The 144179-nt window shown below is 45.1% G+C and overlaps 4 protein-coding genes across 4 annotated transcripts in view; 3 read left to right on the forward strand and 1 right to left on the reverse strand.

The window, feature by feature from the left end:
* Positions 1 to 17988, reverse strand: part of cep126 (centrosomal protein 126) — a 37357-nt gene extending 19369 nt beyond the window's left edge. The window contains exons 1-6 of the mRNA XM_071357942.1: positions 17611 to 17988; positions 16857 to 16976; positions 13665 to 13810; positions 11857 to 11956; positions 10949 to 11393; positions 4527 to 6804 (exon numbers count right to left, since the gene is read on the reverse strand). Coding sequence (XP_071214043.1) covers positions 4527 to 6804; positions 10949 to 11393; positions 11857 to 11956; positions 13665 to 13810; positions 16857 to 16976; positions 17611 to 17642 — 3121 coding nt within the window. The 5' untranslated portion in view covers positions 17643 to 17988. The remainder of the gene's footprint in view (positions 1 to 4526; positions 6805 to 10948; positions 11394 to 11856; positions 11957 to 13664; positions 13811 to 16856; positions 16977 to 17610) is intronic.
* Positions 17989 to 23452: 5464 nt separating this feature from the next.
* trpc6b (transient receptor potential cation channel, subfamily C, member 6b) lies at positions 23453 to 105416 on the forward strand. The gene is made up of 12 exons (XM_071357946.1): positions 23453 to 23715; positions 53206 to 53971; positions 60994 to 61179; positions 61419 to 61583; positions 62134 to 62350; positions 76661 to 76888; positions 81756 to 82020; positions 87385 to 87580; positions 91924 to 92127; positions 94257 to 94313; positions 94459 to 94534; positions 99025 to 105416. The coding sequence occupies exons 1-12, from the start codon at positions 23573 to 23575 to the stop codon at positions 99174 to 99176; spliced, it is 2655 nt and encodes an 884-aa protein (XP_071214047.1). The 5' UTR covers positions 23453 to 23572; the 3' UTR covers positions 99177 to 105416.
* On the forward strand, positions 38495 to 39983 carry LOC139548329 (uncharacterized). Its single transcript, XM_071357944.1, has 3 exons — positions 38495 to 38662; positions 38868 to 38989; positions 39185 to 39983. The coding sequence occupies exon 3, from the start codon at positions 39230 to 39232 to the stop codon at positions 39977 to 39979; it is 750 nt and encodes a 249-aa protein (XP_071214045.1). The 5' UTR covers positions 38495 to 38662; positions 38868 to 38989; positions 39185 to 39229; the 3' UTR covers positions 39980 to 39983.
* Positions 105417 to 126990: 21574 nt separating the features above from the next.
* pgr (progesterone receptor) overlaps positions 126991 to 144179 on the forward strand; it is a 75879-nt gene continuing 58690 nt past the window's right edge. Inside the window, exons 1-2 of the mRNA XM_071357943.1 lie at positions 126991 to 128162; positions 128432 to 128541. Coding sequence (XP_071214044.1) covers positions 127159 to 128162; positions 128432 to 128541 — 1114 coding nt within the window. The 5' untranslated portion in view covers positions 126991 to 127158. The remainder of the gene's footprint in view (positions 128163 to 128431; positions 128542 to 144179) is intronic.

A 144179-nucleotide genomic window follows, 5' to 3' on the forward strand; every position in this document is an offset into this window, starting at 1 on the left:
GAATCAATGGTTCACTGGTGTTTTTAACTCATTTTGTTTTATTCTGAAAATACCTCATCTGAATTGATCACATCTTTACTAACGCTGCAGAAATGTGTTTGAAAGCAGTATCCAGATCCATAGGATGTAGTGATCACAATATAGTAGCCATATCTAGGAAAACCAAAGTTCCAAAGGCTGGGCCTAATATAGTGTATAAGAGGTCATACAATACGTTTTGTAGTGATTCCTATGTTGTTGATGTAAAGAATATCTGTTGGTCCGTGGTGTGTAATGAGGACCAATCAGACGCTGCACTGGACACAGTTATGAATTTGCGTATTCCAGTTACTGGCTGCAGAGCCAATTGGTAAACGTACTGCAAATTAAGAAATCATGTGACTAAACTGAATAAAAAGAAGAAACTACACTATGAAACAAAGATAAATGATATAAAGAATGATAGTAAAAATCTTTGGAGCACCTTAAAATTACATTTTGGGAAAAAAGGCAATCTCAGCTCCATCATTCATTGAACCAAAAGGCTCATTCATCCCAAAACCAACTGATATTACCAACTACTTGCTGATTTTTTCATTGGCAGGATCAGCAAACTTAGGCGTGACATGCCAGAAACAAACACTGACACTACACATCCAAGTATAACTGATCAAATTATGAAAGACAAGCATTGTCATTTTTAATTCCGTAAAGTGAGTGTGGAACAGGTGGACAAGGATTGTTGTCTATCAAGAACCAGGGTCTGACAACTTGGATGGAAAATAACTGAGGAGAATAGCGGACGATATTGCCACATCTTCAATTTAAGCCTACTAGAGAGCGTGTGCCCTCAGGCCTGGAGGGAAGCTAAAGTCATTCTGCTACCTAAGAATAGTAAAGCCCCCTTTACTGGCTCAAATAGCCAACCAATCAGTCTGTTATCAACCCTTAGTAAAAAATCATGTTTGACCAGATACAATGCTATTTCACAGTAAACAAATTGACAACAGACTTTCAGCTTATAGGGATGGACACTCAACAAGCACAGCACTTACACATATGACTGATGATTGGCTGAGACAAATTGATGATAAAAAATATTGTGGGGGCAGTTTTGTCACACTTCAGTGCGGCTTTTGACATTATTGATCCTAGTCTGCTGCTGGAAAAACTTATGTTATGGCTTTACACCCCCTGCTATAATGTGGATAAAGAGTTACCTGTCTAACAGAACACAGAGGGTGTTATGGCTTCACACCCCCTGCTATAATGTGGATAAAGAGTTACCTGTCTAACAGAACACAGAGGGTGTTATGGCTTTACACCCCCTGCTATAATGTGGATAAAGAGTTACCTGTCTAACAGAACACAGAGGGTGTTATGGCTTTACACCCACTGCTATAATGTGGATAAAGAGTTACCTGTCTAACAGAACACAGAGGGTGTTATGGCTTTACACCCCCTGCTATAATGTGGATACAGAGTTACCTGTCTAACAGAACACAGAGGGTGTTATGGCTTTACACCCCCTGCTATAATGTGGATAAAGAGTTACCTGTCTAACAGAACACAGAGGGTGTTATGGCTTTACACCCCCTGCTATATTGTGGATAAAGAGTTACCTGTCTAACAGAACACAGAGGGTGTTATGGCTTTACACCCACTGCTATATTGTGGATAAAGAGTTACCTGTCTAACAGAACACAGAGGGTGTTATGGCTTTACACCCACTGCTATAATGTGGATAAAGAGTTACCTGTCTAACAGAACACAGAGGGTGTTATGGCTTTACACCCCCTGCTATAATGTGGATAAAGAGTTACCTGTCTAACAGAACACAGAGGGTGTTATGGCTTTACACCCCCTGCTATATTGTGGATAAAGAGTTACCTGTCTAACAGAACACAGAGGGTGTTATGGCTTTACACCCCCTGCTATAATGTGGATAAAGAGTTACCTGTCTAACAGAACACAGAGGGTGTTATGGCTTTACACCCCCTGCTATATTGTGGATAAAGAGTTACCTGTCTAACAGAACACAGAGGGTGTTATGGCTTTACACCCCCTGCTATAATGTGGATAAAGAGTTACCTGTCTAACAGGACAGAGGGTGTTATGGCTTTACACCCCCTGCTATATTGTGGATAAAGAGTTACCTGTCTAACAGAACACAGAGGGTGTTATGGCTTTACACCCCCTGCTATAATGTGGATAAAGAGTTACCTGTCTAACAGGACAGAGGGTGTTATGGCTTTACACCCCCTGCTATAATGTGGATAAAGAGTTACCTGTCTAACAGAACACAGAGGGTGTTCTTTAATGGAAGCCTCTCCAACATAATCCAGGTAGAATCAGGAATTCCCCAGGGCAGCTGTCTAGGCTCCCTACTTTTTTCAATCTTTACTAACTACATGCCAATGGCTTTGAGTATGCGGATGACTCAACACTACACGTCAGCGACTGAAATGACTGCGACACTTAACAAAGAGCTGCAGTTAGTTTCAGAACGGGAGGCAAGGAAAAAGTTTGCCCTAAATATTTAAAAAACTAAAAGCATGGTATTTGGGATAAATAATTCACTAAACCCTAAACCTCAACTAAACCTTGTAATGAATACTGTGGAAATTGAGCAAGTTGAGGAGACTAAACTGCTTTGAGTAACCCTGGATTGTAAACTGTCATGGTCAAAACATATTGATACAACAGTAGCTAAGATGGTGAGGAGTCTGTCTATAATAAAGCACTGCTCTACCTTCTTAACAGCACTATCAACAAGGCAGGTCCTACAGGCCCTAGTTTCTACCTTCTTAACAACACTATCAACAAGGCAGGTCCTACAGGCCCTAGTTTTGTCACACCTGGACTACTGTTCAGTTGTGTGGTCAGGTGCCACAAAGAGGAAAATTGCAATTGGCTCAGAACAGGGCAGCACGGCTGGTCCTTGGATGTACACAGAGAGCTAATATTAATAATATGTCAATCTCTCCTGGCTCAAATTGGAGGAGAGATTGACTTCCTCACTACTTGTAGTTGTGAGAGGTATTGACATGTTGAATGCACCGAGCTGTCTGTTTAAACTACTGGCACACAGCTCGGACACCCATGCATACCCCACAAGACAGGCCACCAGAGGTCTCTTCACAGTCCCCAAGTCCAGAACAGACTATGGGAGGCGCAGAGTACTACATAGAGCCATGACTACATGGAACTCTATTCCACATCAAGTAATTTATGCAGCAGTAAAATTAGATTTAAAAAACAGATACAAAAATACACTTTATGCTACTGCGGGGAATGTGAAGCAACACAAACACAGGCACTGACATGCATACCCATGATAACATACGCACCATACTCACACGTACACATGGACTCTGTTGTAGATATGTGGTAGTAGAATAGGGGCCTGAATTTGCTGTAATGTTTTTAAATTGTATAACTGCCTTACTTTAGCTGGAACTAATGGGGATACAAAATAAACCCCAGGAAGAGTAGCTGCTGCCTTGGCAGGAACTAATGGGGATACATAATAAACCCCAGGAAGAGTAGCTGCTGCCTTGACAGGAACTAATGGGTTCCATAATAAACCCCAGGAGAGTAGCTGCAGCCTTGGCAGGAACTAATGGGGATCCGTAATAAACCTCAGGAAGAGTAGCTGCTGCCTTGGCAGGAACTAATGGGGATACATAATAAACCCCAGTAAGAGTAGCTGCTGCCTTGGCAGGAACTAATGGGGATCCATAATAAACCCCAGGAAGAGTAGCTGCAGCCTTGGCAGGAACTAATGGGGATCCTTAATAAACCACCAGGAAACCGAATCGTTTCAAAGTAAAATGTATGGTTCCTGTATCGTCTCACAGCCCATGTATCTAGATGCGTATCGAATCGTTCATGAAAGGAAAGATGCACATCCCTACTAACTATGCCGTAAAACTTGAAAGCTCAAACTAAACAACAAGCTAAATGTGATAAAGTTGATCTAATTTGACTGACATGCACATTAATATCTGTGAAGGAACATTTCATGTTTGTGCTTTTCTAATAACCAATTCCATTGGGTTCATGCAAGTGACTGATTGATCGTGCCTGGGAGGAATCCTCACTATCAGTAGAAGCAATTCGGCAGTACGCCCAGAACATTGTTTTGAGAACCGAAAGGGGTGTCTCAGTAACAAGGTCTCAGCCTGGAGAGCAGAAGCCTTGTGAGGTATTGGTCTGTCACATGCATGAACCAAATGTTAATGATGAATTAATTATAAATAATGAGTAAGCTAAATCATGCAAATATAACTTGTCTGTGTAAGCAGTATATAAGAGTACTAACGGGACTGTCCCGGCAGAGCTCCTGACCAACGTGTACTATGGAGCGTTAAGTTTGTTGGAACCTCTCCAGCTTGCTGATAATAAAGAATGATTCATTTAATATTGACTTCAGGTGACCCTGGTGGTAATTTCCACAACACGTCCTTCTCAACTGGTGACAACAACACATGTATTAGAGATGTGAGGACCGGACAGTCTGATCAATCTACAGTACAGTACATTACCGTCCTTGGTGGCTAAGGCACTACGGACTCCATGCCAGAGCTGGGAGATCTCCTCGTCTGTGGGAGTACGGTCCAGACAGAGGCCTTTCTCATGGTACAGCAGCCCCCATCTGGCGGCCTCTCCCTGGGCGTCCTGCTGGCCTGACATGGGGGTGGCCTTGGATGGGTTGGAAATAACGCCGCTCTCTGCCCTAATGACATGTGTACGGGTCTGGGACGGGGCCAAGCTGTCCAGGGTGTTATTATTACACAACGTCTCATCTACAGGAATCCCTGCTTTAGTAGCAGCAGAGTTAGACTGATCCATGTTGTAAGGAGTCTTGGTGGTGTCATTAAAGGGATCCATGTTGTAAGGAGTCTTGGTGGTGTCATTAGTGTGATCCATGTTGTAAGGAGTGGTGGTGGTGTATGATACTACAGCATCCGTCTGTCTTGTGTGTGTTTTTGGCTCCATGGTTTCAGTGCGGGGCGGGGGACGAGGCACCATGACCTTCCCGTGGGTCACCCAGGCCACGTGGCTGCTGGCCTCCGTAGCAGATTGGGGTCTGATGACCGTGCCTTTTCTGGAGCGGGACGAAACAGGATCCATCCCTGCCCTGGCAGATCTCACTCTCCTGGGGACTCTGGGGCACCCGGTTCTCCCGCTGCTCCCCCGCTGGACCCTGACCTCCCTGGCTTCCACTCTTGTCTCCCTGGCCTCCTGGCCTCTCTCCTGGACCCCCTGGTGCCCCTGCAGCCTGCTCTCCTGGATCCTGACATCTGCCCAGGCCTGCTTGGTAAAATGATAGCCGGTGGAGGCCAGATGGGTGTTGGTGGCCACCGTCTGGCCCTGACCCTGTTGGTGGTCTGATGATGCTGAGTGTTTATGTAGAGGTAGTGGATACTCAGAAACACACTTGTTGTTTGTTATAGGACTCTGTTTCATCTCCTCCTCTTCCTCCAGATTTACCTCGTCAAACCAGCGTACCTTCTTTTTGACCATCTTGTTGCCCTCTGCATCCTTGCCTTTCCTTCTGGTCAGTTCCACACTATCTCTGATGGACATGTTGAATTGTTTGGGGAATATTAAATGCCTGGCGTTATACATACTAGAATAAGTGTTTCCTCCCGACACGCCGTATTTTGATTGTTTTTTAAGAATTCCCTTTATGCATCGGACTTCAGTGCCTTTATGATGATCTGTGGCTGTGCTGACAGCAGCTGCAGGTGGAGGAGATGGAGGCCTATCTGGGAGGTGTGTTGGTGTTATATCCACCTGCAGGCTCTTCAGGCCTTTAGGGAAGTCAGACCTGATATTACAATGACCCAACGTCTGACTGAGAGGGTCTGTGTTCTTAGACCTTCCGGCTTTGGGCTCAGATTTGGACCCTGCTTTGGGCTCAGAGTTGGACCCTGCTTTGGGCTCAGAGTTGGACCCTGCTTTGGGTTCAGAGTTGGTCCCTTTGTTGAGGTTGTTCATGGCATCTTCTACACTGGGTTTGCTCCAGTGTGACTGGTGTTGTGTGCTTTTTGTTGGCTGAATGATGGCGGTGTCCTCTCGGGCCCCTGAGCTACTTTTAGTGCTATAACTGAGGATATGATCAGGGTTTGAGGAGGGGGCTTCACACAGAAGGTCTTTGTGGCTGCAAGTTTTCCCAGGCAGAAGGACCTGTGTCGCAGACGGTTGTTTGGAATACTTGTCCTCCTGGGGTCTCACCTGCTGCCTAAATTCTAACTTTCCCTCTGGGGTCAGACAAGAGGTGAACTCTAGCAGCGTTCTGTCTGGGGTAGAAACCTTAGAGCACGCTACGACCCCTGAGACTCTGTGGTCCCTCCTCAGATGACTTTCCCTTTGCTGAGAGTGTTGGTCACCGGTATCTGAACGTATTGAGGATGTATCTATAATCCCACTCAGAGTTAGCAGGCTGTGGTGACTGACACTGAGGAGTGGGGACTGGGTTATAGTGTTACTCTGTGATGATGATTGGTCTGTACAACTCTGCCACCCAGTGGCCTGCGAGAGCTGGTACAGTCTGCTGTTACAATCTTCGACAGACTCTGTCTGCTTTGGTCTGGGGGGCTGAGGGCTAGCATCAACTTTGCCCTGTTGGAGTAGGAGGTTACCACTTCTCTTTGTTGGTGGACAAAAGGACAAGTCAGAGGATGGACCATTGGGATGTTTCTGGTGATCTAACCAAGAGCTGTGGACCCTCTGTATTGTGTTGTTGTGGTTTAAGACGTCCTCCATCTCCAAGCTATCCAGACTGGACAGGCTCTCTGACTGAGTCACATTGCGATGCTGTAATACAGAAGAGATAGTTTTGTTGGTTGATTCATTGATATTTGGGTAAAACAATTCATACATATGAAAACTATTTAAAAAGTACAAGGAACCTCAGAGGATTACCCATGAAAGCATAAAAACACGTATTTTCAATGAGTTCCTCTGAGATGCATTAATTCAACAACAGAAGAGATGTATTATTCAACAAGTGAATGTCATGATGGTATGATTTCCTTAATAATGTACATAGATACACTATATATATATATACAAAAGTATGTGGACACCCCTTCAAACTAGTGGATTTGGCTATTTCAGCCACACCCGTTGCTGACAGGTGTATAAAATCGAGCACACCGCCATGCAATCTCCATAGACAAACACTGGCAGCAGAATGGCCTTAATGAAGAGCTCAGTGACTTTCAACGTGACACCGTTATAGGATGCTATCTTTCCAACAAGTCAGTTCCTCAAATGTTTGCCCTGCTAGAGCTGCTCCGGTCAACTGTAAGTGCTGTTATTGTGAAGTGGAAACATCTAGGAGCAACAACGGCTCAGCCGGAAAGTGGTAGGCCACACAAGTTCAAAGTGCGGGCCTGCCGAGTGCTGAAGCGCATAAAAATTGTCTGTCCTCAGTTGCAACACTCACTACCGAGTTCCAAACTGCCTCTGGAAGCAACATCAGCACAAGAACTGTTCGTCGGGAGCTTCATGAAATGGGTTTCCATGGCCGAGCAGCCGCACACAAGCCTATGATCACCATGCGCAAAGCCAAGTGTCAGCTGGAGTGGTGTAAAGCTCGACGCCATTGGACTCTGGAGCAGTGGAAACGCTTTCTCTGGAGTGAAGAATCACGCTTCACCATCCGGTCCGACGGACGAATCTGGGTTTGGCAGAAGCCAGGAAAACGCTATCTGCCCGAATGCATAGTGGCAACTGTAAAGTTTGGTGGAGGAGGAATAATGGTCTGGGGCTGTTTTTCATGGTTGGGGCCCTTAGTTCCAGTGAAGGGAAATCGTAGAGCTACAGCTTACAAATTTGTAGCAACAGTTTGGGGAAGGCCCTTTCCTGTTTCAGCATGACAATGCCCCCGTGCACAAAGCCAGGTCCATACAGAAATGGTTTGCGGAGATTGGTGTGGAAGAACTGGACTGGCCTGCACAGAGCCCTGACCTCAACCCCACCGAACACCTTTGAACATTGATAAATTGGAATGCCGACTGCGAGCCAGGCCTAATCGCCCAACATCAGTGCCCGACCTCACTAATGCTCTTGTGGCTGAATGGAAGCAAGTCCCGTCAGCAATGTTCCAACATCTAGTGGAAAGCCTTCCCAGAAGAGTGGATATTAACGCCCGTGATTTTGGAAGGAGATGTTCGATGAGCAGGTGTCCACATACTTTTGGTCATGTAGTGTATGTCAAGTATCTAGTGCCCTAGATACTTGTGTGTACTTGTGTGTGCATTCCTGTGTGTGCGCAGAGGGGCCTCTGTCTGTTGATGCAGGTCCAGGCAGTAGCAGCTACAGGCTAACATTACACTACAGGGACGTGTTGACTTTCCCCTCCACAGCAACAGAGAAGTAGCAGCTACAGGCTAACATTACACTACAGGGACGTGGTTACTTTCCCCTCCACAGCAACAGAGAAGTAGCAGCTACAGGCTAACATTACACTACAGGGACGTGGTTACTTTCCCCTCCACAGCAACAGAGAAGTAGCAGCTACAGGCTAACATTACACTACAGGGACGTGGTTACTTTCCCCTCCACAGCAACAGAGAAGTAGCAGCTACAGGCTAACATTACACTACAGGGACGTGGTTACTTTCCCCTCCACAGCAACAGAGAAGTAGCAGCTACAGGCTAACATTACACTACAGGGACGTGGTTACTTTCCCCTCCACAGCAACAGAGAAGTAGCAGCTACAGGCTAACATTACACTACAGGGACGTGTTGACTTTCCCCTCCACAGCAACAGAGAAGTAGCAGCTACAGGCTAACATTACACTACAGGGACGTGGTTACTTTCCCCTCCACAGCAACAGAGAAGTAGCAGCTACAGGCTAACATTACACTACAGGGACGTGGTTACTTTCCCCTCCACAGCAACAGAGAAGTAGCAGCTACAGGCTAACATTACACTACAGGGACGTGGTTACTTTCCCCTCCACAGCAACAGAGAAGTAGCAGCTACAGGCTAACATTACACTACAGGGACGTGTTGACTTTGCCCTCCACAGCAACAGAGAAGTAGCAGCTACAGGCTAACATTACACTACAGGGACGTGGTTACTTTCCCCTCCACAGCAACAGAGAAGTAGCAGCTACAGGCTAACATTACACTACAGGGACGTGTTGACTTTCCCCTCCACAGCAACAGAGAAGTAGCAGCTACAGGCTAACATTACACTACAGGGACGTGGTTACTTTCCCCTCCACAGCAACAGAGAAGTAGCAGCTACAGGCTAACATTACACTACAGGGACGTGGTTACTTTCCCCTCCACAGCAACAGAGAAGTAGCAGCTACAGGCTAACATTACACTACAGGGACGTGGTTACTTTCCCCTCCACAGCAACAGAGAAGTAGCAGCTACAGGCTAACATTACACTACAGGGACGTGGTTACTTTCCCCTCCACAGCAACAGAGAAGTAGCAGCTACAGGCTAACATTACACTACAGGGACGTGTTGACTTTCCCCTCCACAGCAACAGAGAAGTAGCAGCTACAGGCTAACATTACACTACAGGGACGTGGTTACTTTCCCCTCCACAGCAACAGAGAAGTAGCAGCTACAGGCTAACATTACACTACAGGGACGTGGTTACTTTCCCCTCCACAGCAACAGAGAAGTAGCAGCTACAGGCTAACATTACACTACAGGGACGTGGTTACTTTCCCCTCCACAGCAACAGAGAAGTAGCAGCTACAGGCTAACATTACACTACAGGGGCGTGGTTACTTTCCCCTCCACAGCAACAGAGAAGTAGCAGCTACAGGCTAACATTACACTACAGGGACGTGGTTACTTTCCCCTCCACAGCAACAGAGAAGTAGCAGCTACAGGCTAACATTACACTACAGGGACGTGGTTACTTTCCCCTCCACAGCAACAGAGAAGTAGCAGCTACAGGCTAACATTACACTACAGGGACGTGGTTACTTTCCCCTCCACAGCAACAGAGAAGTAGCAGCTACAGGCTAACATTACACTACAGGGACGTGGTTACTTTCCCCTCCACAGCAACAGAGAAGTAGCAGCTACAGGCTAACATTACACTACAGGGACGTGGTTACTTTCCCCTCCACAGCAACAGAGAAGTAGCAGCTACAGGCTAACATTACACTACAGGGACGTGTTGACTTTCCCCTCCACAGCAACAGAGAAGTAGCAGCTACAGGCTAACATTACACTACAGGGACGTGGTTACTTTCCCCTCCACAGCAACAGAGAAGTAGCAGCTACAGGCTAACATTACACTACAGGGACGTGGTTACTTTCCCCTCCACAGCAACAGAGAAGTAGCAGCTACAGGCTAACATTACACTACAGGGACGTGGTTACTTTCCCCTCCACAGCAACAGAGAAGTAGCAGCTACAGGCTAACATTACACTACAGGGGCGTGGTTACTTTCCCCTCCACAGCAACAGAGAAGTAGCAGCTACAGGCTACCATTACACTACAGGGACGTGGTTACTTTCCCCTCCACAGCAACAGAGAAGTAGCAGCTACAGGCTAACATTACACTACAGGGACGTGGTTACTTTCCCCTCCACAGCAACAGAGAAGTAGCAGCTACAGGCTAACATTACACTACAGGGACGTGGTTACTTTCCCCTCCACAGCAACAGAGAAGTAGCAGCTACAGGCTAACATTACACTACAGGGACGTGGTTACTTTCCCCTCCACAGCAACAGAGAAGTAGCAGCTACAGGCTAACATTACACTACAGGGACGTGTTTACTTTCCCCTCCACAGCAACAGAGAAGAGACGTAACGGTTAGCTTCTCCAGAGTTGAATTCAACAAGGATTTTTAAATTGAAACAACTCATTGATAAAGGCTATACATGTAATAGAGATATGAACTGTGAGCTTCAGAAAACATACGGGTAGTTTGTTGATTTAAGAGAGATAGTTGACCCACAATGCCTACCTGTGGACTGCTACAGGTCTCCTTGTCCCTCAGCTGTGCGTCCTGCAGCTCATTGAGGAACACCATGTCCCTCAGCTGTGTGTCCTGCAGCTCGTCCCTCTCCTTGTCCCTCTCCCTCGGCTGTGTGTCCTGCAGTTCGTCCCTCTCCCTCGGCTGTGTGTCCTGCAGTTCGTCCCTGTCCCTCGGCTGTGTGTCCTGCAGTTCGTCCCTGTCCCTCGGCTGTGTGTCCTGCAGTTCGTCCCTGTCCCTCAGCTGTGTGTCCTGCAGATCGTCCCTGTCCCTCAGCTGTGTGTCCTGGAGCAGGCTGAGGAATAGTAGCCTGTTCTTGAAGCTGCTGTAGGTTCTGTCCTGCATCAGTTTGCTGTAGGCCTCGAGGGCAGACAGGGTCCCCTGGTGGAGCGACGGGCTGGGAGTCGGGGGAGGCTTAGGGGATGAAGTGCAGCTCCTGTGTTTAAACCAAAAGGATTGACCAGAGAAACATGCTGATGGTGATATGTAGTTGGTATAATAACGTTAATTATAAATGCCGGTAAACTATAGGGTCGGCTAAACTGATCCCAGATCAGTTTGTACTCTTGCCAGCTCCATTGCTGCCATTGTCAAGCCAAAACATGACAATGAGTGACACAGAGTCTGTGGTATGATAGCACAAACAGACTGGGACTCAGGCTAGAAAATTACATTCATGAAAAGCCTGGAGAAATATGCAGATGGTGACATGCAGTTGGTGTAATAACGTTAATAAGCCATTATAAATGTTTATAAAGTCATTATAATAGTTAATATGTGTTCATAGGGTAATGGTTATACGTACATGTGTATATATATATATATGTTGGGATATTAATTTCTTTACTAGTACACGTAGTACTTGTAAACAGTTGAGCTATTCTAGCAGACATTCTGACCTGTTGGGGGTGGACGATTGTCTGGTGTAAGAACTCAAGGTCAAGGTGCCTTGTATGTGATGAAGTGCCTCCTCGATATTAAGGGTGCTCTTCCCGAAAGCTGCAATACAACCGAGATAAATGTCTGGTAACTTGTTGGTATAATTACGGGGCCGTCGGAATGTATTCAGACACCTTGACTTTTTTCCAAATTTTGTAACGTTACAAACTTATTATAAAATGGATTAAATAATTTAAAAAATCCTCAGCAATCTACACACAATACCCCATAATGACAAAGCAAAAACAGGTTTTTCGAAATGTTTGCAAATATCACATTTACATAAGTATTCAGACCCTTTACTCAGTACTTTGTTGAAGCACCTTTGGCAGTGATTACAGCCTCGAGTCTTCTTGGGTATGACGCTACAGGCTTGACACACCTGTATTTGGGGAATTTCTCTTACTCTTCTCTGCAGATCCTCTCAAGCTATTTTTAGGTCTATCCAGAGATGTTTGATCGGGTTCAAGTCCGGCCTCTGGCTGGGCCACTCAAGGACATCAGAGACTTGTCCCGAAGCCACTCCTGCGTTGTCTTGTCTATGTACTTAGGGTCGTTGTCCTGTTGGAAGGTGAACCTTGGCCCCAGTGAGGTCCTGAGCAGGTTTTCATCAAGAATATTTCTATACTTTGCTCCGTTCATCTTTCCCTCGATCCTGACTAGTCTCCCAGTCCCTGCCGCTGAAAAACATCCCCACAGCATGATGCTGCCACCACCATGCTTCACCGTAGGGATGGTGCCAGGTTTCCTCCAGATGTGACACTTGGCATTCAGGTCAAGGAGTTCAATCTTGGGTTCATCAGACCAGAGAATCTTGTTTCTCATGGTCTAAGAGTCTTTAGGTGCCTCTTTAGGTGCCTCCGCTGTCATGTGCCTTTTACTGAGGAGTGTCTTCCGTCTGGCCACTCTACCATAAAGGCCTGATTAGTGGAGTGCTGCAGAGATAGTTGTCCTTCTGGAAGGTTCTCCCTTCTCCACAGAGGAACTCTGGAGGTCTGTCAGTGACCATCACGTTCTTAGTCAACTCCCTGAACAAGGCCCTTCTCCCCCGATTGCTCAATGTGGCTGGGCGGCCAGCTCTAGGAAGAGTCTTGGTGGTTCCAATCTTCTTCCATTTAAGAATCATGGAGGCCACTGTGTTCTTGGGGACCTTCAATACTGCAGAAATGTTTTGGTGACCTTCCCCAGATCTGTGCCTCGACACAATCCTGCCTCGGAGCTCTACGGACAATTCCTTCCACCTCATGACTTGGTTGTTGCTCTGACATGCACTGTCAACTGTGAGACCTCATATAGACAGGTGTGTGCCTTTCCAAATCATGTCCAATCAACTGAATTTACCACAGATGGACTCCAATCAAGAAGTAGAAACATGAATGATGGTCCATGGAAACAGGATGCACCTGAGCTCAATGTCGAGTCTCATAGAAAAGGGTCTGAATACTTACGTAAATAAGGTATTTTTTATTTGTATTTTTTTTTATAAATTAGCAAACATTTCTAAAAACATGTTTTCGCTTTGTCATTATGTGGTATTGATGAGGTACATTTTTTTTTATTTAATCCATTTTAGAATAAGTCTGTAACATAACAAAATGTGGAAAAAGTCAAGGGGTCTGAATAGTTTCCGAATGCACTGTAGTGTGTGACTCATTCTATTCAGATGTTTTCTCAGGAATGCATTACAGTTACAAACCACAAAGAGTAAAGTGGAGACCAGTAATTGTGTTTTTCTGTGTGACACACAGCTTTGGGTTGTGCGACTGACATTGTCTGCGTCTCTGTGAGGGGGGCAGGTGTGCCCTCTGGAAGCGTTCGGTAGCATCCTGGACTCTCTGTTTACGTTGCTGTAGGATGTTCTCCCTCAGCCTCTGTTCCTGGACATCCCACAGCTTCTTCCTCTCCTCCAGAACCCTGCATGGAAAACACAGACAACACATTACAGACTGGTCCCAGATCTGTTTAACCATCTCCTCTCCTCCAGAACCCTGCATGGAAAACACAGAGAACACATTACAGACTGGTCCCAGATCTGTTTAACCAACTCCTCTCCTCCAGAACCCTGCATGGAAAACACAGAGAACACATTACAGACTGGTCCCAGATCTGTTTAACCATCTCCTCTCCTCCAGAACCCTGCATGGAAAACACAGAGAATACATTACAGACTGGTCCCAGATCTGTTCATCAACTCTTCTCTTATTATCATAGTCACAACGAGAATATATAAACTGGTCCCAGATCTGTTTAACAATCTCCTCTCCTCCAGAACCCTGCATGGAAAACACAGAGAACACATTACAGACTGGTCCCAGATCTGTTTAACCAACTCCTCCAGAACCCTGCATGGAAAACACAGAGAATACATTACAGACTGGTCCCAGATCTGTTCATCAACTCTTCTCTTATTATCATAGTCACAACGAGAATATATAGACTGGTCCCAGATTGTACTTTTGCCAACTCCTCTGACTAGCATTTTCAAATAGGATTTAGCCTGGTCCCAGTTCCATCAAGGTTGATTGTAGTGATCTTTAGAGTCCATTCCTTGAGGTGCTTTCTCAGCAGTCATTAAATAGTTGAAGGAACCACTCCTGTGACAACTGGTTGGTTTAGAGAGGGAAAATTACATAAAGGCTTTTAATGAACAAGAACTCACAATATTATAGAATATCTGCCATTTAACAGACACTTTTATCTAAAGCGACTGACAGTCATGTGTGGATACATATGTGTGGGTGGCCGGAGCGAGAATCGAACCCACAACCTTTGTGCGATACAAGCGCCATGCTCTACCGACTGAGCCACACAGGACACCTTGGTTTACGGCTTACAAAACAATATGGTGATTTCTCAGAGGAAGACTTATCTTGGCTAGCCCGTTAATGCTCCTTCCACAGAAGTCAGAAATTAAAGAGAATCTCTCACACACACACACACACACACACACACACACACACACACACACACACACACACACACACACACACACACACACACACACACACACACACACACACACACACACACACACACACACACACACACACACACACACACACACACACACACACACACACACACACACACACCAGCCCTGCAGTTGGCTAATTACCAGGAGGTCTATTTCAAGATAAAATGTCCTCCTCTTGTTAACTTTACAGTCACAGCGGATGTGTCCTCCTCTGGTTAACTTTACAGTCACAGCGGATGTGTCCTCCTCTAGTTAACTTTACAGTCACAGTGGATGTGTCCTCCTCTAGTTAACTTTACAGTCACAGCGGATGTGTCCTCCTCTAGTTAACTTTACAGTCACAGCGGATGTGTCCTCCTCTAGTTAACTTTACAGTCACAGCGGATGTGTCCTTCTCTAGTTAACTTTACAGTCACAGTGGATGTGTCCTCCTCTAGTTAACTTTACAGTCACAGTGGATGTGTCCTCCTCTAGTTAACTTTACAGTCACAGCGGATGTGTCCTCCTCTAGTTAACTTTACAGTCACAGCGGATGTGTCCTCCTCTAGTTAACTTTACAGTCACAGTGGATGTGTCCTCCTCTAGTTAACTTTACAGTCACAGTGGATGTGTCCTCCTCTAGTTAACTTTACAGTCACAGCGGATGTGTCCTCCTCTAGTTAACTTTACAGTCACAGCGGATGTGTCCTCCTCTAGTTAACTTTACAGTCACAGTGGATGTGTCCTCCTCTAGTTAACTTTACAGTCACAGTGGATGTGTCCTCCTCTAGTTAACTTTACAGTCACAGTGGATGTGTCCTCCTCTAGTTAACTTTACAGTCACAGCGGATGTGTCCTCCTCTAGTTAACTTTACAGTCACAGCGGATGTGTCCTCCTCTAGTTAACTTTACAGTCACAGAGGATGTGTCCTCCTCTAGTTAACTTTACAGTCACAGCGGATGTGTCCTCCTCTAGTTAACTTTACAGTCACAGTGGATGTGTCCTCCTCTAGTTAACTTTACAGTCACAGCGGATGTGTCCTCCTCTAGTTAACTTTACAGTCACAGTGGATGTGTCCTCCTCTAGTTAACTTTACAGTCACAGCGGATGTGTCCTCCTCTAGTTAACTTTACAGTCACAGCGGATGTGTCCTACTCTAGTTAACTTTACAGTCACAGCGGATGTGTCCTCCTCTAGTTAACTTTACAGTCACAGTGGATGTGTCCTCCTCTGGTTAACTTTACAGTCACAGCGGATGTGTCCTCCTCTAGTTAACTTTACAGTCACAGTGGATGTGTCCTCCTCTAGTTAACTTTACAGTCACAGCGGATGTGTCCTCCTCTAGTTAACTTTACAGTCACAGCGGATGTGTCCTACTCTAGTTAACTTTACAGTCACAGTGGATGTGTCCTCCTCTGGTTAACTTTACAGTCACAGTGGATGTGTCCTCCTCTAGTTCTTTACAGTCACAGTGTCCCAAATGGAACCTTGACCCCCAAAAAACAACATTTATACCATTATATTGATCCATTAGGAAAATTACGGAGCGGCGGGTAGCGGTTAGAGCATTGGGCCAGTAACTGAAAGGTTGCTAGATCGAATCTCAGAGCTGACAAGGTAAAAAAAAATAATCTGTCGTTCTGCCCCTGAACAAGGCAGTTAACCCACTGTTCCTCGGTAGGCCATCATTGTAAATAAGAATTTGCCTAGCTAAATAAAAGGATAAATAAAACAAAAATAAATGACAAAAGTAGTGCAGAAATCTGAGTTGTACTTGGACGGAGGGATTCGCTAGTAGCAGCAGGGTGTTAATGACATGGTCCAGACCAAGGGACACTTTAGAACATGTACACATAACTCATTTTAGGTCGGCTTTGAGACACGGCCTACGGTCGTTAGGTAGTAACCTGCCACGTGACAATGACCATAGTGGTTGGCAAGACAGCACAAACAGATCTGAGACCAGGCTATGATTTAAGCAGAAGAACGAAGGTAAAGAAACGTACTTCCTTCGTCGGTTGGTTTCCAGGGAGAAGCAGCGAGCTCGGGCCCTGCATGACTTCTGTTCCTCCACCAGAACATGCCGGTCATCTTCAAACACCCCGTCAGCTCCTATCCTGCTGGTTCTGACATCAGGCCCGGTTAAGGTGTTTATGCTGATTGTGTCATTATAGGTACAATTCATACAATAGAACAAAGATTACGCATGCCTACTTTCATATGCAAAAATAAACGACCCTACTTTTTGGCATGCAACAACAACACCTTAACTCTTCTGTTAATGCCTAGCTTCAGCCTAAACTCAATGTTTTATGTTTTGGAAAGGCCTAGTTGCAGAATACAAATGTCAAAGTAGTCATTTTGTATTGTTTATAGTCAGAGCCATGTGAATTAATTCCAACACAATTAGGCCTATTTCGATAGAGTACAAAGAAAAACAGCAACACAGTATCAATCTACCGAATGAAAGAATTACATTTTATTTTCGTGTCAAACCGCTAGTTGGCAAACCATCCCTTATGGGATTAATTGACACATAAACAAACATTACAATAATTCACTGTGATAATTCTTCTTCCGGTGTTCTGCCTGCCTGCCAGTCTGTCTGTCCAAAAATATAAACATTAGGACCTAAACAGGCCATCTAGCTAGATTCTTTTCTATAGGTAATAGACACAAAACACACAGGGTAAGGTATGTTTCCCACTGAGCTAACGTTAGCTAGGCTATATTAGCAATGCCAATGTTGTGCAAGGATACGAGTAGAAGAAGTTGTCCTTCGGAGCTTGCATTCTAGGAGACTGCTGACAGGCTTGACAACTTTACCAATACCACCCACAGTCTTCATTCGACCAAGTTCAGGATTTGACCCGGACAAAAACAGACAGAAATGCTAGATAAGACGGGCAGTGACCCAGCTAACGTAACGCTAAGGTTACAGTCACTGCCTTCCCGTTCATTTCGTCGCATGCAATATCACATCGGAATGGCAAACTCTTGTAGTATTACCCCACCAGGAAAAAGGATCCACAGCCAAGCTTTATTAAGCAAGACAATAAACAAGTTAGCGTTTTCTAGCTAAATTAATTTCTACTGCTGTCTGTGTACAACAGTCCACGCCATGTTGGCAACCGAGGACGCGCTTCCTTGACAACGGAAAAAAATATAAAAGTTTGTAATTTCTGCACAGTACAGGAGCAGGCCAGCAGGTGGCCCCTCTTCAACACCGGTCAAATGTAGTCCGGCTACCTGTTGAAGATGGGGTGACACACAGCGGTGAATTTATTTCTACTGTGCAGCCTGATATTCCAATGGACATGATACATTCTATGTTGAACCCATATAATGGTTGATCCAACCTAGCCTGTGGACCTAATCAACTAAACGGCACGTAAAGATTTTTATGTACATAATAGTCAAATGCATATTGCTATTGAAAGCAGTTTGCTAATACTAAGGGTGGTTTTATTGCCGTCATCCCATCAGCTAGAATGGAGCTGGCGTGTTTAGCAGCCATTTTATGGGCTCCTGACCAATCATGCTACTCTGTGTGTTTTTTTGCTCTGATCTTAAAGCTGCAATATATCACTTTTTGGGGCGACCCGACCTAATTCACATAGAAATGTTAGACGTAGATATGTCATTGTCATTGAAAGCGGTAGATCTGTTCTATGTGTGCTATTTCTATGCTTCTCGTTCTTAAATTTAGTTTTTGTGTCTTTTACTTTCGGTTTTGTAAACCAGCTTCAAACAACTCTAAGTGGTTATCCCCATAGAGTCTAATGGGCCGGGGTTTCTACTAAGATAACAGCTTAAAATAATTACATTTGGTCATACCAAGGATCATTTAGCCAATAAATATAGAATTTTAGGACCCCTGCAGTATAACAAATATTTTAAAACATGTATTTGATGAAACTTACTGCTATTAATCCCATAGAAACGAGTCCATGATAACTTGGCTATATACACGGAGTACCAGTACCGAGTCCATGATAACTTGGCTATATACACGGGGTACCAGTACCGAGTCCATGATAACTTGGCTATATACACGGGGTACCAGTACCGAGTCCATGATAACTTGGCTATATACACGGGGTACCAGTACCGAGTCCATGATAACTTGGCTATATACACGGGGTACCAGTACCGAGTCCATGATAACTTGGCTATATACACGGAGTACCAGTACCGAGTCCATGATAACTTGGCTATATACACGGGGTACCAGTACCGAGTCCATGATAACTTGGCTATATACACGGGGTACCAGTACCGAGTCCATGATAACTTGGCTATATACACGGGGTACCAGTACCGAGTCCATGATAACTTGGCTATATACACGGGGTACCAGTACCGAGTCCATGATAACTTTGCTATATACACAGAGTACCAGTACCGAGTCCATGATAACTTGGCTATATACACAGGGTACCAGTACCGAGTCAATGATAACTTGGCTATATACACGGGGTACCAGTACCGAGTCAATGATAACTTGGCTATATACACAGAGTACCAGTACCGAGTCAATGATAACTTGGCTATATACACAGAGTACCAGTACAGGGTCCATGATATCTTGGCTATATACACAGAGTACCAGTACCGAGTCCATGATAACTTGGCTATATACACAGAGTACCAGTACCGAGTCCATGATAACTTGGCTATATACACAGAGTACCAGTACCGAGTCCATGATAACTTGGCTATATACACTGTCATGACGTGCCCTGGGGGGGAGGATCATAGCCTCTCTCTCTCTCTCTCTCTCTCTCTCTCTCTCTCTCTCTCTCTCTCTCTCTCTCTCTCTCTCTCTCTCTCTCTCTCTCTCTCTCTCTCTCTCTCTCTCTCTCTCTCTCTCTCTCTCTCTCTCTCTCTCTCTCTCTCTCTCTCTCTCTCTCTCTCTCTCTCTCTCTCTCTCTCTCTCTCTCTCTCTCTCTCTCTCTCTCTCTCTCTCTCTCTCTCTCTCTCTCTCTCTCTCTCTCTCTCTCTCTCTCTCTCTCTCTCTCTCTCTCTCTCTCTCTCTCTCTCTCTCTCTCTCTCTCTCTCTCTCTCTCTCTCTCTCTCTCTCTCTCTCTCTCTCTCTCTCTCTCTCTCTCTCTCTCTCTCTCTCTCTCTCTCTCTCTCTCTCTCTCTCTCTCTCTCTCTCTCTCTCCCCCCAGTTTATGACAGTCGTAAATACTCTGCCTCTGGGTCTGTAGTATTGAGATTGGAATGTGTGACTGTGGGACACAGAGAGAGACTTGGCCAATCTCCTAATCCCCAAAATGGGAGAACTAAACAATATTTCTACGTTTGAAAATGTGGGAATGGTCCGTGGACACTTAAGGGACAGTCATGACAAGTGTGTTTCATTTGGTGATCTCACAAAGGACAGGACACACAGCATAACTGTATCTCTTAAAGTGTACATTTCCCAGCTGTCAGGTTTACTGTACATCTAAATATTGTGAAACTTATGTGATTAAACATGAAACTATTTGTGAAAAGATGTAATGTGATGTTAACCTTCTAAATGAGAGTATGGGTTTTTCATATAAAGATTAACTAGTCAGTGGCCACACCCCCCGTGAGACCAGACATCACATTTGGCATCATAGAACCGCCGCTTTTTCCACAGAGTATAAAAAAAAATCAATTAAGTCAGAGAACGCCAGGACAGAGTCCCCGTGTTGGAATGACTACAATTCTATAGACCATTTGACCATACAGCTGTAGTTTTGGCCTCACGGCTGGAAATGGTTAAACTCTGAGACTATCGATCACTACAGAATAAGAGCAAATCTTAGACGTATAATTACTAGTCTGCAGCTAGAAATGATGTAAGTCTAATACGAGAATACCGACAACTACCGAAGCACCTATTCTATTAGAACATTTCCGAATGGTACTCTGAAGTATCCAGTGTGTGTGTGTGGGTAGTCCAGTGTGTGAGTGTGTGGGTAGAGTCCAGTGTGTGAGTGTGTGGGTAGAGTCCAGTGTGTGAGTGTGTTGGTAGAGTCCAGTGTGTGTGTGTGGGTAGAGTCCAGTGTGTGTGTGTGGGTAGAGTCCAGTGTGTGTGTGTGGGTAGAGTCCAGTGTGTGTGGGTAGAGTCCAGTGTGTGTGTGTGGGTAGAGTCCAGTGTGAGTGTGTGTGTGTATGGGTAGAGTCCAGTGTGGGTAGAGTCCAGTGTGTGAGTGTGTGGGTAGAGTCCAGTGTGTGTGTGTGGGTAGAGTCCAGTGTGTGTGTGTGTGTATGGGTAGAGTCCAGTGTGTGTGTGTGTGTATGGGTAGAGTCCAGTGTGAGTGTGTGGGTAGAGTCCAGTGTGTGTGTGTGTGTATGGGTAGAGTCCAGTGTGAGTGTGTGGGTAGAGTCCAGTGTGTGAGTGTGTGTGGGTAGAGTCCAGTGTGTGAGTGTGTGTGGGTAGAGTCCAGTCTGTGAGTTTGTGGGTAGAGTCCAGTGTGTGTGTGTATGGGTAGAGTCCAGTGTGAGTGTGTGGGTAGAGTCCAGTGTGTGTGTGGGTAGAGTCCAGTGTGTGTGTGTGTGTATGGGTAGAGTCCAGTGTGAGTGTGTGGGTAGAGTCCAGTGTGTGAGTGTGGGTAGAGTCCAGTGTGTGAGTGTGTGTGGGTAGAGTCCAGTGTGTGAGTTTGTGGGTAGAGTCCAGTGTGTGTGTGGGTAGAGTCCAGTGTGTGTGTGGGTAGAGTCCAGTGTGTGTGTATGGGTAGAGTCCAGTGTGAGTGTTTGTGGGTAGAGTCCAGTGTGAGTGTATTGGTAGAGTCCAGTGTGTGAGTTTGTGGGTAGAGTCCAGTGTGGGAGTTTGTGGGTAGAGTCCAGTGTTTGTGTGTTTGTGGGTAGAGTCCAGTGTGTGTGATTGTGGGTAGAGTCCAGTGTGTGTGTGTGTGGGTAGAGTCCAGTGTGTGTGTTTGTGGGTAGAGTCCAGTGTTTGTGTTTGTGGGTAGAGTCCAGTGTGTGTGTTTGTGGGTAGAGTCCAGTGTGTGTGTTTTTGGGTAGAGTCCAGTGTGTGTGTTTGTGGGTAGAGTCCAGTGTGTGAGTTTGTGGGTAGAGTCCAGTGTGTGTGTTTGTGGGTAGAGTCCAGTGTGTGTGTTTGTGGGTAGAGTCCAGTGTGTGTGTTTTTGGGTAGAGTCCAGTGTGTGAGTGTGTGGGTAGAGTCCAGTGTGTGAGTTTGTGGGTAGAGTCCAGTGTGTGTGTTTGTGGGTAGAGTCCAGTGTGTGTGTGTGGGTAGAGTCCAGTGTGTGTGTGGGTAGAGTCCAGTGTGTGTGTGTGGCAACGATCTAAGGCACTGCATCTCAGTGCTAGAGGGGTCACTCCAGACCCTGGTTTGATCACGGACTGTATCACAACTGGCCATAATGTCCCATAGGGCGGCGCACAATTGACCCAGCATCGTCCGGGTTTGGTTTGACCGGGGTAGGTCGTCATTGCCTAGTTAAATCCTATACATACAGTATATTTAGGCACAGAGTTTCTAAACCCAGAGGCTCAACATCGCAAGACTTCCGGGAACGCTTTGGGAAGCAGACCAAACAAAACAGGCCGGGGTTTGGGGTTTGAGAAGTCAATGAGAGAAGTAAAAACATTCTTCCTGAGTTGTTAATGACAGATTCCCCCGCCCCCTCCTCATCTCGTACCTCTGAGTGGGAGACCTGCCTAGCTCATAAACTAGAATCCGCCCACCCCGACAAGGTTAACTGACTCACAGTCCCACACAGGTGACATGATATCATAGATGTGATGTGAAAATGAGGGATAGAAAACATGTCGCGCAAAATGTCCATTTTGATTTGTTTTGTGCGGCCGCCCCGTGCCGCCCCATGCAAGATGCCGCCTTGCGCGGCTGCGAATGTCGCCTATACCTAAATCCGCCGCTGGACCCCATTGTGGAAAGGGGAGATTCTCACAAAAATGATGGTGTTCTCCCACAAGTGTCACAAGACTCATCTGAAGGTAAAAAAAAAGTAAGGTTAGTATTGAGGTAGTTTAGTTCCTACCAAAAAAATGGGGTTAAATATGTGTAAAGAAAAGTATATATTTCCTGAGCTTTCATATATCTCCTAGATATAGGACAGACACTGATTCATTTTTATTACAGTTTTTTGTTGCCATTTATGAATGTTATTCAATGCATTTCTATAGTAGTAAAGGCCAAATTCAATGTTTTATCATATCATTTTTTTTATAAATCATTTTTAATACCTAAAGGGGTCCTATATTTCAAAATCAAATATCTAAATGATCCATGGTATGACCTTAAAACAATTCTATATGCTCCCCTCTCCCCCATTAGTAAATTATATAAAAAAGCAATATTGTCTGTACATGTTCGATTTGGGAAATCCATACTGATTGAGATTTTAGGCACGGGAGGGGGGCTATGCCTTTTACCCATGGGACTGAAAGCTAAACTTGTGCCCTGAGCACTATGATTTGTAGGCCTATGTGAAAAAAATTACTTTTTGACAAGTTGGCAATAAACAGGGTCATTTCAAACTGGACCCCATTCACAACGGTAATGAGCAGATGATCCTACTACAGCACACACCATTATTATCGTCAAAGAACGTCACCATCAACCGTATAAGGTAGTGGTCAGGGTATGGACGCGCGTATTCTGGGCTCAGCGTCCGTCCATTCCAGGAGTGGACTTCGGTGGTTAGCAGCGTCTTTGTCTGTGCGCTTCTGTTGACGATCAGAGGGTTGAGATTGACAAGAAATGACTCACAGAAGTCTGTATTTCAATGAAAGCGATTCAACAAAACGTTGTTCTACCGAAGGAGATTCTGATAGAAATCATCCACTGTTGAAGACAGTCTCATGTGCTAACAGTAGCGCGAACAGCCACGGACACTACAAGAGGTGAGTGTCATATTTTCAGAGTTGTACCAATGATAGCCTTATTATAAAGACAAAACAAGATCGTATTCTGACCGTTACGCGTTGTTGTATGAAGGCTATGTCGATGGTTAGACTATGAAAAAGGAAAATACATTCATAATATCGCTATTAAAAAATGTTTAGTCTACAGTCCCCAAACGTATTTTTATTCGATGTTTGGACAGTACCTGTGACCTCGTGGATTAAGGAAACCAGCGGATGTTAAGTAGCTTTTCTCCGTGTCCAAAGGGACCCAATGGAAAATGAAATACATTGGACTCTATAGCCCAAGATGGACTGTTTAGGAGTGCTTAACATTGACAGTCCATGAAATGGACTAATTGGACACTAGCTCTTGCTATTCATTTTATGTTATGTCAAGAGGACACTGTCTGTGTCCCCTTGATTTTGTGAAGGAAGCCTTAAAGAAAGTATAGCCTGCTTATCTATACTGAAAATACAAATATAAATGCAATAATTTCAACAATTTTACAGATTTACAGTTCATATAATGAAATCAATCAATTGAAATTAATTCATTACTTCCTAATCTATGGATGTCACATGACTGGCCAGGGGGACTTTGAAGACAGGCCCACCCACTGGGGAGCCAGGCCCAGCCAATCAGAATGAGTTTTTCCCCACAAAAGGGCTTTATTACAGACAGAAATACTCCTCAGTTTCAGCAGCTGTCCGGGTGGCTGGTCTGATGAAGCCGGATGTGGAGGTCCTGGGCTGGCCTGGTTACACGTGGTCTGCGGCTGTGAGGCCAGTTGGACGTACTGCCAAATTCTCTAAAACAATGTTGGAGGTGGCTTATGGTAGAAAAATGAACGCACAATTATCTGGCAACAAATCTGATGGACATTCCTGCAGTCAGCATGCCAATTGCACGCACCTTCAAAACTTTAGACATCTGTGGCATTGTGTTGTGTGACAAAACTGCACATTTTAGAGTGGCCATTTATTGTCCCCAGCACAAGGTGCACCTGTGTAAGGATCATGCAGTTTAATCAGCTTCTTGATATGCCACACCTGTCAGGTGGATGGTTCATCTTGACAAAGGAGAAATGCTCACTAACAGGAATGTAAACACGTGTGAGAAATGAGCTTTTTGTGCTTATGGAAAATGTATAGGGTATTTTATTTCAATTCATAAAACAAAGGAAACCAACACTTTACATGTTGCGTTTTATATTTTTGTTCGGTGTGATACATTGTAATGGAACAGGCAGGGAGCACGGTTTGAACCCTTAACCGTCTGGCCCGAAGCCCAGTGCGCCATCGACTGCACCACAAACATATGCCCAAGAGTTAGAGACGTTTATAAACCAGGGTCAATACAGCGCCTTCAGAAACTATTCACACCCCTTGACTTTTTCCACATTTTTGTTATGTTACACGTTTTCAGCGCCCGGGGAACAGTGGGTTAACTGCCTTGCTCAGGGCCAGAATGACAGATTGTTTTCCTTGTCAGCTCAGGGATTCGATCCAGCAACCATTCGGTTACTGGCCCAACGCTCTAACCACTAGGATACCTGCCGAAGGGGCCCACGTATATACAAAGTGGTCTAGTTAACCCAGAAGCGGGTAGCAAACTCTCATAACTAGCCAGTCCAGCTTTGCCATGGTAGTGACCCACTCATCAAAGGGAAGGGGATAGTCTTTCTTCCAATGTCTTCACAGTAAGCGCTTAACCTTGTTTAGGGGGTCAGATATTTGTTCCTGTAGCAGGTGATAGATTCTCAGAGCCACCCCCTTGCGTGTTAATGGCTTGGTTAGTAATTCTTCAATCGGACTGGCTATGGGACAGGTTGGCTATGGGACAGGTTGGCTATGGGACAGATTGGCTATGGGACAGGCTGACTATGGGACAGGCTGACTATGGGACATCCTGGCTATGGGACAGGTTGGCTATGGGACAGGCTGGCTATGGGACAGGCTAGCTATGGGACAGGCTGGCTATGGGACAGGCTGGCTATGGGACAGGCTGGCTATGGGACAGGCTAGCTATGGGACAGGCTGGCTATGGGACAGGTAAGGGAGCTTCCCAGCCATTTTGACAAAGAACTTTGCAATTGGAGATGCCTCCAATATTGATCCTGTGGCAGATTATACTTATTAGAAATCTGGGCCAAGTTTAAGAATAGTTTAGTACGGTTAAATAGAGCCAACAGACAAGTCATCCCTAGATATTACCACTGTTCACAAAGGATGGTTTTACCTCCAATTAGGATGCGCTTATTGTGCCACAGAGGGGCCTGAGGTGATTTCTTCTGGTCCCAACGTCCACCTCTGTGCAATTTACCCCGCAATGTTTTGGAGTTTCTAACAGTGGGGCGGTCCTTCGACAGTAGTCTCACTGTGCTAAATATTCTGAGCCAGGGCGAGAATCCCCCATAGGCTTCAGACTCCATCTGGTACCAGCCTGGTTTAGTCCCTCTCTTCCATCTGGTACCAGCCTGGTTCAGCCCCTCCCTTCCATCTGGTACCAGCCTGGTTTAGTCCCTCTCTTCCATCTGGTACCAGCCTGGTTTAACCCCTCCCTTCAATCTGGTACCAGCCTGGTTTAGCCCCTCCCTTCCATCTGGTACCAGCCTGGTTTAGTCCCTCTCTTCCATCTGGTACCAGCCGGGTTTAGCCCTCCCTTCAATCTGGTACCAGCCTGGTTCAGCCCCTCCCTTCCATCTGGTACCAGCCTGGTTTAGTCCCTCTCTTCCATCTGGTACCAGCCTGGTTTAACCCCTCCCTTCAATAATGGTACCAGCCGGGTTTAGCCCCTCCCTTCCATCTGGTACCAGCCTGGTTTAGTCCCTCTCTTCCATCTGGTACCAGCCTGGTTTAACCCCTCCCTTCAATAATGGTACCAGCCGGGTTTAGCCCCTCCCTTCCATCTGGTACCAGCCTGGTTTAGTCCCTCTCTTCCATCTGGTACCAGCCTGGTTTAACCCCTCCCTTCCATCTGGTACCAGCCTGGTTTAGTCCCTCTCTTCCATCTGGTACCAGCCGGGTTTAGCCCCTCCCTTCCATCTGGTACCAGCCTGGTTTAGTCCCTCTCTTCCATCTGGTACCAGCCTGGTTTAACCCCTCCCTTCAATAATGGTACCAGCCGGGTTTAACCCCTCCCTTCAATAATGGTACCAGCCGGGTTTAACCCCTCCCTTCAATAATGGTACCAGCCTGGTTTAACCCCTCCCTTCAATAATGGTACCAGCCGGGTTTAGCCCCTCCCTTCCATCTGGTACCAGCCTGGTTTAGTCCCTCTCTTCCATCTGGTACCAGCCTGGTTTAACCCCTCCCTTCAATAATGGTACCAGCCTGGTTTAACCCCTCCCTTCCATCTGGTACCAGCCTGGTTTAGCCCCTCCCTTCCATCTGGTACCAGCCTGGTTCAGCCCCTCCCTTCCATCTGGTACCAGCCTGGTTTAGCCCCTCCCTTCCATCTGGTACCAGCCTGGTTTAGGCCCTCCCTTCCATCTGGTACCAGCCGGGTTTAGCCCCTCCCTTCCATCTGGTACCAGCCGGGTTTAGCCCTCCCTTCCATCTGGTACCAGCCTGGTTTAGGCCCTCCCTTCCATCTGGTACCAGCCTGGTTTAGCCCCTCCCTTCCATCTGGTACCAGCCTGGTTTAGCCCCTCCCTTCCATCTGGTACCAGCCTGGTTTAGCCCCTCCCATCTGGTACCAGCCTGGTTTAGCCCCTCCCATCTGGTACCAGCCTGGTTTAGCCCCTCCCTTCCATCTGGTACCAGCCTGGTTTAGCCCCTCCCTTCCATCTGGTACCAGCCTGGTTTAGCCCCTCCCTTCCATCTGGTACCAGCCTGGTTTAGCCCCTCCCTTCCATCTGATACCAGCCTGGTTTAGCCCCTCCCTTCCATCTGATACCAGCCTGGTTTAGCCCCTCCCTTCCATCTGGTACCAGCCTGGTTCAGCCCCTCCCTTCCATCTGGTACCAGCCTGATTTAGCCCCTCCCTTCCATCTGGTACCAGCCTGGTTTAGCCCCTCCCTTCCATCTGGTACCAGCCTGGTTTAGCCCCTCCCTTCCATCTGGTACCAGCTTGATTTAGCCCCTCCCTTCCATCTGGTACCAGCTTGATTTAGCCCCTCCCTTCCATCTGGTACCAGCCTGGTTTAGCCCCTCCCTTCCATCTGGTACCAGCCTGGTTTAGCCCCTCCCTTCCATCTGGTACCAGCCTGGTTTAGCCCCTCCCTTCCATCTGGTACCAGCCTGGTTTAGCCCCTCCCTTCCATCTGGTACCAGCCTGGTTTAGCCCCTCCCTTCCATCTGGTACCAGCCTGGTTTAGCCCCTCCCTTCCATCTGGTACCAGCCTGGTTTAGCCCCTCCCTTCCATCTGGTACCAGCCTGGTTTAGCCCCTCCTGTTTCTGGACAGAAAGCCCTATAGTAGGAAAACGCAGAATGAAGTGGATTTCAGATCAGTTCTGACCTGTTTTGAATGTATCCTCTGTTCTTTACCTCCTATAGAATAGAATAGAATTAGATTAGATTAGAATAGTCTGAGGGTGAGCGTCCCAGCCATGTCAACGTTCTTCTCTTTCGCTGCTCTGAGAGTTTCCTCCTTCACCTGATACCGTAGCATGTTGACCATGATGGGCCGTGGCCTCGCTCTGTCTGCTGTCTTCTGGGCGGGCCTGTGGGGACTCTGTGTGCCCTCTGGTATCTTACGTGGCATTCCAGCATATTCAGGATTTCTCTCTGTAGAAACTGTATCATGTCTTTCTCTTCTGCCGTCTTAGGAACCCCTAAGATTTTAATACTACAGCGACACCCCCTGTTATCCAAATTATCAACACGGTCCTGACATTTTTGCAATTCTTTCTGGATTTCGTCTACCTGACCTTTTGTTGTGAAGGCGCCGTTCTTCAATGTTGCAACACGGTCCTCTGCTTCACTATAGCGGGTGGCCAGCGTATCAATTTCCCCTTCCATTTCCTCCATTTCCTTTCCCCTTCCATTTCCTTTGTTTCTGACATGTCTTGTTCAATATTTTGGGTGGACAAACTCATTTCTCCGATTTTGGAGGCATGAAAGGTCAGAGTGGGCGAGTTGCAGCGTCTGGCTGTGCCCAGCCTGGTTTAGCCCCTCCCTTCCATCTGGTACCAGCCTGGTTTAGCCCCTCCCTTCCATCTGGTACCAGCCTGGTTTAGCCCGCAGACAGTCTCCATGTTCTTGCTAAGCTTGGACAGTTGTGTCTGCAGTGAATCCTTTGTGCGCTGTGGTTTGCGGCTATCCCGGTTAGACGTGTAATTTTTGGTTGTAACAAAAATCTGCCTTTCACTTGTATGAGTCTCATTATGCCCCAAAATGGGTAAATACTGTTGCCAAAATCAATTTTAGTGTTGAGTTCGATGAAGCTCCTCATCTACACAGCCGTCCTCGTCGAGAGCACACTTGGTCACCATAGTAACAGTTTTGTCTTAAATCAGCTTGAAAATCTATGGCAAGAATTGAAAATGTTTAGCAATGATCAACAACCAACTTAAAACATATTGTACATTCCACGTGTGCAAATCTTTTAGAGACCTACCCAAAAAGACTCACAGATGTAATCGTTGACTGAGGTGATTCTAACGTGCACTGACTCAGGGGTGTGAATATTAATGTAAATGAGATATTTATGTATTTAATTCTCAATACATTTGCAAACATTTCTAAAAAACCTGTTTTTACTTTGTCATTACGGGGTGTAGTGTGGAAATGGGTGAGAGGAAAAAGCAACAATTGAATCCATGTTGAATTCAGGCTGTAACACAATAACATGTGGAATAAATCAAGGGGTGTGAATACTTTCTGAAGGACCTGAACTTCAAAACGCATTCTTCCATTACACATTAGACAGGCCGGGTGTGCATATGACCAAATATAGTTGGTCTACACTAGGTTTCTTATAGCCGGAGTGCTTGTATTATCAGGCCAAATCCTTGGCTTATATTGATGATGGAAAACATGTTGGCTTGACAAGGATCAATGGAGTTAGCAAGAGCACAAACAGATCCGGGAGCATGCTAGGGTCTGGGAGCAGGCTAGGCTCTGGGAGCAGGCTAGGGTCTGGGAGCATGCTAGGGTCTGGGAGCATGCTAGGGTCTGGGAGCAGGCTAGGGTCTGGGAGCAGACACATATCAGGGAGCAGTCAGACTTGACCAATCCCCTATTAGAGGCCTGAGTTAATCCCGGTCAGGTCTAATGGACTGGGCTTCTGATTAGAGTCCTGAGTTAATCCTGGTCAGGTCACTTGATCAGGAAAAACTTAAATCCATAATTATGACATATGATGAACAAATTGTTGGCTGCTCAAAAGGAGAAATCAGCCCAAAAATCCAATAAAAGAAAAGATAAGCATTAAGTGAAACAGGGACTAGACAGTACAGGGCCAGGCTATATCAGTAATACAGGGACTAGACAGTACAGGGCCAGGCTATATCAGTAATACAGGGACTAGACAGTACAGGGCCAGGCTATATCAGTGATACAGGGACTAGACAGTACAGGGCCAGGCTATATCAGTAATACAGGGACTAGACAGTACAGGGCCAGGCTATATCAGTAATACAGGGACTAGACAGTACAGGGCCAGGCTATATCAGTAATACAGGGACTAGACAGTACAGGGCCAGGCTATATCAGGGACTAGACAGTACAGGGCCAGGCTATATCAGTAATACAGGGACTAGACAGTACAGGGCCAGGCTATATCAGGGACTAGACAGTACAGAGCCAGGCTATATCAGTAATACAGGGACTAGACAGTACAGGGCCAGGCTATATCAGTGACACAGGGACTAGACAGTACAGGGCCAGGCTATATCAGGGACTAGACAGTACAGGGCCAGGCTATATCAGTGATACAGGGACTAGACAGTACAGGGCCAGGCTATATAAGTGATACAGGGACAAGACAGTACAGGACCAGGCTATATCAGTGATACAGGGACTAGACAGTACAGGGCCAGGCTATATCAGTGATACAGGGACTAGACAGTACAGGACCAGGTTATATCAGTGATACAAGGACTAGACAGTACAGGGCCAGGCTATATCAGTGATACAGGGACTAGACAGTACAGGGCCAGGCTATATCAGTAATACAGGGACTAGACAGTACAGGGCCAAGCTATATCAGTGATACAGGGACTAGACAGTACAGGGCCAGGCTATATCAGTGATACAGGAACGAGACAGTACAGGGCCAGGCTATATCAGTGACACAGGGACAAGACAGTACAGGGCCAGGCTATATCAGTGATACAGGGACTAGACAGTACAGGACCAGGCTATATCAGTAATACAGGGACTAGACAGTACATGACCAGGCTATATCAGTGATACAGGGACTAGACAGTACAGGGCCAGGCTATATCAGTAATACAGGGACTAGACAGTACAGGACCAGGCTATACCAGTAATACAGGGACTAGACAGTACAGGGCCAGGCTATATCAGTGATACAGGGACTAGACAGTACAGGACCAGGCTATATCAGTAATACAGGGACTAGACAGTACAGGACCAGGCTATATCAGTAATACAGGGACTAGACAGTACAGGACCAGGCTATATCAGTAATACAGGGACTAGACAGTACAGGACCAGGCTATATCAGTAATACAGGGACTAGACAGTACAGGACCAGGCTATATCAGTGATACAGGGACTAGACAGTACAGGACCAGGCTATATCAGTGATAATGGGACTAGACAGTACAGGACCAGGCTATATCAGTAATACAGGGACTAGACAGTACATGACCAGGCTATATCATTGATACAGGGACTAGACAGTACAGGACCAGGCTATATCAGTAATACAGGGACTAGACAGTACAGGACCAGGCTATATCAGTGATACAGGGACTAGACAGTACAGGGCCAGGCTATATCAGTAATACAGGGACTAGACAGTACAGGACCAGGCTATATCAGTGATACAGGGACTAGACAGTACAGGACCAGGCTATATCAGTAATACAGGGACTAGACAGTACAGGACCAGGCTATATCAGTGATACAGGGACTAGACAGTACAGGGCCAGGCTATATCAGTGATACAGGGACTAGACAGTACAGGGCCAAGCTATACCAGTGATACAGGGACTAGACAGTACAGGACCAGGCTATATCAGTAATACAGGGACTAGACAGTACAGGACCAGGCTATATCAGTAATACAGGGACTAGACAGTACAGGACCAGGCTATATCAGTGATACAGGGACTAGACAGTACAGGACCAGGCTATATCAGTAATACAGGGACTAGACAGTACAGGGCCAGGCTATATCAGTGATACAGGGACTAGACAGTACAGGGCCAGGCTATACCAGTGATACAGGGACTAGACAGTACAGGACCAGGCTATATCAGTAATACAGGGACTAGACAGTACAGGACCAGGCTATATCAGTAATACAGGGACTAGACAGTACAGGACCAGGCTATATCAGTGATACAGGGACTAGACAGTACAGGACCAGGCTATATCAGTAATACAGGGACTAGACAGTACAGGACCAGGCTATATCAGTGATACAGGGACTAGACAGTACAGGGCCAGGCTATACCAGTGATACAGGGACTAGACAGTACAGGGCCAGGCTATACCAGTGATACAGGGACTAGACAGTACAGGACCAGGCTATATCAGTGAGCTGCTTTAAATTGAGATGGGTTCTTCCACCATCCGCTGAACTTTGATCATTCTTATATAGGTAGTGTCTCTCTTCTCTCTGGCTTTTTAAAATCATGTCTGGTCTGGTATCTGACCTGCCCAATTAGGGCCCTCTGTCTGCTCCACCCCCAGACTCTGGCTACGTCCCAAATGACAGCCTCTTTTCTATATAGTGCACTTCGTTTGAACAGGATCCATTAGGGCTCCGGCAGTGCGCTGTGTAGGAAATAGGTTCCATAGGGCTCTGGTCAAACTTAGTGCGCAATGTAGGCAATAGGGTCCCCTCTCTCAACCACCAGACTGTGTCTGTCATTATGAAATCACTGACTGCCCACATCTGTGTGTGTGTGTGTGTGTGTGTGTGTGTGTGTGTGAGATCTATATACTTAGTTACAATATCAGATATCAACCTTGTATTTTAGCCTGGTCCTATACAATGTTAGAGGTGTGATAATGTTGTTGCCTACACATTTCAAGTCCTATCCCGTCCCCAACCCGCTGAATAGCCAACTTTTTTTTATCATTGACAAGTTGTATTTGTCGAATGCTTCGTAAACAGCAGGTGTCGACTAACAGTGAAATGCTTTTTTATGGGCTCTTCCCAACAATGCAGAGAGAAAAATATAGAAATAACCACTATAATAACATAAGGAATACATTCCCAATGTTATATACACAGGATACCCGCCCCGAGTCGATGTGCATGGCTACGAGGTAGTTGAGGTAGATATATAGAGTACATATGGATGATATACAAGGGGTACCAGTACCGAGTCGATGGGTACGAGGTAGATATATACAGTACATATAGGGAGGGATAAAGTGACTATGCAACAAGGGGTACCAGTACCGAGTCGATGGGTACGAGGTAGATATATACAGTACATATAGGGAGGGATAAAGTGACTATGCAACAAGGGGTACCAGTACCGAGTTGATGGGTACGAGGTAGATATATACAGTACATATAGGGAGGGATAAAGTGACTATGCAACAAGGGGTACCAGTACCGAGTCGATGGGTACGAGGTAGATATATACAGTACATATAGGGAGGGATAAAGTGACTATTCAACAAGGGGTACCAGTACCGAGTCGATGGGTACGAGGTAGTTGAGGTAGATATATACAGTACATATAGGGAGGGATAAAGTGACTATTCAACAAGGGGTACCACTACCGAGTCGATGGGTACGAGGTAGTTGAGGTAGATATATACAGTACATATAGGGAGGGATAAAGTGACTATGCAACAAGGGGTACCAGTACCGAGTCGATGGGTACGAGGTAGATATATACAGTACATATAGGGAGGGATAAAGTGACTATGCAACAAGGGGTACCAGTACCGAGTCGATGGGTACGAGGTAGTTGATTTAGATATGTACATATAGGGAGGGATAAAGTGACTATGCAACAGGATAGAGAATAACAACTTCAGCAGCAACGTATCTGATGAGTCACAAGAGTTAGTACATAAAGGGTTAATGCAGGTAGTTAAATAGTTAACCAATAGCTACCTGGACTAACTATTTATCAGTCTTATGGCTTGAGGGTAGACACTGTTCAGGGTCCTGTTGGTTCCAGACTTGATGTATCGGTACTGCTTTCTGTGTGGTAGCAGAGAGAACAGTCTATGACTTGGGGGGCTGGAGTCTATGAAAATGTTTAGGGCCTTCCTCTGACACCGCCTGGTATAGAGGTCCTGGATGGCAGGAAGTTCGGCCCCAGTGATGTACTGTGTTGTTCGCACTACCGTCTGTAGCCTCTTGCGGTCGGATGCCAAGCAGTGGCCGTACCAGGCGGTGATGCAGCCAGTCAAGATGCTTTGAATGGTGCAGCTTTAGAACGTTTTAAGGGTCTGAGGACCCATGCCAAATCTTTTCAGCCTCCTGAGGCGGAAGAGGTATTTGTCATGCCTTCTTCATGACTGTGTTGGTGTGTCGGGAACATGATAAGTCCTTAGTGATGTGGAGGAACTTGGAGCTCAAGACCCACTCCGCTACAGCCCTGTTGGTGTGGAGGAGGGCGTATTCGGCCAGGCTAACCACTGTTGTGTCGTCAGCAAACTTAATAATGCAGGAGGGGACTAAGAACACACCCCTGAGGGGCTCCTGTGTGGAGGATCAGCGTGGCAGATGTGTTGTTGCCTACCCTTACCACCTCATCAGGAAGTCGAGGATCCAGACAGTCAAAGTATTTCATGGCTACAGATGTGCGTGCTACGGGGCGATAGTCATTTAGACAAGTTACCTTGGCATTCTTGGGCATAGGGACTATGGTCATCTGCTTGAAACATGTAGGTATTACAGACTGGGTCAGGGAGAGGTTGAAAATGTCAGAATACACTTGCCAGCTGGTCAGCGCATCTTCTGAACACGTGTCCTGGTAATCCGTTTCGCCCGGCGGCCTTGTGAATTTTAAGCTGTTTAAAGGTCTTACTCACATCGGCTACGGAGAGCGAGATCACACAGTTGTCCGGAACAACTGGTGCTCTCATGCATGGTTCAGTGTTGCTTGCCTCGAAGTGAGCATAGAAGGTATTTAGCTCGTCTGGTAGGCTCGTATTACTGGGCAGCTCATGGCTAGGTTTTCCTATGTAATCCCTGATAGTTTGCAAGCCCTGCCACATCCGATGAGCATCAAAGCCGGCGTAGTAGGAGTCAATCTTAGTCCTGTATTGACATTTTGACTGTTTGATGGCTCGTTGTTGGTCGTAGCGAGATTTCTAGTAAGTGTCTGGATTAGTGTCCCACTCCTTGAAAGCGGCAGCGCTACCCTTTAGCTCAGTCCGGATGTTGCCTGTAATCCATGGCTTCTGGTAGGGATATATATGTACTGTCACTGTGGAGTCAACGTCGGTGATGCAATTATTAATGAAGCCGTTGACTGAGGTGGTATACTCCAATGCCATCGGATGAATCCTGGAACATATTCCAGTCTGTGCTAGCAATACAGTCCTGTAGCTTAGCATCCGCTTCAATGGACAACTTCTGTATCGAATGTGTCACTGGTACTTCCTGTTTGAGTTTTTGCTTGTGAGCAGGAATCAGGAGGATAGAGTTATGGTCAGATTTGTCAAATGGAGGGTGAGTGAGAGCTTTTCCTACTGGTAGAAATGAGATAAGACCCACATTAAAAAAACAAACATAGGATATTACAGTTCTCGAACGGAACTTTCCAACCTGTTCCGCATGACAATGAACAAACACAGAGAGCAGTTGCACAAACAGACTGGATCAGACCAGTGACGTCCTGGGTGTTGAACTCCAATGTATTCTGAGTGGGAGGTAGAACCATCCATCCTGGCCTAACCACCATCCGTCCAGCTGTCTTCCTCCATACGGAAGCAGTAGTCTTACCTCGCTACCTCAAACACAATTATGTCAATTATGTAATTTCTAAATGCAATTATCTCAGAGAGATGGTACATCTAGTTGGTCTGTCTTTAAGTACCCTTCCCAAAGTGTAGTAAATAATTCAACGTATGTTCCTACTGCTTTTGTTGTGACGTACGTACCCTATATAATGGGGATTGGTGTTTGATATACTCATTGTGACGTACCCTATATAATGGGGATTGATGATTGATATACTCATTGGGACGTACGTACCCTATATAATGGGGATTGGTGTTTGATATACTCATTGGGACGTACGTACCCTATATAATGGGGATTGATATACTCACTGTGACGTACGTACCCTATATAATGGGGATTGATGATTGATATACTCATTGGGACGTACGTACCCTATATAATGGGGATTGATGATTGATATACTCATTGGGACGTACGTACCCTATATAATGGGGATTGATGATTGATATACTCATTGGGACGTACGTACCCTATATAATGGGGATTGATGATTGATATACTCATTGTGACGTACGTACCCTATATAATGGGGATTGATGATTGATATACTCATTGGGACGTACGTACCCTATATAATGGGGATTGATATACTCATTGTGACGTACGTACCCTATATAATGGGGATTGATGATTGATATACTCATCTCGGAGGTCCTTGACCATTGCAGTAATCACAGCTTTCCAGTGGGTCCAGAACTCCTGGGGTTTGAACGTTTTCTTTCAAGCATGTTTGGTGTGAGAACCACATCACATTTTCAGTATTCCAGTATCACATTTTCATTTCATTTCATTACAGTACAACGGTTTGATTTGTTTGATCGTAGCTAGCTACATAGCTAGCTACATAGCCGTCTTTGCATCAAAGATAATTGTGTAGTCTAGAGCGATTTTCTAGGTTAGCTAGCCAGCTATTGTCGTTCTTTTAACGCAACGTAACGTAATCAACACTGCTAGCTAGCCAGCTAGCCCCCGAATAGCAGCACTGTAGAAACTATTACACTCAACGGAACGACTTGACTAGTGTAGTGTCAACAACGCAGCCACTGCCAGCTAGCCTACAAAGTCAACAACGCAGCCACTGCCAGCTAGCCTACTTCAGCAGTACTGTATCATCTTAATCATTTTAGTCAATAAGATTCTTGCTACGTAAGCTTAACTTTCTGAACATTCGAGACGCGTAGTCCACTTGTCATTCCAATCTCCTTTGCATTAGCGTAGTCTCTTCTGTAGCCTGTCAACTATGTGTCTGTCTATCCCTGTTCTCTCCTCTCTGCACAGACCATACAAACGCTCCACACCGCGTGGCCGCGGCCACCCTAATCTGGTGGTCCCAGCGCGCACGACCCACGTGGAGTTCCAGGTCTCCGGTAGCCTCTGGAACTGCCGATCTGCGGCCAACAAGGCAGAGTTCATCTCAGCCTATGCCTCCCTCCAGTCCCTCGACTTCTTGGCACTGACGGAAACATGGATCACCACAGATAACACTGCTACTCCTACTGCTCTCTCCTCGTCCGCCCACGTGTTCTCGCACACCCCGAGAGCTTCTGGTCAGCGGGGTGGTGGCACCGGGATCCTCATCTCTCCCAAGTGGTCATTCTCTCTTTCTCCCCTTACCCATCTGTCTATCGCCTCCTTTGAATTCCATGCTGTCACAGTTACCAGCCCTTTCAAGCTTAACATCCTTATCATTTATCGCCCTCCAGGTTCCCTCGGAGAGTTCATCAATGAGCTTGATGCCTTGATAAGCTCCTTTCCTGAAGACGGCTCACCTCTCACAGTTCTGGGCGACTTTAACCTCCCCACGCCTACCTTTGACTCATTCCTCCCTGCCTCCTTCTTTCCACTCCTCTCCTCTTTTGACCTCACCCTCTCACCTTCCCCCCCTACTCACAAGGCAGGCAATACGCTCGACCTCATCTTTACTAGATGCTGTTCTTCCACTAACCTCATTGCAACTCCCCTCCAAGTCTCCGACCACTACCTTGTATCCTTTTCCCTCTCGCTCTCATCCAACACTTCCCACACTGCCCCTACTCGGATGGTATCGCGCCGTCCCAACCTTCGCTCTCTCTCCCCCGCTACTCTCTCCTCTTCCATCCTATCATCTCTTCCCTCTGCTCAAACCTTCTCCAACCTATCTCCTGATTCTGCCTCCTCAACCCTCCTCTCCTCCCTTTCTGCATCCTTTGACTCTCTATGTCCCCTATCCTCCAGGCCGGCTCGGTCCTCCCCTCCCGCTCCGTGGCTCGACGACTCATTGCGAGCTCACAGAACAGGGCTCCGGGCAGCCGAGCGGAAATGGAGGAAAACTCGCCTCCCTGCGGACCTGGCATCCTTTCACTCCCTCCTCTCTACATTTTCCTCTTCTGTCTCTGCTGCTAAAGCCAATTTCTACCACTCTAAATTCCAAGCATCTGCCTCTAACCCTAGGAAGCTCTTTGCCACCTTCTCCTCCCTCCTGAATCCTCCTCCCCCTCCCCCCCCCTCCTCCCTCTCTGCTGATGACTTCGTCAACCATTTTGAAAAGAAGGTCGACGACATCCGATCCTCGTTTGCTAAGTCAAACGACACCGCTGGTTCTGCTCACACTGCCCTACCCTGTGCTCTGACCTCTTTCTCCCCTCTCTCTCCAGATGAAATCTCGCGTCTTGTGATGGCCGGCCGCCCAACAACCTGCCCGCTTGACCCTATCCCCTCCTCTCTTCTCCAGACCATTTCCGGAGACCTTCTCCCTTACCTCACCTCGCTCATCAACTCATCCCTGACCGCTGGCTACGTCCCTTCCGTCTTCAAGAGAGCGAGAGTTGCACCCCTTCTGAAAAAACCTACACTCGATCCCTCCGATGTCAACAACTACAGACCAGTATCCCTTCTTTCTTTTCTCTCCAAAACTCTTGAACGTGCCGTCCTTGGCCAGCTCTCCCGCTATCTCTCTCAGAATGACCTTCTTGATCCAAATCAGTCAGGTTTCAAGACTAGTCATTCAACTGAGACTGCTCTTCTCTGTATCACGGAGGCGCTCCGCACTGCTAAAGCTAACTCTCTCTCCTCTGCTCTCATCCTTCTAGACCTATCGGCTGCCTTCGATACTGTGAACCATCAGATCCTCCTCTCCACCCTCTCCGAGTTGGGCATCTCCGGCGCGGCCCACGCTTGGATTGCGTCCTACCTGACAGGTCGCTCCTACCAGGTGGCGTGGCGAGAATCTGTCTCCTCACCACGTGCTCTCACCACTGGTGTCCCCCAGGGCTCTGTTCTAGGCCCTCTCCTATTCTCGCTATACACCAAGTCACTTGGCTCTGTCATAACCTCACATGGTCTCTCCTATCATTGCTATGCAGACGACACACAACTAATCTTCTCCTTTCCCCCTTCTGATGACCAGGTGGCGAATCGCATCTCTGCATGTCTGGCAGACATATCAGTGTGGATGACGGATCACCACCTCAAGCTGAACCTCGGCAAGACGGAGCTGCTCTTCCTCCCGGGGAAGGACTGCCCGTTCCATGATCTCGCCATCACGGTTGACAACTCCATTGTGTCCTCCTCCCAGAGCGCTAAGAACCTTGGCGTGATCCTGGACAACACCCTGTCGTTCTCAACTAACATCAAGGCGGTGGCCCGTTCCTGTAGGTTCATGCTCTACAACATCCGCAGAGTACGACCCTGCCTCACACAGGAAGCGGCGCAGGTCCTAATCCAGGCACTTGTCATCTCCCGTCTGGATTACTGCAACTCGCTGTTGGCTGGGCTCCCTGCCTGTGCCATTAAACCCCTACAACTCATCCAGAACGCCGCAGCCCGTCTGGTGTTCAACCTTCCCAAGTTCTCTCACGTCACCCCGCTCCTCCGCTCTCTCCACTGGCTTCCAGTTGAAGCTCGCATCCGCTACAAGACCATGGTGCTTGCCTACGGAGCTGTGAGGGGAACGGCACCTCAGTACCTCCAGGCTCTGATCAGGCCCTACACCCAAACAAGGGCACTGCGTTCATCCACCTCTGGCCTGCTCGCCTCCCTACCACTGAGGAAGTACAGTTCCCGCTCAGCCCAGTCAAAACTGTTCGCTGCTCTGGCCCCCCAATGGTGGAACAAACTCCCTCACGACGCCAGGACAGCGGAGTCAATCACCACCTTCCGGAGACACCTGAAACCCCATCTCTTTAAGGAATACCTAGGATAGGATAAAGTAATCCTTCTCACCCCCCCCCCCCCCCTTAAAAGATTTAGATGCACTATTGTAAAGTGGCTGTTCCACTGGATGTCATAAGGTGAATGCACCAATTTGTAAGTCGCTCTGGATAAGAGCGTCTGCTAAATAACTTAAATGTAATGTAAATGTAAACAAAAGGAGAAGAGAAGAGAAAATAGGAGGAGAGGGGAGTTGGGAGGAGTAGAGGGGAGAGGAAAAAGGAGGAGAGGAGAGAATAGAGAGGAGAGAATAGAGAGGAGAGAATAGAGAGGAGGGGAGGAGGGGAGGGGAGAGGAGAGGAGAGAGACGAGGGGAGAGGAGTTGAGAGGAGTAGAGGGGAGAGGGGAGAGGAGAGGAGAAAGGAAAAAGGAGGAGGGGAGGGGAAAGGAGGGGAGGGTAGGTGGAGAGGACAAGAGACTATCGTTCATACACATAGTGATAGTAGTGAATGTGAATCCATAACCTTCCAATACTGGGGGTGGGGAGTCCTGATTCAGTTTCTGATCACCAGCTCTGTCCATCTACAGTACAAAGTCCTCTGGACTGGCAGACTTAGCCTGTGTCCCAAATGGCACCCTATTTGTCAAAAGTAGTTCACTATAGGGAAGAGGGTGTCACGCCCTGATCTGTCTCACCTGTCCTCGTTATTGTCTCCACCCCCTCCAGGTGTCGCTGATTTTCCCCAGTGTATTTATCCCTGTGTTTCCTGTCTCTCTGGGCCAGTGTATTCATCCCTGTGTTTCCTGTCTCTCTGTACCAGTGTATTTATCCCTGTGTTTCCTGTCTCTCTGTACCAGTGTATTTATCCCTGTGTTTCCTGTCTCCCTGTACCAGTGTATTTATCCCTGTGTTTCCTGTCTCTCTGTACCAGTGTATTTATCCCTGTGTTTCCTGTCTCCCTGTACCAGTGTATTTATCCCTATGTTTCCTGTCTCTCTGTACCAGTGTATTTATCCCTATGTTTCCTGTCTCTTTGTACCAGTGTATTTATCCCTGTGTTTCCTGTCTCTCTGTGCCAGTGTATTTATCCCTGTGTTTCCTGTCTCTCTGTGCCAGTGTATTTATCCCTGTGTTTCCTGTCTCTCTGTGCCAGTGTATTTATCCCTGTGTTTCCTGTCTCTCTGTGCCAGTGTATTTATCCCTGTGTTTCCTCTCTCTCTGTACCAGTGTATTTATCCCTGTGTTTCCTGTCTCTCTGTACCAGTGTATTTATCCCTGTGTTTCCTGTCTCTCTGTACCAGTGTATTTATCCCTGTGTTTCCTGTCTCTCTGTACCAGTGTATTTATCCCTGTGTTTCCTGTCTCTCTGTACCAGTGTATTTATCCCTGTGTTTCCTGTCTCTCTGTACCAGTGTATTTATCCCTGTGTTTCCTGTCTCTCTCTGCCAGTGTATTTATCCCTGTGTTTCCTGTCTCTCTGTACCAGTGTATTTATCCCTGTGTTTCCTGTCTCTCTGTGCCAGTGTATTTATCCCTGTGTTTCCTGTCTCCCTGTACCAGTGTATTTATCCCTGTGTTTCCTGTCTCTCTGTACCAGTGTATTTATCCCTATGTTTCCTGTCTCTCTGTACCAGTGTATTTATTCCTGTGTGTCCTGTCTCTCTGTACCAGTGTATTTATCCCTGTTTCCTGTCTCTCTGTACCAGTGTATTTATCCCTGTGTTTCCTGTCTCTCTGTACCAGTGTATTTATCCCTGTGTTTCCTGTCTCTCTGTACCAGTGTATTTATCCCTGTGTTTCCTGTCTCACTGTACCAGTGTATTTATCCCTGTGTTTCCTGTCTCTCTGTACCAGTGTATTTATCCCTGTGTTTCCTGTCTCTCTGTACCAGTGTATTTATCCCTATGTTTCCTGTCTCTCTGTACCAGTGTATTTATTCCTGTGTGTCCTGTCTCTCTGTACCAGTGTATTTATCCCTGTGTTTCCTGTCTCTCTGTACCAGTGTATTTATCCCTGTGTTTCCTGTCTCTCTGTACCAGTGTATTTATCCCTGTGTTTCCTGTCTCTCTGTACCAGTGTATTTATCCCTGTGTTTCCTGTCTCTCTGTACCAGTGTATTTATCCCTGTGTTTCCTGTCTCTCTGTACCAGTGTATTTATCCCTGTGTTTCCTGTCTCTCTGTACCAGTGTATTTATCCCTGTGTTTCCTGTCTCTCTGTACCAGTGTATTTATCCCTGTGTTTCCTGTCTCTCTGTACCAGTGTATTTATCCCTGTGTTTCCTGTCTCTCTGTACCAGTGTATTTATCCCTGTGTTTCCTGTCTCCCTGTACCAGTGTATTTATCCCTGTGTTTCCTGTCTCTCTGTACCAGTGTATTTATCCCTGTGTTTCCTGTCTCTCTGTACCAGTGTATTTATCCCTGTGTTTCCTGTCTCTCTGTACCAGTGTATTTATCCCTGTGTTTCCTGTCTCGCTGTACCAGTGTATTTAACCCTGTTTCCTGTCTCTTTGTGCCAGTTCGTCTTGTATGTTAGTCATGTCAACCAGCGTGTTTTTCCCGTACTCCTTTTGCTATTCTCTTTTTGCTAGTCTTCCCGGTTTTGACCCCTGCCTGACTCTGGACTACTTTCCCGCCTGCCTGATCATCCTGCCTGCCCTTCGGACCTTTTTGGACTATGAACTGGTTTTGACCCTTCTGTCAGTCCACGACCATTCTCTTGCCTTAAAATATTTATTAGTCCAGTAGGGTAAGACTCCAACCATCTGCCTCCTGTGTCTGCATCTGGGTCTTGCCTTGTGTCATGATATAGGGTGCCATTTGAAATGCATCCTACTGTTGGCCCCAATTAAAGCATTAACAGGACAGTTTGTTACACAGAGCCTGAGCAGAGAGGTTTGGACATAAAGTGAACATAGTTACTGTTAGAAGGCTGCAGTATGAACATAGTTACAGTTAGAAGGCTGCAGTATGAACATAGTTACTGTTAGAAGGCTGCAGTATGAACATAGCTACTGTTAGAAGGCTGCAGTATGAACATAGTTACTGTTAGAAGGCTGCAGTATGAACATAGTTACTGTTAGAAGGCTGCAGTATGAACATAGTTACTGTTAGAAGGCTGCAGTATGAACATAGCTACTGTTAGAAGGCTGCAGTATGAACATAGTTACTGTTAGAAGGCTGCAGTATGAACATAGTTACTGTTAGAAGGCTGCAGTATGAACATAGCTACTGTTAGAAGGCTGCAGTATGAACATAGTTACTGTTAGAAGGCTGCAGTATGAACATAGTTACTGTTAGAAGGCTGCAGTATGAACATAGTTACTGTTAGAAGGCTGCAGTATGAACATAGCTACTGTTAGAAGGCTGCAGTATGAACATAGTTACTGTTAGAAGGCTGCAGTATGAACATAGTTACAGTTAGAAGGCTGCAGTATGAACATAGCTACTGTTAGAAGGCTGCAGTATGAACATAGTTACTGTTAGAAGGCTGCAGTATGAACATAGTTACTGTTAGAAGGCTGCAGTATGAACATACTGTTAGAAGGCTGCAGTATGAACATAGCTACTGTTAGATGGCTGCAGTATGAACATAGTTACTGTTAGAAGGCTGCAGTATGAACATAGTTACTGTTAGAAGGCTGCAGTATGAACATAGTTACTGTTAGAAGGCTGCAGTATGAACATAGTTACTGTTAGAAGGCTGCAGTATGAACATAGTTACAGTTAGAAGGCTGCAGTATGAACACATAGCTACTGTTAGAAGGCTGCAGTATGAACATAGCTACTGTTAGAAGGCTGCAGTATGAACATAGTTACTGTTAGAAGGCTGCAGTATGAACATAGTTACTGTTAGAAGGCTGCAGTATGAACATAGTTACTGTTAGAAGGCTGCAGTATGAACATAGCTACTGTTAGAAGGCTGCAGTATGAACATACAGTTAGAAGGCTGCAGTATGAACATAGTTACTGTTAGAAGGCTGCAGTATGAACATAGTTACTGTTAGAAGGCTGCAGTATGAACATAGTTACTGTTAGAAGGCTGCAGTATGAACATAGTTACTGTTAGAAGGCTGCAGTATGAACATAGTTACTGTTAGAAGGCTGCAGTATGAACATAGTTACTGTTAGAAGGCTGCAGTATGAACATAGTTACTGTTAGAAGGCTGCAGTATGAACATAGTTACAGTTAGAAGGCTGCAGTATGAACATAGTTACTGTTAGAAGGCTGCAGTATGAACATAGTTACTGTTAGAAGGCTGCAGTATGAACACATAGCTACAGTTAGAAGGCTGCAGTATGAACATAGCTACTGTTAGAAGGCTGCAGTATGAACATACAGTTAGAAGGCTGCAGTATGAACATAGTTACTGTTAGAAGGCTGCAGTATGAACATAGTTACTGTTAGAAGGCTGCAGTATGAACATAGTTACTGTTAGAAGGCTGCAGTATGAACATAGTTACTGTTAGAAGGCTGCAGTATGAACATAGTTACTGTTAGAAGGCTGCAGTATGAACATAGTTACTGTTAGAAGGCTGCAGTATGAACATAGTTACTGTTAGAAGGCTGCAGTATGAACATAGCTACTGTTAGAAGGCTGCAGTATGAACATACAGTTAGAAGGCTGCAGTATGAACATAGCTACTGTTAGAAGGCTGCAGTATGAACATAGCTACTGTTAGAAGGCTGCAGTATGAACATAGTTACTGTTAGAAGGCTGCAGTATGAACATAGTTACTGTTAGAAGGCTGCAGTATGAACATAGTTACTGTTAGAAGGCTGCAGTATGAACATACAGTTAGAAGGCTGCAGTATGAACATAGTTACTGTTAGAAGGCTGCAGTATGAACATAGTTACTGTTAGAAGGCTGCAGTATGAACATACAGTTAGAAGGCTGCAGTATGAACATAGCTACTGTTAGAAGGCTGCAGTATGAACATAGTTACTGTTAGAAGGCTGCAGTATGAACATAGCTACTGTTAGAAGGCTGCAGTATGAACATACAGTTAGAAGGCTGCAGTATGAACATAGTTACTGTTAGAAGGCTGCAGTATGAACATAGTTACAGTTAGAAGGCTGCAGTATGAACATAGTTACTGTTAGAAGGCTGCAGTATGAACATAGTTACTGTTAGAAGGCTGCAGTATGAACACATAGCTACTGTTAGAAGGCTGCAGTATGAACATAGCTACTGTTAGAAGGCTGCAGTATGAACATAGTTACTGTTAGAAGGCTGCAGTATGAACATAGTTACTGTTAGAAGGCTGCAGTATGAACATAGTTACTGTTAGAAGGCTGCAGTATGAACATAGTTACTGTTAGAAGGCTGCAGTATGAACATACAGTTAGAAGGCTGCAGTATGAACATAGTTACTGTTAGAAGGCTGCAGTATGAACATAGTTACTGTTAGAAGGCTGCAGTATGAACATAGTTACTGTTAGAAGGCTGCAGTATGAACATAGTTACTGTTAGAAGGCTGCAGTATGAACATAGTTACTGTTAGAAGGCTGCAGTATGAACATAGTTACTGTTAGAAGGCTGCAGTATGAACATACAGTTAGAAGGCTGCAGTATGAACATAGTTACTGTTAGAAGGCTGCAGTATGAACATAGTTACAGTTAGAAGGCTGCAGTATGAACATAGTTACTGTTAGAAGGCTGCAGTATGAACATAGTTACTGTTAGAAGGCTGCAGTATGAACACATAGCTACAGTTAGAAGGCTGCAGTATGAACATAGCTACTGTTAGAAGGCTGCAGTATGAACATACAGTTAGAAGGCTGCAGTATGAACATAGTTACTGTTAGAAGGCTGCAGTATGAACATAGTTACTGTTAGAAGGCTGCAGTATGAACATAGTTACTGTTAGAAGGCTGCAGTATGAACATAGTTACTGTTAGAAGGCTGCAGTATGAACATAGTTACTGTTAGAAGGCTGCAGTATGAACATAGTTACTGTTAGAAGGCTGCAGTATGAACATAGCTACTGTTAGAAGGCTGCAGTATGAACATACAGTTAGAAGGCTGCAGTATGAACATAGCTACTGTTAGAAGGCTGCAGTATGAACATAGCTACTGTTAGAAGGCTGCAGTATGAACATAGTTACTGTTAGAAGGCTGCAGTATGAACATAGTTACTGTTAGAAGGCTGCAGTATGAACATAGTTACTGTTAGAAGGCTGCAGTATGAACATAGTTACTGTTAGAAGGCTGCAGTATGAACATACAGTTAGAAGGCTGCAGTATGAACATAGTTACTGTTAGAAGGCTGCAGTATGAACATAGTTACTGTTAGAAGGCTGCAGTATGAACATACAGTTAGAAGGCTGCAGTATGAACATAGCTACTGTTAGAAGGCTGCAGTATGAACATAGTTACTGTTAGAAGGCTGCAGTATGAACATAGCTACTGTTAGAAGGCTGCAGTATGAACATACAGTTAGAAGGCTGCAGTATGAACATAGTTACTGTTAGAAGGCTGCAGTATGAACATAGTTACAGTTAGAAGGCTGCAGTATGAACATAGTTACTGTTAGAAGGCTGCAGTATGAACATAGTTACTGTTAGAAGGCTGCAGTATGAACACATAGCTACTGTTAGAAGGCTGCAGTATGAACATAGCTACTGTTAGAAGGCTGCAGTATGAACATAGTTACTGTTAGAAGGCTGCAGTATGAACATAGCTACTGTTAGAAGGCTGCAGTATGAACATAGTTACTGTTAGAAGGCTGCAGTATGAACATAGTTACTGTTAGAAGGCTGCAGTATGAACATAGTTACTGTTAGAAGGCTGCAGTATGAACATACAGTTAGAAGGCTGCAGTATGAACATAGTTACTGTTAGAAGGCTGCAGTATGAACATAGTTACTGTTAGAAGGCTGCAGTATGAACATAGTTACTGTTAGAAGGCTGCAGTATGAACATAGTTACTGTTAGAAGGCTGCAGTATGAACATAGTTACTGTTAGAAGGCTGCAGTATGAACATAGCTACTGTTAGAAGGCTGCAGTATGAACATACAGTTAGAAGGCTGCAGTATGAACATAGCTACTGTTAGAAGGCTGCAGTATGAACATAGCTACTGTTAGAAGGCTGCAGTATGAACATAGTTACTGTTAGAAGGCTGCAGTATGAACATAGTTACTGTTAGAAGGCTGCAGTATGAACATAGTTACTGTTAGAAGGCTGCAGTATGAACATAGCTACTGTTAGAAGGCTGCAGTATGAACATACTGTTAGAAGGCTGCAGTATGAACATAGTTACTGTTAGAAGGCTGCAGTATGAACATAGCTACTGTTAGAAGGCTGCAGTATGAACATAGTTACTGTTAGAAGGCTGCAGTATGAACATAGCTACTGTTAGAAGGCTGCAGTATGAACATACAGTTAGAAGGCTGCAGTATGAACATAGCTACTGTTAGAAGGCTGCAGTATGAACATAGTTACTGTTAGAAGGCTGCAGTATGAACATAGTTACTGTTAGAAGGCTGCAGTATGAACATAGTTACAGTTAGAAGGCTGCAGTATGAACATAGTTACTGTTAGAAGGCTGCAGTATGAACATAGTTACTGTTAGAAGGCTGCAGTATGAACATAGTTACTGTTAGAAGGCTGCAGTATGAACATAGTTACAGTTAGAAGGCTGCAGTATGAACATAGTTACTGTTAGAAGGCTGCAGTATGAACATAGTTACTGTTAGAAGGCTGCAGTATGAACATAGCTACTGTTAGAAGGCTGCAGTATGAACATAGTTACTGTTAGAAGGCTGCAGTATGAACATACAGTTAGAAGGCTGCAGTATGAACATAGCTACTGTTAGAAGGCTGCAGTATGAACATAGTTACTGTTAGAAGGCTGCAGTATGAACATAGCTACTGTTAGAAGGCTGCAGTATGAACATACAGTTAGAAGGCTGCAGTATGAACATAGTTACTGTTAGAAGGCTGCAGTATGAACATAGTTACAGTTAGAAGGCTGCAGTATGAACATAGTTACTGTTAGAAGGCTGCAGTATGAACATAGTTACTGTTAGAAGGCTGCAGTATGAACACATAGCTACTGTTAGAAGGCTGCAGTATGAACATAGCTACTGTTAGAAGGCTGCAGTATGAACATAGTTACTGTTAGAAGGCTGCAGTATGAACATAGCTACTGTTAGAAGGCTGCAGTATGAACATAGTTACTGTTAGAAGGCTGCAGTATGAACATAGTTACTGTTAGAAGGCTGCAGTATGAACATAGTTACTGTTAGAAGGCTGCAGTATGAACATACAGTTAGAAGGCTGCAGTATGAACATAGTTACTGTTAGAAGGCTGCAGTATGAACATAGTTACTGTTAGAAGGCTGCAGTATGAACATAGTTACTGTTAGAAGGCTGCAGTATGAACATAGTTACTGTTAGAAGGCTGCAGTATGAACATAGTTACTGTTAGAAGGCTGCAGTATGAACATAGTTACTGTTAGAAGGCTGCAGTATGAACATAGTTACTGTTAGAAGGCTGCAGTATGAACATACAGTTAGAAGGCTGCAGTATGAACATAGTTACTGTTAGAAGGCTGCAGTATGAACATAGTTACAGTTAGAAGGCTGCAGTATGAACATAGTTACTGTTAGAAGGCTGCAGTATGAACATAGTTACTGTTAGAAGGCTGCAGTATGAACACATAGCTACAGTTAGAAGGCTGCAGTATGAACATAGCTACTGTTAGAAGGCTGCAGTATGAACATACAGTTAGAAGGCTGCAGTATGAACATAGTTACTGTTAGAAGGCTGCAGTATGAACATAGTTACTGTTAGAAGGCTGCAGTATGAACATAGTTACTGTTAGAAGGCTGCAGTATGAACATAGTTACTGTTAGAAGGCTGCAGTATGAACATAGTTACTGTTAGAAGGCTGCAGTATGAACATAGTTACTGTTAGAAGGCTGCAGTATGAACATAGCTACTGTTAGAAGGCTGCAGTATGAACATACAGTTAGAAGGCTGCAGTATGAACATAGCTACTGTTAGAAGGCTGCAGTATGAACATAGCTACTGTTAGAAGGCTGCATTATGAACATAGTTACTGTTAGAAGGCTGCAGTATGAACATAGTTACTGTTAGAAGGCTGCAGTATGAACATAGTTACTGTTAGAAGGCTGCAGTATGAACATAGTTACTGTTAGAAGGCTGCAGTATGAACATACAGTTAGAAGGCTGCAGTATGAACATAGCTACTGTTAGAAGGCTGCAGTATGAACATAGCTACTGTTAGAAGGCTGCAGTATGAACATAGCTACTGTTAGAAGGCTGCAGTATGAACATACAGTTAGAAGGCTGCAGTATGAACATAGTTACTGTTAGAAGGCTGCAGTATGAACATAGTTACTGTTAGAAGGCTGCAGTATGAACATAGCTACTGTTAGAAGGCTGCAGTATGAACATACAGTTAGAAGGCTGCAGTATGAACATAGCTACTGTTAGAAGGCTGCAGTATGAACATAGCTACTGTTAGAAGGCTGCAGTATGAACATAGTTACTGTTAGAAGGCTGCAGTATGAACATAGTTACTGTTAGAAGGCTGCAGTATGAACATAGTTACTGTTAGAAGGCTGCAGTATGAACATAGTTACTGTTAGAAGGCTGCAGTATGAACATACAGTTAGAAGGCTGCAGTATGAACATAGCTACTGTTAGAAGGCTGCAGTATGAACATAGTTACTGTTAGAAGGCTGCAGTATGAACATAGCTACTGTTAGAAGGCTGCAGTATGAACATACAGTTAGAAGGCTGCAGTATGAACATAGTTACTGTTAGAAGGCTGCAGTATGAACATAGTTACAGTTAGAAGGCTGCAGTATGAACATAGTTACTGTTAGAAGGCTGCAGTATGAACATAGTTACTGTTAGAAGGCTGCAGTATGAACATAGTTACTGTTAGAAGGCTGCAGTATGAACATAGTTACTGTTAGAAGGCTGCAGTATGAACATACAGTTAGAAGGCTGCAGTATGAACATAGTTACTGTTAGAAGGCTGCAGTATGAACATAGTTACAGTTAGAAGGCTGCAGTATGAACATAGTTACTGTTAGAAGGCTGCAGTATGAACATAGTTACTGTTAGAAGGCTGCAGTATGAACACATAGCTACAGTTAGAAGGCTGCAGTATGAACATAGCTACTGTTAGAAGGCTGCAGTATGAACATACAGTTAGAAGGCTGCAGTATGAACATAGTTACTGTTAGAAGGCTGCAGTATGAACATAGTTACTGTTAGAAGGCTGCAGTATGAACATAGTTACTGTTAGAAGGCTGCAGTATGAACATAGTTACTGTTAGAAGGCTGCAGTATGAACATAGTTACTGTTAGAAGGCTGCAGTATGAACATAGTTACTGTTAGAAGGCTGCAGTATGAACATAGCTACTGTTAGAAGGCTGCAGTATGAACATACAGTTAGAAGGCTGCAGTATGAACATAGCTACTGTTAGAAGGCTGCAGTATGAACATAGCTACTGTTAGAAGGCTGCATTATGAACATAGTTACTGTTAGAAGGCTGCAGTATGAACATAGTTACTGTTAGAAGGCTGCAGTATGAACATAGTTACTGTTAGAAGGCTGCAGTATGAACATAGTTACTGTTAGAAGGCTGCAGTATGAACATACAGTTAGAAGGCTGCAGTATGAACATAGCTACTGTTAGAAGGCTGCAGTATGAACATAGCTACTGTTAGAAGGCTGCAGTATGAACATAGCTACTGTTAGAAGGCTGCAGTATGAACATACAGTTAGAAGGCTGCAGTATGAACATAGTTACTGTTAGAAGGCTGCAGTATGAACATAGTTACTGTTAGAAGGCTGCAGTATGAACATAGCTACTGTTAGAAGGCTGCAGTATGAACATACAGTTAGAAGGCTGCAGTATGAACATAGCTACTGTTAGAAGGCTGCAGTATGAACATAGCTACTGTTAGAAGGCTGCAGTATGAACATAGTTACTGTTAGAAGGCTGCAGTATGAACATAGTTACTGTTAGAAGGCTGCAGTATGAACATAGTTACTGTTAGAAGGCTGCAGTATGAACATAGTTACTGTTAGAAGGCTGCAGTATGAACATACAGTTAGAAGGCTGCAGTATGAACATAGCTACTGTTAGAAGGCTGCAGTATGAACATAGTTACTGTTAGAAGGCTGCAGTATGAACATAGCTACTGTTAGAAGGCTGCAGTATGAACATACAGTTAGAAGGCTGCAGTATGAACATAGTTACTGTTAGAAGGCTGCAGTATGAACATAGTTACAGTTAGAAGGCTGCAGTATGAACATAGTTACTGTTAGAAGGCTGCAGTATGAACATAGTTACTGTTAGAAGGCTGCAGTATGAACACATAGCTACTGTTAGAAGGCTGCAGTATGAACATAGCTACTGTTAGAAGGCTGCAGTATGAACATAGTTACTGTTAGAAGGCTGCAGTATGAACATAGCTACTGTTAGAAGGCTGCAGTATTAACATAGTTACTGTTAGAAGGCTGCAGTATGAACATAGTTACTGTTAGAAGGCTGCAGTATGAACATAGTTACTGTTAGAAGGCTGCAGTATGAACATACAGTTAGAAGGCTGCAGTATGAACATAGTTACTGTTAGAAGGCTGCAGTATGAACATAGTTACTGTTAGAAGGCTGCAGTATGAACATAGTTACTGTTAGAAGGCTGCAGTATGAACATAGTTACTGTTAGAAGGCTGCAGTATGAACATAGTTACTGTTAGAAGGCTGCAGTATGAACATAGCTACTGTTAGAAGGCTGCAGTATGAACATACAGTTAGAAGGCTGCAGTATGAACATAGCTACTGTTAGAAGGCTGCAGTATGAACATAGCTACTGTTAGAAGGCTGCAGTATGAACATAGTTACTGTTAGAAGGCTGCAGTATGAACATAGTTACTGTTAGAAGGCTGCAGTATGAACATAGTTACTGTTAGAAGGCTGCAGTATGAACATAGCTACTGTTAGAAGGCTGCAGTATGAACATACTGTTAGAAGGCTGCAGTATGAACATAGTTACTGTTAGAAGGCTGCAGTATGAACATAGCTACTGTTAGAAGGCTGCAGTATGAACATAGTTACTGTTAGAAGGCTGCAGTATGAACATAGCTACTGTTAGAAGGCTGCAGTATGAACATACAGTTAGAAGGCTGCAGTATGAACATAGCTACTGTTAGAAGGCTGCAGTATGAACATAGTTACTGTTAGAAGGCTGCAGTATGAACATAGTTACTGTTAGAAGGCTGCAGTATGAACATAGTTACAGTTAGAAGGCTGCAGTATGAACATAGTTACTGTTAGAAGGCTGCAGTATGAACATAGTTACTGTTAGAAGGCTGCAGTATGAACATAGTTACTGTTAGAAGGCTGCAGTATGAACATAGTTACAGTTAGAAGGCTGCAGTATGAACATAGTTACTGTTAGAAGGCTGCAGTATGAACATAGTTACTGTTAGAAGGCTGCAGTATGAACATAGCTACTGTTAGAAGGCTGCAGTATGAACATAGTTACTGTTAGAAGGCTGCAGTATGAACATACAGTTAGAAGGCTGCAGTATGAACATAGTTACAGTTAGAAGGCTGCAGTATGAACATAGCTACTGTTAGAAGGCTGCAGTATGAACATAGTTACTGTTAGAAGGCTGCAGTATGAACATAGTTACTGTTAGAAGGCTGCAGTATGAACATAGTTACTGTTAGAAGGCTGCAGTATGAACATAGCTACTGTTAGAAGGCTGCAGTATGAACATACAGTTAGAAGGCTGCAGTATGAACATAGTTACTGTTAGAAGGCTGCAGTATGAACATAGCTACTGTTAGAAGGCTGCAGTATGAACATAGTTACTGTTAGAAGGCTGCAGTATGAACATAGTTACTGTTAGAAGGCTGCAGTATGAACATAGTTACTGTTAGAAGGCTGCAGTATGAACATAGTTACTGTTAGAAGGCTGCAGTATGAACATAGTTACGGTTAGAAGTAAGCCTCTCAGACTCTCTCTGAACTGAGAGTCCAGGCTACCATAAACCAGCCTCTCTAACCTTCTGACCTGAGAATCCAGGCTACCATTAACCAGCCTCTCTAAAGCTCTCTGACCTGAGAGTCCTGGCTACCATTAACCAGCCTCTCTAAAGCTCTCTGACCTGAGAGTCCAGGCTACCATAAACCAGCCTCTCAAACTCTCTCTGACCTGAGAGTGCAGGCTACCATTAACCAGCCTCTAACTCTCTCTGTATGTTTTGGATGTTCAGATGGATCAATGAGGACCGTCACACCATGCTACGACAGACGCTGGCCAAGACACGGAGGCTGGGCATGCGGGGGCCGGCCTACATGTTCAGCGCCCGCTCAGCCAGCCTATCCCTGACCGAGGAGCGCTTCCTGGACGCGGCGGAGTACGGCAACATCCCCGGGGTCCGCAAGATGCTGGAGGAACTTCCTGAACTCAACGTCAACTGTGTGGACTACATGGGCCAGAATGCATTACAGCTGGCGGTGGCCAATGAGCATCTAGAGGTTACGGAGCTGTTACTGAATAAGGATAATCTGGCCAGGATAGGGGATGCTCTTCTGTTGGCTATCAGTAAAGGATACATTAGAATAGTGGAGGCTATATTGAGTCACAGGTCCTTCGCAGACACACAGAGGCTCGTCAACAGTCCTGGCCAAGCAGAGACACAAGACGACTTCTTCTCCTATGACGAGGATGGTACACGGTTCTCTCATGACATCACCCCCATCATCCTGGCCTCTCACTGCCATGAGTACGAGGTAGTACACATCCTCCTGAGGAAGGACGCCCGTATCGCGCGACCACACGACTACCTCTGTAAGTGTGGCACCTGCAGCTACCACCAGAAGCATGACTCGTTCAGCCACTCTCGGTCCCGTATCAATGCCTATAAAGGCCTGGCCAGCCCGGCCTACATGTCTCTCTCTAGCAAAGACCCTGTGATGGCTGCCCTGGAGCTGAGCAACGAGCTGGCTGTCCTGGCTAACATCGAGAAGGAGTTTAAGGTACTGCAATGGAAGCATGACTCACCCCGTCAAGTAATTGTTATATGTCAAAATTGTGTCCTTGCTAATGAAATTAGAAGTTGTTTTTTATTAAGATCAAAATGACTGCAGAGTCTGGTCATGAGAGGTGGGCAAAAGATATACAGCTGGTTTTCCGGACCCAGGTTAAACCTACTCCTAAAAACGACACTCTATTGGAAGTGTTTTTTAATGTCTAGGACTCCGCAATCTCTGTTGGGAAAACTGGTCCATAAGGTTGTTGTTCTTCTAATATATTTGCTGTGGTGGCATCCCCTTTTAAACCACACCTTTTCCCCTGAGAGAAAGAGAGGAGTGATCATCATGAATCATTTATTTTATTATATTATATTCTGAATCATTTCACAGCTTCATGCAACCGTCTATAGCTTTCCTGTATGTCTAGAGTAATATCTCCATGGAAACAGCTTTCCTGTATGTCTAGAGTAATATCTCCATGGAAACAGCTTTCCTGTATGTCTAGAGTAATATCTCCATGGAAACAGCTTTCCTGTATGTCTAGAGTAATATCTCCATGGGAACAGCTTTCCTGTATGTCTAGAGTAATATCTCCATGGAAACAGCTTTCCTGTATGTCTAGAGTAATATCTCCATGGAAACAGCTTTCCTGTATGTCTAGAGTAATATCTCCATGGAAACAGCTTTCCTGTATGTCTAGAGTAATATCTCCATGGAAACAGCTTTCCTGTATGTCTAGAGTAATATCTCCATGGAAACAGCTTTCCTGTATGTCTAGAGTAATATCTCCATGGGAACAGCTTTCCTGTATGTCTAGAGTAATATCTCCATGGGAACAGCTTTCCTGTATGTCTAGAGTAATATCTCCATGGGAACAGCTTTCCTGTATGTCTAGAGTAATATCTCCATGGAAACAGCTTTCCTGTATGTCTAGAGTAATATCTCCATGGGAACAGCTTTCCTGTATGTCTAGTGTAATATCTCCATGGAAACAGCTTTCCTGTATGTCTAGAGTAATATCTCCATGGGAACAGCTTTCCTGTATGTCTAGAGTAATATCTCCATGGGAACAGCTTTCCTGTATGTCTAGAGTAATATCTCCATGGGAACAGCTTTCCTGTATGTCTAGAGTAATATCTCCATGGAAACAGCTTTCCTGTATGTCTAGAGTAATATCTCCATGGAAACAGCTTTCCTGTATGTCTAGAGTAATATCTCCATGGGAACAGCTTTCCTATATGTCTAGAGTAATACACTACATGACCAAAAGTATATGGACACCTGCCCGTGAACCATCATGGACATTAATATGGAGTTGGTCCCCTCTTTGCTGCTATAACAGCCTCCAGTCTTCTGGAAATGCTTTCCACTAGATGTTGGAACATTGCTGCGGGGACTTGCTTCGATTCAGCCACAAGATCATTAGTGAGCTTGGACACTGATGTTGGGCGATTAGGCCTGGCTGCAGTCGGCGTTCCAATTCATCCCAAGGGTGTTTGATGGGGTTGAGGTCAGGGCTCTGAGCAGGCCAGTCAAGTTCTTCAACACCGATCTCAACCATACATTTCTGTATGGACCTCACTTTGTGCACGATGACATTGTCATGCTGAAACGGGAAAGGGCCTTCCCCAAACTGTTGCCACAAAGTTGGAAGAACAGAATCTTCTAGAATGTCATTGTATGCTCTAGCGTTAAGATTTCCCTTCACTGGAATTAAGGGTCCTAGCCCAATCCATGAAAAACAGCCCCAGACCATTATTCCTCCACCAAACTTTACAGTTGGCAGTATGACTTCAGACAGGTAGCGTTTTCCTGGCTTCCCAGAATTGTCCGTTGAACTGCCAGATGGTGAGTCCAATGGCGGTGAGCTTTACACCACTCCAGCCAATGCTTGGCATTGTGCATGGTGATCTTAGGCTTGTGTGCAGCTGCTCGGCCATGGAAATCCATTTCATGAAGCTCCCGACGAACAGTTATTGTGCTGATGTTGCTTCCAGAGGCAGATTGGAAGTCGGTAGTGAGTTTCAACCGAGGTCCCGTTCTGTGAGCTTGTGTGGTCTACCACTTCGCGGATGAGCCGTTATTGCTCCTAGACGTTTCCACTTCACAATAACAGCATTTACAATTGACCGGGCAGCTCTAGCAGGGCAGACATTTGACAAACTGACTTGTTGGAAAGGTGGCATCCTATGACGGTGCCACGTTAAAAGTCACTGAGCTCTTCAGTAATGCCTTCCTGTACCTGGAGTGCTAACAGTCAGTATCTGGATAATGTGTGAAATGCTTGATAATGTATGTGATATCAACAGAGAAGTATATTTTCTGGGGGATTTAAATATTGACTGACTTTCATCAGGCTTCCCACTCAAGAGAAAGCTTCACACTGTAACTAGTGCCTGCAACCTGGTTCAGGTTATCAGTCAACCTACCAGTGTAGTTACAAACAGCACAGATAAAAATACACCTTATGGAACAGCGGGACTGTGAAGCAACACAAACATAGGTACAGACACATGCATACACACACACACATACACACTATACATACACATGGATTTAGTACTGTAGATATGTGGTAGTGGAGTATGGGCCTGAGGGCACCCACTTAGTGTGTTGTGAAATCTGTTGTGAAATGTGTTGTAATGTTTTTAAAATTGTATAACTGCCTTAATTTTGCTGGTCCCCAGGAAGAGTTGCTGCTGCCTTGGCAGGAACTAACAGGGATCCATAATAAAATCCCAGGAAGAGTAGCTGCTGCCTTGGCAGGAACTAACAGGGATCCATAATAAAATCCCAGGAAGAGTAGCTGCTGCCTTGGCAGGAACTAACAGGGATCCATAATAAAATCCCAGGAAGAGTAGCTGCTGCCTTGGCAGGAACTAATGGGGATCCATAATAAACCCCAGGAAGAGTAGCTGCTGCCTTGGCAGGAACTAACAGGGATCCATAATAAAATCCCAGGAAGAGTAGCTGCTGCCTTGGCAGGAACTAACAGGGATCCATAATAAAATCCCGGGAAGAGTAGCTGGTGCCTTGGCTGGAACTCATGGGGATCCATAATAAACCCCAGGAAGAGTAGCTGCAGCCTTGGCAGGAACTAATGGGGATCCATAATTAACCCCAGGAAGAGTAGCTGCTGCCTTGGCAGGAACTAACAGGGATCCATAATTAACCCCAGGAAGAGTAGCTGCTGCCTTGGCTGGAACTAATGGGGATCCATAATAAACCCCAGGAAGAGTAGCTGCTGCCTTGACAGGAACTAACAGGGATCCATAATAAAATCCCAGGAAGAGTAGCTGCTGCCTTGGCAGGAACTAATGGGGATCCATAATAAACCCCAGGAAGAGTAGCTGCTGCCTTGGCAGGAACTAATGGGGATCCATAATAAACCCCAGGAAGAGTAGCTGCTGCCTTGGCAGGAACTAATGGGGATCCATAATAAACCCCAGGAAGAGTAGCTGCTGCCTTGACAGGAACTAACAGGGATCCATAATAAAATCCCAGGAAGAGTAGCTGCTGCCTTGGCAGGAACTAATGGGGATCCATAATAAACCCCAGGAAGAGTAGCTGCTGCCTTGGCAGGAACTAATGGGGATCCATAATAAACCCCAGGAAGAGTAGCTGCTGCCTTGGCAGGAACTAATGGGGATCCATAATAAACCCCAGGAAGAGTAGCTGCTGCCTTGGCAGGAACTAATGGGGATCCATAATAAACCCCAGGAAGAGTAGCTGCTGCCTTAGCAGGAACTAACAGGGATCCATAATAAACCCCAGGAAGAGTAGCTGCTGCCTTGGCAGGAACTAATGGGGATCCATAATAAACCCCAGGAAGAGTAGCTGCTGCCTTGGCAGGAACTAATGGGGATCCTTAATAAACCCCAGGAAGAGTAGCTGCTGCCTTGGCATGAACTAATGGGGATCCATAATAAATACAAATACATGGAATAGAATGGATAGTGAAATCATTCACCCATTATCATTGATGAACCCTTTACTCAGTGTCTTTGCTGTAAGGTGTTGTTTATTTTGATGAGCATGATAAGGGCAGGTAGGCAGAATAAAGGTGGCCGGATTGTTGAATGTGTCAGAAGTGCGGTCAGGAAAATGTACTGCAATACGTTAAGCTGTTGCTATAGAAACCTGGAGTATATCCCGAATGGCACCCTATTTCCTGTATAGTGCACTACTTTTGACCAGGAAGTAGTGTACTATATAGGGAATAGGGTGTCATTTGGGATACATGCCTGGAGTACTGTATGAATAATATTACTTTTGTCTGAAACGAAGCTGTGTTTGTACATAATGAATATTTGTGAGGATGTGGGTGTACCTGATGTGACCTGTGTTTAGCATGTCTGTGGCCTTTGACTACACGTAGGTGTACAGTGCTTGTTCCAGATACAGTGCATTCGAAAGGTATTCAGACCCCTTGACTTTTTTCCACATTTTGTTACATTACAGCCTTATTCTAAAATTGATTAAATTGTTTTTTTCCCCTCTCATCAATCTACACACAATACCCCATAATGACAAAGCAAAAACCGGTTTTAAGAAATGTTTGCAAATACATAAAAATGAAAATATCACATTAACATAAGTATTCAGACCCAGGACTTTGTTGAAGCACCTTTGGCAGCGATTACAGCCTAGAGTCTTCTTGGGTATGACGCTACAAGCTTGGCACACCTGAATTTGGGGTGTTCCTCACATTCTTCTCTACAGATCCTCTCAAGCTCTGTCAGGTTGGATGGGGAGCGTCACTGCACAGCTATTTTCAGGTCTCTCCTGAAATGTTCAATCGGGTTCAAGTCCGAGCTCTGGCTGGGCCACTCAAGGACATTTAGAGACTTGTCCCGAAGCCACTCCTGCATTGTCTTGGCTGTGTGCTTAGGGTCGTTGTCCTGTTGGAATGTGAACCTTCGCCCCAGTCTGATGTCCTGAGTGCTCTGGAGCAGGTTTTCATCAAGGATCTCTCTGTACTTTGCTCCGTTCATCTTTCCCTCGATCCTGACTAGTCTTCCAGTCCCTGCCGCTGAAAAACATCCCCACAGCATGATGCTGCCACCACCGCGCTTCACCGTAGGTATGGTGCCAGGTTTCATCCAGATGTGACACTTGGCATTCAGGCCAAAGAGTTCAATCTTGGTTTCATCAGACCAGAGAATCTTGTTTCTCATTGTCTGAGTCCTTTAGGTGCCTTTTGACAAACTCCAAGCGGGCTGTCATGTGCCTTTTACAGAGGAGTGGCTTCCGTCTGGCTACTTTACAGCAAAGGCCTGATTTGTGGAGTGCTGCAGGAATGGTTGTCCTTCTGGAAGGTTCTCCCATCTCCACAGAGGAACTCTGGAGCAATGTCAGAGTGACAATCAGGTTCTTGGTCACCTCCTTGACCAATGCCCTTCTCCCCAGATTACTCAGTTTGGTCGGGCGGCCAGCTCTTGGTGGTTCCAAACTTCTTCCATTTAAGAATGGCCACTGTGTTCTTGGGGACCTTCAATGCTGCAGAAATGTTTTGGTACCCTTCCCCAGTTCTGTGCCTCGACACAATCCTGTCTTGGAGCTCTTCTGACAATTCCTTCAACATCATGGCTTTGTTTTTCTCTGACCTGTGCTGTCAACTCTTGGACCTTATATAGACAGGTGTGTGCCTTTCCAAATCATGTCAAATCAATTGAATTTACAGGTGGACTCCAATCAAGTTGTAGAAACATCTCAAGGATGATCAATGGAAACAGGATGATTTGAGCTCAATTTCGAGTCTCATAGCGAAGGGTCTGAATATTTATGTAAATAAGGTATTTCTGTTTTTTTATTTTTTATATATAAATCTGAAACAATTTCTACTAACCTGTTTTCACTTTGTCATTATTGGGTATTGTGTGTAGATTGGTGAGGATTTGTATTTATTTAATCATTTTTAGAATAAGGCTGGACTCCTGAGTGGTGCAGTGGTCTAAGGCACTGCATCTCAGTTCAAGAAGCGTCACTACACTTCCTGGTTCAAATCCAGGCTGTATCACATCCGGCCGTGATTGGTAGCCCCATAGGGTGGTGCACAATTGGCCCGGGTTTGGCCGGGGTAGGCCGTCATTGTAAATAAGAATTTGTTCTTAACTGACTTGCCTAGTTAAATAAAAGTTGGGGGGGGTCAAGGGGTCTGAATATTTTCCGAATGCGCTGTACAGTCATTACGAGCATCAACTAGCTGATTTCTGTCATACTTCAACAGATGGTGGTTGTTTCCAAGGAAACAGTTCTGTTTGTCATGTCACAATGCTTTAAGACAGCATTCTTAACTCATGTCACAATGCTGTAAGACAGCATTTTTAACTCATGTCACAATGCTTTAAGACAGCATTCTTAACTCATGTCACAATGCTTTAAGACAGCATTCTTAACTCATGTCACAATGCTTTAAGACAGCATTCTTAACTCATGTCACAATGCTGTAAGACAGCATTCTTAACTCATGTCACAATGCTTTAAGACAGCATTCTTAACCATCGTGTTAGTTTTAGTTGTTTATGTGGAATTTTCTGCCAATCACTCCTGAAGATGTTTGGATTTTAAGCTTTTCTATTCTCATGTTGTGCTGATGATGATGGTTTTCTGATTGGAAGGGCTATAGCCTATAGGGTGTGACTGGAGGCTAAGTGTGAGGAAGTACATTTCATGCAGGGTCATTGTATTTCCCTCAGACCTTTGAGAACTAACAGTATGGTACAGCCCAATCAAATCAAATCAAATGTATTTATATAGCCCTTCTTACATCAGCTGATGTCTCAAAGTGCTGTACAGAAACCCAGCCTAAAACCCCCAAACAGCAAGCAATGCAGGTGTCGAAGCACAGTGGCTAGGAAAAACTCCCTAGAAAGGCCAGAACCTAGGAAGAAACCTAGAGAGGAACCAGGCCATAAGTTGTGGTGGCACATGGAGCTCGGTACCCTTTTTAAGTAGACGTTTGTTGAAAAGGTTCTCTCCTTTAACCACTTTCTTTCATTAAATGTTTCTTTCTTCCGTTACAGAAAGATTACAAGGAACTGTCCGTGCAATGTGAAGACTTTGTGGTCGGACTGCTGGACCTGTGCCGTAACACGGAGGAGGTGGAGGCCATCTTGAATGGGGACATTGATGCCAGTGAAAACTATGAGCCACATGGAAGACCAAGCTTTATAAGACTAAAGCTCGCAATAAAATATGAACTGAAGAAGGTGAGGAGAATTGTTATCAGCAGACGTACTGTTGATGTTGTTGTGGCTCAACAAATGTCTGGATGAGCAATGATGCTTCTCACTGCCACGATAGGACACAGAACAGCAATGATTGCCAAGTTAAGAGAGGGGGGGGGGGGTCATATGAGGTTTTACTTTTTAATATGTTATTGAGAGACACATAGTTTCATCCCTCCACAATGTCTACTTGTCTTTCTCTTCTCATCCCTTCATCGTAGTTCATAGCCCATCCAAACTGCCAGCAGCAACTCATGTCTATCTGGTACGAGAACCTGTCTGGACTGAGACAGCAGACCAACGTTGTCAAGTTTCTGGTAGTTCTGGGTGTAGCTGTTGGACTGCCTGTCCTGGCTCTGCTCTACTGGGTGGCACCGACTAGCAAGGTCAGCGTACACTGCTTATACCTGTAGTGGAAGTGATTTGGAATCATGCTTTTGTGATGCGCTGAAACCCTAGAGACTTGTTGCCCCTTCGACTTGTTGCCCCTCGACTTGTTGCCCCTCGACTTGTTGCCCCTCGACTTGTTGCCCCTCGAACCCGTAAGGCTGTCCTCCTGGTCTCTGGGGTTCCATAGGGGTACTATTCATCTACCTTAAGGCTGTCCTCCTGGTCTCTGGGGTTCCATAGGGGTACTATTCATCTACCTTATGGCTGTCCTCCTGGTCTCTGGGGTTCCATAGGGGTACTATTCATCTACCTTATGGCTGTCCTCCTGGTCTCTGGGGTTCCATAGGGGTACTATTCATCTACCTTAAGGCTGTCCTCCTGGTCTCTGGGGTTCCATAGGGGTACTATTCATCTACCTTAAGGCTGTCCTCCTGGTCTCTGGGATTCCCAGTGGTTCCATAGGGGTACTATTCATCTACCTTATGGCTGTCCTGCTGGTCTCTGGGGTTCCATAGGGGTACTATTCATCTTCTCTCTTCTTCTCAGCTGGGGAAGATAATCCGTGGTCCCTTCCTGAAGTTCGTGGCCCATGCAGCTTCCTTCACCATCTTCCTGGGCCTGCTGGTGATGAATGCAGCGGATCGCTTCCAGGGTACCAAACTGCTCCCTAACATGACCGTACAGGTCCACCCCTCTCAGCTGTTCAGGATGACGACCACCCCCTTCACCTGGATGGAGATACTCATCATATCCTGGGTCATAGGTCATATACAAACTGTATATACTATGTTAATAATATGTATAATAATAAATATGATTTTGTATTTTCTGTAGTACATACGCATGTGAGCGAGCGCGCACACACACACACACATGGACACACACACGGACACACGTACACACACACACGGACACACACACACGGACACACACACACGGACACACACACACAGACACACACACACACGGACACACACACACACGGACACACACACACACACGGACACACGTACACACACACGGACACACGTACACACACACACACACGTACACACACACACACGTACACACACACGTACACACACACATGGACACACGCACATGGACACACACACGCACACATGGACATACACACGTACACACACACACACACGGACACACGTACACACACACGGACACACGTACACACACACACACACGTACACACACACACATGGACACACACACGTACACACACACACACACACACACATGGACACACGCACATGGACACACACACGCACACATGGACATACACACGTACACACACACACACACACACACACATGGACACACACACACACACACATGGAGACACACACACACACACACACACACATGGACACACACACATGGACACACACACGCACACATGGACACGCACACACACGTACACACACACACACACACACACACATGGACACACACACGTACACACACACGGACACATGGACACACACACACACACATGTACACACACACACACACAGACACACACACACACACACACATGGACACACACAGACGTGTGCTCGCACATACACTGAGTACACAAAACATTAAGAACACCTGCTCTTCCATGACATACACAGACCAGGTGAATCCAGGTGAAAGCTATGATCCCTTATTGATGTCACTTGTTAAATCCACTTCAATCAGTGCAGATGAAGGGGAGGAGACCAGGTTAAAGAAGGATTTTTAAGCCTTGAGACATGGATTGTGTATGTGTTCCATTCAGAGGGTGAATGGGCAAGACAAAATATTTAAGTGCCTTTGAACAGGGTATGGTAGTAGGTGCCAGGCACACCGGTTTGTGTCAAGAACTGCAACGCTGCTGGGTTTTTCACGCTCAACAGTTTCCCGTGTGTATCAAGAATGGTCCACAACCCAAAGGACATCCAACCAGCTTGACACAACTGTGGGAAGCATTGGAGTCAACATGGACCGGCATCCCTGTGGAACGCTTTAAAGACCTTGTAGAGTCTATGACCCGACGAATTGAGGCTGTTCTAAGGGCAAGAATGTAACCAATCAGATTGCGGTGCTAGCACTAACCCTTTAATAACATTGAATTTAACAGGAAGCAAATGGTTCACCTCCATAACAGGAAGCAAATGGTTCACCTCCATAACAGGAAGCAAATGGTTCACCTCCATAACAGGAAGCAAATGGTTCACCTCCATAACAGGAAGCAAATGGTTCACCTCGATAACAATTCCAGTAATCTGCATGTATCAAAGTAGATCAAAGGCACTTTTTAAAGCTTTCCCCAAGCTGCACATCAATTTATAAAAAATCCTAGAGCCATTCTCAGATTTAAGCAATGATGCCTGAGAACCCGAGAATTATTGTGTGACAAATCCCTACAACAGCTGCCCGAGTCAAAGCCAAGGCAAATGTGCATTTTGATCCTTTTTGATTTTGAAATGTGCATGTGATCCTCAGACCCCTTGTGAGACCATATGCTGACACATGCACATTTGTGGCCTGCTGGATGTCATTTTGCAGGGCTCTGGCAGTGCTCCTCCTTGCACAAAGGCGGAGGTAGCGGTCTTGCTGCTGGGTTGCTGCCCTCCTACGGCCTCCTCCACGTCTCCTGATGTACTGGCCTGTCTCCTGGTAGCGCCTCCATGCTCTGGACACTACGCTGACAGACACAGCAAACCTTCTTGCCACAGCTCGCATTGATGTGCCATCCTGGATGAGCTGCACTACCTGAGCCACTTGTGTGGGTTGTAGACTCCGTCTCATGCTACCACTAGAGTGAAAGCACCGCCAGCATTCAAAAGTGACCAAAACATCAGCCAGGAAGCATAGGAACTGAGAAGTGGTCTGTGTTCACCACCTGGAGAACCACTCCTTTATTGGGGGTGTCTTGCTAATTGCCTATAATTTCCACCTTTTGTCTATTCCATTTGCACAACAGCATGTGAAATTTATTGTCAATCAGTGTTGCTTCCTAAGTGGACAGTTTGATTTCACAGAAGTGTGATTGACTTGGAGTTACATTGTGTTGTTTAAGTGTTCCCTTAATTTTTTTGAGCAGTGTACATATGATATGAGTAATGCAAGATATGTAAACATTATTAAAGTGGCATTATATTAAGTGGCATTGTTTAAAGTGACTAGTGATCCATTTATTAAAGTGGCCAGTGATTGGGTCTCCGTGTAGACAGCAGCCTCTCTGAGTTAGTCATTGCTGTTTAGCAGTCTGATGTCCTTGAGATAGAAGCTGTTCTTCAGTCTCTCGGTCCCAGCTTTGATGCACCTGTACTGACCTCGCCTTCCGGATGAAGGCTGTCTGTGTGGGTGGACCATTTCAGTTTGTTGTTGTGTACACCGAGGAATTTAAAACTTTCCACTTTCTCCACTGCTGTCCCTTCGATGTGGATAAGGGGGTGCCCCATCTGCTGTTTCCTGAAGTCCACGATCAACTCCTTTTGTTTTGTTGAGTGAGAGGTTGTTTTCCTGACACCACACTCCGAGTGTCTCGTCGTTGTTGGTAATCAAGTCCGCTACTGTTGTGTTGTCTGCAAACTTGATGATTGAGTTGGAGGCGTGCATGGCCACGCAGTCATGGGTGAACAGGGAGTACAGGAGGGGGCTGAGCACACACCCTTGTGGGGCCCCAGTGTTGAGGGTCAGCGAAGTGGAGATGTTGTTTCCTACCTTCACCACCTGGGGGCGGCCCGTCAGAAAGTCCAGGACCCAATTGCACAGGGCGGGTTTGAGGCCCAGGGCCTCAAGCTTGATGATGAGCATGGAGAGTACTATGGTGTTGAATGTTGAGCTGTAGTCAATGAACAGCATTCTTACATAGGTATTCCTCTTGTCCAGATGGGATAGGGCAGTGTGCAGTGTGATGGTGATTGCATCGTCTGTGGACCTGTTGGGGCGGTATGCAAACTGAAGTGGGTCTAGGGTGGCCCGTAAGGTGGAGGTGATATGATCCTTGACTAGTCTCTCAAAGCACTTCATGATGACAGAAGTGAGTGCTATGGGGCGATTTAGTTCAGTAGCCTTTGCCTTCTTGGGTGCAGGAACAATGGTGGCCATCTTGAAGCATGTGGGGACAGCAGACTGGGATAGGGAGCGATTGAATATGTCCGTAAACACACTAGCCAGCTGGTCTGCACATGCTCTGAGGACGAGGCTAGGGATGCAGTCTGGGCCGTCAGCCTTGTGAGGGTTAACACGTTTAAATGTTTTTCTCACGTCGGCCACGGAGAAGGAGAGGGGGGTGGGCACAGTTCTTGTTAGCGGGCCACGACGGTGGCACTGTATTATCCTCAAAGCAGCAAAGAAGGTGTTTGTTTGGAAGCGTGACGTCGGTGTCCATGATGTGGCTGGTTTTGTTTTTGTAGTCCGTGATTTCCTGTAGACCCTGCCACAGGGTCACATAGGTCTTGTGTCTGAGCCATTGAATTGCGACTCCACTTTGTCCGTGTTCTCTCAACGAGCTTCATGAGGTAGTCACCTGGAATGCATTTCAATTAACAGGTGTGCCTTGTTAAAAGTTAATTTGTGGCATTTCTTTCCTTCTCAATGCGTTTGAGCCAAAGTTGTGGTGTGACATGGTAGGAGTGGTATACAGAAGATAGCCCTATTTGGTAAAAGACCAAGTCCATATTGTGGCAAGAACAGCTCAAATAAACAAAGAGAAAAGGCACTCCATCATTACTCATTAAGGAACATTTCAAGAACTTTGAAAGTTTCTTCAATTGAAGTTGCAAAAACTATCAAGCGCTATGATGAAACTGGCTCTCATGATGACCGCCACAGGAATGGAAGACCCAGAGTTACCGCTACTGCAGAGGATAAGTTCATTAGTGTTACCAGCCTCAGAAATTGCAGCCCAAATAAATGCTTCACAGAGTTCAAGTAACAGACACATCTCAACATCAACTGTTGAGAGGAGACTGTGTGAATCAGGCCTTCATAGTTGAATTGCTGCGAAGAAACTACTACTAAAGGACACCAATAATAAGAAGAGACTTGCTTGGGCCAAGAAACACGAGCAATGGACATTAGACCAGTGGAAATCTGTCCTTTGTTCTGATGAGTCCAAATTTGAGTTTTTTGGTTCCAACCTCTGTCTTTGTGAGACGCAGAGTAGGTGAACAGATGATCTCAGCATGTGCGGTTCCTACCGTGAAGCATGGAGGAGGAGGTGTGATTGTGTGGGGGTGCTTTGCTGGTGACATTGTCAGTGATTTATTTAGAATCCAAGGCACACTTAACCAGCATGGCTCCCACAGCATTCTGCAGTGATACGCCATCACATCTGGTTTGCGCTCAGTGGGACTATATTTGTTTTTCAAGAGGACAATGACCCAACACACCTCCAGGCTGTGTAAGGGCTATTTGACCAAGAAGGAGAGTTATGGAGTGTTGCCAAGAAGGAGAGTGATGGAGTGCTGCATCAGATGACCTGGCCTCCAGGCTGTGTAAGGGCTATTTGACCAAGAAGGAGAGTGATGGAGTGCTGCATCAGATGACCTGGCCTCCAGGCCCGCCTGTTGTGACCCAGTTGTTAATTCTAATCATTCTACTAATTCGACGTTACTATATGCTAAACAAATCATTGGCATGGACCTAGGTCGTAGAGGCCAACAAGTATGTCTGTACAACCCCCAACTGTTGCAAATTAAATTAGTAGCATGGAAAAATAATGTGTATACGCTTTTTATGAATTTCCTGCCTTGGCTGCTGGACAGTGGAATTATGAGACACAACTCCTGCATATTAACCAATCAGCATCCAGGATGCAAACAACCCGTTTAATAAAAATAATTAGGTGGACCATTCTAAAGAACTTGTCTTATTTCCCCCATATAAAAGAAATAACACTATTCCCAATAGCCTTACAGTAGCAGCTAAACTCTTATTACCCTACCAGGTCTCCACTACTGATGGTTTCCTGTTAAACTCTTACCCTACCAGGTCCCCACTACTGATGGTTTCCTGTTAAACTCTTACCCTACCAGGTCCCCACTACTGATGGTTTCCTGTTAAACTCTTACCCTACCAGGTCCCCACTAGTGATGGTTTCCTGTTAAACTCTTACCCTACCAGGTTCAGAGTACTGATGGTTTCCTGTTAAACTCTTACCCTACCAGGTCCCCACTACTGATGGTTTGGTTTCCGTTTAAACTCTTACTGTACTAGGTTCAGAATACTGATGGTTTCCTGTTAAACTCTTACCTTACCAGGTCTGGAGTGCTGATGGTTTCCTGTTAAACTCTTACCCTACCATGTCCGGAGTACTGATGGTTTCCTGTTAAACTCTTACCCTACCAGGTCTGGAGTGCTGATGGTTTCCTTTTAAACTCTTACCCTACCAGGTTCAGAGTACTGATGGTTTCCTGTTAAACTCTTACCCTACCAGGTCCCCACTACTGCTGGTTTCCTGTTAAACTCTTACCCTACCAGGTCCCCACTACTGATGGTTTCCTGTTAAACTCTTACCCTACCAGGTCCGGAGTACTGATGGTTTCCGTTTAAACTCTTACCCTACCAGGTCTGGAGTATTGATGGTTTCCTGTTAAACTCTTACCCTACCAGGTCTGGAGTATTGATGGTTTCCTGTTAAACTCTTACCCTACCAGGTCCGGAGTACTGATGGTTTCCATTTAAACTCTTACCCTACCAGGTCCGGAGTACTGATGGTTTCCTGTTAAACTCTTACCTTACCAGGTCTGGAGTGCTGATGGTTTCCTGTTAAACTTTTACCCTACCAGGTCCGGAGTACTGATGGTTTCCATTTAAACTCTTACCCTACCAGGTCCGGAGTACTGATGGTTTCCTGTTAAACTCTTACTGTACTAGGTTCAGAGTACTGATGGTTTCCTGTTAAACTCTTACTGTACTAGGTTCAGAGTACTGATAGTTTCCTGTTAAACTCTTACCCTACCAGGTCCCCACTACTGCTGGTTTTCTCTTTTACCTGATCATTAATTGCACTCACCTTTTGTCCCAGGTCTAAATCAGTCCATGATTAGAGGGGAATAATAAAAAAGAAACCAGGGACTCTATAGAATTTCAGGGCTCTATATTGTCATCAGTCTATACTAACCTGCCTGTAGCCTGTCATCAGTCTATACTAACCTGCCTGTAGCCTGTCATCAGTCTATACTAACCTGCCTGTAGCCTGTCATCAGTCTATACTAACCTGCCTGTAGCCTGTCATCAGTCTATACTAACCTGCCTGTTCTCAGTCATCAGTCTATACTAACCTGCCTGTAGCCTGTCATCAGTCTATACTAACCGGCCTGTAGCCTGTCGTCAGTCTATACTAACCTGCCTGTAGCCTGTCATCAGTCTATACTAACCAGCCTGTAGCCTGTCATCAGTCTATACTAACCTGCCTGTTCTCAGTCATCAGTCTATACTAACCTGCCTGTTCTCAGTCATCAGTCTATACTAACCTGCCTGTAGCCTGTCATCAGTCTATACTAACCGGCCTGTAGCCTGTCGTCAGTCTATACTAACCTGCCTGTAGCCTGTCATCAGTCTATACTAACCAGCCTGTAGCCTGTCATCAGTCTATACTAACCTGCCTGTTCTCAGTCATCAGTCTATACTAACCAGCCTGTAGCCTGTCATCAGTCTATACTAACCAGCCTGTAGCCTGTCATCAGTCTATACTAACCTGCCTGTTCTCAGTCATCAGTCTATACTAACCTGCCTGTAGCCTGTCATCAGTCTATACTAACCTGCCTGTAGCCTGTCATCAGTCTATACTAACCTGCCTGTAGCCTGTCATCAGTCTATACTAACCTGCCTGTAGCCTGTCATCAGTCTATACTAACCTGCCTGTTCTCAGTCATCAGTCTATACTAACCTGCCTGTAGCCTGTCATCAGTCTATACTAACCGGCCTGTAGCCTGTCGTCAGTCTATACTAACCTGCCTGTAGCCTGTCATCAGTCTATACTAACCAGCCTGTAGCCTGTCATCAGTCTATACTAACCTGCCTGTTCTCAGTCATCAGTCTATACTAACCTGCCTGTTCTCAGTCATCAGTCTATACTAACCTGCCTGTAGCCTGTCATCAGTCTATACTAACCGGCCTGTAGCCTGTCGTCAGTCTATACTAACCTGCCTGTAGCCTGTCATCAGTCTATACTAACCAGCCTGTAGCCTGTCATCAGTCTATACTAACCTGCCTGTTCTCAGTCATCAGTCTATACTAACCAGCCTGTAGCCTGTCATCAGTCTATACTAACCAGCCTGTAGCCTGTCATCAGTCTATACTAACCTGCCTGTTCTCAGTCATCAGTCTATACTAACCTGCCTGTAGCCTGTCATCAGTCTATACTAACCGGCCTGTAGCCTGTCATCAGTCTATACTAACCAGCCTGTAGCCTGTCATCAGTCTATACTAACCTGCCTGTAGCCTGTCGTCAGTCTATACTAACCTGCCTGTTCTCTGTCATCAGTCTATACTAACCTGCCTGTTTCCTGTCATCAGTTTGATGTGTCATCCTGTCAGTTTGATGTGTCTTGTCTACATCCCATTATGTGAAGGGATGGAGGTTCCCACACTGTTGTACTGAAATAGCAGAGGAGGATCACAGAGGTCAAAGACAGAACACTGACAATCACAGAGGGGCCAAAATACTGTAATCACTCTAACATATGTGACACCAGGAAATAGTTATTTAACATATACACTATGTCTACTTGGATGGGTTCTTGGCAAAGACTTAACTTTAAATGTAACTTAAAGCCATGTCTCTGTTACATTATATGGCAGACAAGCAATGACATTACATTTGATGTGGGGTTAGAATAGAATGTGGATTGATACCAAATGTATGCTACACATCCTGGAAGAAATCAACTATGTCTGTGTCGATGGGATCTGGGAAAGGGGACACGTTTAATTGAATGTAAAGCATTGCTTTGATAGTCAAGTCTCTCTAATATATGATTGCTTAGTTACGCCCACCACACCTCAGGTAGCTGTACTGTAGGCCAGTACTTCTGTTCTCTCTTTTTCTCTCCAGCTCATTCCAACCCATGCTGCTGTCTTCTCTTCTTCTCTCCAGCTCATTCCAATCCATGCTGCTGTTCTCTCTTCTTCTCTCCAGCTCATTCCAACCCATGCTGCTGTTCTCTCTTCTTCTCTCCAGCTCATTCCAACCCATGCTGCTGTCTTCTCTTCTTCTCTCCAGCTCATTCCAACCCATGCTGCTGTTCTCTCTTCTTCTCTCCAGCTCATTCCAACCCATGCTGCTGTCATCTCTTCTTCTCTCCAGCTCATTCCAACCCATGCTGCTGTCTTCTCTTCTTCTCTCCAGCTCATTCCAACCCATGCTGCTGTTCTCTCTTCTTCTCTCCAGCTCATTCCAACCCATGCTGCTGTTCTCTCTTCTTCTCTCCAGCTCATTCCAACCCATGCTGCTAATCTTGAGTGTCTTACGTTTTATGATGGCAATAGCAGAGTGAATATAATATGCCAAATGTGGGATACACATACTGGCACCACATTAGTCTGTTCGTATATACTGGCACCACATTAATCTGTTCTTATATACTGGCACCACATTAATCTGTTCTTATATACTGGCACCACATGAGTCTGTTCTTATATACTGGCACCAAATGAGTCTGTTCTTATATACTGGCACCACATGAGTCTGTTCGTATATACTGGCACCACATGAGTCTGTTCTTATATACTGGCATCACATGAGTCTGTTTGTATATACTGGCACCACATTAATCTGATCTTATATACTGGCACCACAAGAGTCTGTTTGTATATACTGAAACCACATGAGTCTGTTCTTATATACTGGCACCACATTAGTCTGTTCTTATATACTGGCACCACATTAATCTGTTCTTATATACTGGCACCACATGAGTCTGTTCTTATATACTGGCACCACATGAGTCTGTTCTTATATACTGGCACCACATGAGTCTGTTCGTATATACTGGCACCACATGAGTCTGTTCTTATATACTGGCATCACATGAGTCTGTTTGTATATACTGGCACCACATTAATCTGATCTTATATACTGGCACCACAAGAGTCTGTTTGTATATACTGAAACCACATGAGTCTGTTCGTAAATACTGGCACCACATGAGTCTGTTCGTATATACTGGCACCACATTAATCGGTTCTTATATACTGGCACCACATGAGTCTGTTCGTAAATACTGGCACCACATTAGTCTGTTCTTATATACTGGCACCACATTAGTCTGATCTTATATACTGGCACCACATGAGTCTGTTCATATATACTGGCACCACATTAATCGGTTCTTATATACTGGCACCACATGAGTCTGTTCGTAAATACTGGCAACACATGAGTCTGTTCGTAAATACTGGCACCACATTAGTCTGATCTTATATACTGGCACCACATTAATCTGTTCTTATATACTGGCACCACATGAGTCTGTTCGTAAATACTGGCACCACATGAGTCTGTTCTTATATACTGGCACCACATGAGTCTGTTCGTAAATACTGGCACAACATTAGTCTGTTCTTATATACTGGCACCACAGTCTGATCTTATATACTGGCACCACATGAGTCTGTTCTTATATACTGGCACCACATGAGTCTGTTCTTATATACTGGCACCACATGAGTCTGTTCGTAAATACTGGCACCACATTAGTCTGATCTTATATACTGGCACCACATGAGTCTGTTCTTATATACTGGCACCACATGAGTCTGTTCGTAAATACTGGCACCACATTAGTCTGATCTTATATACTGGCACCACATGAGTCTGTTCTTATATACTGGCACCACATTAATCGGTTCTTATATACTGGCACCACATGAGTCTGTTCGTAAATACTGGCACCACATGAGTCTGTTCTTATATACTGGCACCACATGAGTCTGTTCGTAAATACTGGCACCACATTAGTCTGTTCTTATATACTGGCACCGCATGAGTCTGTTCGTAAATACTGGCACCACATTAGTCTGATCTTATATACTGGCACCACATGAGTCTGTTCTTATTTACTGGCACCAAATGAGTCTGTTCGTAAATACTGGCACCACATGAGTCTGTTCTTATATACTGGCACCACATGAGTCTGTTCGTAAATACTGGCACCACATGAGTCTGATCTTATATACTGGCACCACATGAGTCTGTTCGTAAATACTGGCACCACATTTGTCTGTTCTTATATACTGGCACCACATGAGTCTGTTCGTAAATACTGGCACCACATGAGTCTGTTCTTATATACTGGCACCACATGAGTCTGTTCGTAAAACTGGCACCACATGAGTCTGATCTTATATACTGGCACCACATGAGTCTGTTCTTATATACTGGCACCACATGAGTTTGTTCTTATATACTGGCACCACATGAGTCTGTTCGTAAATACTGGCACCACATTAGTCTGATCTTATATACTGGCACCACATGAGTCTGTTCTTATATACTGGCACCACATGAGTCTGTTCGTAAATACTGGCACCACATGAGTCTGTTCTTATATACTGGCACCACATGAGTCTGATCTTATATACTGGCACCACATTAATCTGTTCGTATATACTGGCACCACATTAGTCTCATCTTATATACTGGCACCACATTAATCTGTTCTTATATACTGGCACCACATTAGTATTTTCTTATATACTGGCACCACATTAATCTGTTCTTATATACTGGCACCACATTAGTCTGATCTTATATACTGGCACCACATGAGTCTGTTCTTATATACTGGCACCACATGAGTCTGTTCGTATATACTGGCACCACATGAGTCTGTTCTTATATACTGGCACCACATGAGTCTGTTCTTACATACTGGCACCACATGAGTCTGTTCTTACATATTGGCACCACATGAGTCTGACCTTATATACTGGCACCACATTAATCTGTCCTTATACACTGGCACCACATGAGTCTGTTCGTATAAACTGGCACCACATGAGTCTGTTCATATATACTGGCACCACATGGGTCTGTTCGTATATACTGGCACCACATTAGTCTGTTCTTACATACTGGCACCACATTAGTCTGTTCGTATATACTGGCACCACATGAGTCTGTTCGTATATACTGGCACCACATGAGTCTGTTCGTATATACTGGCACCACATTAGTCTGTTCTTTTATACTAGCACCACATTAGTCTGTTCTTATATACTGGCACCACATGAGTCTGTTCGTATATACTGGCACCACATGAGTCTGTTCATATATACTGGCACCACATTAATCTGTTCTTATATACTGGCACCACATTAATCTGTTCTTATATACTGGCACCACATTAATCTGTTCTTATATACTGGCACCGCATTAGTCTGATCTTATATACTGGCACCGCATGAGTCTGTTCTTATATACTGGCACCGCATGAGTCTGTTCGTATATACTGGCACCGCATGAGTCTGTTCTTACATACTGGCACCACATGAGTCTGTTCTTACATACTGGCACCACATGAGTCTGTTCTTACATACTGGCACCACATTAGTCTGACCTTATATACTGCCACCACATTAGTCTGTTCGTATATACTGGCACCACATGAGTCTGTTCTTATATACTGGCACCACATTAATCTGTTCTTATATACTGGCACCACATTAATCTGTTCTTATACACTGGCACCACATGAGTCTGTTCGTAAATACTGGCACCACATGAGTCTGTTCTTACATACTGGCACCACATGAGTCTGTTCTTACATACTGGCACCACATGAGTCTGTTCTTACATACTGGCACCACATTAGTCTGACCTTATATACTGGCACCACATGGGTCTGTTCGTATATACTGGCACCACATTGGTCTGTTCTTACATACTGGCACCACATTAGTCTGTTCTTATATACTGGCACCACATTAGTCTGTTCTTATATACTGGCACCACATTAGTCTGTTCTTATATACTGGCACCACATTAGTCTGTTAGTATATACTGGCACCACATAAGTCTGTTCGTAAATACTGGCACCACATGAGTCTGTTCTTATATACTGGCACCACATTAATCTGTTCTTATATACTGGCACCACATTAATCTGTTCTTATACACTGGCACCACATGAGTCTGTTCTTATATACTGGCACCACATTAGTCTGTTCTTATATACTGGCACCACATTAGTCTGTTCTTATATACTGGCACCACATGAGTCTGTTAGTATATACTGGCACCACATGAGTCTGTTCGTAAATACTGGCACCACATTAGTCTGATCTTATATACTGGCACCACATGAATTTGTTCGTAAATACTGGCACCACATTAGTCTGATCTTATATACTGGCACCACATGAGTCTGTTCTTATATACTGGCACCACATTAATCGGTTCTTATATACTGGCACCACATGAGTCTGTTCGTAAATACTGGCACCACATGAATCTGTTCTTATATACTGGCACCACATGAGTCTGTTCGTAAAACCTGGCACCACATTAATCTGTTCTTATATACTGGCACCACATGAGTCTGTTCTTATATACTGGCACCACATGAGTCTGTTCTTATATACTGGCACCACATGAGTCTGTTCTTATATACTGGCACCACATGAGTCTGTTCGTATATACTGGCACCACATTAATCTGATCTTATATACTGGCACCACATTAATCTGATCTTATATACTGGCACCACATTAATCTGATCTTATATACTGGCACCACATTAATCTGATTTTATATACTGGCACCACATTAATCTGATTTTATATACTGGCACCACATTAATCTGTTCTTACATACTGGCACCACATGAGTCTGTTCTTACATACTGGCACCACATGAGTCTGTTCGTATATACTGGCACCACATTAGTCTGACCTTATATACTGGCACCACATGGGTCTGTTCGTATATACTGGCACCACATTGGTCTGTTCTTACATACTGGCACCACATTAGTCTGTTCGTATATACTGGCACCACATGAGTCTGTTCTTATATACTGGCACCACATTAATCTGTTCTTATATACTGGCACCACATTAATCTGTTCTTATACACTGGCACCACATGAGTCTGTTCTTATATACTGGCACCACATTAGTCTGTTCTTATATAGTGGCACCACATTAGTCTGTTCTTATATACTGGCACCACATTAGTCTGTTAGTATATACTGGCACCACATGAGTCTGTTCGTAAATACTGGCACCACATTAGTCTGATCTTATATACTGGCACCACATGAGTCTGTTCTTATATACTGGCACCACATGAGTCTGTTTGTAAATACTGGCACCACATTAGTCTGATCTTATATACTGGCACCACATGAGTCTGTTCTTATATACTGGCACCACATTAATCGGTTCTTATATACTGGCACCACATGAGTCTGTTCGTAAATACTGGCACCACATGAATCTGTTCTTATATACTGGCACCACATGAGTCTGTTCGTAAAACCTGGCACCACATTAATCTGTTCTTATATACTGGCACCACATGAGTCTGTTCTTATATACTGGCACCACATGAGTCTGTTCTTATATACTGGCACCACATGAGTCTGTTCTCATATACTGGCTCCACATGAGTCTGTTCTTATATACTGGCACCACATGAGTCTGTTCTTATATACTGGCACCACATTAATCTGATCTTATATACTGGCACCACATTAATCTGATCTTATATACTGGCACCACATTAATCTGATCTTATATACTGGCACCACATTAATCTGATCTTATATACTGGCACCACATTAATCTGATTTTATATACTGGCACCACATTAGTCTGTTCGTATTAGAGGAAAAATTAAAGTCAATATCTTCCTCCCACGTGGTGGCCTATGCCATACATAATGCATTCATTTTGACCAGATCCCTGAGGGAGAGGGAGAGCTCAATGGGCCCTGGTCCAAAGTAGTGCACTATACATAGGGTGCCATTTAGAGCTCAATGGGCCCTGGTCCAAAGTAGTGCACTATACATAGGGTGCCATTTGGGAGGCAGATATGTCTTTCTGACATGTGGTTGTTTTCTCTCTCTTCTTCCAGGAATGGTCTGGGCTGAGTGTAAGGAGATCTGGTCCCAGGGGGCTCGGGAATATCTTTCGGAGACATGGAATCTTCTAGACTTTGGAATGCTGAGCCTTTTCGTGACATCCTTCATCACTAGATTTATGGCGTTCTGGCATGCGTATGCAGCACAGAGTTACGTCAACAAGCACTATACCAACCTGTTCAACATTACCCTGGTCCCAGAGATAGAGTACTACAGACTGGGTGAGTGCAGACAGAAACCTGTCCAACATTACCCTGGTCCCAGAGATAGAGTACTACAGACTGGGTGAGTGCAGACAGAAACCTGTCCAACATTACCCTGGTTCCAGAGATAGAGTACTACAGACTGGGTGAGTGCAAACAGAAACCTGTCCAACATTACCCTGGTCCCAGAGATAGAGTACTACAGACTGGGTGAGTGCAAACAGAAACCTGTCCAACATTACCCTGGTCCCAGAGATAGAGTACTACAGACTGGGTGAGTGCAAACAGAAACCTGTCCAACATTACCCTGGTCCCAGAGACAGAGTTCTCCAGCTGGTCCCAGAGACAGAGTTCTCCAGCTGGCCCCAGAGACAGAGTTCTCCAGCTGGTCCCAGAGACAGAGTTCTCCAGCTGGTCCCAGAGACAGAGTTCTCCAGCTGGCCCCAGAGACAGAGTTCTCCAGCTGGCCCCAGAGACAGAGTTCTCCAGCTGGTCCCAGAGACAGAGTTCTCCAGCTGGTCCCAGAGACAGAGTACTCCAGCTGGCCCCAGAGACAGAGTACTCCAGCTGGCCCCAGAGACAGAGTTCTCCAGCTGGCCCCAGAGACAGAGTTCTCCAGCTGGCCCCAGAGACAGAGTTCTCCAGCTGGTCCCAGAGACAGAGTTCTCCAGCTGGTCCCAGAGACAGAGTTCTCCAGCTGGTCCCAGAGACAGAGTTCTCCAGCTGGCCCCTGGTCCCAGAGATGGTCCCACGATCCCCCTGGTCCCAGGATCCCTGATCTGTTAATTGCCAGCTAGCCTGGTCCCTGATCTGTTAGTTGCCAGCTAGCCTGGTCCCTGATCTGGTTGTTGCCAGCTAGCCTGGTCCCTGATCTGTTTGTTGCCAGCTAGCCTGATCCCTGATCTGTTTGTTGCCAGCTAGCCTGATCCCTGATCTGTTTGTTGCCATCTCGCCTGATCCCTGATCTGTTTGTTGCTAGCTAGCCTGTTCCCTGATCTGTTTGTTGCCAGCTAGCCTGATCCCTGATCCGTTTGTTGCCAGCTAGACGGGTCCCTGATCAAATTGTGCTCTTGCCAACTCCATTGCTCATTGTCAAGCCAAACCGAACGAAACCGGCACCCAAGCTAAAAAATATCACAGTGAATGTTATTCATGACAGTAGAATAAATTAAAAAGGCACCTTTTCCCAGGCAAAATCTGCAGAACATATCAGGTCACTTCATGACCAATGAAAAAGGAAATGCTACACGCTGCTGCTCATGCTCCGTTTGCCTCGACCCCATCCAAGTAGACATAGTGTGTACAGTTGAAGTCGGAAGTTTACATACACCTTAGCCAAATAAATTTTAACTCAGTTTTTCACAATTCCTGACAAGTAACAATTCCCTGTCTTAGGTCAGTTAGGATCACCACTTTATTGTAAGAATGTGAAATGTAGAGAGAGAAAAACTGAAATAAATCATTATTTCTTTCATCACATTTTGCCACAACTTTGGAAGTATGCTTGCGGTCATTGTCCATTTGGAAGAACCATTTGCGACCAAGCTTTAACTTCCTGACTGATGTCTTGAGATGTTGCTTCAATATATCCGCATAATTTTCCTGCCTCATGAAGCCATCTATTTTGTGAAGTGCATCAGTCCCTCCTGCAGCAAAGCACCCACACAACATGATGCTGCCCACCCCCGTGCTTCACGGTTGGGATGGTGTTCTTCGGCTTGCAAGCCTCCCCCTTTTTCCTCCAAACATAACGATAGTCATTATGGCCAAACAGTTCTATTTTTGTTTCATCAGACCAGAGGACATTTCTCCAAAAAGTACCATCTTTGTCCCCATGTGCATTTGCAAACCGTAGTCTGTCTTTTTTATGGCGGTTTTGGAGCAGTGGCTTCTTCCTTGCTGAGTGGCCTTTCAGGTTAGGTTGATATAGGACTCGTTTTACTGTGGATATAGATACTTTTGTACCGGTTTCCTCCAGAATCTTCACAAGGTCCTTTGCTGTTGTTCTGGGATTGATTTACACCGTTCGCACCAAAGTACGTTCATCTCTAGGAGACAGAACACGTCTCCTTCCTGAGTGGTGTCACGTTCGTTGTAGTGAGGAGACCAAGGTGCAGCGTGATGTGAATACATTCTTCTTTAATAATTGAAGAACACTAAACAAACTAACAAAATGAACGTGAAGCTAATTACAACGAGTGCTGACATGCAACTACACATAGACAACTAAGGTCAGGGCGTGACAGTACCCCCCCATAAAGGTGCGGACTCCCGACCGCAAACCTGAACATATAGGGGAGGGTCCGGGTGGGCATCTACCCTCGGTGGCGGCTCTGGTTCTGGACGCCGCCCCCCATCTTTACACTGGTCCCTCTGCCTTTGTAGAGCTGAACCCTGGCTCATCGCTGGAGACCCCGGGCTGGGGACCGTCGCCGGAGACCCCGGACTGGGGACCGTCGCCGGAGGCCCCGGACTGGGGATCGTCGCCGGAGGCCCCGGACTGGGGATTGTCGCCGGAGGCCCCGGACTGGGGATTGTCGCCGGAGGCCCCGGACTGGGGATTGTCGCCGGAGGCCCCGGACTGGGGATTGTCGCCGGAGGCCCCGGACTGGGGATCGTCGCCGGAGGCCCCGGACTGGGGATCGTCGCCGGAGGCCCCGGACTGGGGATCGTCGCCGGAGGCCCCGGACTGGGGATCGTCGCCGGAGGCCCCGGACTGGGGATCGTCGCCGGAGGCCCCGGACTGGGGATCGTCGCCGGAGGCCCCGGACTGGGGATCGTCGCCGGAGGCCCCGGACTGGAGGGCGACGCCGGAGGCCCCGGACTGGAGGGCGACGCCGGAGGCCCCGGACTGGAGGGCGACGCCGGAGGCCCCGGACTGGAGGACGTCTCCGGAGGCTCCGGGCTGGAGACCGTCGCTGGAGGCTTCGTGCCCTGTCTCACCCCTGGAGGCTTCGTGCTCTGTCTCACCCCTGGAGGCTTCTTGCCCTGGATCATCACTGGAGGCTTCGTGCCATGGATCATCTCTGGAGGCTTCGTGCCATGGATCATCACTGGAGGCTTCGTGCCATGGATCATCACTGGAGGCTTCGTGCCATGGATCATCACTGGAGGCTTCGTGCCATGGATCATCACTGGAGGCTTCGTGCCATGGATCATCACTGGAGTGGAGAGACACACAGGAGGCCTGGCTCTGGGAGCAGGCACAGGACTCACCAGGCTGGTGAGACATACAGGAGGGTTAGTTATTGGCCGAGGCACTGGATACACTGGGCCGTGGAGGCACACTGGAGGTCTCGAGCTAAGAGCCTGCACAACCCATCCTGGCTGGATGGTGACTTTGGCCCGGCACGTGCGGGGCGCAGGCACAGGACGCACTGGGCTGTGCAGACGCAATGGAGACACAGTGCGTAGAGCTGGCGGAGGATAACCTGGCCGAGGAGACGCACTGGAGACCAGATGCGCTGAGCCGGCACCATCCATCCTGGCTGGATGCCCACTCTAGCCCGGTCGATGCGAGGACCTGAAATATAGCGCACCGGGCTATGAGTGTGCACTGGGGACACCGTGCGCATCACCCCATAGCACGGGGCCTGACCAGTCACATGCTCGCCACAGTAAGCACGGGGAGTTGGCTCAGGTCTCCAACCTGACTCTGCCACACTCCCCGTGTGCTCCCCCCAAAAAATGATGGGGCTGCCTCTCGTGCACGCCTCGTTGAGCCAACTCCTCGTAGCGTCGCCGCTCCGCCTTCGCTGCCTCCAGCTCCTCTTTAGGACAGCGATATTCTCCTGCCCAGGGTCCCATGCCGTCCAGGATTTCTTCCCATGTCCAACTCTCCAAAGACCGCTGCTCCCTCTTACCACACTGCTTGGTCCGTTTTTGGTGGGTTATTCTGTCACGTTTGCTGTAGTGAGGAGACCAAGGCGCAGCGTGATGTGAATACATTCTTTCATAATTGAAGAACACTAAACAAATAACAAAATGTACGTGAAGCTAATTACAACGAGTGCTGACATGCAACTACACATAGACAACTAAGGTCAGGGCGTGACAAGCGGTATGATGGCTGCGTGGTCCCATGGTGTTTATACTTGTGTACTATTGTTTGTACAGATGAACGAGGTATTTTCAGGATTTTGAAAATTGCTCCCAAGGATGAACCAGACTTGTGGAGGTCTACAATTTTTTTCTGAGGTCTTGGCTGATTTCTTTTGATATTCCCATGATGTCAAGCAAAGAGGCACTGAGTTTGAAGGTACACCTCCAATTGACATCATCTATCAGAAGCTTCTAAAGCCATTACATTTTCTGGAATTTTCCAGGCTGTTTAAAGGCACAGTCAACTTAGTGTCTGTAAACTTCTGACCCACTGGAATTGTGATACAGTGAATTATAAGTGAAATTATCTGTCTGTAAACAATTGTTGGAAAAATGACTTGTCATCCACAAAGTAGATGTCCTAACCGACTTGCCGAAACTATAGTTTGTTAACAAGACATTTGTGGAATGGTTAAAAAAAGAGTTTTAATGACTCCAACCTTAGTGTATGTTAACTTCCGACTTCAACTGTATGTTAAATTACTATTTCCTGGTGTCACATATGTTAGAGTGATTACAGTATTTTTGCCCCTCTGTGATTGTCAGTGTTCTGTTGTTGACCTCTGTGACCCCGCTCTGCTACAGGGCTATTTCAGTACAGCAGTGTGGGAACCTCCATCCCTTCACTGTGATGGGATGTAGACAAGACACATCAAACTGATGGCAACGGGATCAGTCTACCTGAACATGCGATTGAGCCACACTTCTCATCTCCATGGAAAAAGTCCTGAATGATACAACAATCTCTGTATCTCTCTTTCTCTCTCTCTCTCTCTCTCTCTAGCCCGTAATAACTGGGTTCCCTCGGACCCCCAGATCATCTCAGAGGGTCTGTATTCCATCGCTGTGGTATTGAGCTTCTCTCGCATCGCCTACATCCTCCCAGCTAATGAGAGTTTCGGGCCCCTGCAGATATCTCTGGGACGCACGGTGAAAGATATCTTCAAGTTCATGGTGATCTTCATCATGGTTTTTGTGGCCTTCATGTTTGGAATGTTCAATCTCTACTCCTACTACCTGGGAGCCAAGCAGAACGACGCCTTCACCACGTGAGTAATTATGGAGGAAATGGGATACATACAGTACCGTTGGAAAGTATTCAGAACCCTTGACTTTTTCCACATTTTGTTATGTTAACAGCCTGAATTAAAAATGTATGACATTTATATTTTTATCTGGCCTACACACAATACCGCATAATGTCAAAGTGGAATTATGTTTTCAAAAATCTTAAAAAGGGCACCTATTGGTAGATGGGTAAAAAAAAAAAGCAGACATTACATATCCCCTTGATCGTGGTGTAGTTATTAATTACACTTTGAATGGTGTATCAATACACCCAGTCACTACAAATATACAGGCATCCTTCCTAACTCAGTTGCAGGAGAGGAAGGAAACCACTCAGGGATTTCACCATGAGGATAATGGTGACTTTAAAACAGTTACAGAGTTTATCAACTGTGATAGGAGAAAACTGAGGATGGATCACGAATATTGTAGTTACTCCACAATACTAACCTACTTGACAGAGTGAAAAGAAGGAAACCTGGACATAATAAAATTACCCAAAATATGCATTCTGTCTGCAATAAGGAACTAAAGTAATACTGCAAAAAATGTGGCAAAAGAATGAACTGAATACAAAGTGTTATGTTTGGGGCAACTCCAATACAACACATTACTGAGTACCGCTCTCCATATTTTCAAGCGTAGTGACGGCTGCATCATGTTATGGGTATGCTTGTAATTGTTAAGGACTGGGGAGTTTTTCAGGATAAAAAAGAAACCGAATGGAGCTAAGCACATGCAAAATCAGAGAGGAAAACCTGGTCCACCAGACACAGGGAGATGAATTCACCTTTCAGCAGGACAATAACCTAAAACACAAGGCCAGATCTACACTGCTTACCAAGACGACACTGAATGTTCCTGAGTGGCCGAGATACAGTTTTGACTTAAATCTACTTCAAAATCTATGGCAAGACCTGAAAATGGTTGTCTAGCAATGATCAACAACCAATTTGACAGAGCTTGAATATTTTTTTCAAAGAATAATGGCCAAATGTTGCACAATCCATGAGTGGAAAGCTCTTGGACACTTACCCAGAAAAACTCCCAGCTGTTAAAAGTGATTCTAATATGTTTTGATTCAGGGGGTTGAATACTTATCTAATCAATATAAACTGTCTATTTGTGTACAGATGGATTCCAAGTCTAGAAGTATTCAGCTTTGTTTGATACATAATCATATATAATCATATATTTTGTTTAAAGTTCACTTATGCATCCAGCTTATAATACACTCTGATCCAGGTATAATACACTCTGATCCAGGTATAATACACTCTGATCCAGGTCTAACACATTCTGATCCAGGTCTAACTTGTTCTGATCCAGGTGTAACACATTCTGATCCAGTTCGACCATGTTCTGATCCAGTTATAACACATTCTGATCCAGTTATAACACATTCTGATCCAGGTATAATACACTCTGATCCAGGTCTAACACATTCTGATCCAGTTATAACACATTCTGATCCAGGTCTAACACATTCTGATCCAGGTGTAATACATTCTGATCCAGGTCTAATACATTCTGATCCAGGTCTAACACATTCTGATCCAGGTCTAATACATTCTGATCCAGGTCTAATACATTCTGATCCAGGTCTAACACATTCTGATCCAGGTCTAACACATTCTGATCCAGGTCTAATACATTCTGATCCAGGTCTAATACATTCTGATCCAGGTCTAACACATTCTGATCCAGGTCTAACACATTCTGATCCAGGTCTAATACATTCTGATCCAGGTCTAATACATTCTGATCCAGGTCTAATACATTCTGATCCAGGTCTAATACATTCTGATCCAGGTCTAATACATTCTGATCCAGGTCTAACACATTCTGATCCAGGTCTAATACATTCTGATCCAGGTCTAACACATTCTGATCCAGGTCTAATACATTCTGATCCAGGTCTAACACATTCTGATCCAGGTCTAACACATTCTGATCCAGGTCTAACACATTCTGATCCAGGTGTAACACATTCTGATCCAGGTCTAATACATTCTGATCCAGGTCTAACACATTCTGATCCAGGTCTAACACATTCTGATCCAGGTCTAATACATTCTGATCCAGGTCTAATACATTCTGATCCAGGTCTAATACATTCTGATCCAGGTCTAACACATTCTGATCCAGGTCTAATACATTCTGATCCAGGTCTAACACATTCTGATCCAGGTCTAACACATTCTGATCCAGGTCTAATACATTCTGATCCAGGTCTAACACATTCTGATCCAGGTCTAATACATTCTGATCCAGGTCTAACACATTCTGATCCAGGTCTAACACATTCTGATCCAGGTCTAATACATTCTGATCCAGGTCTAACACATTCTGATCCAGGTCTAATACATTCTGATCCAGGTCTAATACATTCTGATCCAGGTCTAACACATTCTGATCCAGGTCTAACACATTCTGATCCAGGTCTAACACATTCTGATCCAGGTCTAACACATTCTGATCCAGGTCTAACACATTCTGATCCAGGTCTAATACATTCTGATCCAGTTATAACACATTCTGATCCAGGTCTAACACATTCTGATCCAGGTCTAATACATTCTGATCCAGGTCTAATACATTCTGATCCAGGTCTAACACATTCTGATCCAGGTGTAATACATTCTGATCCAGGTCTAATACATTCTGATCCAGGTCTAACACATTCTGATCCAGGTCTAACACATTCTGATCCAGGTCTAACACATTCTGATCCAGGTCTAATACATTCTGATCCAGGTCTAATACATTCTGATCCAGGTCTAATACATTTTGATCCAGGTCTAACACATTCTGATCTAGGTCTAATACATTCTGATCCAGGTCTAACACATTCTGATCCAGGTCTAATACATTCTGATCCAGGTCTAATACATTCTGATCCAGGTCTAATACATTCTGATCCAGGTCTAACACATTCTGATCCAGGTCTAATACATTCTGATCCAGGTCTAACACATTCTGATCCAGGTCTAATACACTCTGATCCAGGTGTAACACATTCTGATCCAGGTCTAACACATTCTGATCCAGGTCTAATACATTCTGATCCAGGTCTAACACATTCCGATCCAGGTCTAATACATTCTGATCCAGGTCTAATACATTCTGATCCAGGTCTAATACATTCTGATCCAGGTCTAACACATTCTGATCCAGGTCTAATACATTCTGATCCAGGTCTAACACATTCTGATCCAGGTCTAATACATTCTGATCCAGGTCTAACACATTCTGATCCAGGTCTAACACATTCTGATCCAGGTCTAATACATTCTGATCCAGGTCTAACACATTCTGATCCAGGTCTAATACATTCTGATCCAGGTCTAATACATTCTGATCCAGGTGTAACACATTCTGATCCAGGTCTAACACATTCTGATCCAGGTCTAATACATTCTGATCCAGGTCTAACACATTCTGATCCAGGTCTAACACATTCTGATCCAGGTCTAACACATTCTGATCCAGGTCTAACACATTCTGATCCAGGTCTAACACATTCTGATCCAGGTCTAATACATTCTGATCCAGGTCTAACACATTCTGATCCAGGTCTAACACATTCTGATCCAGGTCTAATACATTCTGATCCAGGTCTAATACATTCTGATCCAGGTCTAATACATTCTGATCCAGGTCTAATACACTCTGATCCAGGTCTAATACACTCTGATCCAGGTGTAACACATTCTGATCCAGGTCTAACACATTCTGATCCAGGTCTAACACATTCTGATCCAGGTCTAATACACTCTGATCCAGGTCTAATACACTCTGATCCAGGTCTAACACATTCTGATCCAGGTCTAACACATTCTGATCCAGGTCTAATACATTTCGATCCAGGTCTAACACATTCTGATCCAGGTCTAATACATTCTGATCCAGGTCTAACACATTCTGATCCAGGTCTAATACATTCTGATCCAGGTCTAACACATTCTGATCCAGGTCTAATACATTCTGATCCAGGTCTAACACATTCTGATCCAGGTCTAACACATTCTGATCCAGGTCTAACACATTCTGATCCAGGTCTAATACATTCTGATCCAGGTCTAATACATTCTGATCCAGGTCTAATACATTCTGATCCAGGTCTAACACATTCTGATCCAGGTCTAACACATTCTGATCCAGGTCTAACACATTCTGATCCAGGTCTAATACATTCTGATCCAGGTCTAATACACTCTGATCCAGGTCTAACACATTCTGATCCAGGTCTAACACATTCTGATCCAGGTTTAATACATTCTGATCCAGGTCTAATACATTCTGATCCAGGTCTAACACATTCTGATCCAGGTCTAATACATTCTGATCCAGGTCTAACACATTCTGATCCAGGTCTAATACATTCTGATCCAGGTCTAACACATTCTGATCCAGGTCTAACACATTCTGATCCAGGTCTAATACATTCTGATCCAGGTCTAATACATTCTGATCCAGGTCTAACACATTCTGATCCAGGTCTAATACACTCTGATCCAGGTCTAACACATTCTGATCCAGGTCTAACACATTCTGATCCAGGTTTAATACATTCTGATCCAGGTCTAATACATTCTGATCCAGGTCTAACACATTCTGATCCAGGTCTAATACATTCTGATCCAGGTCTAACACATTCTGATCCAGGTCTAATACATTCTGATCCAGGTCTAATACATTCTGATCCAGGTCTAATACATTCTGATCCAGGTCTAATACATTCTGATCCAGGTCTAATACATTCTGATCCAGGTCTAACACATTCTGATCCAGGTCTAACACATTCTGATCCAGGTCTAACACATTCTGATCCAGGTCTAACACATTCTGATCCAGGTCTAATACATTCTGATCCAGGTCTAATACATTCTGATCCAGGTCTAACACATTCTGATCCAGGTCTAATACATTCTGATCCAGGTCTAACACATTCTGATCCAGGTCTAACACATTCTGATCCAGGTCTAATACATTCTGATCCAGGTCTAACACATTCTGATCCAGGTCTAACACATTCTGATCCAGGTCTAACACATTCTGATCCAGGTCTAACACATTCTGATCCAGGTCTAACACATTCTGATCCAGGTCTAATACATTCTGATCCAGGTCTAATACATTCTGATCCAGGTCTAACACATTCTGATCCAGGTCTAACACATTCTGATCCAGGTCTAACACATTCTGATCCAGGTCTAATACATTCTGATCCAGGTCTAATACATTCTGATCCAGGTCTAACACATTCTGATCCAGGTCTAATACATTCTGATCCAGGTCTAACACATTGATCTCCGATCTCTTTCTCTTTTCGCTCCTTCCAGGATTGAGGAAAGCTTCAAGACGTTATTCTGGGCCATATTTGGCCTGTCCGAAGTCAAGTCAGTGAAGATCAACAATGGCCATAAGTTTATCGAGAATATCGGCTATATCCTTTATGGGGTTTATAACGTCACCATGGTGATCGTCCTGCTCAACATGCTCATTGCCATGATCAATAACTCCTTCCAGGAAATAGAGGTAACTAATGAATGAATTAATAATTGATTGTCCCTTAGGGAAAAGAGAGGTAATAAGGCCCTGGTCTTGATACTTCTTAACATGTTATACTGCTCTTGTATGAGGAATTTGCAGGGTATAGTTAGTAGACCATTTACTATAAGGCTCTGCGATAGACTCATGTCTGGTTCAGGTAGGTGTCCTGGTACATCAAGCTGCCTCACTACAGAAACAGGAGATAGACTGGTGTCCTGTCCAGGGGGTGTACTGTACATCAAGCTGTCTCCCTACAGAAACAGGAGATAGACTAGTGTCCTGTCCAGAGGCTGTACTGGTACATCAAGTTGCCTCACTACAGAAACAGGAGATAGACTGGTGTCCTGTCCAGGGGGTGTACTGGTACATCAAGTTGCCTCACTACAGTAACAGGAGATAGACTAGTGTCCTGTCCAGGGGGTGTCCTGGTACATCAAGTTTCCTCACTACAGTAACAGGAGATAGACTAGTGTCCTGTCCAGGGGGTGTACTGGTAGATCAAGCTGTATCCTGATAGGCTCCTGCTCCTATGAGCCACTGTGGTTCGGACAAGGATATTATTTACTATTAGAGCATACAAATCCACATTCAACACAATAATGGCACACAAATAGACCCAGTTATTTAACATGTTCTGTATGCTCCTTTAATCATCATGGCTCCATTGTGAAGCCACCATTTTGTAGATATATTGTTGTAGGCTACATCTGCATGCTTGGCTGTGTTAATTCATCTCCCATCAGATAACATGTAAGCGCCACCATACAGCACTGCAGCTTCCATCTACTATATGATGTCTGATACTGTGGAGGCTGTGGGTTAATAGGAGGCATGGCAAGGCCACGTTCCAAATGGTACCCTATTCTCATTATAGTGCACTACATTTTTACCAGGGTTCATAGGGCTCTGGTCTAAAGTAGTGCACTATATAGGGAATAGGGTAGCATTTGGGATGCACCCCAAGTACTTCTGGGTAATTACAAATGCTTTGAGCTACATAGATAAGGTCATTGTAGAATGATTTAGTTCAATACTGTCTTCTGAGTAAAAATGAATTCAATGAATTATTGTCTGTTGCGATGGTAATTGCAGCTACTTACAGGGTTGGAAGAGAAAGTGAAATCCTCTCTCATCCAGTTTAGAGGCCGCAGCTTCTCCACCGTTGGGTCGCATTAGGATGTTTGGATCTGGTATGGGCCGTGTACCAAATGGCACCCTGTTCTCTATAAAGTGTCCTACTTTAGACCAGAGCCATATGGGCCCGGCTCAAATGTAGTGATACTATATAGGGAAGAATGTGTCATTTGGGATTCAAACATTGGCTGCCATCCATATCAATCAGGTTGCTATGGCTCTCCCACTCAATGCTTTTAGTATTTACCTCTGGACAATTATTATGGATGTAAAGGGAAACGGTTATTTATGAAAGCCGGAAGCTTGGAATTATGTTATAAAACTGATTGTTGTTGTTTTAGAGTTGATTGTTTCTAAATACTCAGTTCCCTTTTCAGTTGGTCAACTCACTGCAACACAGCTGTGTGGAGTTTGTGCTAGCGCCCTCTACTGAAGGACATTAGAATCACGCTTGACAGGGCCAACGAACACTGTGACTCACTGGAAGCCCCGCCTTCCACAGGAGATAAACCTGAGGCATGAATTAATTCACTGTGACAACGGTACCCCAAAGTGGCAGGGCCAATCAGGGTACATCAGAGTAGACTTAAACACATTGTTTCTACCCCACAGTGTTAAGATTCATTTTTTTTGTCGCCCTGGATTTTGTAAACAGTGACGTCGGGGTACAGGCTACAATTGCTTGTGCGTCCCCCATGTTTTTACAGCGTCATTAGGTCGACTGTTCTCGTTATGAGGGAGATATCTTCCCTTCTCCAGAAGCAGGTGATCAGAATGATTCCTATGTGAGAGGCCCTTGACAGCTGGTTCAGCCGATATTTCTTAGTTCTCAAAAGGGGCAGGACTTTGATTCCAATTTTAGACCTGTGTGCCCTGAACACCTCAGGATCTACAAATTCAGAATGCTCACGAACAGCCGGTTGTAACAGTCAGTGCACCCGGGCGATTGGTTCACCTCCATCAACCTGAAGGATGCAAACTTTAATGTGAACAAATATCCCCCTCACAGGAAGTTGCTGAGGTTCCGTTTCGAGGCTATAGACTACGAGTTTTTGGTTCCTCCCTTTCAGGCTTTCCCTCGTACCTATGCGGATATTGGACTACCTGGACGATTGGCAAGTGGTAGCGGAGTCGAGGGAGCTGGTGGCGTTGCCTCTCGGCTGGTTTCCCATGTTCAGTGTCTGCAGCTGTTTACCTCTATCTCAGCGCATTCTGTTTCTGGGTCTCAAGTTAGACTCAGTCGAGAATTGTTGTCCCCGCAGAGGGAGACCGGTTTCTCGGCTTTGCTTGGCCCAATTTCGGCTGGATTGCGTGTTTTGCCGATGACAAGATCTATTGGGGTTGATGGCCTCCATATCAACAGACAGGGAGGGGTATGGTCTCACCTCCTCTTGTCCTTGGCCTGCTCCTTGGCCTGCTGTGGAGCAGTACACACTTTTCCTCGCTCCGGGTGACGTATCTCCCCGGGCGCCTCAACACGGTGCAGATATGTAATCCAGGGGAGGAGTCGGCTGCACCCCTGGGTGGTTTCCCAGATATAGGAAATGTCCGACAAGGGCCGAAAATGAGCATCGTTGACTGTTTTACTCCATATGTGATCTCTGTTAGGAACGGATGCTCTCGTGAACCAGTGGCCTCAGACCTGATTCATTCCACGCTGGAGAGGGTGCGTCGGGACGAGTTGTCATTGATCCTTGTGGCTCCCCGTTGGCCCGAATGACCTTGGTTCGTGGAGATCATTCGCCTTTTAGGCCCCGTGGCAACGCAACTCTCGCAACCTTGGTCGCAGATTTGGAATCAGTGGTTCCTGAAAGATCCAATATGACGGCAAGGGGTTAACCTCTGAACGGTATTGCTACTAAACAGTCCGCGAGGACACAACTAGAGGGTCGTATGGAAATAAAAGGCAGGTGCCAAAATAAAGGAATTGTTCCTTTCCTCTGGTGGACATTTTAATGTTCCTAAAGGTGCTTTTCAAGTGGGGTTTGTTCTCTGAAGGTGTATATGGGAGCTATTTCAGCGTGTCATGTGGGAACTGATGGTGCCACTTGAGGGGCTCATCCTCTGGCGGTGCGGTTTATAAAAGGTGTGTGCCGTGTCAGGCCGGTTTCTAAACCTAGCCCGCTTTGGCTTTGGCTTTGGCTTTGGATGTGCTGTGTGAGGCCCCTTTTGGACTAATGGAGTCTGTGGATCTGAAGATCCTCTTCTACAAGACCACCCTGCTCGTGTCGTTGACCTCGGCTCAGCGCGTTGGGGATCTCCACGCGTTATCCATTCACTCACACTTGTATGAAGTTCACCCTTGGTGACGTTGCGTCCTAATGCGGCCTTCGCCCTTAAGGTCATAACTATGTCCTACAGTCTCTAGCTTTTCAGCTTTTTCCCTTTTCACCTCCTCCATTTGTTTCTGAGGAGCAGCGGAGGTTACATGCCCTGTGTCCGGTACGAGCTTGACCATGTAAAATGAGCGGACCAGGGGTGTCAGTTTATCTAATCTGGCTGGTGGTAGAGTGTTTTGTAAGCAGCGTCTCTCCCACTGGATTGTCTAGGCTATTTGTCTGACATATGACAGCAGAAGGCAGGAATTACCTAACGGTAATGTGCACACACCACCAGAGATCTGGCAGCTTCTTGGGCCTTGTTTAAAGAGAGGTAGGTGAGTTGGGCATCCCCACACACTGTTGTAAGGTTTTATCTCTTGGATGTCACTGTTCCCAGTGTAACCTGCAGGGTGCTTTCGACTGGGGCAGGAGAGGGTCATTAGGCAGCTAGCAAACACCCGGTACCGCAGGTTTTCCTGCCAGGTCGGAACTCTGGGTAGTCTGCTGTGGGCCTTTTCATCTTGTGTCCCCCGGGGTTGTGTGTGATTTTATGTCTCCATTGCTGTGTGGTACCTCATTTCCCTCCTTCAGGGAACAGTAGCTATAATCATAACTGTAGGTTCTCTGCATTAACCCCTACCTTCCCTTCTCCTCCCCTCCCCTCCCCTCCCCTCCCCTCCCCTCCCCTCCCCTCCCCTCCCCACCTCCCCTCCTCTCCCTTCCCTTCTCCTCCCCTCCTCTCCCCTCCCTTCTCTTCTCCCCTCCCCTCCCCTCCCTTCTCTTCTCCCCTCCCCTCCCCTCCTCTCCCCTCCCTTTGCCTCCCCACCTCCCCTCCCCCTCCTCCCATCTCCTCCCCCCATCTCCTCTCCCCAGGATGACGCTGATGTAGAGTGGAAATTTGCCCGGGCTAAGCTATGGTTCTCCTACTTTGAGGAAGGTGGGACATTACCTGTCCCCTTTAACCTGGTTCCCAGTCCCAAGGCCATCATTGCCTTGGTCCTGGGGCTAAGAGACCTCATGCTGAAGGCTCTCAACAGACACAAGAGCTGTCACAATGAGGATACAGAGCTCAATAAGGTGAACCACACAATCGTGCGCTCTCTCTCTCTCTCTCTCTCTCTCTCTCTCTCTCTCTCTCTCTCTCTCTCTCTCTCTCTCTCTCTCTCTCTCTCTCTCTCTCTCTCTTATATTTATATATATATATATATATATATATATATATATATATATATATATATATATATATACACACACACACAGTAAGTAGGTAGTACCGTACTGGTGGGAAATAGTCTGGCCATTATTGATTTATGGTTTAGATTATCCCTTATAACCTTGTCCCTAGCCCCCTGTCCCTAGCCCCCTGTCCCTAGTCCCCTGTCCCTAGCCCCCTGTCACTAGTCCTCTGTCCCTAGCCCCCTGTCCCTAGCCCCCTGTCCCTAGCCCCCTGTCACTAGTCCTCTGTCCCTAGTCCCCTGTCCCTAGCCCCCTGTCACTAGTCCTCTGTCCCTAGCCCCCTGTCCCTAGCCCCCTGTCCCAAGCCCCCTTTCCCTAGCCCCCTGTCCCTAACCCCCTTTCACTAGCCCCCTGTCCCTAGTCCGCTGTCCCTAGCCCCCTAGCCCCCTGTCCCTAACCCCCTTTCACTAGCCCCCTGTCCCTAGTCCGCTGTCCCTAGCCCCCTGTCCCTAACCCCCTGTCCCTAACCCCCTTTCACTAGTCCCCTGTCCCTAGCCCCCTGTCCCAAGCCCCCTTTCCCTAGCCCCCTGTCCCTAACCCCCTTTCACTAGCCCCCTGTCCCTAGTCCGCTGTCCCTAGCCCCCTGTCCCTAGCCCCCTGTCCCTAGCCCCCTGTCACTAGTCCTCTGTCCCTAGTCCCCTGTCCCTAGCCCCCTGTCACTAGTCCTCTGTCCCTAGCCCCCTGTCCCTAGCCCCCTGTCCCAAGCCCCCTTTCCCTAGCCCCCTGTCCCTAACCCCCTTTCACTAGCCCCCTGTCCCTAGTCCGCTGTCCCTAGCCCCCTAGCCCCCTGTCCCTAACCCCCTTTCACTAGCCCCCTGTCCCTAGTCCGCTGTCCCTAGCCCCCTGTCCCTAACCCCCTGTCCCTAACCCCCTTTCACTAGTCCCCTGTCCCTAGCCCCCTGTCCCAAGCCCCCTTTCCCTAGCCCCCTGTCCCTAACCCCCTTTCACTAGCCCCCTGTCCCTAGTCCGCTGTCCCTAGCCCCCTGTCCCTAACCCCCTTTCACTAGCCCCCTGTCCCTAGTCCGCTGTCCCTAGCCCCCTGTCCCTAACCCCCTGTCCCTAACCCCCTTTCACTAGTCCCCTGTCCCTAGCCCCCTGTCCCTAGCCCCCTGTCCCTAGCCCCTGTCCCTAGCCCCCTGTCCCTAGCCCCTGTCCCTAGTCCCTGTCCCTAGCCCCTGTCCCTAGCCCCCTGTCCCTAGCCCCTGTCCCTAGCCCCCTGTCCCTAGCCCCCTGTCCCTAGCCCCCTGTCCCTAGCCCCCTGTCCCTAGCCCCCTGTCCCTAGCCCCTGTCCCTAGCCCCCTGTCCCTAGCCCCTGTCCCTAGCCCCTGTCCCAAGCCCCCTTTCCCTAGCCCCCTGTCCCTAACCCCCTTTCACTAGCCCCCTGTCCCTAGTCCGCTGTCCCTAGCCCCCTGTCCCTAGTCCGCTGTCCCTAGCCCCCTGTCCCTAACCCCCTTTCACTAGCCCCCTGTCCCTAGCCCCCTGTCCCTAACCCCCTGTCCCTAACCCCCTTTCACTAGTCCCCTGTCCCTAGCCCCCTGTCCCTAGCCCCCTGTCCCTAGCCCCCTGTCCCTAGCCCCCTGTCCCTAGTCCCCTGTCCCTAGCCCCCTGTCCCTAGCCCCCTGTCCCTAGCCCTCTCTCTCTCACGCTCTTTTGTTCTCTCTCGTAGCAATTGAGTCTGTGGATGAAGTTCTCTACATGGACACAGTGTCAGAGTCATCCAGCCTATAGATGATGTTATGATAGATGTATGTCCTGGCTCTATACTGTGGTTTCCTAGACCCGTATACGAAGTTGTACTGGACTAAATATAATGATCAATATTGGAAACTCTCTATATTTACTTTGTTGTGTACTGAGCCCTCTAGTGTCCTGTTGGAAAAGTGCAGCTTTCCCTTGTTTTTATTTTGTGATAAATTGTTGAATTTACACTTTATTAATGAAGTATTGTTTGATTGTGTCTTAACCTCCAGTTGGATCATCCTAAGAATTCAACTGCTGGAGGTCTGGCTTGTCCGAGTCGGCACCAGGTAAGTAGACCTATAGAGGTAGTATTTTCACGTCACAATGCTTAGTTCCATAGGTTTTCATCACCATAAGGCATAGCATACTTTACTCATTTGTATACAAGCTTATACAATAATCATATTTTACTCTTTTTTTTCTACTTCACAGAAGATAATGAGACGCCTCATCAAGAGATATGTGATACAAGCACAGATCAATAAAGACAGTGACGAAGTGAATGAAGGTATGAGGGAGACCCTTCCTATTTGACTGTTTTGTGACCCACTGAACACCTTTCCTGGTCAGAGAGATTTAAGGCAGTCTCACAAACAGTTAACACACACAGGGCTTATTTTGCAAGGAGTCAGGATCGTGGAAATGGTCTGTTTTATAGAAGAAAAAGGAGTCATGATCGTGGAAATGGTCTGTAATATAGAAGAAAAAGGAGTCATGATCGTGGAAATGGTCTGTAATATAGAAGAAAAAGGAGTCATGATCGTGGAAATGGTCTGTAATATAGAAGAAAAAGGAGTCATGAGTACAATAAACGCAGCATAGGGAAATAAGCATAGCTAAAGTCGTGACAGAGATAAATGGACTGATCTCTGATCTGCACCGGCAGGTGACAGAGATAAATGGACTGATCTCTGATCTGCACCGGCAGGTGACAGTGATAAAGCAGGTGAATCAAAACTAGGACTGAAGGCTATAACTGGTTCTCACAAACGAGCTAGGAAAAGGCTTAGTAGAGTCAAAATGAACAATACCTCACCAAGGCACAAACAGAAAGAACTGAACTAAATATGGAGCTGATGAGACCAGGTGAGTAAATAACAGGTGAAATCAATGAACACAACGAAACAGGGCTACGTTCCAGAACACAAAGAAACAGGGCTACGTTCCAGAACACAAAGAAACAGGGCTACGTTCCAGAACACAAAGAAACAGGGCTACGTTCCAGAACACAAAGAAACGGGGCTACGTTCAAGAACACAACGAAACGGGGCTACGTTCCAGAACACAAAGAAACGGGGCTACGTTCCAGAACACAAAGAAACAGGGCTACGTTCCAGAAGACAAAGAAACAGGTCTACGTTCAAGAACACAAAGAAACAGGGCTACGTTCCAGAACACAAAGAAACAGGGCTACGTTCCAGAAGACAAAGAAACAGGTCTACGTTCCAGAACACAAAGAAACAGGGCTACGTTCCAGAACACAAAGAAACAGGGCTACGTTCCAGAACACAACGAAACAGGGCTACGTTCAAGAACACAAAGAAACAGGGCTACGTTCCAGAACACAAAGAAACAGGGCTACGTTCCAGAATACAAAGAAACAGGGCTACGTTCCAGAACACAAAGAAACAGGGCTACGTTCCAGAACACAAAGAAACAGGGCTACGTTCCAGAACACAAAGAAACAGGGCTACGTTCCAGAACACAAAGAAACAGGGCTACGTTCCAGAACACAAAGAAACAGGGCTACGTTCCAGAACACAAAGAAACAGGGCTACGTTCCAGAACACAAAGAAACAGGGCTACGTTCCAGAACACAAAGAAACAGGGCTACGTTCCAGAACACAAAGAAACAGAACACAAGGTTGACTAAGAAAATAAATACAGAACCTTACAGTATGTTAAGTAATGTGGGCCAGGGCTGCAGTCAGCCAATCAGCCAGACAAGTCAGCCAGTCAAGTCAGCCAGTCAGCCAGTCAGCCAGCCAGGGCTACGTTCCAGAACACAAAGAAACAGGGCTACGTTCAAAAACACAAAGAAACAGGGCTACGTTCCAGAACACAACGAAACAGGGCTACGTTCCAGAACACAAAGAAACAGGGCTACGTTCCAGAACACAAAGAAAGAGGGCTACGTTCAAGAACACAAAGAAACAGGGCTACGTTCCAGAACACAAAGAAAGAGGGCTACGTTCCAGAACACAAAGAAAGAGGGCTACGTTCAAGAACACAAAGAAACAGGGCTACGTTCCAGAACACAAAGAAACAGGGCTACGTTCCAGAACACAACGAAACAGGGCTACGTTCAAGAACACAAAGAAACAGGGCTACGTTCCAGAACACAAAGAAACAGGGCTACGTTCCAGAACACAAAGAAAGAGGGCTACGTTCAAGAACACAAAGAAACAGGGCTACGTTCCAGAACACAAAGAAAGAGGGCTACGTTCAAGAACACAAAGAAACAGGGCTACGTTCCAGAACACAAAGAAACAGGTCTACGTTCCAGAACACAAAGAAACAGGGCTACGTTCAAGAACACAAAGAAACAGAACACAAGGTTGACTAAGAAAAGAAATACAGAACTTTACAATCAATCTACATACAATACGCCATAATGACAAAGCATAGAAATGTTTGCTAATTTATTAAAAATTAAAAACAGAAATATATCATTTACATAAGTATTCAGACCCTTTACTCAGTACTTTGTTGAAGCACTTTTGGCAGCGACTAAAGCCTCGAGTCTAATTGGGTATGACACTACAAGCTTGGCACACCTGTATTTGCGGAGTTTTTCCATTCTTCTCTGAAGATCCTCTCAAGCTCTGCCAGGTTGGATGGGGAGCGTTGCTGCACAGCTATTTTCAGGTCTCTCCAGAGATGTTCGATCGGGTTCAAGTCCAGGCTCTGGCTGGGCCACTCAAGGACATTCAGAGACTTGCCACTCCTGCATTGTCGTGGCTGTGTGCTTAGGGTTGTTGTCCTGTTGGAAGGTGAACTTTCACCCCAGTCTGAGGTCCTGAGTGTTCTGGAGAAGGTTTTCATCAAGGATCTCTCTGTACTTTGCTCCGTTCATCTTTCCCTTGATCCTGACTAGTCTCCCAGTCCCTGCCGCTGAAAAACATCCCCACAGCATGATGCTGCCACCACCATGATTCACTGTAGTGATGGTGCCAGGTTTCCTCCAGATGTGACACTTGGCATTCAGGCCAAATAGTTCAATCTTGGTTTCATCAGACCAGAGAATCTTGTTTCTCATGGTCTGAAAGTCTTTTGGTGCCTTTTGGCAAACTCCAAGTGGGCTGTCATGTGCCTTTTACTGAAGAGTGGCTTCCCTCTGGCTACTTTACAGTAAAGGCCTGATTGGTGGAGTGCTACAGGAATGATTGTCCTTCTGGAAGGTTCTCCCATCTCTACAGAGGAACTGGAGCTCTGTCAGAGTGACCATCAGGTTCTTGGTCACCTCTCTGACGAAAGCCCTTCTCCCCTGATTGCTCAATGTGGCCGGGGGGCCAGCTCTAGGAAGAGTCTTGGTGGTTCCAAACTTCTTCCATTTAAGAATTATGGAGGCCACTGTGTTCTTGGGGACCTTCAATGCTGCAGAAATGTGTTGGTATCCTTCCCCAGATCTGTGCCTCGACACAATCCTGTCTCGGAACTCTACGGACAATTCCTTCGACCTCATGGCTTGGTTTTTGCTCTGACATGCACTGTCAACTGTGGGATCTTATATAGACAGGTGTGTGCCTTTCCAAATCATGTCCAAACAATTGAATTTAGCACAGGTGGACTCCAATCATGTTGTAGAAACATCTCAAGGATGATCAATGGAAACAGGATGCACCTGAGCTCAATGTTGAGTCTCCTAGTAAAGGGTCTGAATTCTGTTTCAGTTGTTTTATATTTAATACATTTGCTAAAATTATTTAAAACCTGCTGTCACTTCCTCATTATGGGGTATTGTGATGTCATTATGGGGTATTGTGATGTCATTATGGTGTATTGTGTGTAGATTGCTGAGGATTTATTTTTTATTTAATCTGTTTTAGAATAAGGCTGTAACGTAACAAAATGTGGAAAAAGTCAAGGGGTCTGAACCCTTTCCCGAAGGCACAGTACATATGAAATGGGTAAAGCAGTATGTAAACATTATTGAAGTGACTAGTGTTCCATAATGATGGAAGAGCATGCATTGGGCCTGACTAGCCAGTGCAGAACCAGCTAGATGTTCTTAGCCAATCAGAGGTTGCATGATCAGCTCATGCACAGAGGGTGGGGCGAGTGGGCACTTGCTGATTGGCTGGGGAGAGTAGGAGAGCCAAACATAAACAAATCGGCAAACAACACAGTGAATGAAATAGTCCTGTAGCATACTCAGCAGGGGGGATTGGCTACATATGGATTCAGTTGTTTTACCCTAATCTGTATTTAACCGATGTCAAATGGCTAGCTAGTTAGCAGTGGTGCGCGCTAAATAGCGTTTCAATCGGTGACGTCACTCGCTCTGAGACCTCGAAGTAGTTGTTCCCCTTGCTCTGCAAGGGCCGCGGCATTTGTGGCGCGATGGGTAACGATGCTTCGAGGGTGGCTGTTGTCGATGTGTGCAGAGGCTCCCTGGTTCGAGCCCAGGTAGGGGCGAGGAGAGGGACGAAAGCTATACTGTTACATGTATACTGTGTATTAGGCTGCTTAAGCAATTAGGACTGAGGGGTTGTGGCCCGGCAGAGGGCTGTTCTTAGGCACGATGCTGGATGTAGACAATCAGCATCCAAATGATCTGTTTTATAAAGCAACAGAGGGCCTAGATCTAGATAGGTAGATAGGCTGCATGTTGAGTTCTCCCACATCAGATAAATCCTTTCTATAAATTCATTGCAGATCATCTGTCAGTTGACAGACTGAGGGACAAATTCAATATCCCCCAAAAATGTATGAATGCAGTCTGTACCCCTCATTTTTGACCTCTTCCCCCCCCCCCCCACCCTCTCTGTCTCCCAGGAGAGCTGAAGGAGATTAAACATGACATCTCTAGTTTACGCTACGAACTCCTGGAGCAGAAGAACCACAATATGGAGGAGTTAGCTGAGCTGATCAGGAGACTGGGAGAGAAGATACCTGCCGAGCAACAGAGGCATCAGGGTCAGATATAGGTATATGTATCCTATATCATCTAGGATCTATGATGAGTTACCTGATCAGGAGGGAGAGAGGACACCTGCCAAACACCAGCCATAAACGCTGAGCATATAAATCATTATACCTATTTCCATGACAGAGTTCAGGTGAAAGTTATGACCCCTTATTGATCTCACTTGTTAAATCCACTTCAATCAAGGCGTGGAGACCGGTTAAAGAAGGATTTTTAAGCCTCGAGACAATTGAGCCGTGGATTGTGTATGTGTGCCATTCAGAGGATGAATGGTCAAGACAATAGATTTAAGTGCCTTTGAACGGGGTATGGTACTAGGTGCCAGGTGCACCGGTTTGTGTCAAGAACTGCAACGCTGCTGGGTTTTTCACACTCAACAGTTTCCCATGTGTATCAAGAATGGTCAACCGCACAAAGGACATCCAGCTAACTTGACACAACTGTGGGAAGCATTGGAGTCAACATCGACCAGCATCCCTGTCGAACACTTTCAACACCTTGTAGAGTCCATTCCCCGACGAACTGAGGCTGTTCTGAGGGCAAAGAAGGGGGGGTTCAACTCAATATTAGGAAGGTGTTCCTAATGTTTGGTATACTCAGTGTATAAGAGATATACCCAATGTCCCAGTAGACTCCAGAAACAATATTATCACCACTGTTTATTCAATGCAATGGTCAAATGAATGAATTATTTTAGGTGAGTAATCCAGAAACTCATAATGGGATTTTGCTGGATTGGCTCTTGGTGACGCGTCCTGACAGGAGTCTCAATGCAGCTGTTCTGCCAGACTGTTTCAGTGATCCGTAATCTCCTGGGTTTGGAAAATGAACCTAAAGCACCACTCACATGGATTAATTTAAAACAATCGATGACTTGATATCCAGAAACTGGCAAAGATTCTAACTAAAATACATGGGATTACTTTCTCACTGAATTCACAAAGGTATGTAAATGAACCGTGGAGTGAAAGTTAAAGGACTGCCTTAACACATCGGTTCAGACAAAGGGATACAGGGAGTCCTGTAGAACATGAAGAAACACCAGGAAAGTCAGCTATAATGACCATTAGGCTGGAGTGCGAACCTACGTAAGGGACCGGTGGGGTGTCATGCACTCAGAGGTTAGAAAGGTGATGAAGATGCAAGAGGTGTGATTCAGGAAGGGATGTGATAGGGCCTTTCTCGGGTTGGGGCGGGACTTTTTAGGGGAGGACAAAGGAAGACAGTTAGAAACATACATCATGGTACATTTTGGTAGTCATTTTGGTAGTCATTTTGCAGCCATAATATGGTAAGTATACTTGAAACTTGAAACTTGTATCTCATTATGGTAACTGTGCTATTTTTAACAGTGTGTTTCTTGGTAGTTTTAAACAAATCTACCCTTGAAACAAAAGTATACACTTCACACATGAGCTTAAAAAATAAGACAACTGTACCATATTCATATAATGGCACCAGAGGGGATTTTTTACGTGCTCCTTACCAACTGTGCTATTTGGTATGTTTTTTTGCATCGTTTGTAACTTATTTTGTACATAATGTTGCTGCTACCGTCTCTTATGACCTAAAAGAGCTTCTAGATATCAGAACAGCAAATACTCACCTCGAACTGAACAAAGATTTTTTCTTTAATGAGTCCGGCACGAAGGATACACTGCTTTGTCGAGACAAGGCCCAAATCCCTGTCTTCCGACGGGAAGAAAAGACGGAGGAAGAGGGGGAGGAGGGCGTGGTGACTCCGCAGACGACTAGGTAAACCACCACTTCCCTGCACATTATTGGCCAATGTGCAATCATTGGAAAACAAACTGGAACATCTACGATTAGGACTATCCTACAAACAGGACATTAAAAATAGTATTATCTTATGTTTCACCGAGACGTGGCTGAGCGACGACACAGATAATATAGAGCTGGCTGGCTTCCCAGTGCATTGGCAGGACAGCTCAGCTATGTCTGGTAAGACGAGGGACGGGGTGTGTGTCTATTTGTCAATAACTGCTGGTGCGCAATGTCTAATATAGTATTGCTTGCCTGAGGTAGAATACCTCATGATAAGCTGTAGACCACACTATCTACCAAGAGAGTTCACATCTATATTATTCGTAGCCATCTATTTACCAACACAAACCGATGCTGGCACTAAGACTGCACTCAACCAGTTGTATACGGCCATAAGCAAAGAAGAAAATGCTCATCCAGAGGCGGCGCTCCTAGTGGCCGTGGCTTTAATGCAGGGGAACTTAAATCTGTTTTACTTAATTTCTATCAGCATGTTAAATGTGCAACCAGAGGGGGGAAAAAACCATAGACCACCTTTACACCACACACAGAGACACATACAAAGCTCTCCCTCCATTTGGCAAATCTGACCATAATTCTATCAAACTAAAGCAGGAAGTACAGATAGTGGTCAGATGATGCGGACGCTACGCTACAGGAATGTTTTGCTAGCACAGATTGGAATATGTTCCGGGATTCATCCAATGGCATTGAGGAATATACCACCTCAGTCATTGGCTTCATCAATAAGTGCATCGACGACGTCGTCCCCACAGTGACTGTACGTACATTTCCCAACCAGAAGCCATGGATTACAGGCAACATCCTCACCGAGTTAAAGGCTAGAGCTGCCGCTTTCAAGGAGTGGGACACTAATCCGGTCGCTTATAAGAAATCTCGCTATGTCCTCAGACGAACCATCAAACAAGCAAAGCATCAATACATGACTAAGATTGAATCCTACTAAACAGGCTCTTAAAAAATATTACAGACTACAGCCGTGAGCTGCCCAGTGACGCAAGCCTACCAGATGAGCTAAATGCATTTTATGCTCGCTTCGAGGCAAGCAACACTAAAGCATGCATGGGAGAACCAGCTGTTCCGGATGACTGTGTGATCATGCTCTCGGTAGCCGATGCGAGCAAAACCTTTAAACAGGTCAACATTCACAAAGCCGCTGGGCCAGACGGATTACCAGGACGTGTACTCAGAGCATGTGCGGACCAACTGTCAAGTGTCTTCACTGACATTTTCAACCTCTCCCTGACTGAGTCTGTAATACCTACATGTTTCAAGCAGACCACCATTGTCCCTCTGCCCAAGAAAGCGAACGTAACCTGCCTAAATTATTACAGCCCTGTAGCACTCACATCGGTAGCCATAAAGTGCTTTGAAAGGCTGGTCATGGCTCACACCAACGTCATCATGCCGGAAACCCTAGACCCCTCCAATTTGCATACCGCCCCAACAGATCCACAGATGACGCAATCTCAATCGCACTCCACACTGCTCTTTCCCACCCAGACAAAAGGAACACCTATGTGAGAATGCTGTTCATTGACTACAGCTCATTAACACTATAGTGCCCAAAAAGCGAATCACTAAGCTAAGGACTCTGGGACTAAACACCTCCCTCTGCAACAGGATCCTGGACTTCCTGACGAGCCGCCCCCATCTGGTAAGGGTAGGCAACAACACATTTGCCACGCTGCTTAGTCCCCTCCTGTACTCCCTGTTCACCTACAACTGCGTGGCCAAGCACGACTCCAACACCATCATTATGTTTGCTGATGACACAGAAGTGGTAGGCCTGATCACCGACAACGCTGAGACAATACGCTGAAATAATAAGAAAAGACAATCAGTATTTAAAAGAGAAGGATTTAGTATTTAGTATTTCCTAAAAGAGAAGGAAAATAATATCTATTATTCACAGGAAACTCATTCAACTATACATGTTCAGTACAACCACATAGGGAAATGTTCAGTAGAACCACATAGGGAAATGTTCAGTACAACCACATAGGGAAATGTTCAGTACAACCACATAGGGAAATGTTCAGTACAACCATGATCCACACTTCTTCAAAAAAAATTATAACCATCTATTGAGATCAACAAAACTATCCTATTATTATGGTGGGAGATTATAACACAGTTATAAATACCTCAATGGACCGTAAAGGAAATCGCACTACAAACTATCACCCTAGTGCACATAAGGAGATCACAACTATCATGGACACGTTAGAATTAGTGGATATATGGAGGCTTAAAAACCGAGTGGGATAGAAAGTACATGGAGGAGAAACGTTTCTTGTGTCTCACCGGCACCAAAGGTTTAAAAAGTGTTGATAGGAGACAAAATGTGATCAGACCATAAAATATTTGGCATATTGATTACTAATTGTCCTCCACATAACTTTTACAGAATTTCAACATGGACGGGAAATTGGAAATGAAATCAAAGCTGGATGACAATTTGTTCTTCATTAACTAACTGACTTATTCACAAAGTATTCACACGTTGTTGTTACAAAGTGGGAATAAAATTGATTCAATTGTACATTTTTTGTCAACGATCTACACAAAATACTGTGATGTCAAAGTGGAACATTGGTAAAAAAATAAAAATAATAATAAATACAAAATATCTTGATTTGATACCGTCAGAAGTTTACATACACCTTAGTCAAATACATTTAAACTCAGTTTTTCACAATTCCTGACATTTAATCCTAGTAAAAATTCCCTGTTTTAGGTCAGTTAGGATCACCACTTTATTTAAAAAATGTGGAATGTCAGAATAATAGTAGAGAGAATTATTTATTTCAGCTTTTTATTTCTTTCATCATCACATTCCCAGTGGGTCAGAAGTTTACATACACTCAATTAGTATTTGGTAGCATTACCTTTAAATTGTTTAACTTGGGTCAAATGTTTCGGGTAGCCTTCCACAAGCTTCCCACAATAAGTTGGGTGAATTTTGGCCCATTCCTCTTGACAGAGCTGGTGTAACGGAGTCAGGTTTGTAGGCCTCCTTGCTTGCACATACTTTTTCAGTTCTGCCAACACATTTTCTGTAGGAGTGAGGTCAGGGCTTTGTGATGGCCACTCCAATACCTTGACTTTGTTGTCCTTAAGCCATTTTGCCACAACTTTGGAAGTATGCTTGGGGTCATTGTCCATTTGGAAGACCCATTTGCGACCGAGCTTTATCTTCCAGACTGATGTCTTGAGATGTTGCTTCAATTTATCCACATCATTTTCCCTCTCATGATGCCATCTATATTTTGTGAAGTGCACCAGTAACTCCTGCAGCAAAGCACCCACACAACATGATGCTGCCACCCCTGTGCTTCACGTTTGGGATGGTGTTCTTCGGCTTGCAAGCCTCTCCCTTTTTCCTCCAAACATAACGATGGTCATTATGGCCAAACAGTTCAATTTTTGTTTCATCAGACCAGAGGACATTTCTCCAAAAAGTATGCTCTTTTTTTCCACATGTGCAGTTGCAAACCATAGTCTGGCTTTTTTGTAGCGGTTTTGGAGCAGTGGCTTCTTCCTTGCTGAACGGCCTTTCAGGTTATGTCGATATAGGACTCGTTTCAGTGTGGATATAGATACTTTTATACATTGTGTGTATACAAATTATACATTGTGTGTAGGCCAGTGACATACAAAAAAGTCATCCATTTTAAATTCAGGTTTTAACACAACAGGCTGTAACACAAGGTGTGTGAATACTTTCTGAATGCACAGCAGATCCTCTTGTTGTATGGGACACTTTTAAATGTACTTCAGAGGCCATTCAAATCAATACTCATCATTAAAACAAAGCAGTTGCAGTTTTAACAGAGATAAGACAAACAAAGAAGAAATAGAGGAACTAACAGGTAGATAGTAATAAAAACAGTACTATGGAGGCACAGAATAAGAATAGAGGAAGAACAAACAGAGCTGGAGGAACTTATTCAAGAATGAGCAAGTGTAATATATTACTCTACCTCAGGTGAGCAATACCTCGAGACTTCCTTAGTATTAGACATCGCACACCTGCTGTTATTGACAAATATACACACCCTTCTTACCAGAAGTAGCTTTTCTGTCCTGCCGATGCACGGAAAACCCAGCCAACTGTATGTTATCCATGTTGTCGTTCAGCCACGACTCGGTGAAACATAAGATATTATAGTTTTTAATGTCCTGTTGGTAGGATAGTCTCTAAATGGAGCTCATCCAGTTTATTCTCCAGTGATTCAACGCTGGCCAATGGAACGGATGGTAGAGGTGGGCTACCCATTCACCTACGAATTCTCACGAGGCACCCTGATCTCCACCCCCTTTATTTTCGTATTTTCTTCATACGAATGACGGGGATTTGAGCCTGGTCCCGGAGAAGCACTATATCCTTTGTGTCGGGCTCATAAAAGAAAAAATATTTTGTCCAGTTCAAGGTGAGTATTTGCTGTTCTGATGTCCAGAAGCTCTTTTTGGTCATAAGAGATGGTAACAGTAACATTATGTACAATATAAGTTATAAACAATGTGAAAAAACACACAAAAAAGCACAGTTGGTTCGGAGCCCATATAACGGCAGCCATCCCCTCCGGCGCCGTTATTAACCATTATATTTAAGATATTTCATTGATTGCATGTGTATCAATATTACAAACCATCATTTCAAGTTAATCAAAATTTCATATTTTCAACTCCTCAGATGCATTCAGATTCAGTTTTCAAATTCAGTTGTCTAAATTCAGATTCCAAACCAGAGACAACTTCCTGGTACGCCAGCCAGGAAAGGTAAAGGAGAACCGATAGAATCAAACTCTTTCTGTGGTTAACAGATACTTCTAGCGGTTTCTTAAGCCAATGTAACCTGTGGAATTTATTTTCTTCCTATGAATCTGACTCCAGCGTTAGAAGCGCTTTGGCTATAAACTATTATGACCCCATTCCTGAAAGCGAAGACTCTCTGGAGCAGGTATTCCCAAACTGGGGGGTACGCGGAATGCCGTCAGGGTTACGCCAAATAGAAATGTGACACATTTTTAAGAAATATATTATATATATATATTTATTTAATTATTATTATTTATGTTATTTATTTTTTAAATACATTTTCAAACAGCACATTTATATTTTCCAACGGGGTTATACATTTGGGCGAGTGTTTTTCTGAGTCGCCTCGTTTCACTGCCAAAAATAAAATTTAACCATCTAGTGTTCAGCGAAATAACAACACAATGTCAAATACAGGGAGCCTAGTCAAATAATTAACATCCAATCACATTAAACGTTACTCCCTCGCGGGAAACCTTCACTCTTGCGCAGACATTTCGAAACGAAACATGACAATTTGAAAAATAAGCCACAGGAGTTTTTTGAGCGAGAATAAAGACGACTTTTCGAGTAGTAAGAACAAAAAAGCAACAGATACCATTAATAAGGGCTGGAAGCGTCTTATATGGTGAGCTACCGAGTGGCTAGGACAGGCAAGCCCCATACTATTTTGGAGGACTTAATTCTTCCTGCTGCCGTGGACATGGCTGAGACAATGCTGGGGGAGAATGGCAAAAAAAACTATTCAGACAATGCCTTCATCAAACAACACTGTTTCACGACGTATCAGTGACATGGTAGGAGATGTTTTGAAACAATTACTGCTTCACATACAAGCCAGTGAATTATATGCGTTACAGCTGGATGAGTCAACAGACATGGCACAGCTCCTGGTATATGTCTGTTAAGTTTATGGGGGGTCAATTAAGGAAGACATCCTCTTCTGCAATCCACTGGAAACCAGGACAACCGGAGAGGATATTTTTAAAGTACTGGACAGCTTTGTGACATCAAATGGACTTTGGTGGTCAAGATGTGTTGGTATCTATACTGATGGCGCAAAAGCCATGACAGGGAGACATTGTGGAGCGGTAACGCTTGTGCAAGCAGTTGCTCCCGACGCCACTTGGGTACACTGCAGCATCCACCGAGAGGCTCTTGCTGCCAAGGGAATGCCTGACAGCTTGAAATACGGTTTGGACACTACAGTGAAAACGGTTAACTTTGTTAAAGCAAGGCCCCTGAACTCTTGTGTATTTTCTGCATTATGATATGATATGGGCAGCGACCATGTAACGCTTTCACAACACAGAAGTGTGCTGGTTATCATGGGGCAGTATTGGCACGTTTTTTTTACATTTAGAGACAAGCTTAAAGTTACCATAATTTTCACTTGTCGCATGATGACGAGTTTCTCACACGACTGGCCTATCTGGCTGATGTTTTTTTTCTCTCCTGAATGTTCTGAATCTCTGCAACTCCATCAACTCCACGACAACACACAGGTCTTTCCATCATTGTATGATTTTTTTGTGTGCAAATTAACTCAAGCTTATGGACAATGTCAAATGTGATATAGCGAAGCACCTGAGTGAGTTGGGTGCGCAATTACGCATGTTCTTTCCCGAAACGGATGACACAAACAACTTGATTCATTATCCCTTTCATGCCATGCCTCCAGTCCACTTACCGACATCTGAACAAGAGAGCCTCATTGAAATTGCAACAAGCGGTTCTGTGAACATTTGATTTAATCAGAAGCCACTGCCAGATTTCTGGCTCAGAGTCTCTTGCCTTGGCAAATTGCTCTGACACTGATGCCCTTTGCAACCACGTACCTGTGTGAGAGTGGATTCTCGACCCTCACTAGCATGAAAACTAAGTAGAGGCACAGACTGTGTGTGGAAAATGATTTAAGACTGAGACTCTCTCCAATTTTTGGGGGGATTTGACCTTTATTTAACTAGGCAAGTCAGTTAAGAACAAATTCTTATTTTCAATGACAGCCTAGGAACAGTGGGTTTACTGCCTTGTTCAGGGGCAGAACAACAGATTTTTACCTTCTTAGGTCAGGGATTCGAATCTAGCAACCTTTCAGTTTCTGGCCCAACGCTGCAACCACTAGGCCACCTGCCGCCCCAAAACAACCCAATATTGCAGAGTTATGTGCATCCTTTCAAGCACACCCTTCTCATTAACCTGTGGTGAGTTATTCACAATTGTATATGTAAGACGGCTAAATAAAGAGCAAAATTATTGATTATTATTATTATATTTTTATTTGTGCCCTGGTCCTATAGAGCTCTTTGTCACAACCCGGCTCATGGGAAGTGACAAACTCACACTCATTCTTATGTTTAATAAATGTATTGTATAGTGTGTGTGGCAGGCTTACAATGATGGCAAAAAAAACTACATTTGAGAGTGCTCTGACCCTGGGGCTAGAGGGGGTACGCAGCTGGAGGTTGAATGTTGGAAGAGGTACGGGACTAAGTTTGGGAACCACTGCTCCGGAGCATGGATGTGCTTTCTGTTCTGTTTCTGTTGATAATCACAGGCCACTTTAGAACGGAGCATCACAAAATCGCAATTTGGCACCCCATAATAATGTAGCTGACTAGCTCTGTCATAGCCCTTCTAAGGATAGCCTTTCCACTCCCTGTTTAATCTTTCTCTTGTGATTGACTGGGTTCGAACCAGGTCTCCTGCATGTCATAAGACTGTGTTAGCCCACTTACATAAAGCCCATAAAGTTCAGGAAACTAACACAAGTCTTCAAGTCTCCAGCAGGGTTCATCGAACCGCCTCGGTTACATGTCATCCCCTTTTGACCCCAAAATAAGGCCCTACTGCACAAGAACACCTGCTGTGGCAACCAGAAGCAGAAGGATCTGTGCACCCCGTTTAATGAGAGGTGGTTTGGTGATCCATCCATGTGATGAGTAGCATCGTCATTTCCAGACTGTAGCGAACCATTCATGTCAGCTCGCGGGATCTTGCTGATTGCGAGGCAATGAGCAACCTTGTCTGAGACCTGAAGACGTGTTAGTTTGACTGATGGGGTTCTATCCCAGGTCTCTTGTGCACCAGACAATGCAACTTCTCAGGTCTCAGACAAGTTACTCAACAGACGAGCACCGAACCATCTGTTACACTTCACGCCCTTTGACCTCCTCCTTGAAGAGACCCGTTCAAATCACAGGACCAATGCCTAAGCTTTAGCTCAACAGTCTAACACAGTCTTAACCCAGTCAGTCACATGTTAACCTTACAATGACTACCCTTGCCATAGACTTGAAGCCAGGGGCGGACTGTACTGAACTTTTTGAGCTTATCCCTATAGGTTTTTGTTAAGTGGGCTAACACAGTCTTTGTTTGAACCCAGTCAGTCACAAAGCAAGATTAATGACAGGGCATTTCAACTATATTCTAATGGGGGGCCACATTTAGTTTTTTACACTCCTAACACAGCCTGTGATCATCATTGAGGGAACAGAAGGCACATCCATGTTCCAGAGACATAGACGGGACAGAGGGCACGTCCATGTTCCAGAGACATAGACGGGACAGAGGGCACGTCCATGTTCCAAAGACATAGACGGGACAGAGGGCACGTCCATGTTCTAGAGACATAGACGGGACAGAGGGCACGTCCATGTTCCAGACATAGACGGGACAGAGGGCACGTCCATGTTCCAGAGACATAGACGGGACAGAGGGCATGTCCATGTTCCAGACATAGACGGGACAGAGGGCACGTCCATGTTCCAGAGACATAGACGGGACAGAGGGCATGTCCATGTTCCAGAGACATAGACGGGACAGAGGGCACGTCCATGTTCCAGAGACATAGACGGGACAGAGGGCATGTCCATGTTCTATTGACATAGACGGGACAGAGGGCATGTCCATGTTCCAGAGACATAGACGGGACAGAGGGCATGTCCATGTTCCAGAGACATAGACGGGACAGAGGGCACGTCCATGTTCCAGAGACATAGACGGGACAGAGGGCATGTCCATGTTCTATTGACATAGACGGGACAGAGGGCATGTCCATGTTCCAGACATAGACGGGACAGAGGGCATGTCCATGTTCCAGAGACATAGACGGGACAGAGGGCACGACCATGTTCCAGAGACATAGACGGGAAAGAGGGCACATCCATGTTCCAGAGACATAGACGGGACAGAGGGCACGTCCATGTTCCAGAGACATAGACGGGACAGAGGGCACGTCCATGTTCTAGAGACATAGACGGGACAGAGGGCACGTCCATGTTCCAGAGACATAGACGGGACAGAGGGCACGTCCATGTTCCAGAGACATAGACGGGACAGAGGGCACGTCCATGTTCCAGAGACATAGACGGGACAGAGGGCATGTCCATGTTCCAGAGACATAGACGGGACAGAGGGCACGTCCATGTTCCAGACATAGACGGGACAGAGGGCACGTCCATGTTCCAGAGACATAGACGGGACAGAGGGCACGTCCATGTTCCAGAGACATAGACGGGACAGAGGGCATGTCCATGTTCCAGACATAGACGGGACAGAGGGCACGTCCATGTTCCAGAGACATAGACGGGACAGAGGGCACGTCCATGTTCCAGAGACATAGACGGGACAGAGGGCACGTCCATGTTCCAGAGTCATAGACGGGACAGAGGGCACGTCCATGTTCTATTGACATAGACGGGACAGAGGGCATGTCCATGTTCTATTGACATAGACGGGACAGAGGGCATGTCCATGTTCTATTGACATAGACGGGACAGAGGGCATGTCCATGTTCCAGAGACATAGACGGGACAGAGGGCATGTCCATGTTCTATTGACATAGACGGGACAGAGGGCATGTCCATGTTCCAGAGACATAGACGGGACAGAGGGCATGTCCATGTTCCAGAGACATAGACGGGACAGAGGGCATGTCCATGTTCTAGAGACATAGACGGGACAGAGGGCATGTCCATGTTCCAGAGACATAGACGGGACAGAGGGCACGTCCATGTTCCAGAGTCGTACCATTCAGGAATATAGCTCAGAGACAAAATTGTTCAAACACTAGAGCCAAATTCATTGGAAGAAAATAAATTCAACATGCCACCTTGGCTTCAGAAACCGCCAGCAGTTTCTGTTGACCATAGTGAGTATTTGATTATGTTCTAGTGTTCCAGTGATGGGTCATTCGCGAACAAACTGCTCTTTTTGAACAGATATTTTTGGTAAACGTCGGGAGCCGAATCGCATCGGTGAAAGAGCCGTTCATTTGGCTCCCTGATTAGCATACTGCTACTACTGCTTTTGAGCTCAAAACAACGTTTTTCTGCAGATAAAATACAAAATAATGATCTAAAGAGGGTGAATCAGCCCTGCAGAAACGGTGTGGAGAAATCTGCTCTACGCTGATGTTTTCAGTGCTGATTTCTTTGTAGGCCATCTTATACTTTGAACATTTATTTCAACGCATTGCACAATTTGCCCTAATGGTAGCCTACCTTTTGAGCTTTATATTGGAGATTTATCACATTTCACGAGAAGATGCAGACAGTTTCGAAGTAACAAAAGTTTATTACAACAACAGGGTGCAGGCAAAACGACAGGTCAAAGGGCAGGCTGAGGTCCATAAGGTACAGAACGGCAGGCTCAGGGTCAAGGCAGGCAGAAATGGTCAATACCGGCAAAATTAGAAAACAGGAACTAGAAAAAGACAGGTGCAAGGGGAAAACCGCTGGTAGGCTTGAAGGACAAAACAAACTGGCAACAGACAAACAGAGAACACAGGTATAAATACACTGGGGATAATGGGGTAGATGGGAGACACCTGGAGGGGGGTGGAGACAAGCACAAAGACAGGTGAATCCGGTGACAAGATTTTACATTTCTTTATGGCTCTAGGTCGATTTTTAAGCATTTTGAACAAAGAGCCAAATGAAACCGGCAAAGACTCGGAATGCCCATCACTAGTAATTTCTCCTTTACTGGCTGGCAAAGTACCAGGATGTTGTATCTGGTTTTGAATCTGAATTTTCGGAAACTGAATCTGAATGCATCTTAGAAGTTTAATTAATTAAACTTTGATTAACTTGAAACGATAGTCTGTAAACTTGATATACAAACAATGAATGCAACATCTAACATATTGAAACTGAATATACTGTATAAATACTGAACTTGAATATTCAATTAAATTGTAATTTCATTTTAAAACTGACTGCAATATTCATTCAATTCAGTTTCAAATTCAGTTTCAGTTGTCATGAAATACTAGTTCAATTTACGAAGTCAATGATTAAATACATTTTTTATCAAATTCAATATCCTAATACACATTCAAAATGATGATGATTCAGGGCTCTATACATCAGGTTCAAATATTTTCCATATACAAGCAACTCTCCAAGATGATTTGAACCCTTTACAAAAATGTTTATAGCGAATAATGTGGTTTTAAATCAAACAAAGTCCTATATCAGGCCTCTCGAGTGGCGCAGCGGCCTACGGCACTGCATCGTTGTGTTGCGGCATCACTACAGGCCCGGGTTCAATCCCAGGCTGTGTCACAACCGGCCATGACCGGGAGTCCCATAGGGTGGCGCACAATTGGCCCAGTGTCGTCCGGGTTAGGGGAGGGTTTGGCTGGGGGGGCTTTACTTGGCTCATCGCTCTCTAGTGACTCCTCGTGGCGGGCCGGGCACCTGCAAGCTGATTTCGGTCGTCAGTTGAACAGTGTTTCCTCAGACACATTGGTGCAGCTGGCTTCCGGATTAAGCGAGCAGATATTAAGAAGTGCGGCTTGGAGGGTCATGTTTTAGAGGACACTTGACTCAACCTTCGCCTCTCCCGTTGGGGAGTGGCAACGACGAGATCATATTTGGATATCATGAAATTGGGGAGAAAAAGGGGGTAAAATATATGAATAACACCTATATCATGTTGTTTGGTACACGGCAAATAATAAACTCCACAGCTGGTCATTTTAACAGTCATGCAAGTGATGGAATAAGTGTTAATTGTTCGAAATATCGGGGTTTGAGAATAGATTCTGAATTTTCTTTTACATATTGATTATAATAGAAAAACAATTAACTACACTGAACAACAATATAAACGTAACATGCAACAATTTCAAAGATTTTACAGAGTTGTAGTTTATATAAGGGAATCAGTCAATTGAAATACATCATTAGGCCCTAATACAGGGTTCCCCAACTGGCGGCCCACTGGCAGAATTGGTTTTATTGGTTTTATTTTCTGAGCAAAAATAAATAAATATCTGTATATTACTTGTATTTATTTCTTAATTGTTGGACATAAAATACTGTAAAAACACCTGGAAATCAGCTCCAACTGATTTAAATTTATGAAATCTGTTCCCAAGTATTCCCACGCATAATAGACAGACACGTGATCATATACAAACGTAAGCAATGATTATGTTTTAGTCAAATATTATATCTGTTTGGGCAATTTGCAGGTATCAAAATATTATGTTCCGCCCCCCGACCATCCGCTCAAGAAAAAATTGGTCCGCGACAGAATCTAGTTGATCATCGCTGCCCTAATCTATGGCTTTCACATGACTTGGAATACAGATATGCATCTGTTGGCCACAGATACCTTAAGTTAGGGGCGTGGATCAGAAAACCAATCAGTATCTGGTGTGACCACCATTTGCCTCATGCAGCGCGACACATCTCCTTCACATAGAGTGGATCAGGATGTTGATTGTGGCCTGTGGAATGTTGTCACACTCCTCTACAATGGCTGTGCGGAGTTGCTGGATATTGGCGGGAACTGGAACACGCTGTCGTACACGTCGATCCAGAGCATCCCAAACATGCTCAATGGGTGACATGTCTGGTGAGTATGCAGGCCTTGGAAGAACTGGGACATTTTCAGCTTCCAGGGATTGTGTACAGATCTTTATGACACGGGGCTGTGCATTATCATGCTGAAACATGAGGTGATGGAGGTGGATGAATTGCACGACGATGGGCCTCAGGATCTCGTCACGGTATCTCTGTGCATTCAAATGGCCATCGATAAAATGCAATTGTGTTCGTTGTCCGTAGCTTATGCCTGCCCATACCATAACCCCCCCACCACCATGGGTCCCTCTGTTCACAACGTTGACATCAGTAAACATCTCGCCCACACGACGCCATCTGCCTGGGACAGCTGAAATCGGGGATTTTTCAGTGAAGATCACACTTCTCCAGCGTACCAGTGGCCATCGAAGGTGAGCATTTGCCCACTGAAGTCGGTTACAACGCCGAACTGCAGTCAGGTAAAGACCATGGTGAGGATGACAAGCACTTAGATTAGCTTCCCTGAGACGGTTTCTGACAGTTTGTGTAGAAATGTTTTGGTTGTGCCAACCCACAGTTTCATCAGCTGTCCGGGTGGAGGTCCTGGGCTGGCGTGGTTACACGTGATCTGTTGTTTTGTGCCTGGTTGGACATACTGCCAAATTCTCAAAATGTTCGGCTTATGGTCGAGAAATTAATATTCAATTCTCTGGTGGACATTCCTTCAGTTAGCATGCCAATTGCACGCTCCCTCAAAACTTGAGACATCTGTGGCATTGTGTTGTGTGACAAAACTGCACCTTTTAGAGTGGCCTTTTATTGTCACCAGCACAAGGTTCACCTGTGTAATGATCATGCTGTTCAATCAGCTTCTTGATATGCCACACCTGTCAGGTGGATGGATTATCTTAGCAAAGGAAAAATGCTCACTAACAAGGATGTAAACAAATTTGTGCACAACATTTGAGAGAAATAAGCTTTTTGTGCGTATGGAACATTTCTGGGATCTTTTATTTCAGCTCATGTAACATGGGACCAACACTTTACATGTCGCGTTTATATTTCCGTTCAGTATATACGCTTGGGTTACTATACAATAATAATAGATTTACTGTATCCACTAGAAAGACCTTAGTTACCCAACTGCTGCTTCCTGCCCCAGACTATGATGACGTCATCAACAACCTTACTTTGTGAGTTAGATGTCGTGAGAGAGGATACCTGCTGGTAGAGATACCTGCTGGGTAGAGATACCAGTGAGAGAGGATACCTGCTGGGTAGAGACACAAGTGAGAGAGGATACCTGCTGGGTAGAGACACCAGTCAAGGCGGAAACCTGCTGGGTAGAGATACCTGCTGGGTAGAGACACCAGTGAGAAAGGATACCTGCTGGGTAGAGACACTAGTGAGAGAAGATACCTGCTGGGTGGAGATTCCAGTTAGAGAGGATACCTGCTGGGTAGAGATACCAGTGAGGGAGGATACCTGCTGGGTCAGAGGATACCTGCAGGGTAGAGATACCTGCTGGGTAGAGATACCAGTGAGAGAGGATACCTGCTGGGTAGAGATACCAGTGAGGGAGGATACCTGCTGGGTCAGAGGATACCTGCAGGGTAGAGATACCTGCTGGGTGGAGATACCAGTCAGAGAGGATACCTGCAGGGTAGAGATACCTGCTGGGATGAGATTTCAGAGTCATCTGGAAGGAAGAGTCTAATCACAAACATTGAAATCATTCTTGAAATTCATTAGATACAAATGTCATTATTTAATGTTGTGCAGTTATACACAGACATAACTGGGAGTATATAACGTCTATGTAGAGGTTCCTGCCAACACCTGGGATGAGGAGGACTAGGACATCAGTCTGCCAACACCTGAGATGAGGAGGACTAGGACATCAGTCTGCCATCACCTGGGATGAGGAGGACTAGGACATCAGTCTGCCAACACCTGAGATGAGGAGGACTAGGACATCAGTCTGCCAACACCTGAGATGAAGAGGACTAGGACATCAGTCTGCCATCACCTGGGATGAGGAGGACTAGGACATCAGTCTGCCAACACCTGAGATGAGGAGGACTAGGACATCAGTCTGCCAACACCTGAGATGAGGAGGACTAGGACATCAGTCTGCCATCACCTGGGATGAGGAGGACTAGGACATCAGTCTGCCAACACCTGAGATGAGGAGGACTAGGACATCAGTCTGCCAACACCTGAGATGAGGAGGACTAGGACATCAGTCTGCCAACACCTGGGATGAGGAGGACTAGGACATCAGTCTGCCAACACCTGAGATGAGGAGGACTAGGACATCAGTCTGCCAACACCTGAGATGAGGAGGACTAGGACATCAGTCTGCCAACACCTGAGATGAGGAGAACTAGGACATCAGTCTGCCAACACCTGAGATGAGGAGGACTAGGACATCAGTCTGCCAACACCTGGGATGAGGAGGATTAGGACATCAGTCTGCCAACACCTGGGATGAGGAGGACTAGGACATCAGTCTGCCAACACCTGAGATGAGGAGGACTAGGACATCAGTCTGCCAACACCTGGGATGAGGAGGACTAGGACATCAGTCTGCCAACACCTGAGATGAGGAGGACTAGGACATCAGTCTGCCAACACCTGAGACGAGGAGGACTAGGACATCAGTCTGCCAACACCTGAGACGAGGAGGACTAGGACATCAGTCTGCCAACACCTGGGAGGAGGAGGACTAGGACATCAGTCTGCCAACACCTGAGATGAGGAGGACTAGGACATCAGTCTGCCAACACCGGAGATGAAGAGGACTAGGACATCAGTCTGCCAACACCTGGGATGAGGAGGACTAGGACATCAGTCTGCCAACACCTGAGATGAGGAGGACTAGGACATCAGTCTGCCAACACCTGAGACGAGGAGGACTAGGACATCAGTATGCCAACACCTGAGACGAGGAGGACTAGGACATCAGTCTGCCAACACCTGAGATGAGGAGGACTAGGACATCAGTCTGCCAACACCGGAGATGAAGAGGACTAGGACATCAGTCTGCCAACACCTGAGATGAGGAGGACTAGGACATCAGTCTGCCAACACCGGAGATGAAGAGGACTAGGACATCAGTCTGCCAACACCTGGGATGAGGAGGACTAGGACATCAGTCTGCCAACACCTGAGACGAGGAGGACTAGGACATCAGTATGCCAACACCTGAGACGAGGAGGACTAGGACATCAGTCTGCCAACACCGGAGATGAAGAGGACTAGGACATCAGTCTGCCAACACCGGAGATGAAGAGGACTAGGACATCAGTCTGCCAACACCGGAGATGAAGAGGACTAGGACATCAGTCTGCCAACACCGGAGATGAAGAGGACTAGGACATCAGTCTGCCAACACCGGAGATGAAGAGGACTAGGACATCAGTCTGCCAACACCGGAGATGAAGAGGGTTAGGACATCAGTCTGCCAACACCGGAGATGAGGAGGACTAGGACATCAGTCTGCCAACACCGGAGATGAGGAGGACTAGGACATCAGTCTGCCAACACCTGAGATGAGGAGGACTAGGACATCAGTCTGCCAACACCTGAGATGAGGAGGACTAGGACATCAGTCTGCCAACACCTGAGATGAGGAGGACTAGGACATCAGTCTGCCAACACCTGAGACGAGAAGGACTAGGACATCAGTCTGCCAACACCTGAGATGAGGAGGACTAGGACATCAGTCTGCCAACACCTGAGATGAGGAGGACTAGGACATCAGTCTGCCAACACCTGGGATGAGGAGGACTAGGACATCAGTCTGCCAACACCTGGGATGAGGAGGACTAGGACATCAGTCTGCCAACACCTGAGATGAGGAGGACTAGGACATCAGTCTGCCAACACCTGAGACGAGGAGGACTAGGACATCAGTCTGCCAACACCTGAGATGAGGAGGACTAGGACATCAGTCTGCCAACACCTGAGATGAGGAGGACTAGGACATCAGTCTGCCAACACCTGAGACGAGGAGGACTAGGACATCAGTCTGCCAACACCTGAGATGAGGAGGACTAGGACATCAGTCTGCCAACACCTGAGATGAGGAGGACTAGGACATCAGTCTGCCAACACCTGAGATGAGGAGGACTAGGACATCAGTCTGCCAACACCTGAGATGAGGAGGACTAGGACATCAGTCTGCCAACACCTGAGATGAGGAGGACTAGGACATCAGTCTGCCAACACCTGAGATGAGGAGGACTAGGACATCAGTCTGCCAACACCTGAGATGAGGAGGACTAGGACATCAGTCTGCCAACACCTGGGATGAGGAGGACTAGGACATCAGTCTGCCAACACCTGAGATGAGGAGGACTAGGACATCAGTCTGCCAACACCTGGGATGAGGAGGACTAGGACATCAGTCTGCCAACACCTGAGATGAGGAGGACTAGGACATCAGTCTGCCAACACCTGAGATGAGGAGGACTAGGACATCAGTCTGCCAACACCTGAGATGAGGAGGACTAGGACATCAGTCTGCCAACACCTGAGATGAGGAGGACTAGGACATCAGTCTGCCAACACCTGGGATGAGGAGGACTAGGACATCAGTCTGCCAACACCTGAGATGAGGAGGACTAGGACATCAGTCTGCCAACACCTGAGACGAGGAGGACTAGGACATCAGTCTGCCAACACCTGGGATGAGGAGGACTAGGACATCAGTCTGCCAACACCTGAGATGAGGAGGACTAGGACATCAGTCTGCCATCACCTGGGATGAGGAGGACTAGGACATCAGTCTGCCAACACCTGGGATGAGGAGGACTAGGACATCAGTCTGCCAACACCTGGGATGAGGAGGACTAGGACATCAGTCTGCCAACACCTGAGATGAGGAGGACTAGGACATCAGTCTGCCATCACCTGGGATGAGGAGGACTAGGACATCAGTCTGCCAACACCTGAGATGAGGAGGACTAGGACATCAGTCTGCCAACACCTGGGATGAGGAGGACTAGGACATCAGTCTGCCAACACCTGAGATGAGGAGGACTAGGACATCAGTCTGCCAACACCTGAGATGAGGAGGACTAGGACATCAGTCTGCCAACACCTGAGACGAGGAGGACTAGGACATCAGTCTGCCAACACCTGGGACGAGGAGGACTAGGACATCAGTCTGCCAACACCTGGGACGAGGAGGACTAGGACATCAGTCTGCCAACACCTGAGACGAGAAGGACTAGGACATCAGTCTGCCAACACCTGGGACGAGGAGGACTAGGACATCAGACTGCCAACACCTGGGACGAGGAGGACTAGGACATCAGTCTGCCAACACCTGAGACGAGAAGGACTAGGACATCAGTCTGCCAACACCTGAGACGAGAAGGACTAGGACATCAGTCTGCCAACACCTGAGACGAGAAGGACTAGGACATCAGTCTGCCAACACCGGAGACGAGGAGGACTAGGACATCAGTCTGCCATCACCTGGGATGAGGAGGACTAGGACATCAGTCTGCCAACACCTGAGATGAGGAGGACTAGGACATCAGTCTGCCAACACCTGAGATGAGGAGGACTAGGACATCAGTCTGCCAACACCTGGGATGAGGAGGACTAGGACATCAGTCTGCCAACACCTGAGATGAGGAGGACTAGGACATCAGTCTGCCAACACCTGAGACGAGGAGGACTAGGACATCAGTCTGCCAACACCGGAGACGAGGAGGACTAGGACATCAGTCTGCCCACACCGGAGATGAGGAGGACTAGGACATCAGTCTGCCAACACCTGAGATGAGGAGGACTAGGACATCAGTCTGCCAACACCTGAGATGAGGAGGACTAGGACATCAGTCTGCCAACACCTGAGATGAGGAAGACTAGGACATCAGTCTGCCAACACCTGGGATGAGGAGGACTAGGACATCAGTCTGCCAACACCTGAGATGAGGAGGACTAGGACATCAGTCTGCCAACACCTGGGATGAGGAGGACTAGGACATCAGTCTGCCAACACCTGGGATGAGGAGGACTAGGACATGTTCAGTTGTTGCTAATAATCATTGCCATTTGTCATTTCCAACACCAGTCATTCGTAGCGAAATGAGTCCAACAAACACCAACAACAAACACTATTATCAGTGTTTAAATTCCCAACAAGAATAAACCTTTTAAATTCAATATAATTGTCTCGATGTTTGTCTTTACTATAATATAGTTATTTGTCTTCAAAATACAGCCCTCTACATTGGCCACGTGGTGGCACTGCTGTGACTGTTGTCGAACTCAACCTCAGTTTGTCAGCTTATCCATTCATCCTGATCAGTGGGAAGAAACGAAAGCTGAATCATAGCAGTTTCTTCAAAGTTAATTCACTTCCAGGGAAAAGAAATGTCCGACATGGTGTAATGTTAACGCCGTCCACCTCCCTTAAGCATGTCTCTGTATGGTTACCTCAGTGAGGGCATATTTTACTCCTTCCCACCTTTCCTTTTTACCTCACACACTTGCTGTTCTGTAACACATCTTATTACATCATCAAAAACAGGATAGAAGACAAAACAATTCTAATAGAACTGTATTAAGTTCATCTACAGTCTTCCATTCCTCTTATGCGCCAGATACACTGTTCTGTTCCCAAGTTCATCTACGGTCTTCCATTCATCTTCTGCCCTAGATATACTGTTCTGTTCCCACAGCCCATTATGCTTTGCTGTAACACAAGTCTCACAGATCACCCTGACCTCTCAGGTGGTTAACAGCTCACCCCCTACTCCCCCTCCATACACACACCCACACACACACACACACACACACACACACACACACACACACACACACACACACACACACACACACACACACACACACACACATACACACATACACACATACACACACACACATACACATACACATACACATACACATACACATACACATACACACACACACAAACACACACCAGGACTGAGGCAGTCAATTCAGGAAGTAAACTTAAATTACTTTAAAAAAAAATATATTTTTTAAATGGCATCTATTTTCAATGACTTCTAAATAAACTAAGAAGTAAAAGCTATTTATTTCTAAAGTTTTTTCAATTTTAAATTAAAATCACTTCCGGAATTGACAGCTGTCAATTCAAATTGACCCCAGCCCTGAAACACAACCACCCACCGGTGACTAGAGGTCCCCCACAAGGCTCCATTTCCTCAGCTCTGTCAGGCAGCAGCAGTGCTCTGAACAGGGGGCCACTAGGTGTGCAACCAGTGTGGCTGGCTGACAGCTGACTGCTCAGCTCTGTCAGGCAGCAGCAGTGCTCTGAACAGGGGGCCACTTGGTGTGCAACCAGTGTGGCTGGCTGAGAGCTGACTGAAAGACAGACTGACCCGTGGAAGGGATGACTTTGACCTATGTCTGTCCGGGATGACCTTTACCCCCATGTCTGTCCGATGACTAGAGGCCATCCACTGGCGCCATTTCCTCAGCTTAGCATCTAAGTAAGCCTTGTCTGAGCCAGAACATTCCATAGGGCAGTAGCCTATCTCCTCTTTCTGTAGCATGAGGCAGCTTGATGTACTACCCCTGGAAAGGACGCTAGGTAGTGTTTAGTGCAGACAGAAAGGACGCTAGGTAGTGTTTAGTGCAGACAGATAGGACGCTAGGTAGTGTTTAGTGCAGACAGAAAGGACGCTAGGTAGTGTTTAGTGCAGACAGAAAGGACGCTAGGTAGTGTTTAGTGCAGACAGTAAGGACGCTAGGTAGTGTTTAGTGCAGACAGTAAGGACGCTAGGTAGTGTTTAGTGCAGACAGTAAGGACGCTAGGTAGTGTTTAGTGCAGACAGTAAGGACGCTAGGTAGTGTTTAGTACAGACAGTAAGGACGCTAGGTAGTGTTTAGTACAGACAGAAAGGACGCTAGGTAGTGTTTAGTGCAGACAGAAAGGACGCTAGGTAGTGTTTAGTGCAGACAGAAAGGACGCTAGGTAGTGTTTAGTGCAGACAGTAAGGACGCTAGGTAGTGTTTAGTGCAGACAGAAATGACGCTAGGTAGTGTTTAGTGCAGACAGAAAGGACGCTAGGTAGTGTTTAGTGCAGACAGAAATGACGCTAGGTAGTGTTTAGTGCAGACAGAAAGGACGCTAGGTAGTGTTTAGTGCAGACAGAAAGGACGCTAGGTAGTGTTTAGTGCAGACAGTAAGGACGCTAGGTAGTGTTTAGTGCAGACAGTAAGGACGCTAGGTAGTGTTTAGTGCAGACAGAAAGGACGCTAGGTAGTGTTTAGTGCAGACAGTAAGGACGCTAGGTAGTGTTTAGTGCAGACAGAAAGGACGCTAGGTAGTGTTTAGTGCAGACAGAAAGGACGCTAGGTAGTGTTTAGTGCAGACAGAAAGGACGCTAGGTAGTGTTTAGTGCAGACAGAAAGGACGCTAGGTAGTGTTTAGTGCAGACAGAGACAGTGTGGCTGGCTGGTGAAAGAGGTAACGGACAGACAGACATGGGATAGACTAGAACACATTAGAATACAGTAGAACACAGTAGAATACATTAGAACACAGTAGAACACAGTAGAACACAGTAGAACACAGTAGAACACATTAGAACACTGTAGAATACAGTAGAACAGAATACTATATCACATCGGGAAATGTGCATTGTAACAAAGGGATGAGGTCATCAAGATATCATGTGATCATGGTTTGACCTATAGATGTCCTTTTGGTTCTAAAGATGATTCATCAATAAAGCATCATTACTCGATCAACCATAAGAAAGCACACGTAGATCCATATCTAATTTCTCTGAGGTATTTTGTCTTCTATTTTAAAAGGAAGAACACACTTCCGGATGTTAGTAATATAAACTCCCACCGACACAGGAAGCTCCAGTGATATTTATAGACTTCCCGGATTACACTGTTCTTACATACAGTCGGTGTGTTTTTGTCAATTCAATATAACTTTATCTAAACGCAAAGATTTAGGGTTGTGTCCCAAATTGCACAAAAGTAGTGCACTATATAGGGAAGAGGGTGCTACGGGCCCTGGTCAAAAGTAGTACACTATACAGGGAAGAGGGTGCTACGGGCCCTGGTCAAAAGTAGTACACTATACAGGGAAGTGGGTGCCATTTGGGACTCATTCATGATATGACATGTGGAGCTTTATTGTGGGGGTGTGAACCTGGGACCACCGTTCTCCCTAACACATGAATGGTTATCAAATGGAAGTCCGGTTGCCATGGACACCAGATACAGTGCCAAAACATGCTACTAGACGAGAAGAAAATAACGTCTTTTGGTCACCTCGACCGTTAAAAGCTCGGGATTCGCCTATCAGAGACGCATATCTCTCCAAAGAAAAACATAAGGGGGAAGAATAATACATCCCATAATGAGAACAATTCTGATGCGAGAACATTTTAATAAACAGTAAGTTGCTGTGACTATCCGTTCTGATAGTATTGGTCTAACGTGACGCAGGAGATAGGCTCAAGGCCCGTGGGCGCATCACAAACACCACGGCAACAATATTCAAACTTCACTTTTATAATTATAAGCCTTTCTCCTAGTCATATACAGTCCACTTCCAGTATCTGCTGTCGTTGAAAACCACACATTTTTTTTGAAAACCCAGAGACATAATAACAGCATAATAATATTCAGGAAGATCACATTAAAGCAAAGAGAGTGAGTTTCGTAATGACTTGATTATGTCATGATTAGGGCCCAGAGGTTTTCCCTGGTCAGGCCCAGACCATAGATCTACAGGTGTAGCAGGAGACACACAGTACTACATAGAACCATTATAGTACTGTATTCCACATCAGGTAACTGATGGAAGCAGCAGAATCAGATTTCTTTTTTAAACGGATAAAAAATACAACTTTTGGAAGAGCGGGGACTGTGAAGACACAGACACACATATACATGATAAGACAAGCACTCTACACACACGTACACGTGGATGTTGTATTGTAGATATGTGATAGTGGCCTGAAGGAACACACTGAATGTGTTGTGAAAAGTGTTATGAATAATAATGTCGTAATATTTTAATTGTATACAGTATATGCTGCCTTAATGTTTCTGGACCCCAAGAAGAGTAGCTGCTGCCTTGGCAGGAACTAACAGGGATCCATAATAAACCCCAGGAAGAGTAGCTGCTGCCTTGGCAGGAACTAATGGGGATCCATAATAAACCCCAGGAAGAGTAGCTGCTGCCTTGGCAGGAACTAATGGGGATCCATAATAAACCCCAGGAAGAGTAGCTGCTGCCTTGGCAGGAACTAACAGGGATCCATAATAAACCCCAGGAAGAGTAGCTGCTGCCTTGGCAGGAACTAATGGGGATCCATAATAAACCCCAGGAAGAGTAGCTGCTGCCTTGGCAGGAACTAATGGGGATCCATAATAAACCCCAGGAAGAGTAGCTGCTGCCTTGGTAGGAACTAACAGGGATCCATAATAATGAAGGTGCCAGGTGTGCCAGGTGTGCGCGACGATCCACGGTCCGGGGCCTCCAGAGACAACCCACGGTCCGGAGCTTCCGGCAAAGACCCACGGTCCGGGGCCTCCAGAGACGACCCACGGTCCGGAGCTTCCAGAGCTGCGTCCAGAACCAGAGCCGCCACCAAGGGTAGATGCCCACCCGGACCCTCCCCTATAGGTTCAAGTTTGCGGCCGGGAGACCGCACCTTTGGGGAGGGGGGGGGGGGGGGGGTGTACTGTCACGCCCTGACCTTGATATCTCTGTTTTTTCTATATATTTTGGTTAGGTCAGGGTGTGACTAGGGTGGGTACGCTAGTTTGTATGTCTAGGGGTGTTGTATGTCTAGGGGTTTTGTATGTCTATGTTGGCCTGATATGGTTCCCAATCAGAGACAGCTGTTTATCGTTGTCTCTAATTGGGGATCATATTTAGGTAGCCATTTTCCTCGTTTGTGTTGTGGGATCTTGTCTATGTATAGTTGCCTGTCTGCACTAGTCGTATAGCTTCACCTTTCGTTCGTTGGTTTAGTTGTTTTTGTTTAGTGTTTCATTCAGTAAAAGAGAATGTATGCATACCACGCTGCGCCTTGGTCTCATCATTACAACGACCGTGACAGAAGATCCCACCAACAATGGACCAAGCAGCGTGTACAGGAGGAGTGGACTTGGGAGCAACGATCGTGACAGCTACAAAACATTTCCATACAATCAACAGCTGTTAGATAATGTAGCGCTATAATAATAGCCACCTCATATCTGACAGATGGCTAGAGCTGAGCTGGCTGTGGTAGCTAGCTACTAACGTTAGCTAGCCAATTCATGCACCTCAGTTGAGAAGGGATGAAACATTGGCCAACGTTGCATGTCAGTTACACTACTAGCTCAGCACCGGGAATAAACATTAGTATATTTTTCTGTTAAGTCAAACAGCAGTTACCTTGCCAGCTACATCAGTCAACTAAAGAGTAGCCAGTTTCTGCTCTGCTTGCTTTTACAACTCGGAGAAAGAGTGCAACACATACACACTGACAGCAGCTGCCTCCGTTGCTCTCCCGTGCCGGTCCAGCTAGCATTTCAGAAGCGTTGCCTTCACACAGCCTGCTATGTGGTGTTTGCATGGTCCTAAAGCATACCGATGCCTCTTTTTGTATCACAGTGCAATGATAAAACTGGGGGAGACAAAAATGAACATTTTCAGAATGTTGGGGGTCATGACCCTCCTGTCACCAGAGAAAGTTGCAACCCTGTGACGCACTGAGCTCTCTTCCCATCAGAAACACAATCAGCATGGATACAAAGAGAGTCGGACCCACCGGCTCACAGCCACACAGATAGAGCCATTGACATGGCAAAACCAACAGGGGGTTTCACGCTATACAAAGGCAACAGCGGAATACATCTTACAAAGCAATCTTCTCCAACCCTGAACAGCAGATGTTGCTTAAAGAGATATTATAATATATCATCATAAAAAGTCAAGATATCCTTTTTGAGATGTTGTTTAATATTAAATAATATTATTTAATAATAAATAATAATAATAAAGTAATATTAAAACCTCAGATTAGATAATGTCTCTGTTCTCCCTGGTTATATTAAAACCTCAGATTAGATGATGTCTCTGTCCTCCCTGGTAATATTAAAACCTCAGATTAGATAATGTCTCTGTCCTCCCTGGTAATATTAAAACCTCAGATTAGATAATGTCTCTGTTCTCCCTGGTAATATTAAAACCTCAGATTAGATAATGTCTCTGTCCTCCCTGGTAATATTAAAACCTCAGATTAGATAATGTCTCTGTTCTCCCTGGTAATATTAAAACCTCAGATTAGATGATGTCTCTGTTCTCCCTGGTAATATTAAAACCTCAGATTAGATAATGTCTCTGTTCTCCCTGGTAATATTAAAACCTCAGATTAGATAATGTCTCTGTTCTCCCTGGTAATATTAAAACCTCAGATTAGATAATGTCTCTGTTCTCCCTGGTAATATTAAAACCTCAGATTAGATAATGTCTCTGTTCTCCCTGGTAATATTAAAACCTCAGATTAGATAATGTCTCTGTCCTCCCTGGTAATATTAAAACCTCAGATTAGATAATGTCTCTGAGTGGAAAATGTCGAGGGTTTCCCCCCCTCTTGCTCTCAGCCCGTCTCCTAGATACAGTATAGGCAAACACCAGCCCTCGTAAATTATCATTACAGGAACTTAAATAAAGAACATGGGCTACTTTGCTGGTTTATACAAATACAAATTCCCCAAAGAAAGTTGATTAAAGTAATGTGTTACGACTGTGATATCATTACAACTCAGCATCAAAAGGTAATTTGATCCTATTTTTTTTTATGTTTCTTATTTTTTAACTTGAAGGGCAAGAGCTGCCCCTATTTGCCCTTAAGCATTTTCAGTTTTAACACAGAAATAGAGGTGTGTAACTATGTGTTTTAATCATGAACCATCGATAGTCTGTGAAGTGCCACAAGGCATAATTTTGCCATTCAATGAACTACCCTGTTATCCTTGGCTGAGCTCTCTTTCCCTCTCTCTTTCTCTCTCTCATGCTACCCTCTTTACCCTGGCCAACCACTTGCTTATTGAAAAAGGAAATGGAGATATCATCATTATTGCACATCATCTGTTGCTGCTAACCATCCCGTGTAGTCTGGTCCCAAATGTGTTCGTAAATGTCTCGTCAAATTCAATGACCATTATCATGCCAGTCATTAACCTAATGAGTTCTACCGCATTGCCGGTGTGTTTTGGACTTTAAAACCCCTTTTAAACATTGATTGAGCCATAGACGTATGGGTTGTACCATTGGAATCCTCTATATATATACAGCAAGCCAGTGGTAGCTGCACAAGCAAAGCATATGCTCATATCTGAACGGATCGAACACTACAGGCACAGCCTGTCACAACGCGGAAAAGCATTTTGGGAAGGTCTTTCTTTGCACCAAGAGACACCACCCACTCTAGTCTCCTCACCGACTGACAGGGACTCTGACCGACTGTGTGTCGTGATTTCTGTAGCTTTGACAACATAATGGAAAATAAACACACAACAGACAGGATGGACACAGCGAACACATTGAGCTCAGACGTCACAGACTCCAGTAAAAGAGTAAGTCATTTGATGGAGAAGTGTGCAGATGTAGGATTTGGACAGCCTCGGAAATTCTCTAAGGAGCTACAGTCTCAAGTCTGCACGTCCTCCGTAGTGCGTAGTTTTGGAAACGTCGGCACTTTGTGCGCTGCTGCGTCTCCTTGCTCAAGCAACAACAGTGCCATGTTCAAAGACTGTACTGTCAGAGATAACGCCTCACTTATCAATAAAGCTTTCTATGACCGCTCGGACCCTGTGCGCTGGACGGAGGTGCGTGGTACAGAGGGAGTGAAGGAGTCCATGTTACCGCAGCCGGCCCCAACAGTAACTCACGAAAGTTTGCAGAGAGCGGCTACGAACATGATATCGACGCCCAGTTCAACCACAGCCACCGGGGTTTGTAGGATCATCAAAGATGAGAAGGAGCCGTCGCTAATCATGGAAACGCCGTGTCCCGATTTTGAACTAACGGCCAACATCCCTACCCTCGAGACCTGTTACGACAGCCAGAGGAAACAACAACATATAGATTTAATGGATGATTCGTCTTTCCCCACCTCCGCGCCTGGACAACAGCACCAACAAGTACTATTGGACTGTTCTCCGAACTTTCTAGTCGACTTGAATCAGAACGACCAGATGTCGACGGTTCCCCAGGTCCGTACAGACTCGCGGGGTGTTTCCTTTCCTACTCATCCCGGTAAGGGCATGCTGAGTTTTGACGTAATGAGCAGTAACGGACAGGGTCCACAGCAGCATTTGATGATTTATAAGAGTGAAATGCCTAGATGGTCCATTCAGACCTCTCCTACTCATTCCCCGTTCTGGTGCCAGTCCAGCGGGGTCTCCGAGGACCAGTACCCACACCATGGCTACTCCTCCCCGGATGGAATTCACACCTCAGCCCTGCTCCAGAGGTCCCCGACCTATACAGGATATGGCGGGTAAGATTAAAGCATTATTTAAAGTATAGCTGACCATAACCAGTGTAAAAGTCTCAGCATCTTTGAGTTAATTTAAATGAGTGTTTTTATATTCATGCATTCACTTTTTATTTATTTTTTGCCCCAAAATGAATCTGATTTGATTTGATTTGATGAGCTTGTTTTACTATTTCTCCATTCGCCTCCATTCGCTGTGATATCAGTGTGTGCCAATGTTGTCAGTGTAAATATCGCAATGGCTCATTTGTGTTTATTCCCTGGTTTTGCAGTGTTCCACCCCAGAGACTATGTATGATCTGTGGGGATGAGGCATCAGGGTGTCACTACGGGGTGCTCACGTGTGGAAGCTGCAAAGTGTTCTTTAAACGAGCGGTCGAAGGTAAGCAACATCATATCAGACGATTGGAACAGTAATATGATACGGCGTGGAGATTTCACTTGGACAATTAAAGAGTGACCACCGGTTGAATACTCCCATGGTACTATGGGAGGAGGATGTGGTTGAGAGGAAAGGCAAATTATGAAGTTTCAGGAAGAAAATAAAAACGTTTGTGGTTAAAACATTTTTTTTTTTAATATTGAGGGTTATTGTGGACTTTTGAGCCCTAATCCTCAAACATTGACACCAGACATTACAGAATTGTAGACTTTTTACTAAGCACCATTGTTGTCCCTTTTAACGAATGGCACAACCCGAAAGCAAAGCACAGACAGTATCACACAGTATCACAGTAACCAGGGTTCACAATGTTCTTCTTTTTTGACTTGTTTTGGTCTCGTAATCTTAAAGATTTATTAGAGGCACTCAGTCTGACCATGGTCATGTCTCTCAGTCTGACCATAGTCATGTCTCTCAGTCTGACCATAGTCATGTCTCTCAGTCTGACCATAGTCATGTCTCTCAGTCTGACCATAGTCATGTCTCTCAGTCTGACCATAGTCATGTCTCTCAGTCTGACCATAGTCATGTCTCTCAGTCTGACCATAGTCATGTCTCTCAGTCTGACCATAGTCATGTCTCTCTCAGTCTGACCATAGTCATGTCTCTCAGTCTGACCATAGTCATGTCTCTCAGTCTGACCATAGTCATGTCTCTCAGTCTGACCATAGTCATGTCTCTCAGTCTGACCATAGTCATGTCTCTCAGTCTGACCATAGTCATGTCTCTCAGTCTGACCATAGTCATGTCTCTCAGTCTGACCATAGTCATGTCTCTCAGTCTGACCATAGTCATGTCTCTCAGTCTGACCATAGTCATGTCTCTCAGTCTGACCATAGTCATGTCTCTCAGTCTGACCATAGTCATGTCTCTCAGTCTGATAAAAGACCAGTGTGCAGTTCTCCCAGGCTCAGCTCGATGAGTTGAAAGAGGAGAACAGCAAGATGAAGGCACTCTGTAAGTCATTGATAGAGGACATCAGTTCTGTGTGTGAACCCATGATTACAATGACAGATAAATCAGACTTGTGGGAAAATCAAGGTGAAACAACATGGTTGTGGACAGGAGTACAGAATCTCCATGTGAGACCTGGATGGAGTCTGAGGACAAAGTGAGGGAAATTATCTCTGAGGAATTGAATATGGACCACAGGAAGATTGAGGTGGAGCGCGCCCACAGGACTATAAACCCACCACCGGTCCAGGTGACAGGCCCAGGTGACAGGCCCAGGTGACAGGCCCAAGTGACAGGCCCAGGCCGATAGTGGTCAAGTTCCTGAGGTTCAATGACAAGTTAGCTGTTCTAGAAAGAGCCAAGGACTTGAGAGGAACGTATATAACCAAAGGGAGTGACATATATAGGGAAGGAACCAAAGGGAGTGACATATATAGGGAAGGAACCAAAGGGAGTGACATATATAGGGAAGGAACCAAAGGGAGTGACATATATAGGGAAGGAACCAAAGGGAGGGACATATATAGGGAAGGAACCAAAGGGAGGGACATATATAGGGAAGGAACCAAAGGGAGTGACATATATAGGGAAGGAACCAAAGGGAGTGACATATATAGGGAAGGAACCAAAGGGAGTGACATATATAGGGAAGGAACCAAAGGGAGTGACATATATAGGGAAGAAACCAAAGGGAGTGACATATATAGGGAAGAAACCAAAGGGAGTGACATATATAGGGAAGGAACCAAAGGGAGTGACATATATAGGGAAGAAACCAAAGGGAGTGACATATATAGGGAAGGAACCAAAGGGAGTGACATATATAGGGAAGGAACCAAAGGGAGTGACATATATAGGGAAGGAACCAAAGGGAGTGACATATATAGGGAAGAAACCAAAGGGAGTGACATATATAGGGAAGGAACCAAAGGGAGTGACATATACAGGGAAGGAACCAAAGGGAGTGACATATATAGGGAAGGAACCAAAGGGAGTGACATATATAGGGAAGGAACCAAAGGGAGTGACATATATAGGGAAGGAACCAAAGGGAGTGACATATATAGGAAAGGAACCAAAGGGAGTGGCATATATAGAGAAGGAACCAAAGGGAGTGACGTATATAGGGAAGGAACCAAAGGGAGTGACATATATAGGGAAGGAACCAAAGGGAGTGACATATATAGGGAAGGAACCAAAGGGAGTGACATATACAGTAAAGGAACCAAAGGGAGTGACATATATAGGAAAGGAACCAAAGGGAGTGGCATATATAGAGAAGGAACCAAAGGGAGTGACATATATAGGGAAGGAACCAACGGGAGTGACATATATAGGGAAGGAACCAAAGGGAGTGACACATATAGGAAAGGAACCAAAGGGAGTGACATATATAGAGAAGGAACCAAATTGGGTGACATATATAGAGAAGGAACCAAAGGGAGTGACATATATAGGGAAGGAACCAAAGGGAGTGACATATATAGGGAAGGAACCAAAGGGAGTGACATATACAGGGAAGGAACCAAAGGGAGTGACATATATAGGGAAGGAACCAAAGGGAGTGACATATACAGGGAAGGAACCAAAGGGAGTGACATATATAGGAAAGGAACCAAAGGGAGTGACGTATATAGGGAAGGAACCAAAGGGAGTGACATATATAGGGAAGGAACCAAAGGGAGTGACATATATAGGGAAGGAACCAAAGGGAGTGACATATATAGGGAAGGAACCAAAGGGAGTGACATATACAGGGAAGGAACCAAAGGGAGTGACATATATAGGGAAGGAACCAAAGGGAGTGACATATATAGGGAAGGAACCAAAGGGAGTGACATATATAGGGAAGGAACCAAAGGGAGTGACATATATAGGAAAGGAACCAAAGGGAGTGGCATATATAGAGAAGGAACCAAAGGGAGTGACGTATATAGGGAAGAAACCAAAGGGAGTGACATATATAGGGAAGGAACCAAAGGGAGTGACATATATAGGGAAGGAACCAAAGGGAGTGACATATACAGTAAAGGAACCAAAGGGAGTGACATATATAGGAAAGGAACCAAAGGGAGTGGCATATATAGAGAAGGAACCAAAGGGAGTGACATATATAGGGAAGGAACCAACGGGAGTGACATATATAGGGAAGGAACCAAAGGGAGTGACACATATAGGAAAGGAACCAAAGGGAGTGACATATATAGAGAAGGAACCAAATTGGGTGACATATATAGAGAAGGAACCAAAGGGAGTGACATATATAGGGAAGGAACCAAAGGGAGTGACATATATAGGGAAGGAACCAAAGGGAGTGACATATACAGGGAAGGAACCAAAGGGAGTGACATATATAGGGAAGGAACCAAAGGGAGTGACATATACAGGGAAGGAACCAAAGGGAGTGACATATATAGGAAAGGAACCAAAGGGAGTGACGTATATAGGGAAGGAACCAAAGGGAGTGACATATATAGGGAAGGAACCAAAGGGAGTGACATATATAGGGAAGGAACCAAAGGGAGTGACATATATAGGGAAGGAACCAAAGGGAGGGACATATATAGGGAAGGAACCAAAGGGAGTGACATATATAGGGAAGGAACCAAAGGGGGTGACATATGATCAGCAGCCTGATGACCTGGAGGCCGGAGAAGGAGTATACGTGACAAACATATGTAGCCTTAGACATAAGGTTCATGAAATCAATCATTTGCAAACATCAGATAACATTCATATATATCAGCCATTTCTGAGACTCACTTAGATAATTAATTTGATGATACAGCAGTAGCAATACAAGGATATAACATCTATAGAAGAGATGGAAATGCTTATGAGGGAGGTGTTGCTGTATATATTCAGAGCCATATCCCTGTAATGCTTAGAGAAGATCTTATGTGTTATTGATGTGTTGTGGTTGCAGGTTCAGCTGCCTCATCTAAAGCCTTTTCTTTTGGGGTGTTGCTATAGGCCACAAAGTGCTCACAGTCAGTATCTAAATAATATGTGTGAAATGCTTGATAGTGTATGTGATGTAAACAGAGAGGTCTACTTCCTTGGGGACATGAATATTGACTGGTTTTCATCAAGCTGTCCGCTCAAGAGGAAGCTTCTCACTGTAACCAGTGCCTGTAATCTGGTTCAGGTTATTAATCAACCTACCAGGGTGTTTACAAGAGGAAGCTTCTCACTGTAACCAGTGCCTGTAACCTGGTTCAGGTTATTAATCAACCTGCCAGGGTGCTTTAGAAGAGGAAGCTTCTCACTGTAACCAGTGCCTGTAATCTGGTTCAGGTTATTAATCAACCTACCAGGGTGTTTACAAACACTACAGGAACAAGATCATCCACATGTATTGATCACATTTTTACTAAATCTGTATAACTCTGTCCTAAAGCTGTATCCGTCCCCATTGGATGCAGTGATCACAATATAGTGGCTATATACAGGAAAGCCAAAGTTCCAAGAGCTGGGCCTTAAAGAATAGTGTATAAGAGATCATACAAAAGATTTTGCTGTGACTCTTATGCGGATGATGTTAAAACTATTAGTTGGTCTGATGTGATTAATGAGGAGCATCCAGACGCTGTGTAATGTCGTGTGTGTAGGTGGCAGAGAAGTCAGGCGCAGGAGAATCAAACTTGGTATAAATGGCGTAGTTTAATAGACTTAATATAACTCCAAAACCAAAGTTACATAATAAATAAAAGTGGGTACAAGGACCCGTCGCGCACCAATACATAACACACAAACATACAAAACAAACTATCTCTGACACGGTGCACTTGATGAATTTATGAAAATGCTTCTTCCGATTATTGCTAAACATGCACCTGTTAAGAAACTGACTGTTGGAACTGTTATGGATTGAGGAGGAACTGAAAAAAACTGTATGGTTGAAAGAGATGGGGCAAAAGTCTGGCTGCACATCTGACTGGCTGACTTACTGCAAATTGAGAAATCATGTGTCTAAACTCAACAAAGAGAAGAAGAAACTTTATTATGAAGCCAAGATCAATGATATAAAGTACTTTAACTGAAATTATGGGCAGAAAGACAAATTCAACTCCATCTTTCATCGAATCAGATGGCTTATTCATCACAAAACCATTTGATGTTGCCAACTATTTTAATGATTATTTCATTGGCAATGTGGGCAAACTTAGGCAGGAAATGCCAACAACGAACAGTGAGTAATTGTATTCATGCATAAAAACCTCATAATGAAAGAAAAGCAGGGGAAGTTTGAATTTTGTAAGGTTAGTTTAGGAGAGGTGGAAAAATGATTTGTTATCGATCAATAATGACAAACCTCCTGTCATTGACAACTTAGATGGAAAGCTACTGAGGATGGTAGCTGACTCTATAGCCACTCCTATCTGTCCTATTTTTTATCTGAACCTAGAGGAAAGTCTTTGTCCTCAGGCCTGGCGGGAAGACAACGTCATTCCACTACCCAAGAGTGGTAAAGCAGTCTTTACTGGTTCTAACAGCAGTCCTATCAGCTTGCTGCCAGCTCTTAGCAAACTGTTGGGAAAAAATGGTGTTTGACCAAATACAATGCTATTTCTCTGTAAACAAATGATTTATAGAGAAGGGCACTCAACATGTACTGCACTGACACAAATGACTGATGATTGGTTGAAAGAAATCGATAGTAAAAAGAGTGGAGCTGTACTGTTAGATTTCAGTGCAGCCTTTGATATTATTGACCTTTTAAAAAAATGTTTTTATATATTTTATTTATTCATTTATCCGTTATTTTACCAGGTAAGTTGACTGAGAACATGTTCTCATTTACAGCAACGACCTGGGGAATAGTTACAGGGGAGAGGAGGGGGATGAATGAGACAATTGTAAACTGGGGATTATTAGGTGACCGTAACCTGTTGTTGAAAAAACATATGTACTATGGCTTTTCAACCTCTGCCATAATATGGATTCAGAGCTACAGTTGAAGTCAGAAGTTTACATACACTTTGGTTGGAGTCATTAAAATTACTTTTTCAACCACTCCACAAATTTCTTATTATTTATGGCTGGGGGCAGTATTGAGTAGCTTGGATGAATAAGGTGCCCAGAGTAAACTGCCTGCTACTCAGTCCCAGACGCTAAGATATGCATATGATTAGTAGATTTGGATAGAAAACACTCTGAAGTTACTAAAACCGTTTGAATGATGTCTGTGAGTATAACAGAACTCATATGGCAGGCAAAAACCTGAGAAAAAATCCAACCAGGAAGTGGGAAATCTGAGGTTTGTAGGTTTGCCTATCCAATATACAGTGTCTATGGGGTCATATTGTACTTCCTACGGCTTCCACTAGATGCCAACATTCTTTAGAACCTTGTTTGATGCTTTTACTGTGAAGAATGAGGGAAGGAGCGCTCTTTTAGTCAGGTGTCTGGCATGAGCTGAACATGCGCGGTCACGTGAGAGCGACCTGCGTTCCATCGCATTTCTGAAGACAAAGGAATTCTCCGGTTGAAACATTATTGAAGATTTATGTTAAAAACATCCTAAAGATTGATTCTATACAGTGTTTGACATGTTTCTATGAACTTTAATGGAATTTTTTGTCTTTTCGTCTGACCTGCGCATCATCAATTTGGATTTTGGAACTAAAAGCGCGAACAAAAAGGAGGTATTTGGACATAAATTATGGACGTTATCGAACAAAACAAACATTTATTGTCGAACTGTGATTCCTGGGAGTGCATTCTGATGAAGATCACCAAAGGTAAGTGAATATTTATAATGCAATTTCTGACTTCTGTTGAAACCGGCTGTCTTTCACAGTTTTGTGGAGGGCTTGGACTTGCACAGTCACCTTGATCACAAATATGAAGTTTCCTTGGTCTTGTGGTGTTCCCCCACAAACAACATTTGAAGTTATAACCTCTGCATCAGAGTTTTCTTCATTGTATGCATTCGTAGCACATTACCGGTTTAGTGCGGGCCCAGATTGCCTGGAAGATCCGATCATGAAGAGATATGCATCTGGGTTTTTACTCACTACATGGCGGATATCTGTATGGCTTGTTTGGGCTCTGAGCGCTGTACTCAGATTATAGCATGGTGTGCTTTTTTCCGTAAAGTTTTTTTGAAATCTGACACAGCGGTTGCATTAAGGAGAAGTTTATCTAAAGTTCCATGTATAATACTTGTATCTTTTATCAATGTTTATGATGAGTATTTCTGTAAATTGATGTGGCTCTCTGCAAAATCACCGGATGTTTTGGAGGCAAAACATTACTGAACATAACGCGCCAATGTAAACTAAGATTTTTGGATATAAATATGAACTTTATCGAACAAAACATACATGTATTGTGTAACATGAAGTCCTATGAGTGTCATCTGATGAAGATCATCAAAGGTTAGTGATTCATTTTATCTCTATTTCTGCTTTTTGTGACTCCTCTCTTTGGCTGGAAAAATGGCTGTGTTTTTCTGTGACTAGGTAATGACCTAACATAATCGTTTGGTGTGCTTTCGTCGTAAAGCTTTTTTGAAATTGGACACTGTGGCTGGATTTACAACAAGTTTATCTTTAAAATGGTGTAAAATACTTGTATGGTTGAGGAATTTTAATTATGAGATTTCTGTTGTTTGAATTTGGCGCCCTGCACTTTCACTGGCTGTTGTCAAGTCGATCCCGTTAACCATAAGAATTAACAAACTATAGTTTTGACAAGTAGGTTAGGACATCTACTTTGTGCATGACACAAGTCATTTTTCACACAATTGTTTACAGACAGATTATTTCACTTATAATTCACTGTATCACAATTCCAGTGGGTCAGAAGTTTACATACACTAAGTTGACTGTGCCTTTACACAGCTTGGAAAATTCCAGAAAATGATGGCATGGCTTTAAAGCTTCTGATAGGCTAATTGACATCATTTGAGCCAATTGGAGGTGTACCTGTGAATGTATTTCAAGGCCTACCTTCTAACTCAGTGCCTCTTTGCTTGACATCATGGGAAAGTCTAAATATATCAGCCAAGACCTCAGATTTTTTTTTTTAGACCTCCACAAGTCTGGTTCACCCTTGGGAGCAATTTCCAAAGGCCTGAAGGTACCACGTTCATCTGTACAATAGTACGCAAGTATAAACACCATGGGACCACGCAGCCGTCATACCGCTCAGAAAGGAGACGCGTTCTGTCTCCTGGAGATGAACGTACTTTGGTACGAAAAGTGTAAATCAATCCCACAACAACAAAGGACCTTGTAACGATGCTGGAGGAAACAGGTACAAAAGTATCTATATCCACAGTAAAACGAGTCCTATATTGACATAACCTGAACGGCCGCTCATCATGGAAGAAGTCACTGCTCCAAAACCACCATAAAAATGCCAGACTATGGTTTGCAACTGCACATAGGGACAAAGATTGTAGTTTTTGGAGAAATGTCCTCTGGTCTGATGAAACAAAAATAGAACTGTTAGGCCATAATGACCACTGTTATGTTTGGAGGAAAAAGTGGGAGGCTTGCAAGCCGAAGAACATCATCCCAACAGTGAATCACTCGGGTGGCAGCATCATATTGTAGGGGTGGTTTGCTGCAGGAGGGACGGGTGCACTTCACAAAATATAGATGGCATCATGAGGGAGGAAAATTATGTGGATATATTGAAGCAACATCTCAAGATATCAGTCAGGAAGTTAAAGCTTGGTTGCAAATGGGTCTTCCAACTGGACAATGACCCCAAGCGTACTTCCAAAGTTGTTTCAAAATGGCTTAAGGACAACAAAGTCAAGGTATTGGAAAGGCCATCACAAATCCCTGACCTCAGTCCTATTGAACATTTGTGGGCAGAACTGAAAGTGTGTGCGAGTGTGTGTACACCTGACCAGTTACACCAGCTCTGTAGGGAGGAATGGGCCAAAATTCACCCAACTTATTGTGGCAAGCTTGTGAAAGGCTACCCAAAACGTTTGACCCAAGTTAAACAATTTAAAGGCAATGCTACCGAATACTAATTGAGTGTATATAAACTTCTGACCCACTGGGAATGTGATGAAAGAAATAAAAGCTGAAATAAATAAATTCTCTCTACTATTATTCTGACATTTCACATTCTTAAAATATTGTGGTGATGCTAACTGACCTTAAACAGGGAATTTTGACTCTGATTAAATGTCAGGAATTGTGAAAAACTGAGTTTAAATGTATTTGGCTAAGGTGTATTTAAACTTCTGACTTCAGCTGTATGTAGCTCTGTCCTTGAGCTGTTCTTGTCTATTGATGTTCTGTATTACGTTCTGTATTATGTTTCATGTTTTGTGTGGACGCCAGGAAGAGTAGCTGCTGCTTTTGCAAATAAATGACCCCCCCAAAAAATGTCACTCTCAGTCTGACGATAGTCATGTCTCTCAGTCTCACTACAATCATGTCACTCAGTCTGAACATGGTCATCAAATTAAATCAAATCAAATGTATTTATTTAGCCCTTCTTAAATCAGCTGATATCTCAAAGTGCTGTGCAGAAACCCAGCCTAAAACCCCAAACAGCAAGCAATGCAGGTGAAGAAGCACGGTGGCTAGGAAAAACTCCCTAGAAAGCCCAAAACCTAGGAAGAAACCTAGAGAGGAACCAGGCTATGAGGGGTGGCCGGGTGGAGATTATAACAGAACATGGCCAAGATGTTCAAATGTTCATAAATGACCAGCATGGTCAAATAATAATAATCACAGTAGTCGAGGGTGCAGCAAGTCAGCACCTCAGGAGTAAATGTCAGTTGGCTTTTCATAGCCGATCATTAAGAGTATCTCTACCGCTCCTGCGGTCTCTAGAGAGTTGAAAACAGCAGGTCTGGGACAGGTAGCACGTCCGATGAACAGATCAAGGTTCCATAGCCGCAGGCAGAACAGTTGAAACTGGAGCAGCAGCACGGCCAGGTGGACTGGGGACAGCAAGGAGTCATCATGTCAGGTAGTCCTGAGGCATGGTCCTAGGGCTCAGGTCCTCCGAGAGAGAGAAATAAAGAGAGAAAGAGAGAATTAGACAGAGCATACTTAAATTCACATAGGACACTGGATAAGACAGGAGAAGTACTCCAGATATAACAAACTAACCCTAGCCCTCCGACACATAAACTACTGCAGCATAAATACTGGAGGCTGAGACAGGAGGGGTCAGGAGACACTGTGGCCCCATCCAACAAAACCCCCGGACAGGACCAAACAGGAAGGATATAACCCCACCCACTTTGCCAAAGCACAACCCCCACACCACTAGAGGGATATATCTTCAACCACCAACTTACCATCCTGAGACCATGCCGAGTATAGCCCACAAAGATCTCCGCCACGGCACAACCCAAGGGGGGGGCGCCAACCCAGAAAGGAAGATCACGTCAGTGACTCAACCCACTATAACGTGACGAAATGTCCAAAAGTTCCATAACAGTCAGTAGAAACATGTCAAACGATGTACTGAATCAATCTTTAGAATGTTGTTAACATACATCTTGAATAACGTTCCAACCGGAGAATTAGATTGACTTCAGTTTAGCGATGGAACGGAGCTGCCTATCACGTGAACGCGCGTGGTCAAAGCATGGTCAGCTCGTGGCAGTGGTGACTAATTCCTGTCTCCGTCGGCCCCCCTTCACATTAGAGTCATCAGACAAAGTTCTATTGACTGTTGACATCTAGTGGAAGCCGTAGGAAGTGAAATCTTATCCATATTTAGCTGTAATTTCAATGAGAGCTTGGTTGAAAATCTGCCACCCTCAGAAAGAATCCAAACAGAAAGTGGAACTTCTCAGGTTTTTGCCTGCCATATGAGTTCTGTTATACTCACAGACATAATTCAAACAGTTTTAGAAACTTCAGAGTGTTTTCCATCCAATACTAGTAATAATATGCAAATATAGGCCGTTTACTCTGGGCACCTCTGTGCACCTTTCATCCAAGCTACTCAATACTGCCCCTGCAGCCATAAGAAGTTAAAAGTAGAACGTTTTCAGCCATCCACTTCCTTATGTCTGAAACACGGGCTTCTAGCGAGGGCAATTTTGGGGCTTCACCATGTTTCATTGAAATGTACAGCTGTGTGTCGTCCGCATAGCAATGAAAGTTAACATTATGTTTTCGAATGACATCCCCGAGAGGTAAAATATATAGTGAAAACAATAGTGGTCCTAAAACGGAACCTTGAGGAACACCGAAATGTACAGTTGATTTGTCAAAGGACATACCATTCACAGAGACAAACTGATATCTTTCCGACAGATAAGATCTAAACCAGGCCAGAACTTGTCCGTGTAGACCAATTTGGGTTTCCAATCTCTCCAAAAGAATGTGGTGATCGATGGTATCAAAGGCAGCACTAAGGTCTAGGAGCACGAGGACAGATGCAGAGCATCGGTCTGACGCCATTAAAAGGTCATTTACCACCTTCACAAGTGCAGTCTCAGTGCTATGATGGGGCCTAAAACCAGACTGAAGCATTTCGTATACATTGTTTGTCTTCAGGAAGGCAGTGAGTTGCTGCCCAACAGCTATTTCTAAAAATTTTGAGAGGAATGGAAGAATCGATATAGGCCGATAGTTTTTTATATTTTCTGGGTCAAGGTTTGGCTTTTTCAAGAGAGGCTTTATTACTGCCACTTTTAGTGAGTTTGGTACACATCCGGTGGATAGAGAGCCGTTTATTATGTTCAACATAGGGCCAAGCACAGGAAGCAGCTCTTTCAGTAGTTTAGTTGGAATAGGGTCCAGTATGCAGCTTGAAGGTTTAGAGGCTTGGGGAATGCTGCTTTTTAGTTAGCTTAGCGACAGTATCAAAAATACATTTCGGATTGTTCTTATTTTCCTCAATTAAGTTGGAAAAATAGGATGATCGAGCAGCAGTGAGGGCTCTTTGATACTGCACGGTGCTGTCTTTCCAAGCTAGTCGGAAGACTTCCAGTTTGGTGTGGCGCCATTTCCGTTCCAATTTTCTGGAAGCTTGCTTCAGACCTCGGGTATTTTCTGTATACAAGGGAGCTAGTTTCTTATGACAAATGTTTTTAGTTTTTAGGGGTGCAACTGCATTTAGGGTATTGCGCAAGGTTAAATTGAGTTCCTCAGTTAGGTGGTTAACTTATTTTTGTCCTCTGATGTCCTTGGGTAGGCAGAGGGAGTCTGGAAGGGCATCAAGGAATCTTTGTGTTGTCTGAGAATTCATAGCACGACTTTTGATGCTCCTTGGTTGGGGTCTGAGTAGATTATTTGTTGCGATTGCAAACGTAATAAAATGGTGGTCTGATAGTCCAGGATTATGAGGAAAAACATTAAGATCCACAACATTTATTCCATGGGACAAAACTAGATCCAGAGTATGACTGTGGCAGTGAGTAGGTCCAGAGACATGTTGGACAAAACCCACTGAGTTGATCATGGCTCTGAAAGCCTTTTGGAGTGGGTCTGTGCACTTTTCCATGTGAACATTAAAATCATCAAAAATTAGAATATTATCTGCTATGACTACAAGGTCCGATAGGAATTCAGGGAACTCAGTGAGGAACGCTGTATATGGCCCAAGAGGCCTGTAAACATGTGCCAAATAAAAAGTGATTCATAAAAAGTGATTCAGACGAAAACGGCATTTTATTTTTGTAAATTTAAATTTGCTATCGTAAATGTTAGCAACACCTCCGCCTTTGCGGGATGCACGGGGGATATGGTCACTAGTGTAACCAGGAGTTGAGGCCTCATTTAACACAGTAAATTGATCAGGCTTAAGCCATGTTTCAGTCAGGCCAATCACATCAAGATTATGATCAGTGATTAGTTAATTGACTATAACTGCCTTTGAAGTGAGGGATCTAACATTAAGTAGCCCTATTTTGAGATGTGAGGTTTCACGATCTCTTTCAATAATGGCAGGAATGGAGGAGGTCTTTATCCTAGTGAGATTGCTAATGCGAACACCGCCATGTTTAGTTTTGCCCAACCTAGGTCGAGGCACAGACACGGTCTCAATGGGGATAGCTAAGCTGACTACACTGACTATGCTAGTGGCAGACTCCACTAAGCTGGCAGGTTGGCTAACAGCCTGCTGCCTGGCCTGCACCCTATTTCATTGTGGAGCTAGAGGAGTTAGAGCCCTGTCTATGTTGGTAGATAAGATGAGAGCACCCCTCCAGCTAGGATGGAGTCCGTCACTCCTCAGCAGGCCAGGCTTGGTCCTGTTTGTGGGTGAGTCCCAGAAAGAGGACCAATTATCTACAAATGTTATGTTTTGGGAGGGGCAGAAAACAGTTTTCAACCAGTGATTGAGTTGTGAGACTCTGCTGTAGAGCTCATCACTCCCCCTAACTGGGAGGGGGCCAGAGACAATTACTCGATGCCGACACATCTTTCTAGCTGATATACATGCTGAAGCTATGTTGCCCTTGGTGACCTCTGACTGTCATCCTAACATCGTTGGTGCCGACGTGGATAACAATATCTCTATACTCTCTACACTCGCCAGTTTTAGCTTTAGCCAGCACCATCTTCAGATTAGCCTCAACGTCGGTAGCCCTGCCCCCTGGTAAACAGTGTATGATCGCTGGATGATTCATTTTAAGTCTAATACTGCGGGTAATGGAGTCGCCAATGACTAGGGTTTTCAATTTGTCAGAGCTAATGGTGGGAGCCTTCGGCGTCTCAGACCCCGTAACGGGAGGAGTAGAGACCAGAGAAGGCTCGGCCTCAGACTCCGACTCGCTGCTTAATGGGGAAAACCGGTTGAATGTTTCTGTCGGCTGAATGAGCGACACCGGTTGAGCATTCCAACAGCATTTCCCTCCAGAAGCCATGAGAAAGTTGTCCGGCTGCGGGGACTGTGCGAGGGGATTTATACTACTATCTATACTTACTGTTGGCACAGACGCTGTTTCATCCTTTCCTACACTGAAATTACCCTTGCATAACGATTGCGTCTGAAGCTGGGCTTGCAGCACAGCTATCCTCGCCGTAAGGCGATCGTTCTCCTGTATATTATGAGTACAACAACTGCAATTAGAAGGCACCATGTTAATGTTACTACTTAGCTTCGGCTGTTGGAGGTCCTGACGAACCGTGTCCAGATAAAGTGTCCGGAGTGAAAAAGTTGAATGAAAAAAAAGTTGTGAGGGGAAAACAAAAAATATAAACGGTAATTAAAAAGTAAAAACCGTAAAGTTGTCAGGTAGCAAAGTAAGGTTGGCAACAAAACACACAGCAACACGTCTGCAAGTTGTGACCGGAAATGACGCAGCATCACAAATCACTGGACGAGACAGGACAAGACAAACACACGTCCGACTGTTACGCCATCTTGGACATGATCGTTTAAACTAATCAACTCATCATCAAGATATCGGTGTATCATCATGTGTGTTGGTGCTGGCCTGTAGATCTGAGTGTACTGGATATATTTCCACCCGTCATGTTACTCTCAGTCTGACCATGGTCATGTCTCTCAGTCTGACCATAGTCATGTCTCTCAGTCTGACCATAGTCATGTCTCTCAGTCTGACCATAGTCATGTCTCTCAGTCTGACCATTGTCATGTCTCTCAGTCTGACCATAGTCATGTCTCTCAGTCTGACCATAGTCATGTCTCTCAGTCTGACCATGTTCATGTCTCTCAGTCTGACCATAGTCATGTCTCTCAGTCTGACCATAGTCTTGTCTCTCAGTCTGACCATAGTCTTGTCTCTCAGTCTGACCATAGTCTTGTCTCTCAGTCTGACCATGGTCATGTCTCTCAGTCTGACCATTGTCATGTCTCTCAGTCTGACCATAGTCATGTCTCTCAGTCTGACCATAGTCTTGTCTCTCAGTCTGACCATAGTCATGTCTCTCAGTCTGACCATAGTCATGTCTCTCAGTCTGATCATAGTCATGTCTCTCAGTCTGACCATAGTCTTGTCTCTCAGTCTGACCATGGTCATGTCTCTCAGTCTGACCATGGTCATGTCTCTCAGTCTGACCATAGTCATGTCTCTCAGTCTGACCATAGTCTTGTCTCTCAGTCTGACCATGGTCATGTCTCTCAGTCTGACCATAGTCATGTCTCTCAGTCTGACCATAGTCATGTCTCTCAGTCTGACCATAGTCATGTCTCTCAGTCTGACCATAGTCATGTCTCTCAGTCTGACCATAGTCATGTCTCTCAGTCTGATCATGGTCATGTCTCTCAGTCTGACCATGTTCATGTCTCTCAGTCTGATCATGGTCATGTCTCTCTGCTCTTTTTTGTGTTCTTTCTCCATCTCTTTCAGACACTAAATTGCTCTCTCTGCCTTTCACTCCCCCCCATTTCTCATTCTTTATCTCTCTCCCTGCCTTTCACCCCCCCCCCTCTCTCTCTCGCTCTCAAAAACTCTTCTCAATCTTGAGAGTATAATACCCATCTCCATTGGACACTATTTCAGGGAGCCTAGTAGAACCCATCTCCATTAAACACTATTTCAGAGAGCCTAGTAGAACCCATCTCCATTAAACACTATTACAGGGAGCCTAGTAGAACCCACCTCCATTAAACACTATTACAGGGAGCCTAGTAGAACCCATCTCCATTAAACACTATTTCAGAGAGCCTAGTAGAACCCATCTCCATTAAACACTATTTCAGAGAGCCTAGTAGAA

Source organism: Salvelinus alpinus, chromosome 21, assembly GCF_045679555.1.
Source record: "Salvelinus alpinus chromosome 21, SLU_Salpinus.1, whole genome shotgun sequence".
In the NCBI taxonomy this organism is placed as follows: domain Eukaryota; kingdom Metazoa; phylum Chordata; class Actinopteri; order Salmoniformes; family Salmonidae; genus Salvelinus; species Salvelinus alpinus.

Coding starts and splice junctions, on each gene's coding strand:
- LOC139548329 (XM_071357944.1), top strand. CDS start 39,230: ATGACGGATCACCACCTCAAGCTGAACCTCGGCAAGACGGAGCTGCTC.
- trpc6b (XM_071357946.1), top strand. CDS start 23,573: ATGACTCACAGAAGTCTGTATTTCAATGAAAGCGATTCAACAAAACGT. Junction 23,716..53,205: donor AGCCACGGACACTACAAGAG/GTGAGTGTCATA, acceptor TTGGATGTTCAG/ATGGATCAATGAGGACCGTC. Junction 61,584..62,133: donor GGGTGGCACCGACTAGCAAG/GTCAGCGTACAC, acceptor TCTTCTTCTCAG/CTGGGGAAGATAATCCGTGG.